The 144,179-nt window shown below is 43.5% G+C and overlaps 1 protein-coding gene across 1 annotated transcript; it reads right to left on the reverse strand.

The window, feature by feature from the left end:
• Positions 1-2,824: 2,824 nt before the first annotated feature.
• Positions 2,825-82,023, reverse strand: LOC120027789 (activin receptor type-2B). Its single transcript, XM_038972815.1, has 11 exons — positions 81,558-82,023; positions 19,018-19,225; positions 16,819-16,925; positions 15,753-15,901; positions 13,729-13,875; positions 13,499-13,642; positions 8,760-8,908; positions 7,637-7,751; positions 5,483-5,621; positions 5,143-5,273; positions 2,825-4,980 (listed from the first exon to the last, which is right to left on the reverse strand). The coding sequence occupies exons 1-11, from the start codon at positions 81,607-81,609 to the stop codon at positions 4,786-4,788; spliced, it is 1,536 nt and encodes a 511-aa protein (XP_038828743.1). The 5' UTR covers positions 81,610-82,023; the 3' UTR covers positions 2,825-4,785.
• Positions 82,024-144,179: the final 62,156 nt, after the last annotated feature.

A 144,179-nucleotide genomic window follows, 5' to 3' on the forward strand; every position in this document is an offset into this window, starting at 1 on the left:
AGTTAGTTGAAAAGTTGCTAATTAGCTAAAATGATAATGTGAGATTAAAACTCGCAACCTTTGGGTTGCTAGGCATTCATATTACACGCCCACCCATCCTACTTTCATTGTCTTATGTAACCATACCAAACGTAACATATCATACTAATTTGAGTGTCCATATTTACATTTACTATGTTAAAACTAGTTAATGAGACCAGGCTGAGAGAGAATTGGGACACATTACAACCCCCCAAAAAAATATTCAAACAAAGAATTTGGTTCCACCTCTTGCAGACTTAGGTGCAAGGGATTTGGCTACACGTTTCTCATGGTTAAAAGTCTGACTGAAAAAAAGGTGAAGGCCTATCAAAACTCAACGAACACTATGACCAAGACAATGTCTGGGGATCGACAAACCAACCTTCCTCTTGACAACAAAGCGCATTTTTCAACCAGACGTTTTGGTTGGTCACTAGCTCAAGGGCCTATTACAGTACCTATGAGGTCAGAAAGAATATGTAGAACTATTGCTGTAGATATTGCTTGCTACATTTTATATCCAAACTGGCAATTTCTTGATCCCGTTACACTTATAGCATTAATACAGTTAAAAACTGTTTTACAATAAGATTCTACATAAAACACTAACCTGATCATTTGACACAGACATAACCTTGATTTGCTAACAAGGCATTGAAATCAAACCAATAGCTCCGTCCTGGTTAATGATAAAATGGTGTGAAGTTAATCCAGAGAAAATAAAAAGTGCCATACGAGTGTGCTTCCTTATTGTTTTCTTGCTCTCTAACACAGGGAAAGAGGGGCTCCTTGAAAAGTAGTCTCTTTACAGACCCAAATACTTGTTAAAGTTCTCTAACCACAAAAACTTAAAATGACGCTAGCTATGGTTTCACTTATTCAAAGCAACATGGATCGCAGAAATCCGCAGGCCCACGTCAAACACTGGGGTTCATGATGACAAGAGGTTGAAGTCATGAGTCTGTCCATGAGTGCAACTAAAACACACTGAAACCCTCTGCTTTACACACAGGTGTAACGCTGCTGAGAGATGTCAAACCTTAAAACGTATGGCACAGTGAACAATAACTTATAACAATAGCTTTCTTCTGTAAGGTGTAGGGTTAAGGAGCTGAGGCCACTGCGGTGCCTCTTGTCAGTCAACGTGTGATGAGATGGGGACGAGAATCCAGGGACAATGACCCCCACACCCCCCAAGGTGCTACCAAATCAAACATCAACCAAGAAAATATTACTTTATGCTTTAAAAAGTTAGAATGCTATAAATCGAGAGAGAAACTAATTTGGAGACACATTGCTTTGTATAAGGAAATTCAATGATATCTCTTGGTATTCATTTAGTCTTTTCCGTAAAAATGCTTGCTTTTTTCATCACGGAATGGGATAAGTCATTAAATACATTTTAAAAGCAATGACAAACCCAAGGTACACTATATAGGCAGAAGTATGTGGACACCCCTTCAAAACCCGTTGCTGACAGGTGTAGAAAATCGAGCACTCAGCCATGCAATCTCCATAAACAAACATTGGCAGTAGAATGGCCTTACTGAAGAGCTCATCAAATTTCTGCCCTGCTAATGTGAAGTCGAAACGTCTAGGAGCAACAACGGCTCAACCGCGAAGTGGTAAGCCACACAAGTTCACAGAATGGGACCGCTGAGTGCGGAAGTGCGTAAAAATCGTCTGTCCTTGGTTGCAACACTCACTACCAAGCTCCAAACTACCTCCGGAAGCAACGTCAGCACAATAACTGTTCGTCAGGAGCTTCATGAAATGAGTTTCCAAGGCCGAGCAGCCGCACACAAGCCTAAGATCACCATGCAAAATGTGGTGGAGTGTCGGCTGGAGTGGTGTAAAGCTCAACGTAATTGGACTCTGGAGCTGTGGAAACACATTTTTGGGGTGATAAATCACGCTTCACCATCTGGCAGTTCGACGGACGAATCTGGGTTTGGCGGATGCCAGGAGAACGCTACCTGCCCGAATGCATAGTACCAACTGTAAAGTTTGGAGGAGGAATAATGGTCTGGGGCTGTTTTTCATGGTTCGGGCTAAGCCCTTTAGTTCCAGTGAAGGGAGATCTTAACGCTACAGCATACAATGACATTCTAGACGATTCTGTGCTTCCAACTTTGTGGCAACATTTTGGGGAAGGCCCTTTCCTGTTTCAGCATGGCAATGCCCGCATGCACAAAGCGAGGTCTATACAGAAATGGTTTGTTGAGATAGGTGTGGAAGAACTTGACTAGCCTGCACAGAGCCCTGACCTCAACTCCGTTGAACACCTTTGGTATGAATTGAAAAACCGACCTCACCAATGCTCTTGTGGCTGAATGGAAGCATCGATGTTCCAAAATCTAGTTGAAAGCCTTCCCAGAAGAGTGGAGGCTGTTATAGCAGCAAGGTGGGGACCAACTTCATATTAATGCCCATGATTTTGGAATGAGATGTTTGACGAGCAGGTGTCCACATACTTTTGGCCATGAAGCATATAGGGGTATGGGGTATGCAAAAATATTACAGGTCAGACACGATGATGGTGGTGGGTGGATATTCGTTTTTTGTGAGGAAAAACCAAATACAGGTTCAATGTTCCTTTAGGTAATGGAGAGGAAAAGACAAGTTGGGAAAAGTCAGCAGAAATTATGAATAATGCTCAGGTGTCATACTGTATATAGGTAGAATTCTACAACTGTATACAGCTATTTACAAGATTTTCTTTCATTTATACAACATGACATGGTACCACTTCTTTAAATGATTTTGGACATTTTATCTTCCAAAATTCCTTAATCACAAAAGCCCCCCCCCCCCCCCCCCCAAAAAAAATCACATTAAAACATACTTACTACAAGTCAACACAACTAACAAAATATATAACAGAACTCATATACATTGAAAAATCTGAGGTATTTCTGGTTTGAGGTGGTCTGTGGTTCATGAACAATATATATATTTTTTTGTGTTTTAGTTTTCTGATCTATTTTTACTAGATTTTATTGTTTGTGTTGTTCTCTTTCACATCGGAAGCCTTGTCATCCCTACCAACGTACTTCTGCTCTTGTATGCACGTTTAGTTAAATCTACTGAGATTTGTATGTGTAATGCACAGGGGGAAAAAAATGGAACACAGAAATATATTCATCTTTGAGCTGAAACAGCAGCATTGTAGACATTCACTGTTACATTATGGCATACGGAAATGTTGCGTGTAACTTTTCTCTTCTAATGAACGAGAACGTGTAACCAATCTGAATGAAGTGAAGTTTAAAATTGGTTGTTACGCTTGGTGCCCTGTCGAAAACCTTTCTACAATGCAGGACCTACCCGGTCAAAACTCTAAGTTTGGTCCCTGTGAGAAAGAGGTAAATAACGAAGGTACCAGGCAGTGACGCTTCAACTGTACTCCGCCCTCCCTCTCGACACTAGTGAAGGATATAGGCTTTTGCTGAGGCCTAAGATGGTCCTTCTGTGGATAGAGTCTAGGTCCTTAGCTCCCAATGTCCAATACACTCACTGAAACAAAATAAGAAATAACAGAAAAAAAAGGGAAACATTTAACTCATCTTCAGCTGTTTACGGCTGAAACTTTCTTTTCATGGTCTTAACTTCCATCCCTCTCCGCTACACATTCAGTCACTCTCACTGCACAAATAGTCACAAGCAAACACACACGCATTCATTCTCACACCCAAAATGCATACAAATCTTCACCATGGTCATGCACCTATTGTGGTTTTACAAATTTTCACCATAGTCTGGCACCTATTGTTTTTGTAGTTTGTTTGGGCATCCTTCAATGTTTAGACCATTTTGATCTCAGCTAAAAAGGTTTGAACCATGTCAGAAAAACCCCTCTCATCAAAGTCTGCCCCCACCCTACCCATCAAAGGCAGCGGATGTGGCTCTCGCTCTACTTTACGGGACGCGTTGCGATATCACCTTAAATCATCATCTCCTGCCCCCTTGAGACTGGTTACCTGAGTAGTAGCTCCGTACCAAACAAAATGCATTATCCAGATGCTGTGGGAAGCAAGCCATTTTCTTTTGAACTTTTCAACATCCACTGATTAATATGCTATAGTCAACCCCAGTCAGAGTCACCGGTAAGAATATAGCAAAATCCTAAATGAAACGAGTCCAGTTGCCTTCCACTTTTCCCTGTGTTCTAAAGACACCCGTTAGTTCCGAAGGTTTGTATAGCACGCTGTCGGAAAAGGAAAAGTTTTCTGAAAACTAAAATCCCTTGAGGAAGGTTAGTTGTGTGTAAGTCTTAATGTTCATATAAGGTTTTTGCAGCATTGATGTATTGTCCAACATGGTAGATGGTTGCTTAGTTGGTTGGTTTTGTCACAGGCAATCCTGTCCAGAAGACAGAGAGGAATAAACTAAACCCAAATAAACGGCTGAGAGCTGAAAACGGTTGAGGTACCTGCACCTTGTCAGCATTCATAAGTCGGCACCTGAATGCACTACTGAGATGTCAATTTCGTTTTTTTTTTTGTAATTATTTTTTTCTTGTCTTCTTGATAAAAACACAGTAGAGAAGAAGTGTGCTGGTAATATTGATCCGATTGGAAAGAAAATAACAATAAAAATCAATTAAAAAAAAGATGTCAGGATAAAACAGCAGCTGCATTCATGTTTTTTTTTTTTCTGAGATCGGCTGAAGCTGAAGAAGAACAAGACAAGGCTGTTTTGTTTGCTTGCATGTTGTCGCTCTGCGTTGGGTGGGTGGGTGTTGGTAGGGACAGGGGTTTGGGCTCAGATACTGGACTCTTTGGGTGGCAAGTCCACGTTGGTGACAGAGGTCACCATGGAGACCAAGCAGTCTGAGGTAGGGGGGCTGGTCAGCCGGCGGATCTGCGAGATGCGCTCCTCCACGCAGCCGGCCGAAAGCCGCGCCTCGGCGTCATGGTCCCAGCACTCCTCTATTGTCTCACACATCGACTCTAGGCCCTGCGAGACACATCAGAGGACAGGAACATCTCAGCACTTAACATCATGTTGCAGGCCTGGGTGACATATTGTGGGAAATGTGAATCAAAACTGTACTGCTGTAAGGACATCCCAGTATTGACCCACTGCTCTCTGCGTTGGAGACAAAGCGAGAATACTCACAGCGTGTTTGAGCCAGCAGTCCTTGAAGACCGGTCTCATCTTTTTGTGGACCACCACATCCTGTAAGTCCTCCAGGGACGGGTGCTGGCCAATCTCCTCCTCAAACGGCAGCATGTACTCATCCACTGGGTCTGACCATACAACACAACAGCAATATCTTAGCCTGGAACCTCAACAGGCTATGCTACGTCGTTACCCACAAGCTATCAACATTTATGTGTACTCATTTGTCAATTACACTGCATTAAAAGTTTTCAGCCTGATTCCAATGTGGTATGATTGACGATAAATCAGCAAGTATGATCCTGTGTGTGCGTTTGGGTGTTAGTGTGTGACTCACCGTCGGCCGCCTTGCAGCGCGACACCAGCTCCCACAGCACCAGGCCCATGGAGTACATGTCTATCCTGAGGAAGGCATCCCGCTGAAAGTTAATGGCCCCTTCCAGGACCTCCGGCGCCATGTAGCGCCTGGTACCCACCTGCACGACGGACAAGACACTGTCAGACTAGGTCCCCTACACACTCTCACACACTCACGCACTTCCTTTTCCATATTGCGTGACTACATGAGCTAGCTTTAAAACAGTGTCTCTATGATGTTTTTTGTTCATAAACTCAGCAAAAAAAATAAAAGTCCCTTTTTCAGGACCATGTCTTTCAAAGACAAATTCGTAAAAATCCAAAGAACTTCACAGATCTTCATTGTAAAGGGTTTAAACACTGTTTCCCATGCTTGTTCAATGAACCATAAACAATTAATGAACATGCACCTGTGGAACGGTCGTTAAGACACTAACAGCTTACAGACGGTAGGCAATTAAGGTCACAATTATGAAAACTTAGGACACTAAAGAGGTCTTTCTACTGACTCTGAAAAACACCAAAAGAAAGATGCCCAGGGTCCCTGCTCATCTGTGTGAACGTGCCTTAGGTATGCTGCAAGGAGGCATGAGGACTGCAGATGTGGCCAGGGTAATTAATTGCAATGTCCTAACTGTGAGACGCCTAAGATAGCACTACAGGGAGACAGGATGGACAGCTGATTGTTCTCGCAGTGGCAGACCACGTGTAACACCTGCAGAGGATCGGTACATTCGTACATCACACCTGCGGGACAGGTACAGGATGGCAACAACAACTGCCCGAGATACACCAGGTACGCACAATCCCTCCATCAGTGCTCAGACTGTCCGCAATAGGCTGAGAGAGGCTGGACTGAGGGCTTGTAGGCCTGTTGTAAGGCAGGTCCTCACCAGACATCACCGGCAACAACGTCGCCTATGGGCACAAACCCAGCGTCGCTGGACCAGACAGGACTGGCAAAAAGTGCTCTTCACTGACAAGTCGCAGTTTTGTCTCACCAGGGGTGATGGTCGGATTTGCATTTATCGTCAAAGGAATGAGCGTTACACCGAGGCCTGTACTCTGGAGCGGGATCGATTTGGAGGTGGAGGGTCCGTCATGGTCTGGGGCGGTGTGTCACAGCATCATCGGACTGAGCTTGTTGTCATTGCAGGCATTATCAACGCTGTGCGTTACAGGGAAGACATCCTCCTCCCTCATGTAGTACCCTTCCTGCAGGCTCATCCTGACATGACCCTCCAGCATGACAATGCCACCAGCCATACTGCTCGTTCTGTGCGTGATTTCCTGCAAGACAGGAATGTCAGTGTTCTGCTGTGGCCAGCAAAGAGCCCGGATCTCAATCCCATTGAGCACGTCTGGGACCTGTTGGAGCGGAGGGTGAGGGCTAGGGCCATTCCCCCCAGAAATGTCTGGGAACTTGCAGGTGCCTTGGTGGAAGAGTGGTGTAACATCTCACAGCAAGTACTGGCAAATCTGGTGCAGTCCATGAGGAGGAGATGCACTGCAGTACTTAAAGCAGCTGGTGGCCACACCAAATACTGACTGTTACTTTTGATTTTGAACCCCCCTTTGTTCAGGGACACATTATTCCATTACTGTTAGTCACATGTCTGTGGAACTTGTTCAGTTTACATCTCAGTTGTTGAATCTTGTTATGTTCATAGAAATATTTACACATGTTAAGTTTGCTGAAAGGACGTTCCTTTTTTCCTGAGTTTAGTTAGTACGACCTTTAAAGCAGTGTCTCCATGTTGGTCTTTGTTCATAGTTAGTATGATCTTTAAAGCAGTGTCTCCATGTTGGTCTTTGTTCATAGTTAGTATGATCTTTAAAGCAGTGTCTCCATGTTGGTCTTTGTTCATAGTTAGTATGATCTTTAAAGCAGTGTCTCCATGTTGGTCTTTGTTCATAGTTAGTATGATCTTTAAAGCAGTGTCTCCATGTTGGTCTTTGTTCATAGTTAGTATGATCTTTAAAGCAGTGTCTCCATGTTGGTCTTTGTTCATAGATAGTACGATCGATTTACTTGTCAGAAATAGCTCCCTGATTCCTGTTTACGGATGAAAAGTAGTTAACTAAAATCGGGAACGGGGCGCCATTTGGGACAGACTGATGGTGACCCACTCACCTGGCCATGAGTGTCCCCTGGGGGCTTGCCCGGCTCGAACCGCACCGCCAGCCCAAAGTCTCCGATGATGGCCGTCAGGTCCGTCCGCAGCATCACGTTCTTACTCTTGAAGTCCCTGGAGAGGAGAAGGAAAAGAGGACGGGGGGTCAGTGATGTTGTAGAGTAGGGCTATTGAACGACACGGCAGCAGGGCTATTGAACGACACGGCAGCAGGGCTATTGAACGACACGGCAGCAAGGCTATTGAACTATATGGCTCGAGGGAAAAACTGGGTCATGTTTAGTAGGGCACAACGTAGCAAAAACTGTTGCGGCAGAAAACAGAAAAGCGTTTTTCTTATCGGACAAGTTCAGGTAATTTCAAAACGTTGCCTGCCTACTGAACCAGACCCTGCTTTTCTTTTCTACCAGTTCAATTAACATCAGTGATTGGTCTGAGAGTTTCCTTCCCTGGTGTCCAAGGTCTGAAAAGGACCATATAGTATTTCATTGAATAACCCTGGCTTAGAGAGATCGGATTGGCCCCACAACTGGTTTGGGATCAGTTGGCCCTTTGTCATGATCGATCTGATCATGAACTACACACAAATAAAGAAGACCCACTGCCCACAGGGAACGGTCCTGTCTAGACTTATGGCACAGTTTAATCAGAACTGAGAGACTCGCTACAAACAGGGAAAGGTCCTGTCTAGACTTATGGCACGGTCCTGTCTAGACTTATGGCACAGTTTAAATCAGAACTGAGAGACTCGCTACAAACAGGGAACGGTCCTGTCTAGACTTATGGCACAGTTTAATCAGAACTGAATTGAAGTGTTTTCCCAATGGCATAAAGTGTAAACAATTTTGATTTCCTGCGGTCAAATAAAATTGCAGTAAAGAGGTTTGAGTGCTGTTAAAAGAACAGATACCGTCAAGGATAGATCCCTCCGGATTGTAGAATGACGACACCGGGGCCCGCAGAGTGAACAAAAATGTTGCATAATCATTGCTACGGTATAGGATTACCTTAACTTACCAGATAGGTCACTGAGAAAACAGAATCGCTGCTCGAACCAGACCCCAAGTCTAATGTCTCGCATTCTCTCTCACACAAACCAGTGCTGACCTCGTGTGCCCTTACCTGTGAGCGATGGCCGGTTTGGGTCCCTCTCCTTTGTAGCGAGGAACGTCCTCGTGCAGGTAGGCCAGCCCGCAGGCCATGGTCTCAGAGATGTGACACAGCTCAGTCCAGCTGATCGCGTTCCCCTTCAGATAGTCTGTCAGGGAGCCCTGGAGTATACACACAGGCAGACATACACAGAACAAGAGGGAGGAGAGCGAGAGAGAGCGATAGAGAAAGGAAGCACGAGAGAGAAAAAGAGAAAGTGAGAAGTGGAGCAGTTAACAAGATAAAGTAAGACATCCCGAGAGCACACTAAATAACTTTTCAATGATTGAACTGGGGAAAAACAAGTGTATTTGACCGCAGAGACAGGGTTGCTATCATTCATACATAGTTTATTGTACGAGATCAATGAAGGCCAGCCACTGAGGTCTGTCAAATCGAGTGCTATTAAACTGTAGCAAAACAACTTTCGCGGAATTGAAAATTCAACAGCGAGGAAAATAAAAAGGCAATACCTCTCGTATAGGGATGGGCAGATTTATTTGAATAGCCAAACAAAAAAAGTCAAGGGGTCTAAACACTTTCCGAAGGCATTGTGTGTATATACAGTACCAGTGAAAAGCTTGGACGCCACTACTCATTCCAGGTTAATTTTTACTATTTTCAACATAGTAGAATAGAAGTGAAGACATCAAAACAATGACATAACACATATGGAATCATGAAGTAACCAAAAAAAGTGTTAAAAAAAAAATCTAAAAATATTTTATATATTTGAGATTCTTCAAAGTAGCCACCCTTTGCCTTGATAACAGCATTGCACACTCTTGAGATTCTCTCAACCAGCTTCATGAGGTTGTCACCTGGAATGCATTTAAATTAACAGGTGTGCCTTGTTAAAAGTACATTTTCTTTCCTTCTTAATGCGTTTGAGCCAATCAGTTGTGGTATACAGAAGATAACCCTATTTGGTAAAAGCCCAAGTCCAAATTATGGCAAGAACAGCTCAAATAAGCAAAGAGAAATGACAGGCCATCATTACTTTAAGACATGAAGGTCAGTCAATGCGGAACATTTCAAGGACTTAGAACGTTTCTTCAAGTGCAGTAGCAAAAACCCATCAAGCGCTATGATAAAACTGTCTCTCATGAGGACCGCCACAGGAATGAAAACCCAGAGTTACCTCTGCTGCAGAGGATAAGTTAATTTGAGGTAACTTGAGGAAATTGAAGCCCAAATAAATGCTTCAGAGTTCAAGTAACAGAAACATCTCAACATCAACTGTTCAGAGGAGACTGCATGAATCAGGCCTTCATGGTTGAATTGCTGCAAAAAAAACACTACTAAAACACCGTTAAGAAGTAGAGACTTGCTTGGGCCAAGAAACACGAGCAATGGACATTAGACCAGTGGAAACCTGTCCTTTGGTCTGATGAGTCCACATTTGAGATTTTTGGTTCCGACCGCCCCGTCTTCGTGGGACGCAGAATAGGTGAACAGATGATCTCCGCACGTGTGATTCCCATCGTGAAGCATGGAGGAGGTGGTGTGATGGTGCTTTGCTGGTGACACTGTCTGTGATTTATTTAGAATTCGAGGCACACTTAACCAGCATGGCTACTACAGAATTCTGCAGCGATACGCCATCCCATCTGGTTTGCGCTTCGTGGGACTATCATTTGTTTTTCAACAGGACAATGACCCAAAACACACCTCCAGGCTATGTAAGGGCTATTTGACCAAGAAGGAGAGTGATGGAGTGCTGCTTCAGAAAACCTGGCCTCCACAATCACCCGACCTCAACCCAATTGAGATGGTTTTGGATGAGTTGGACCACAGAGTGAAGGAAAAGCAGCCAACAAGTGCTCAGCATATGTGGGAACTCCTTCAAGACTGTTGAAAAAGCATTCTAGGTGAAGCTGGTTGAGAGAATGCCAAAAGTGTACAAATCTGTCAAAGCAAAGGGTGGCTACTTTGAAGAATCTCAAAAATATATTTTGATTTGTTTTACACTTGTTCAGTTACTACATGATTCCATATGTGTTATTTCATAATTTTGATGTCTTCACTATTATTCTACAACGTAGAAAAAAGTAACAAATATAGAAAAACCCTTGAACGAGTAGGTGTTCTAAAACTTTTGACCAGTAGAGTGAGTGTGGTTTATATAAACTCAGCAAAAAAATAAACATCCCTTTTTCAGGAACCTGTCTTTCAAAGACAATTCGTAGAAATCCAAATAACTTCACTGTAAAGGGTTTAACTTTTTTGGGATGGGGGCAGCATTTTCACTTTTGGATGAATAGCGTGCCCAGAGTGAACTGCCTCCTACTCTGTCCCAGATGCTAATATATGCATATTATTATTACTATTGGATTGAAAACACTCTGAAGTTTCTAAAACTGTTTGAATGATGTCTGTGAGTCTAACAGAACTCATATGGCAGGTGAAATCCTGAGAAAATTCCAACCCGGAAGTGGGATATCTGAGGTTGGTTGATTTTCAACTCAGTCCCTATTGAATGCACAGTAGGATATGGATCTGTTTGCACTTCCAACGGCTTCCACTAGATGTCAACCGTCTTTAGAAACTTGAATGAGGCTTCTACTGTGTTGTGGGGCTGAATAAGAGGGGAATGAGTCAGGTTTCTGGTAGAGAGCCATTTCCTGGTCATGCGCATTTACCATGATAGCGACCTGTGTTCCATTGCTTCTCTACACAGAAAGGAATTCTCCGGTTGGAACGTTATTGAATATTTATGATAACATCCTAAAGATTGATTCTATACTTAGTTTGACAAGTTTCTTCGACCTGTAATATAACTTTTTTAAGTTTTTGTCCGACGTTCACCTGGACCTACCTGCACGAGCGTTTGGATATGTGTACTAAACGTGCTAACAAAAGTAGCTACATGGACATAAATAATGGACATTATCGAACAAATCAACAATTTATTGTGGAACTAGGATTCCTGGGAGTGCATTCTGATGAAGATCATCAAAGGTAAGGGAATATTTATAGTGTAATTTCTGATTTCTGTTGACTCCAACAAGGCGGAGATTTTTTTTTCTTTTTCTGAGCACAGTCTCAGATTGCATGGTTTGCTTTTTCCGTAAAGTTTTTTTGAAATCTGACACAGCGGTTGCATTAAGAACAAGTGTATCTTTAATTCTATGTAAAACATGTATCTTTCATCAAAGTTTATGATGAGTATTTCTGTTATTTGAGGTGGCTCTGCAATTTCTCCGGATATTTTGGAGGCATTTCTGAACATGGCGCCAATGTAAACTGAGATTTTTGGATATAAATATGCACATTATCGAACAAAACATACATGTATTGTGTAACATGATGTCCTATGAGTGTCATCTGATGAAGATCAAAGGTTAGTGATTAATTTATCTCTATTTCTGCTTTTTGTGACTCCTATCTTTGGCTGGGAAAATGGCTGTGTTTTTTTTTTTTTTTACTTGGTGGTGATCTAACATAATCATATGTTGTGCTTTCGCTGTAAATCATTTTTGACATCGGACACGATGGGTAGATTAACAAGATGTTTATCTTTCATTTGCTGTATTGGACTTGTTAATGTGTGAAAGTTACATATTTCAAAAAAATATTTGAATTTCCCGCGCTGCCTTTTCAGCGGAATGTTGTCGAGGGATTCCGCTAGCGGAACGCATGTCCTAGACAGGTTAAGTTTGCTGAAAATAAATGCAGTTTATTGACAGTGAGAGGACGTTTCTTTTTTTGCTGAGATTATATATATATACACACACACACACACACACACACACACACACACACACACACACACACACACACACACACACACACACACACACACACACACACACACACACACACACACACACACACACACACAGGCCTATTTTAAATGGCAAGGCTTTGTCTAAAATGTGACATTGTTACATAGTACACCATGACATTCAACATTTTTATAAAACAGATTTTTTTTTTCTGAGTACGCCCCAAAAAAAGTAGTGCCCGGTAACCTGCACACGTTTCATAGCTTGTTGTTATTGTCGGTCAATGACAGCGGCGCTACAGTCAGAGGCTACATGTGTAGAAAGTGAAGTGGGAGATTTCTAATCAACGCAAAATTTCAATCGCAGAATTAAGTTGGCTAAATGAGAAGGAGTAGGCTGTTGTTTAATATGAATGGAGTTCACAAGGACAGGGAGCGCAGCAAAATAGCCACAATTAGCCTTGTTAGCTAGCTAGCTGGCCAGCTTAGCTGGCTAGTGTAGCTAGATAGCTTCTTTATATCAATTTGATGCAGTCAAGAGTGCACCGACAAGTTCCCATTAAAAAAAATATATACATCTTTAAAACATTTATTTTAACTATCCTGATAATGTACAAAAAAAAAAAAAAAAACTTTTAATAGTGAAATCATTTCAAACTCCCATCCCTACTCTCGGAGAAACAAAACAAAGCCTTCTAAGTGTCAATAAGTAAATAGTGGGTCTCTGTAGCAAGCTTGATATAGAAGGCTAGAGAACATCGCTAAAGCTCAGTGGTGGGACCTTGTGGGGGCTAATTGATGTAAACGAATGACCCAGACTTGAAACAGCTAGTTATACACGTCTTTGCTGAGAGATATCCCAAACTGGATGTAATAATGTCATCACTTTAACGCCCCTCCCCCTAACCTAAACCCCTCCCACCCTAACCACCCCTCACCTTAACACCTCTCCCTCCACCCCCGTTTCCCTACTCCTCCTTCTCACCCTCTGGTGGAACTCAGAGATGAGCCACAGCTCCATCTCCAGGTTGGTCCCGCGCTTCTCGGCCGCAATGTAGCGCAGCAGGTTCTCGTGCTTCATCCCCGGCGTGAGGAACACGTCCCGCTCATTCATCCACGACTGCTTATCCTGTGGGAGGACACACAAACGTTACATCAACGCTTCAGAGGGTACACAAATGGAGGGTAAGTTACATCAACGCTTCAGCCACTTACCTGAATGGGGAAGACCTTGACAGCCACGTATTCATTCATCATCTGGGCCTTCCACACACACCCGAAGCGCCCCCTTGCCTTGATCTCCAGCAACTGCAGGGGTTTAAGCCCCACCAGGGGGGAAGGAGGGGGAACTAGGCCAGGATCCTGGTAGATAAATAGGTCAGAGGTCAGTACAGGTAAACACTGGGACATTACATTCAACAAGCCTATGAGGACCGAGTGCGGCGCACAACATACTTACAACTTCTATAATAACTGGAGCTTTTATATCAAATGAAAAACTTCTAAAACTCTGTTGCAAAACAGTTTAACTTTAACAAAAAGAAATAAGCACAAGATTCTACACATGCTAAAGACTAACACTAATATACTACCAGCAATATACTAACAACAGTCCTACAGGGGGGACCTATATCACAGTGGTCCTATAGGAGGCACCTATATGACAGTGCTCCTATAGGAGGCACCTATATCACAGTGGTCCTATAGGAAGGACGTATATCACAGGGCAGCGGTCCTATAGGAGGGACCTATATCACAGGGCAGCGGTCCTATAGGAGGGACCTATATCACAGGGCAGCGGTCCTATAGGAGGGACCTATATCACAGGGCAGCGGTCCTATAGGAGGGACCTATATCACAGGGCAGCGGCCCTATAGGAGGGACCTATATCACAGGGCAGCGGTCCTATAGGAGGGACCTATATCACAGGGCAGCGGTCCTATAGGAGGGACCTATATCAAAGGGCAGCGGTCCTATAGGAGGGACCTATATCACAGGGCAGCGGTCCTATAGGAGGGACCTATATCACAGGGCAGCGGTCCTACAGGAGGGACCTATATCACAGGGCAGCGGTCCTACAGGAGGGACCTATATCAAAGGGCAGCGGTCCTATAGGAGGGACCTATATCACAGGGCAGCGGTCCTATAGGAGGGACCTATATCACAGGGCAGCGGTCCTACAGGAGGGACCTATATCACAGGGCAGCGGTCCTACAGGAGGGACCTATATCACAGGGCAGCGGTCCTACAGGAGGGACCTATATCACAGGGCAGCGGTCCTACAGGAGGGACCTATATCACAGGGCAGCGGTCCTACAGGAGGGACCTATATCAAAGGGCAGCGGTCCTATAGGAGGGACCTATATCACAGGGCAGCGGTCCTACAGGAGGGACCTATATCACAGGGCAGCGGTCCTACAGGAGGGACCTATATCACAGGGCAGCGGTCCTACAGGAGGGACCTATATCACAGGGCAGCGGTCCTACAGGAGGGACCTATATCACAGGGCAGCGGTCCTACAGGAGGGAGCTATATCACAGGGCAGCGGTCCTACAGGAGGGACCTATATCACAGGGCAGCGGTCCTATAGGAGGGACCTATATCACAGGGCAGCGGTCCTATAGGAGGGACCTATATCACAGGGCAGCGGTCCTATAGGAGGGACCTATATCACAGGGCAGTGGTCCTATAGGAGGGACCTATATCACAGGGCAGTGGTCCTATAGGAGGGACCTTTATCACAGGGCAGGGGTCCTATAGGAAGAACCTATATCACAGTGCAGTGGCAGCCGACTACCTCTAGATGGCGGTGGTCATTAATAGAGGCTTTGCACGGCAGCTTAGGGGCTGCTAACAAGATGGCCTCCGAAGAAGAAGAAGGGATAAAAGAGCAAGGAAGTGAAAGAATAGGAGTGAGAAACCACAAACAGGAAAGAGGTAGCACCACATAAGATAATTCAACAGCTACATTATCTCTACAGACAGAGAGAGCCAATACCACTGACAGACAGGAGGACCACAATGGACATAAGTGTTGACATTACTGTGTTTTTAACCCTCAATGACTTTCTTTGTGTGTAGTATTGTTGTACTTGGCTGAGGCAAGTCGGCACGCATTTTAAATGTTTCAAAGAAATAAATTAATTCAAAGATGAGTACAGAAGAGTGACGGGAAGCAAAACTGAATGAGACCGAGCTAAGGAGATGGGAGGGAGATGGGAAGGGGAAACTGGCCGACCTCGTTGATGTCCACGTGGCCATAGGGCGGCTTGCGGTGGCGGTACATCCAGAAGGCCAGCAGCAGAGCCATGGAGAGCATGGTGATAGGCAGCAGTGAGTAGACCAGCACATTGAGTAGGGTGGGTGTTGGGGGAGGCGGCTTGATCACTGGAGGGACAGAGAGAACACAGTGTTACCGAGAGGAGCGAGAGAGAATAGTAATGGGTAGCTACAGTATTAGGTAGCTACAGTATTAGGTAGCTACAGTATTAGGTAGCTACAGTACTAGCTAGGTACATGAATAGCTAGGTACATGAATAGCTAGGTACATGAATAGGTAGAGACACAGTATTGTTTTCTCCTTTAAGCCTTGCTTTGACTTCAACGCACAAAAAGGTTTGCTGCCTGGATGTCTGTGTGCTCAATAATATAATTTGTGTGCTATTATCCTGGGCAGAATTGCCCCTACCTTTTCAAGACTTGCAGTCTGCAAACAAGGGTTGTAATTCAATACCCGTGTGGCCTCTTGCACATTTCAGTCCGTCATGTTTAAGACCCTACAATTCCCCTCTGTGAAGACCGTTTGGGAACAAAGTCAATAGTTAACCCTGGGTGAGGCCCGCAGAGCTTCCAACTTAACATATACCAACTTCCAGCTGGTATAGGTTTTACACCCATGTCAAATATAATATCAACCTACTGAGATTCACTTCACACCAGCCAGGGGTTGGAATACCAAGATAACATACCAAGATATCATAATAGTATGATCCTATAGCAAAGCATATGATATTTGCTCTGAAACAAATGGAGCGAGCAGTGATTGGGAAAATCAAATACTCCAAAATGATGACAAAAGCCTATTCAGATAAAGGTCAATATAAACTGTACATCTGACTAGCCCTTGAAATCTGAGTATGGGAGTGAACGTTGCAATTGAGGTGTAGCCTAGCCATAGAAATATAATAATTAGAAGAGACGTTACTACTCAACTCTGTGTTCTGTGTTGGGTGGACCGGCGGCCAGATCTATTTTCTATGGATGTAACACAGATGAAAGAGACGGCATCCTACAGGTCTACTTACTTGGTCCATTGACATCGGGCAGGTGGGTGAACCTCTCGTTGCAGAAGTTCCCCTCGCAGCAACAGAAGAAGACCTGAGGATTCTCCTCTGTCGCCACACACTCTTGCCTGAGAAAAAAAGACAACATTTTAGCGACCGTCAAAGGGAAATGCTTTAGTCTGGAGTAGAGAACGGAGCGCCTCAGCTTTCTGCTGACTTCAGTGCTTGAGCGGGCCTGTGGTTATACCCTATGCCGGGTCGTGCTGATTCTGCTGATGGGGCGCCAGGCACATCAGCCCGTGTCAGCGATGTGGCAGCCTGGCGGGTCATTGGGCAGTGTCCTCTCCCCTCAAAGAGCCAGAGCCAATGGCGAGGCCAGCCAGTCGACCCTGACAACACCGGAAGGGGGCCCGGATTAAGGGCTGCTTGGCCTTGTGGGGAGGGGTGGAGCGAAGGAGTCTCCTCAAGCTGTCCCGATATGAACACCAACTCACAACAGTAGGATGGCACCAACTCACAACAGTAGGATGGTTGTGATCATGACGCAAATTTGAAGATTGAGATTTTAAAGACATCCACTGTATGTCTAGACTAGAGGGTTCACACTGACAACTGTGGCTTCCAGGATCAACTTACACACCATATAAAAGCATTTACAACAATACATTCAAGGAACCTCTTCATTCCCGCAGGGTAATATGTTGCACAGTTCATTCAGAACAGGACGGACCTCACCGGTGGCGGCAAGATAACATATCTTTACCCAAGTCTAATCTACAACAGTCTCGAGTGTCTACAACAGTCTCGAGCGTCTCAAAAAAGCTTTTTCGACTTAAGCCAGTCACTCAACGCACTTCGATGTTTGGTATTTCCAACATGCACCAGAGGATCTGCTCGTCTGCTATTTTAAGAAGTGGCGACCTCTAGTTTAAGCAACCTGGGATTGCTGGCGTTGCGTTTCAAGATCAGTCATTGTTGCTGGCCCACTTTCGCACTGGCAGTCTCGATGAGGGATCGGGGAATCGTTTCATACATAGACTTTTCATGGTGAGAAGCTAATGCAGCTTTAGAATTGAGCTTGTAGAAAACCTCTGGTTAAATACCCCAAAACAAAAGCCCTTTATGCATTGTTACCTTGGCTCTTCTCATTCAACACTATAAAACACAATAATGTTCATTCTTTTCAAGTTGATCATTTAAACCCCATGTACACGTGTCTCACTCTGTAAACAACAATGCAGTGGATTGGTTTTAGCCAAAACGTTTTTTCTCCTCTCTAACGTGTATGCGGGGAGAAGCGACTGTATTCAAGCTTCCCATCCGGATCCATCTATTCAACGATTTATGGATCTTGGGAGAGAGGCCGGAAATAGATCGCAACGGCAATCGGTTGAAAAATCTACTGCACCACTCTGCCTGACTTTTCCGGCGACGGCGAAGCCTTGGTTATGGAGCACCTACGGGGCCCGCCGGGCGCAGGGCAGCTGTATATTCCAGTTTGACAGAGAGACATTTCATATGGAGTCCATGCTTCTACGTCTGCATTGCTTGCTGTCTGGGATTTGAGGCTGGCTTTCCGCATTGTGTCATCTGCTGATGTAAAAAGGGCCTTAGAAAAACATTTGATGAGTAACACTTCCGATAGATGAAATAGAAACTAAAATGTTCGATAACAAAAGTGAAACGTCGAAGACAAGCTCATGTGAGGTTGCACACACACACACACACACACACACACACACACACACCAGCCGTGAAGTCAATAGGCAGTAATGCTTGAGTGACAAATCCAACTGTGATTGTTGAAGTTGTATATATGGTCATATTTGATTGTTAATCTAACCTAGTCATTATCGATCAGTGACGTATGGGGACCCCAATGTGCTTCATTCTAAACACTTGTTGAGGCATTGATCCCACTCGGGAAATGAAAACATTGAGCAGAAACCCACGTATACAACCATAGGGAACACACGGATTCCACCTCTTCGCCACACCAGGACCCCTATTCATAAAGAGCGGAAGAGTAGGAGTGCTGGTATAGGATTTACAGGTTTTGCCTTTAGACCCTGGATGCCAGCACAGCACTCCTACTCTCACTCTTTGTGAATACATCCCAGGACTCCAGTCTTTAAGGCAGAGGAAGGCAGCTCCTCTAATCTACAACTCAACAGTATTATATAGGGCCTTGCTCAAGGGCACAACGGTAGGAGATTTGACCTGTCATAGCAGTTGAAGTCGTCCAGCCAGCAGCCCTTCTTCACCAGCTCGATGGTACCAGAGTTGTTGCGCCATGAGGCGTAGCAGTGCAACCTCTTGTCCTTCTCACCCTCGCAGCGCTCTACCCCGCTCTGGTTGGTCTTCTCGATCTCATAGTTCACGTTATAGAACAAGCACTCCCGTGTGTCCACCTCGCCATGGCTTGGTCCTGTCACAGAGAGACAGATTAGGATGCACTAGTTTAGTCAAGCATTAGAATAATACAATTAGCCCAGATTAAATACACACTATAACCTATCATTTACGCACTCAAAACCCAGTGCTGTGTTTGGTACAACTGTTGCCTCAGAAGTTCCACATCTAGACGTAAACAATCAAAAAAGATGCTCTCCCTTTAAATACAACCAAATATGCAAGTCAGGATTGAGAAATGAACTAAAAGATCAGGATCAATCAAGACTCACAGATGACGTATCAAACCCCTCAACCCCCGCGTGTCAAGGAGTTTGGAGAATAAGTTTGATACTGAAGCACAACCGAAAGGAGGGGATTCTCCTGTATGGCGTAGTGTGGTAAAGAGCGGTGATTGGTGTGTTGAGTAGCGGCGTGTTTGAGGAGGACATGGCACCGCAAATAGAAGCACATAGACGCCTCCCTGCAGCGCACAGAAACTCGGCTTGCTTTACTCTTGTCAAAACAGCACTCGAGACTTTACTCATGCCTTATTTTGATAACAGGGGACAGGGAGGTGATATTTTCTGACGATGAAACCAGAGTACGTGCCGAAAGAGAGAGCGAGAGAAGTAGAGATAGTTTAGAGGAGAGAGAGAGTTGAGGAGAGAGAGAGTTGAGGAGAGAGAGAGAAGTAGAGAGAGGAGAGAGAGAGCGAGAAGTATATATCATTTAGAGGAGAGAGGATAGTTTAGAGGAGAGAGAGAAGTAGGGAGAGTTGAGGAGAGCGAGAGAGAGAGAGAGAAGTAGAGTAGTTTAGAGGAGAGAGCGAGAGCAAGAGGAGAAGTAGAGTAGTTTAGAAGAGAGAGAGAGCGGGAGTGAAAGAAATGGTGGGGAAGGGGGAGAGAGGATGTTTATGGTAAGGAAGGATTGTACACAGTAGGCTGCTACAGACTGAAGGCATGTCGACTGCAGCGTTTGCCAGCTCACAAAGAAGCGTCAGCACTGAACAGTTTTCCATGAAAGAAGAAAGACATGCTGGAGGAAGAACACATTAAAAACCTGTGGCAAACCAAATGAGCTTGAGGGGAAAAAGCTACCTTTTCAGCACCCAAAAGCCATTTGACCAACCTTTTCAGCTCAAAGGTTTAACAGCTAGTGGGAGTCCATAGCAACAATCCCCAGAGCCATACAGGCCTTAGGCTATCTCTGCATTTCCTGGAATATTACAATGGCCGCTTGACAAGGGCAGCATATCCTTGCCGTGGCAGAGGAGGGAAAGGTCATCAGGGAGATAACCTCGGTGGTGTGTGTGAATAGAGAGAGAGAGAAAAACACTGCTTTTTCCAAAAGAAACCAGCCCAAAATAACAGCCTGAAGAGCTCCTCTTCCCCTCCCTGCTGGAGCAATGGAGAGAGAGGGCGAGCGACACAGAGTGTGAGAGAGAGAGAGGGCGAGCGACACAGAGTGTGAGAGAGAGAGAGGGCGAGCGACAGAGAGAGGGCGAGCGGCACAGTGTGTGAGAGAGAGAGGGCGAGCGACACAGAGAGAGGGCGAGCGGCACAGTGTGTGAGAGAGAGAGAGGGCGAGCGACACAGAGAGAGGGCGAGCGGCACAGTGTGTGAGAGAGAGAGAGGGCGAGCGACACAGAGAGAGGGCGAGCGGCACAGAGTGTGAGAGAGAGAGGGCGAGCGACACAGAGAGAGGGCGAGCGGCACAGAGTGTGAGAGAGAGAGAGGGCGAGCGGCAGTGTGTGAGAGAGAGAGAGCGACACAGAGAGAGGGCGAGCGGCACAGTGTGTGAGAGAGAGAGCGCGAGCGGCACCGTGTGTGAGAGAGAGAGAGGGCGAGCGACACAGAGAGAGGGCGAGCGGCACAGTGTGTGTGAGAGAGAGAGAGGGCGAGCGACACAGAGAGCGAGCAAGAGGGCGAGGGAGGCTGAGTGAGTGAAAGAGCGCGAGAGAGAATTAGGGTGAGCGAGAGGCTGAGTGAGTGAAAGAGCGCGAGAGAGAATTAGGGTGAGCGAGAGGCTGAGTGAGTGAGTGAGTGAGTGAGTGAGTGAGTGAGTGAGTGAGTGAGTGAGTGAGTGAGTGAGTGAGCGAGCGAGCGAGCGAGCGAGTGAGTGAGCGAGGGCGAGCGACACAGAGACAGAGGGCGAGCGACACAGAGACAGAGGGCGAGCGACACAGAGACAGAGGGCGAGCGACACAGAGACAGAGGGCGAGCGACACAGAGACAGAGGGCGAGCGACACAGAGACAGAGGGCGAGCGACACAGAGACAGAGGGCGAGCGACACAGAGACAGAGGGCGAGCAAGAGCAAGAGGGCGAGGGCGAGCAAGAGGGCGAGGGAGGAAGTGAGAGTGAAAGAGCACGAGAGAGAATTAGGGTGAGCGAGAGGCTGAGTGAGTGAGACAGAGGGGGTGAGCAAGGGAGTAAGAGAGAGAAGCTGATTGAGAGAATAATATAGGTGCGAGAGAGAGAGAGAGAGAGAGCGTGAAAGTGAGAAAGAGCATGAGAGAGAGAGAATGAGGGTGAGCGAGCGAGCGGTTGCGCGAGGGTGTGAGATGCTGAGTGACTGAGGAGAGTGAGTGAGAGAGAAGGTGAGCGAGGGAGTGAGAAAAGGTGTGACAAGGTGAGTGAGGGAGAGAGAGTGAGGGTGAACACAAATTTGACAGTGCCGACCACGGCCAGTCTGTGCATTAACCGTCACTAGGCAATGGGAAATGTGGGAGTATACGCCTTCACCCCGCTCTCCCAGACAAAGCCTTGTATAACTAACCTTGTGGGGGAGGAATTCAGTCCCATTCAAAATCAGTTTTTCCTTAACCTAACAACCTGACCCAAACCCCAAAACCTAACCCAAGCTCCTAACCCTAAACCTAATTGTAACCCTAAACTCCCTAGAAATAGCATTTGAAAGTTGGTAAATGGTTTTGTATGTTTACTACTCGTGGGGATTTTGGTCCCCACAAGTATAGTTAAACACTTCCACACACAGACCTGGTGTACATAAACACTCACAGCAGAAACACACACACTCCAGCAGCAGTGTGAGACTGGAAACAGGGAGATTGATGCCTATGTCCTGCTCGTGTTGCTGGACGACGGCTTGAATACTAAAACCCCCGCTGCCTCAGCAATGGACACTTCTCAACATTCAGGAGATGAATTTGCAGGGTTCCATGGGAATTTTAAAGCTAATGGCGATGGCAGATGTCAGGAGCAACCAAAAGGAAATGTGTGCTCAAAAAGCCATTGTTTCAGGTGCACGTTACAACCACATTGGGCAATATAATTTGTCTGTTACCAGAGTTTTACTGGCCCACGTACAGTATGGCTGGCGACAATGATTTGAACGGGCTAATTCACGACATAACCAACCCCTCTACGTACAAAAATGGTGCTTATAATCATTGGTGGTCTTAAAAAAGACACTTAAATTCAGATGCCATAAAAGTCAGGTAAACCAATCCCAGGCCTGACTAGAGATGTCAGAGAGGCATGCCGCTTCCTAGTTGATAGAAAAAGGCAGTGGATCATCATAGCCATTCAAACAGCTTTATCCTACTTCAGGCACAAGAGGGAAAAAGAGAAACCATCTGTTTCTAGCAGACAGGAGCAAGCAGATCTTCGACACTTCATACAGCACATCTTGTTCAGTACTGACTGCCTCAAGAGTGTGGAATGACTTCGCCCAACAAAAAACACTTTCCCAGGAAGAGGAAATGTCAGTACAATGTTCAATCTTAGCTGTACAGCGACATTTCAATCTGTACTGGCCAAACCAAACACTGCTTTTTACCCACAGCAGTTGGTGAGCTCTGGTGCTAAATAGTGGTTACAGAGCAAATACTCAATCAGCAAACCAATTCACATTCAACTGGGGCAAATTCCCTTCACATTCCACTCCATCATCAAGCTAAAGGAGAAAGTCCAAATCCAGTTATCCAAAAGCACACTGGGCAACACCACAGTCCTCTCTCAGTTACAAGGACTTATTTCCCTCTTGTTTTCCACATAACAATGACTATGAACTACAAACTATGAATCATCAAGACTTGATAAATCAACCTCTAAAACTCTAAGACTTTGTCGTTTATCCTAAGCTTACATATGGAAACGTTTTAAGATGGTCATAGCATGGATCCTTCATTTTGAATGTTAGGACACCTGTATGTAATAAAAAGAAAAAAAAAAAATATATATATATAAATAAATAAAAGATGTATATACAGTACCAGTCATAAGTTTGGACACACCTACAGTCGTGGCCAAAAGTTGAGAATGACACAAATATTAATTTTCACAAAGTCTGCTGCCTCAGTTTGTATGATGGCAATTTGCATATACTCCAGAATGTTATGAAGAGCGATCAGATGAATTGCAATTAAATGCAAAGTCCCTCTTTGCCATGCAAATGAACCCCAAAAAAACATTTCCGCTGCATTTTAGCCCTGCTACAAAAGGACCAGCTGACATCATGTCAGTGATTCTCTCTAACTTCTTTGGGGTAGGGGGCAGTATTTTCATGTCCGGATGAAAAGCGTACCCAGAGTAAACTGCCTGCTACTCAGGCCCAGATGCTAGGATATGCATATGTATTAGTAGATCTGGATAGAAAACACTCTGAAGTTTCTAAAACTGTTTGAATGATGTCTGTGAGTATAACAGAACTCATATGGCAGGTGAAAACCTGAGAAAAAAATCCAACCAGGAAGTGGGAAATCTGAGGTTTTTAGTTTTTCAACTCTTTGCTTATCCAAGATACAGTGGAAATGGGGTCATGTTGCACTTCCTAAGGCTTCCACTAGATGTCAACAGTCTTTAGAACCGTGTTTGATGCTTCTACTGTGAAGTGGGGGCGAATGAGGGGATTGAGTAAGGTCTGCCATGAGCTGACCATGCGCGGTCATGTGAGAGTTAGCTTGAGTTCCATTGTATTTCTGAAGACAAAGGAATTCTCCGGTTGGAAGATTATTGAAGACTTATGTTAAAAACATCCTAAAGAATGATTCTATACTTTGTTTGACATGTTTCTACGGACTGTAATATGACTTTGTCTGAACTTTTGCCTGGACCTGCCCGCGCGTCGTGAGTTTAGATTGTGTACTGAACGTGCGAACAAGGAGGAATTTGGACATAAATGATGGACATTATCAAACAAAAGAAACATTTATTGTGGAACTGGGATTCCTGGGAGTGCATTCTGATGAAGGTCATCAAAGGTAAGTGAATATTTATAATGCTATTTCTGACTTCTGTTGACTCCAACATGGCAGATATCTCTTTCGGTTGATTTGTCATCTGAGCGCCGTACTCAGATTATTGCATGGTTTGCTTTTTCCGTAAAGTTTTTTTGAAATCTGACACAGCGGTTGCATTAAGGAGAAGAGGATCTAAAATTCCATGTATAACACTTGTATTTTCATCAACATTTATGATGACTATTTCTGTAAATTGATGTGGCTCTGCAAAATCACCGGATGTTTTGGAACTACTGAAAATAACACACCAATGTAAACTAAGATTTTTGGATATAAATATGAACTTTACCGAACAAAACATACATGTATTGTGTAACATGAAGTCCTATGAGTGTCATCTGATGAAGATAAAATTAATCACTAACCTTTGATTATCAATATTTCTGCTTTTTGTGACTCCTCTAATTTGGCTGGAAAAATGGCTGTGTTTTTCTGTGACTTGGCTCTGACCTAACATAATCGTTTGGTTTGCTTTCGTCGTAAAGCCTTTTTGAAATCGGACACTGTGGCTGGATTTACAACAAGTGTATCTTTAAAATGGTGTAAAATATATGTATATGTTTGAGGAATTTTAATTATGGGATTTCTGTTGTTTTGAATTTGGCGCCCTGCAGTTTCACTGGCTGTTGACGAGGTGAGACGCTACCGACCCACATACCCTAGAGAGGTTAACCTGATGAGGATAGAGGGCGCTATTTACACTTTGGGGGAAAAACGTGCCCAATTTAAACGGCCTCGTACTCTATTCTTGCTCGTACAATATGCATATTATTATTACTATTGGATAGAAAACACTCTCTAGTTTCTAAAACCGTTTGAATTTTGTCTGTGAGTAAAACAGAACTCATTTGGCAGCACACTTTCTGACCAGGAAGTGGAAAGTCTGAAAATTATGCTCTGTTCAAGGGCCTGCCTATAAATGGGCATGACACGTATGAGTATACATGCACGTCATACACCTTCCCCAGGATGTCAAGATGCAGTGAGAGAAGAAATGGAGTGATTATCTTGGTCTGAGATGGAATACGTCCTCTTGGAATGACGTGTCCCCCATTTTATGTTTTCAGGAAGGCGCGAAGTTGGTTCTGGATTTGCCATCGGAATAGCTGTCGTTATAGCCGATTACTATCTCCGGCTTTGATTTTATTTGATACATGTGACCATATCATCGTAAAGTATGTTTTTTCAATATAGTTTTATTAGATTTTTGAAATTTATTCGGGACGTTAGGCGTGTTGCGTTGTGTGCCTTTGTACAGAAAGGAGAGCTTCGAGCCACTTGGCCAGTGTGCTGGCTAATTGAAGAGGGAAAAACGATGTTCTAAATCCAAACAACGACTGTTCTGGACAAAGGACCCCTTGTCCAACATTCTGATGGAAGATCAGCAAAAGTAAGAAACATTTTATGATACTATTTCATATATCTGTCGAACTGTATACTAGTAGTTTTGCGCCCCGGTTTTGGCCACTCTCTTGCTATAACATAAGCCTTATGTCGTAATGAAGATATTTTTAGAATTCTAACACTGCGATTGCATTAAGAACTAATGGATCTATCATTTCCTATACAACATGTATTTTTTTGTAATGTTTATGAATAGCTATTTGGTCAGAATAGGTGAGAGTCTAATAGAAATATCCGCACATTCTGGGAAAAAGAAGCTACATTAGCATAATGGATAACCACTGATTTCAGCTCTAAATATGCACATTTTCGAACAAAACATAAGTGTATGTATAACCTGATGTTATAGGACTGTCATCTGAGGAAGGTTTATGAAGGTTAGTGAAAATTGATATCTTTTGCTGGTTTATTCGCTAACGTGCCTATTGCTATCGCTAACGTGCCTTGATGAATGAATGCGGTTGTGTGTAGGCTATTGTAGTAAGCTAATATAATGCTATATTGTGTTTTCGCTGTAAAACACTTAAAAAATCTGAAATATTGGCTGGATTCACAAGATGCTTGTCTTTCATTTCTGTACACGATGCATTTTTCAGAAATGTTTTATGATGAGTATTTAGGTATTCCACGTTGGTCTCTATAATTACTCTGGCTGCTTCGGTGCTATTTTTGACGGTAGCTGTGATGGTAGCTGCAATGTAAAACTGATTTATACCTCAAATATGCACATTTTTCAAACAAAACATAGATTTATTGTGTAACATGTTATAAGACTGTCATCTGATGAAGTTGTTTCTTGGTTAGTTTGGTTGGTTCTTGGTTAGTTAGGTTGGCTTTGTGCATGCTACCTGTGCTGTGAAAAATGTCTGTCCTTCTTTGTATTTGGTGGTGAGCTAACATAAATATACGTGCTGTTTTCGCTGTAAAACATTTAAAAAATCAGACATGTTGACTGGATTCACAAGATGTGTATCTTTCATTTGCTGTATTGGACTTGTTAATGTGTGAAAGTTAAATATTTCTAAAAAATATTTTTTTAATTTCGCGCTCTGCCTTTTCAGTGGAATGTGGGAGGAGTTCCGCTAGCGGAACGCTGGGGCTAGACAGGTCAATGCGTTTGAGCCAAATCAGTTGTGTTGTGACAAGGTAGGGGTGGTTTACAGAAGATAGTCTGATTTGGTAAAAGACCAAGTCCAAATTATGGAAAGAACAGCTCAAATAATCAAAAAGAAATGACAGTCCATCATTACTTTAACCTCTCTGGGGTAGGGGGCAGTATTTTGACATCCGGATGAAAAGCGCACCCAAAGTAAACTGCCTGTTACTCAGGCCCAGAAGCTAGGATGTGCATATAATTGGTAGATTTGGATAGAAAACACTAAGGTTTCTAAAACTGTTAAAATAATGTCTGTGAGTATAACGGAACTGATATGGCAGGCAAAACCCTGAGGACAACCCCCCCCCCCCCCAAAAAATTCATCTTACCACTATTTTCAATGGGTACTATTTTAATAATAAGGCCAAGTCCTCCCAGATTGCAGTTCCTATGGCTTCAACTAGATGTCAACAGTCTTTAGAAAGAGTTTCAGGCTGGTTTTTGGAAAATGACCAAGAAGTTGTAGTTTTTCTAGGTGGCTCCCATTTTGGCTGTAGTGTTGGAAAGGGCGTTCTTTCTTATTCATCTCCGGTAATGAAAATATTTTTCTCAGTCTTAAATTTTATCGTTTATTTGCGTATTAGGATACCTAAGGTTGGATTATAAACGTTGTTTGACTTGTTTGGAAACGTTTATTAGTAACATTTGGGATTCATTTTGCATGCATTTTGATGGAGTGGATTATTGACTGAAGCCCGCCAGCTAAACTGAGTTATGGATATAAAGAAGGACATTATCGAACAAAAGGACCATTTGTGATGTAATTGGGACTTTTTGGAGTGCCAACAGAAGATGATCATTAAAGGCAAGGCATTTTTTATATCGCTATTTCTGACTTTTGTGTCGCACCTGCCTAGTTGAAATATGCTTTTCATGTTTTTGTATGCGGGGCGCTGTCCTCAGATAATCGCATGGTTTGCTTTCGCCGTAAAGTCTTTTTGAAATCTGACACAGCGGCTGAATTAACATGAAGTTACGCTTTATTTTGATGTATAACACATATATTTTCAAGAATGTTAAATATTTGAATGAGTATTTTTGAATTTCGCGGTCTGCAATTTCACTGGATGTTGGTCAGGTGGAACGCTACCTTCCCACGTACCCTAGAGAGGTTTAAGAGATGGTCAGTCAATGCAGAAAATATCAAAAACTTTGAAAGTTTCTTCAAGTGATTGTGATTTAATTAGATTGTGTCAAACCCTTTTGCTTGATTCATTATGGGTAGATGTCTGACAACAAACAATAGTTTCATCAGCTTAAATTCACTGAACATTACACTAAGATGACTCAGGCACAACAATCTAGGCCTAAGCATGTCACCCATGCTCCCTCACCTTCCAAATAATTGTTAAAGCGCGAGAAGAGCAGATCAACCTAGATATCACCGAGTGAAATGAACCGTGTTTATCCAACCAAAAGGCAGTCCCAAAAACTGAGCTCCAACTAAGATGTTTTTCAGCTATAGGCCTATTCCCAGGAACCCTGCACCATGGCAGCAATTAAAATGGGGGAAAAAAGTAGTGGGTCTCCGAAGCAGACTCTTTCATAAAGACGGAGACAAAAAAAGAACGTCTGGAAGTCATTTCATATGGCCCATAAACGGCATCTGTCTGCACTACTGTGCACACACACGGGGCCACAGGAACAGACCGAGGCACAACTGCGAGCGGCGCTCCCGCATGTTCCAAGGACCCTGGTCTGTAATTAGAACCAGAACTTGGCCTACCGCAACAACACAGCGGCTTTATCACACAAAACAAATTGAGGTCTTCTCCACTTGCCTCCGAGGCTTGTTTGCTGTATAAACAACAAAGGAATTATATTATGTTGCATGTTTATTTTGTTGGGACATCTGCAACCCCAGAATGAGCTTTGACTTGAATTGGACATTTTTTGGTCCGTTCTGTGGCTGGGTACTCAAAGCTTTCGCACTAACAGGATAGGAGACATGAGGATCACAAAACTATATGAGACGGAGCTTAGACATTTCTGAACTAAACGGTTCATTTTGATAATAGGCCTACCTAAAAGAAAACATCACATTGTATGAGAAACATACTTACAACATAGCCAATACAAAGACGACACTGAATCAAGCTTCGACATTTGTATCAAAACAATCAGAACACATATCATTAGTTGAAGTCGGTAGTAGTAGGCTTCCAACTTCATTCTTACTTCAAATGTCATATCTCATTCATCAAGCAAATGAGTGACAGACAAACACAGGGGAAAAGGCAACTTTTATCAAGCCCATAAAATCCTGTAAAGATGAGGTCATTACCTGTCTCTACATCAACTATCATAACTGTTTTTTACATTCCACCTCAGGACAAGAAAAATAACAAGCTGGCACTTAACCAACTGTACAAGTCTATAAACAATCCAGAAAATCAGCCTCTGGATGTAGGTTTTCTGGTTGCCGGCGATTTTAATTCTGCGTCACTAAGACACGCGATACCCCCCTTCCATCAACACGTCTCCAACCCACTGGGGGAGATAGACCACTGTTATTCAACCCACTGGGGGAGATAGACCACTGTTATTCAACCCACTGGGGGAGATAGACCACTGTTATTCAACCCACTGGGGGAGATAGACCACTGTTATTCAACCCACTAGAAGAGATAGACCATTGTTATTCAACCCACTGTTATTCAACCCACTGGGGGAGATAGACCACTGATATTCAACCCACTGTTATTCAACCCACTAGAGGAGATAGACCACTGTTATTCAACCCACTAGAGGAGATAGACCACTGTTATTCAACCCACTGTTATTCAACCCACTGGAGGAGATAGACCACTGTTATTCAACCCACTAGAGGAGATAGACCACTGCTATTCAACACACTAGAGGAGATAGACAACTGTTATTCAACCCACTGGGGGAGATAGACCACTGTTATTCAACCCACTGGGGGAGATAGACCACTGTTATTCAACCCACTGGGGGAGATAGACCACTGTTATTCAACCCACTGGGGGAGATAGACCACTGTTATTCAACCCACTGGGGGAGATAGACCACTGTTATTCAACCCACTGGGGGAGATAGACCACTGTTATTCAACCCACTACAGGAGATAGACCACTGTTATTCAACCCACTGTTATTCAACCCACTACAGGAGATAGACCACTGTTATTCAACCCACTACAGGAGATAGACCACTGTTATTCAACCCACTACAGGAGATAGACCACTGTTATTCAACCCACTACAGGAGATAGACCACTGTTATTCAACCCACTACAGGAGATCCCCCACTGTTATTCAACCCACTACAGGAGATCCCCCACTGTTATTCAACCCACTAGAGGAGATCCCCCACTGTTATTCAACCCACTAGAGGAGATCCCCCACTGTTATTCAACCCACTAGAGGAGATCCCCCACTGTTATTCAACCCACTAGAGGAGATCCCCCACTGTTATTCAACCCACTAGAGGAGATAGACCACTGTTATTCAACTCACTAGAGGAGATCCCACACTGTTATTCAACTCACTAGAGGAGATAGACCACTGTTATCCAACCCACTAGAGGAGATAGACCACTGTTATCCAACCCACTAGAGGAGATAGACCACTGTTATCCAACCCACTAGAGGAGATAGACCACTGTTATCCAACCCACTAGAGGAGATAGACCACTGTTATTCAACCCACTAGAGGAGATAGACCACTGTTATCCAACCCACTAGGGGAGATAGACCACTGTTATTCAACCCACTGGGGGAGATAGACCACTGTTATTCAACCCACTAGGGGAGATAGACCACTGTTATTCAACCCACTAGGGGAGATAGACCACTGTTATTCAACCCACTGGGGGAGATAGACCACTGTTATTCAACCCACTGGGGGAGATAGACCACTGTTATTCAACCAACTAGAGGAGATAGACCACTGTTATTCAACCCACTGGGGGAGATAGACCACTGTTATTCAACCCACTAGAGGAGATAGACCCCTGTTATTCAACCCACTGGGGGAGATAGACCCCTGTTATTCAACCCACTGGGGGAGATAGACCACTGTTATTCAACCCACTAGAGGAGATAGACCACTGTTATTAAACCCACTGGGGGAGATATACCACTGTTATTCAACCCACTAGAGGAGATACCCACTGTTATTCAACCCACTGTTATTCAACCCACTACAGGAGATAGACCACTGTTATTCAACCCACTAGAGGAGATAGACCACTGTTATTAAACCCACTAGAGGAGATCCCCACTGTTATTCAACCCACTGTTATTCAACCCACTACAGGAGATAGACCACTGTTATTCAACCCACTGGGGGAGATAGACCACTGTTATTCAACCCACTGGGGGAGATAGACCACTGTTATTCAACCCACTAGAGGAGATAGACCACTGTTATTAAACCCACTGGGGGAGATATACCACTGTTATTCAACCCACTGTTATTCAACCCACTAGAGGAGATAGACCACTGTTATTCAACCCACTGTTATTCACCCCACTGTTATTCAACCCACTGGGGGAGATAGTCCACTGTTATTCAACCCACTGTTATTCAACCCACTAGAGGAGATAGACCACTGTTATTCAACCCACTACAGGAGATAGACCACTGTTATTCAACCCACTACAGGAGATCCCCCACTGTTATTCAACCCACTACAGGAGATAGACCACTGTTATTCAACTCACTAGAGGAGATCCCACACTGTTATTCAACTCACTAGAGGAGATCCCCCACTGTTATTCAACCCACTAGAGGAGATAGACCACTGTTATTCAACCCACTAGAGGAGATAGACCACTGTTATTCAACCCACTAGAGGAGATAGACCACTGTTATTCAACCCACTAGAGGAGATAGACCACTGTTATTCAACCCACTAGAGGAGATAGACCACTGTTATTCAACCCACTAGAGGAGATAGACCACTGTTATTAAACCCACTGGGGGAGATATACCACTGTTATTCAACCCACTGTTATTCAACCCACTAGAGGAGATAGACCACTGTTATTCAACCCACTGGGGGAGATAGACCACTGTTATTCAACCCACTAGGGGAGATAGACCACTGTTATTCAACCCACTGGGGGAGATAGACCACTGTTATTCAACCCACTGGGGGAGATAGACCACTGTTATTCAACCAACTAGAGGAGATAGACCACTGTTATTCAACCCACTGGGGGAGATAGACCACTGTTATTCAACCCACTAGAGGAGATAGACCCCTGTTATTCAACCCACTGGGGGAGATAGACCCCTGTTATTCAACCCACTGGGGGAGATAGACCACTGTTATTCAACCCACTAGAGGAGATAGACCACTGTTATTAAACCCACTGGGGGAGATAGACCACTGTTATTCAACCCACTAGAGGAGATCCCCACTGTTATTCAACCCACTGTTATTCAACCCACTACAGGAGATAGACCACTGTTATTCAACCCACTAGAGGAGATAGACCACTGTTATTAAACCCACTAGAGGAGATCCCCACTGTTATTCAACCCACTGTTATTCAACCCACTACAGGAGATAGACCACTGTTATTCAACCCACTGGGGGAGATAGACCACTGTTATTCAACCCACTACAGGAGATAGACCACTGTTATTCAACCCACTGGGGGAGATAGACCACTGTTATTAAACCCACTGGGGGAGATATACCACTGTTATTCAACCCACTGTTATTCAACCCACTAGAGGAGATAGACCACTGTTATTCAACCCACTGTTATTCACCCCACTGTTATTCAACCCACTGGGGGAGATAGTCCACTGTTATTCAACCCACTGTTATTCAACCCACTAGAGGAGATAGACCACTGTTATTCAACCCACTGGGGGAGATAGACCACTGTTATTCAACCCACTAGAGGAGATAGACCACTCTTATTCAACCCACTAGGGGAGAGAGACCCCTGTTATTCAACCCACTAGGGGAGAGAGACCCCTGTTATTCAACCCACTACGGGAGAGAGACCCCTGTTATTCAACCCACTACAGGAGAGAGACCCCTGTTATTCAACCCACTACAGGAGAGAGACCCCTGTTATTCAACCCACTACAGGAGAGAGACCCCTGTTATTCAACCCACTACAGGAGAGAGACCCCTGTTATTCAACCCACTACAGGAGAGAGACCCCTGTTATTCAACCCACTACAGGAGAGAGACCCCTGTTATTCAACCCACTACAGGAGAGAGACCCCTGTTATTCAACCCACTACAGGAGAGAGACCCCTGTTATTCAACCCACTACAGGAGAGAGACCCCTGTTATTCAACCCACTACAGGAGAGAGACCCCTGTTATTCAACCCACTACAGGAGAGAGACCCCTGTTATTCAACCCACTACAGGAGAGAGACCCCTGTTATTCAACCCACTACAGGAGAGAGACCCCTGTTATTCAACCCACTACAGGAGAGAGACCCCTGTTATTCAACCCACTACAGGAGAGAGACCCCTGTTATTCAACCCACTACAGGAGAGAGACCCCTGTTATTCAACCCACTACAGGAGAGAGACCCCTGTTATTCAACCCACTACAGGAGAGAGACCCCTGTTATTCAACCCACTACAGGAGAGAGACCCCTGTTATTCAACCCACTACAGGAGAGAGACCCCTGTTATTCAACCCACTACAGGAGAGAGACCCCTGTTATTCAACCCACTACAGGAGAGAGACCCCTGTTATTCAACCCACTACAGGAGAGAGACCCCTGTTATTCAACCCACTACAGGAGAGAGACCCCTGTTATTCAACCCACTACAGGAGAGAGACCCCTGTTATTCAACCCACTACAGGAGAGAGACCCCTGTTATTCAACCCACTACAGGAGAGAGACCCCTGTTATTCAACCCACTACAGGAGAGAGACCCCTGTTATTCAACCCACTACAGGAGAGAGACCCCTGTTATTCAACCCACTACAGGAGAGAGACCCCTGTTATTCAACCCACTACAGGAGAGAGACCCCTGTTATTCAACCCACTACAGGAGAGAGACCCCTGTTATTCAACCCACTACAGGAGAGAGACCCCTGTTATTCAACCCACTACAGGAGAGAGACCCCTGTTATTCAACCCACTACAGGAGAGAGACCCCTGTTATTCAACCCACTACAGGAGAGAGACCCCTGTTATTCAACCCACTACAGGAGAGAGACCCCTGTTATTCAACCCACTACAGGAGAGAGACCCCTGTTATTCAACCCACTACAGGAGAGAGACCCCTGTTATTCAACCCACTACAGGAGAGAGACCCCTGTTATTCAACCCACTACAGGAGAGAGACCCCTGTTATTCAACCCACTACAGGAGAGAGACCCCTGTTATTCAACCCACTACAGGAGAGAGACCCCTGTTATTCAACCCACTACAGGAGAGAGACCCCTGTTATTCAACCCACTACAGGAGAGAGACCCCTGTTATTCAACCCACTACAGGAGAGAGACCCCTGTTATTCAACCCACTACAGGAGAGAGACCCCTGTTATTCAACCCACTACAGGAGAGAGACCCCTGTTATTCAACCCACTACAGGAGAGAGACCCCTGTTATTCAACCCACTACAGGAGATAGACCCCTGTTATTCAACCCACTACAGGAGATAGACCCCTGTTATTCAACCCACTACAGGAGATAGACCCCTGTTATTCAACCCACTACAGGAGATAGACCCCTGTTATTCAACCCACTACAGGAGATAGACCCCTGTTATTCAACCCACTACAGGAGATAGACCCCTGTTATTCAACCCACTAGAGGAGATAGACCCCTGTTATTCAACCCACTAGAGGAGATAGACCACTGTTATTCAACCCACTAGAGGAGATAGACCACTGTTATTCAACCCACTGTTATTCAACCCACTGGAGGAGATATACCACTGTTATTAAACCCACTGGGGGAGATATACCACTGTTATTCAACCCACTGTTATTCAACCCACTAGAGGAGATAGTCCACTGTTATTCAACCTACTAGAGGAGATAGACCCCTGTTATTCAACCCACTACAGGAGATAGACCCCTGTTATTCAACCCACTACAGGAGATAGACCCCTGTTATTCAACCCACTACAGGAGATAGACCCCTGTTATTCAACCCACTAGAGGAGATAGACCACTGTTATTCAACCCACTAGAGGAGATAGACCACTGTTATTCAACCCACTAGAGGAGATAGACCACTGTTATTCAACCCACTGGGGGAGATAGTCCACTGTTATTCAACCCACTAGAGGAGATAGACCACTGTTATTCAACCCACTAGAGGAGATAGACCACTGTTATTCAACCCACTGTTATTCAACCCACTGGGGGAGATATACCACTGTTATTCAACCCACTGTTATTCAACCTACTAGAGGAGATAGACCACTGTTATTCAACCCACTGTTATTCACCCCACTGGGGGAGATATACCACTGTTATTCAACCCACTGTTATTCAACCCACTAGAGGAGATAGACCACTGTTATTCAACCCACTGTTATTCAACCCACTAGAGGAGATAGACCCCTGTTATTCAACCCACTACAGGAGAGAGACCCCTGTTATTCAACCCACTACAGGAGATAGACCCCTGTTATTCAACCCACTACAGGAGATAGACCCCTGTTATTCAACCCACTACAGGAGATAGACCCCTGTTATTCAACCCACTACAGGAGAGAGACCCCTGTTATTCAACCCACTAGAGGAGATAGACCACTGTTATTCACCCCACTGTTATTCACCCCACTGTTATTCAACCCACTGGGGGAGATATACCACTGTTATTCAACCCACTGTTATTCAACCCACTAGAGGAGATAGTCCACTGTTATTCAACCCACTGGGTGAGATAGTCCACTGTTATTCAACCCACTGGGGGAGATAGTCCACTGTTATTCAACCCACTGGGGGAGATAGTCCACTGTTATTCAACCCACTAGAGGAGATAGTCCACTGTTATTCAACCCACTGGGGGAGATAGTCCACTGTTATTCAACCCACTAGAGGAGATAGTCCACTGTTATTCAACCCACTAGAGGAGATATACCACTGTTATTCAACCCACTGTTATTCAACCTACTAGAGGAGGTAGACCACTGTTATTCAACCCACTAGAGGAGATAGACCACTGTTATTCAACCCACTGTTATTCAACCCACTAAAGGAGAGAGACCCCTGTTATTCAACCCACTACAGGAGATAGACCCCTGTTATTCAACCCACTACAGGAGATAGACCCCTGTTATTCAACCCACTACAGGAGATAGACCCCTGTTATTCAACCCACTACAGGAGATAGACCCCTGTTATTCAACCCACTACAGGAGATAGACCCCTGTTATTCAACCCACTACAGGAGATAGACCCCTGTTATTCAACCCACTACAGGAGATAGACCCCTGTGATTCAACCCACTACAGGAGATAGACCCCTGTGATTCAACCCACTACAGGAGATAGACCCCTGTGATTCAACCCACTACAGGAGATAGACCCCTGTGATTCAACCCACTACAGGAGATAGACCCCTGTGATTCAACCCACTACAGGAGATAGACCCCTGTGATTCAACCCACTACAGGAGATAGACCCCTGTGATTCAACCCACTACAGGAGATAGACCCCTGTTATTCAACCCACTACAGGAGATAGACCCACTATCTCCTCCTTGCTGTCCCCAGTCCACCTGGCCTTGCTGCTGTCCCAGTTTCAACTGTTCTGCCTGCGGTTATGGAACCCCTACCTGTCCCAGACCTGCTGTTTTCAACTCTTAATTATCGTCTATGAAAAGCCAACTGACATTTATTCCTGATTATTATTTGACCATGCTTGTCATTTATGAACATTTTGAACATCTTGGCCATGTTCTGTTATAATCTCCACCCGGCACAGCCAGAAGAGGACTGGCCACCCCTCATAGCCTGGTTCCTCTCTAGGTTTCTTCCTAGGTTTTGGCCTTTCTAGGGAGTTTTTCCTAGCCACCGTGCTTCTACACCTGCATTGCTTGCTGTTTGGGGTTTTAGGCTGGGTTTCTGTACAGCACTTCGAGATATTAGCTGATGTACGAAGGGCTATATAAAATAAACTTGATTGATTGATTGATAGACCACTGTTATTCAACCCACTAGAGGAGATAGACCACTGTTATTCAACCCACTAGAGGAGATAGACCACTGTTATTCAACCCACTAGGGGAGATAGACCACTGTTATTCAACCCACTAGAGGAGATAGACCACTGTGATTCAACCCACTACAGGAGATAGACCCCTGTTATTCAACCCACTACAGGAGATAGACCCCTGTGATTCAACCCACTACAGGAGATAGACCCCTGTTATTCAACCCACTACAGGAGATAGACCCACTATCTCCTCCTTGCTGTCCCCAGTCCACCTGGCCTTGCTGCTGTCCCAGTTTCAACTGTTCTGCCTGCGGTTATGGAACCCCTACCTGTCCCAGACCTGCTGTTTTCAACTCTTAATTATCGTCTATGAAAAGCCAACTGACATTTATTCCTGATTATTATTTGACCATGCTTGTCATTTATGAACATTTTGAACATCTTGGCCATGTTCTGTTATAATCTCCACCCGGCACAGCCAGAAGAGGACTGGCCACCCCTCATAGCCTGGTTCCTCTCTAGGTTTCTTCCTAGGTTTTGGCCTTTCTAGGGAGTTTTTCCTAGCCACCGTGCTTCTACACCTGCATTGCTTGCTGTTTGGGGTTTTAGGCTGGGTTTCTGTACAGCACTTCGAGATATTAGCTGATGTACGAAGGGCTATATAAAATAAACTTGATTGATTGATTGATAGACCACTGTTATTCAACCCACTAGAGGAGATAGACCACTGTTATTCAACCCACTAGGGGAGATAGACCACTGTTATTCAACCCACTAGAGGAGATAGACCACTGTTATTCAACCCACTAGAGGAGATAGACCACTGTTATTCACCCACTAGAGGAGATAGACCACTGTTATTCAACCCACTAGAGGAGATAGACCACTGTTATTCAACCCACTAGAGGAGATAGACCACTGTTATTCAACCCACTAGAGGAGATAGACCACTGTTATTCAACCCACTAGAGGAGATAGACCACTGTTATTCAACCCACTAGAGGAGATAGACCACTGTTATTCAACCCACTAGAGGAGATAGACCACTGTTATTCAACCCACTAGAGGAGATAGACCACTGTTATTCAACCCACTAGAGGAGATAGACCACTGTTATTCAACCCACTAGAGGAGATAGACCACTGTTATTCAACCCACTAGAGGAGATAGACCACTGTTATTCAACCCACTAGAGGAGATAGACCACTGTTATTCAACCCACTAGAGGAGATGGACCACTGTTATTCAACCCACTAGAGGAGATAGACCACTGTTATTCAACCCACTAGAGGAGATTGACCACTGTTATTCAACCCACTGTTATTCAACCCACTCGAGGAGATAGACCACTGTTATTCAACCCACTAGAGGAGATTGACCACTGTTATTCAACCCACTCGAGGAGATAGACCACTGTTATTCAACCCACTAGAGGAGATAGACCACTGTTATTCAACCCACTGTTATTCAACCCACTAGAGGAGATAGACCACTGTTATTCAACCCACTAGAGGAGATAGACCACTGTTATTCAACCCACTAGAGGAGATAGACCACTGTTATTCAACCCACTAGAGGAGATAGACCACTGTTATTCAACCCACTAGAGGAGATAGACCACTGTTATTCAACCCACTAGAGGAGATAGACCACTGCTATTCAACCCACTAGAGGAGATAGACCACTGTTATTCAACCCACTGTTATTCAACCCACTAGGGGAGATAGACCACTGTTATTCAACCCACTGTTATTCAACCCACTGGAGGAGATTGACCACTGTTATTCAACCCACTGGAGGAGATTGACCACTGTTATTCAACCCACTGTTATTCAACCCACTGTTATTCAACCCACTGGAGGAGATAGACCACTGTTATTCAACCCACTAGAGGAGATAGACCACTGTTATTCAACCCACTAGAGGAGATAGACCACTGTTATTCAACCCACTAGAGGAGATAGACCACTGTTATTCAACCCACTAGAGGAGATAGACCACTGTTATTCAACCCACTAGGGGAGATAGACCACTGTTATTCAACCCACTGTTATTCAACCCACTGGAGGAGATTGACCACTGTTATTCAACCCACTGGAGGAGATTGACCACTGTTATTCAACCCACTGTTATTCAACCCACTGGAGGAGATTGACCACTGTTATTCAACCCACTGTTATTCAACCCACTGGAGGAGATTGACCACTGTTATTCAACCCACTGTTATTCAACCCACTGTTATTCAACCCACTGGAGGAGATAGACCACTGTTATTCAACCCACTAGAGGAGATAGACCACTGTTATTCAACCCACTAGAGGAGATAGACCACTGTTATTCAACCCACTAGAGGAGATAGACCACTGTTATTCAACCCACTAGAGGAGATAGACCACTGTTATTCAACCCACTAGAGGAGATAGACCACTGTTATTCAACCCACTAGAGGAGATAGACCACTGTTATTCAACCCACTAGAGGAGATAGACCACTGTTATTCAACCCACTAGAGGAGATAGACCACTGTTATTCAACCCACTAGAGGAGATAGACCACTGTTATTCAACCCACTAGAGGAGATAGACCACTGTTATTCAACCCACTAGAGGAGATAGACCACTGTTATTCAACCCACTAGAGGAGATAGACCACTGTTATTCAACCCACTAGAGGAGATAGACCACTGTTATTCAACCCACTAGAGGAGATTGACCACTGTTATTCAACCCACTGTTATTCAACCCACTGGAGGAGATTGACCACTGTTATTCAACCCACTGTTATTCAACCCACTGGAGGAGATTGACCACTGTTATTCAACCCACTAGAGGAGATAGACCACTGTTATTCAACCCACTAGAGGAGATAGACCACTGTTATTCAACCCACTAGAGGAGATAGCCCACTGTTATTCAACCCACCGTTATTCAACCCACTGGAGGAGATATACCACTGTTATTCAACCCACTAGAGGAGATAGACCACTGTTATTCAACCCACTAGAGGAGATAGACCACTGTTATTCAACCCACTAGAGGAGATAGACCACTGTTATTCAACCCACTGTTATTCAACCCACTAGAGGAGATAGACCACTGTTATTCAACCCACTAGAGGAGATAGACCACTGTTATTCAACCCACTGTTATTCAACCCACTAGAGGAGATAGACCACTGTTATTCAACCCACTAGAGGAGATAGACCACTGTTATTCAACCCACTAGAGGAGATAGACCACTGTTATTCAACCCACTAGAGGAGATAGACCACTGTTATTCAACCCACTAGAGGAGATAGACCACTGTTATTCAACCCAATAGAGGAGATAGACCACTGTTATTCAACCCACTGTTATTCAACCCACTAGAGGAGATAGACCACTGTTATTCAACCCACTGGAGGAGATATACCACTGTTATTCAACCCACTAGAGGAGATAGACCACTGTTATTCAACCCACTAGAGGAGATAGACCACTGTTATTCAACCCACTAGAGGAGATAGACCACTGTTATTCAACCCACTGTTATTCAACCCACTGGAGGAGATATACCACTGTTATTCAACCCACTAGAGGAGATAGACCACTGTTATTCAACCCACTAGAGGAGATAGACCACTGTTATTCAACCCACTAGAGGAGATAGACCACTGTTATTCAACCCACTAGAGGAGATTGACCACTGTTATTCAACCCACTGTTATTCAACCCACTGGAGGAGATTGACCACTGTTATTCAACCCACTGTTATTCAACCCACTGGAGGAGATTGACCACTGTTATTCAACCCACTGTTATTCAACGCACTAGGGGAGATAGACCACTGTTATTCAACCCACTAGAGGAGATAGACCACTGTTATTCAACCCACTAGAGGAGATAGACCACTGTTATTCAACCCACTAGAGGAGATAGACCACTGTTATTCAACCCACTAGAGGAGATAGACCACTGTTATTCAACCCACTAGAGGAGATAGACCACTGTTATTCAACCCACTAGAGGAGATAGACCACTGTTATTCAACCCACTGTTATTCAACCCACTAGAGGAGATAGACCACTGTTATTCAACCCACTAGAGGAGATAGACCACTGTTATTCAACCCACTAGAGGAGATAGACCACTGTTATTCAACCCACTGTTATTCAACCCACTAGAGGAGATAGACCACTGTTATTCAACCCACTAGAGGAGATAGACCACTGTTATTCAACCCACTAGAGGAGATAGACCACTGTTATTCAACCCACTAGAGGAGATAGACCACTGTTATTCAACCCACTAGAGGAGATTGACCACTGTTATTCAACCCACTGTTATTCAACCCACTAGAGGAGATAGACCACTGTTATTCAACCCACTGGGGGAGATAGTCCACTGTTATTCAACCCACTAGAGGAGATAGTCCACTGTTATTCAACCCACTAGAGGAGATATACCACTGTTATTCAACCCACTACAGGAGATAGACCCCTGTTATTCAACCCACTACAGGAGATAGACCCCTGTTATTCAACCCACTACAGGAGATAGACCCCTGTTATTCAACCCACTACAGGAGATAGACCCCTGTTATTCAACCCACTACAGGAGATAGACCCCTGTTATTCAACCCACTACAGGAGATAGACCCCTGTTATTCAACCCACTACAGGAGATAGACCCCTGTTATTCAACCCACTACAGGAGATAGACCCCTGTTATTCAACCCACTACAGGAGATAGACCCTGTTATTCAACCCACTACAGGAGATAGACCCCTGTTATTCAACCCACTACAGGAGATAGACCCCTGTTATTCAACCCACTACAGGAGATAGACCCCTGTTATTCAACCCACTACAGGAGATAGACCCCTGTTATTCAACCCACTACAGGAGATAGACCCCTGTTATTCAACCCACTACAGGAGATAGACCCCTGTTATTCAACCCACTACAGGAGATAGACCCCTGTTATTCAACCCACTACAGGAGATAGACCCCTGTTATTCAACCCACTACAGGAGATAGACCCCTGTTATTCAACCCACTACAGGAGATAGACCCCTGTTATTCAACCCACTACAGGAGATAGACCCCTGTTATTCAACCCACTACAGGAGATAGACCCCTGTTATTCAACCCACTACAGGAGATAGACCCCTGTTATTCAACCCACTACAGGAGATAGACCCCTGTTATTCAACCCACTACAGGAGATAGACCCCTGTTATTCAACCCACTACAGGAGATAGACCCCTGTTATTCAACCCACTACAGGAGATAGACCCCTGTTATTCAACCCACTACAGGAGATAGACCCCTGTTATTCAACCCACTACAGGAGATAGACCCCTGTTATTCAACCCACTACAGGAGATAGACCCCTGTTATTCAACCCACTACAGGAGATAGACCCCTGTTATTCAACCCACTACAGGAGATAGACCCCTGTTATTCAACCCACTACAGGAGATAGACCCCTGTTATTCAACCCACTACAGGAGATAGACCCCTGTTATTCAACCCACTACAGGAGATAGACCCCTGTTATTCAACCCACTACAGGAGATAGACCCCTGTTATTCAACCCACTACAGGAGATAGACCCCTGTTATTCAACCCACTACAGGAGATAGACCCCTGTTATTCAACCCACTACAGGAGATAGACCCCTGTTATTCAACCCACTACAGGAGATAGACCCCTGTTATTCAACCCACTACAGGAGATAGACCCCTGTTATTCAACCCACTACAGGAGATAGACCCCTGTTATTCAACCCACTACAGGAGATAGACCCACTATCTCCTCCTTGCTGTCCCCAGTCCACCTGGCCTTGCTGCTGTCCCAGTTTCAACTGTTCTGCCTGCAGTTATGGAACCCCTACCTGTCCCAGACCTGCTGTTTTCAACTCTTAATGATCGGCTATGAAAAGCCAACTGACATTTATTCCTGATTATTATTTGACCATGCTTGTCATTTATGAACATTTTGAACATCTTGGCCATGTTCTGTTATAATCTCCACCCGGCACAGCCAGAAGAGGACTGGCCACCCCTCATAGCCTGGTTCCTCTCTAGGTTTCTTCCTAGGTTTTGGCCTTTCTAGGGAGTTTTTCCTAGCCACCGTGCTTCTACACCTGCATTGCTTGCTGTTTGGGGTTTTAGGCTGGGTTTCTGTACAGCACTTCGAGATATTAGCTGATGTACGAAGGGCTATATAAAATAAACTTGATTGATTGATTGATAGACCACTGTTATTCAACCCACTAGAGGAGATAGACCACTGTTATTCAACCCACTAGGGGAGATAGACCACTGTTATTCAACCCACTAGAGGAGATAGACCACTGTTATTCAACCCACTAGAGGAGATAGACCACTGTTATTCAACCCACTGTTATTCAACCCACTAGAGGAGATAGACCACTGTTATTCAACCCACTGTTATTCAACCCACTAGAGGAGATAGACCACTGTTATTCAACCCACTAGAGGAGATAGACCACTGTTATTCAACCCACTGTTATTCAACCCACTAGAGGAGATAGACCACTGTTATTCAACCCACTGTTATTCAACCCACTAGAGGAGATAGACCACTGTTATTCAACCCACTGTTATTCAACCCACTAGAGGAGATAGACCACTGTTATTCAACCCACTAGAGGAGATAGACCACTGTTATTCAACCCACTAGAGGAGATAGACCACTGTTATTCAACCCACTGTTATTCAACCCACTAGAGGAGATAGACCACTGTTATTCAACCCACTAGAGGAGATAGACCACTGTTATTCAACCCACTAGAGGAGATAGACCACTGTTATTCAACCCACTAGAGGAGATAGACCACTGTTATTCAACCCACTAGAGGAGATAGACCACTGTTATTCAACCCACTAGAGGAGATAGACCACTGTTATTCAACCCACTAGAGGAGATAGACCACTGTTATTCAACCCACTAGAGGAGATGGACCACTGTTATTCAACCCACTAGAGGAGATAGACCACTGTTATTCAACCCACTGTTATTCAACCCACTCGAGGAGATAGACCACTGTTATTCAACCCACTAGAGGAGATTGACCACTGTTATTCAACCCACTAGAGGAGATAGACCACTGTTATTCAACCCACTAGAGGAGATAGACCACTGTTATTCAACCCACTAGAGGAGATAGACCACTGTTATTCAACCCACTAGAGGAGATAGACCACTGTTATTCAACCCACTAGAGATAGACCACTGTTATTCAACCCACTGTTATTCAACCCACTGGAGGAGATTGACCACTGTTATTCAACCCACTGTTATTCAACCCACTGGAGGAGATTGACCACTGTTATTCAACCCACTGTTATTCAACCCACTGTTATTCAACCCACTGGAGGAGATTGACCACTGTTATTCAACCCACTGTTATTCAACCCACTAGAGGAGATAGACCACTGTTATTCAACCCACTAGGGGAGATAGACCACTGTTATTCAACCCACTAGAGGAGATAGACCACTGTTATTCAACCCACTAGAGGAGATAGACCACTGTTATTCAACCCACTAGAGGAGATAGACCACTGTTATTCAACCCACTAGAGGAGATAGACCACTGTTATTCAACCCACTAGAGGAGATAGACCACTGTTATTCAACCCACTAGAGGAGATAGACCACTGTTATTCAACCCACTAGAGGAGATAGACCACTGTTATTCAACCCACTAGAGGAGATAGACCACTGTTATTCAACCCACTAGAGGAGATTGACCACTGTTATTCAACCCACTGTTATTCAACCCACTAGAGGAGATAGACCACTGTTATTCAACCCACTAGAGGAGATAGACCACTGTTATTCAACCCCACTAGAGGAGATTGACCACTGTTATTCAACCCACTGTTATTCAACCCACTAGAGGAGATAGACCATTGTTATTCAACCCACTAGAGGAGATAGACCACTGTTATTCAACCCACTAGAGGAGATAGACCACTGTTATTCAACCCACTAGAGGAGATAGACCACTGTTATTCAACCCACTAGAGGAGATAGACCACTGTTATTCAACCCACTAGAGGAGATAGACCACTGTTATTCAACCCACTAGAGGAGATAGACCACTGTTATTCAACCCACTAGAGGAGATAGACCACTGTTATTCAACCCACTGTTATTCAACCCACTGGAGGAGATTGACCACTGTTATTCAACCCACTGTTATTCAACCCACTGGAGGAGATTGACCAGTTATTCAACCCACTGTTATTCAACCCACTGGAGGAGATTGACCAGTTATTCAACCCACTGTTATTCAACCCACTGGAGGAGATTGACCACTGTTATTCAACCCACTAGAGGAGATAGACCACTGTTATTCAACCCACTAGAGGAGATAGACCACTGTTATTCAACCCACTGTTATTCAACCCACTGGAGGAGATAGACCACTGTTATTCAACCCACTAGAGGAGATAGACCACTGTTATTCAACCCACTAGAGGAGATAGACCACTGTTATTCAACCCACTAGAGGAGATAGACCACTGTTATTCAACCCACTAGAGGAGATAGACCACTGTTATTCAACCCACTAGAGGAGATAGACCACTGTTATTCAACCCACTGTTATTCAACCCACTGGAGGAGATTGACCACTGTTATTCAACCCACTGTTATTCAACCCACTGGAGGAGATTGACCAGTTATTCAACCCACTGTTATTCAACCCACTGGAGGAGATTGACCAGTTATTCAACCCACTGTTATTCAACCCACTGGAGGAGATTGACCACTGTTATTCAACCCACTAGAGGAGATAGACCACTGTTATTCAACCCACTAGAGGAGATAGACCACTGTTATTCAACCCACTGTTATTCAACCCACTGGAGGAGATAGACCACTGTTATTCAACCCACTAGAGGAGATAGACCATTGTTATTCAACCCACTAGAGGAGATAGACCACTGTTATTCAACCCACTAGAGGAGATAGACCACTGTTATTCAACCCACTAGAGGAGATAGACCACTGTTATTCAACCCACTAGAGGAGATAGACCACTGTTATTCAACCCACTAGAGGAGATAGACCACTGTTATTCAACCCACTAGAGGAGATAGACCACTGTTATTCAACCCACTAGAGGAGATAGACCACTGTTATTCAACCCACTGTTATTCAACCCACTGGAGGAGATTGACCACTGTTATTCAACCCACTGTTATTCAACCCACTGGAGGAGATTGACCAGTTATTCAACCCACTGTTATTCAACCCACTGGAGGAGATTGACCAGTTATTCAACCCACTGTTATTCAACCCACTGGAGGAGATTGACCACTGTTATTCAACCCACTAGAGGAGATTGACCACTGTTATTCAACCCACTAGAGGAGATAGACCACTGTTATTCAACCCACTAGAGGAGATAGACCACTGTTATTCAACCCACTGTTATTCAACCCACTGGAGGAGATAGACCACTGTTATTCAACCCACTAGAGGAGATAGACCACTGTTATTCAACCCACTAGAGGAGATAGACCACTGTTATTCAACCCACTAGAGGAGATAGACCACTGTTATTCAACCCACTAGAGGAGATAGACCACTGTTATTCAACCCACTGTTATTCAACCCACTGGAGGAGATTGACCACTGTTATTCAACCCACTGTTATTCAACCCACTGGAGGAGATTGACCAGTTATTCAACCCACTGTTATTCAACCCACTGGAGGAGATTGACCACTGTTATTCAACCCACTGTTATTCAACCCACTGGAGGAGATAGACCACTGTTATTCGGTGTTAAACGGTGTTAAACATACAAGTATGTTCCAAGGTGGCTTAGCAGTTCAGACGTCTTTTTCCGTATTGTCGTGTCGTGTCCTGTATGTATATATATTTACACCTTTTCTTCACATATCTTTAATTTATTTTATTATCCAAGAACTCAACTACAAAAGCTTTCCTGCAAAAGCTTTCCTGCAACCCGCTTCACCAATTACAATAAGTATTATTTACCTCAATCTGAAAATCCATCGTGGAAGATAGCCAGGGGCTAATTCAGAAGCTAGCCTGAAAGCTAACCAGAAGCTACTCCGATAGCTAGCCAGAAGCTAATCTGTAGCTGCCCCGAAATTAGCCGGTTTGCTGGCTAGCGTTGGTGTTTCAGCTGCCCACGTTTTGCGGTCATCAGCTATTCCTTTAGCTCGATAATCTACCGGCACTTTTGTGCAACGCGACTCGGACCGGAGCATTCCGGGACTTTTTTTTCTCTCAGTTTCCCCGGATTCCAACCGCAGGCTCTGGACACTTGCACCTTGATTTCGCAGCTAGCTAGCTGCATACCGTGTGACTATTGGCTTACGTCGACCCCGGAGCAAACTCAAATCATGCTGGAGCTAGCCAGCTGAGGAGTTCCATCACCATCCGGACCCGTTTCTTTTGTTGCTGCTGCAGATACGGAACCCCACCGGGCCTTCACGACTGACTGCCGACGTTATCTGCCCGAGGGATTTATCCAACCGGCACCTCCGTCCCGACGTTACCTGAACGCTCATCTGAGGCCCGCTAATCGTTAGCTGTCTTATCGGCTGCTATCTGAACAAAACCCCACTACACGGAACCTACCGACGGAAACGCACAAGGTATCTACAAACAGACCTCCATCCTATGCTGCTACCGATAGCCATATACCCGGCCAGCTGTCTGGATCGCCACGACCCCAACCAACCTCTACTCACTGGACCCTTATTGATCACTCGATTAAGCATGCCTCTCCTTAATGTAAATATGCCTTGTCCATTGCTGTTCTGGTTAGTGTTTATTGGCTTATTTCACTGTAGAGATTCTAGCCCTGCTCTCTATACCATATCCAACCTCTGTTCCACCACCCACATATGCGATGACATCACCTGGTTTCAATGATGTTTCTAGAGACAAGATCTCTCTCATCATCACTCAATACCTAGGTTTACCTCCACTGTATTCACATCCTACCATACCTTTGTCTGTACATTATTCCTTTAAACTATTTTATCGCCCCCAGAAACTTCCTTTTACTCTCTGCTCTAATAGCTCTAGGCGACCAATTCTCATAGCTTTTAGCCGTACCCTTATCCTACTTCTCCTCTGTTCCTCTGGTGATGTAGAGGTGAATCCAGGCCCTGCAGTACCTGGCTCCACTCCTATTCCCCAGGCGCTCTCTTTTGATGACTTCTGTAACCGTAATAGCCTTGGCTTCATGCATGTTAACATTAGAAGCCTCCTCCCTAAGTTTGTTTTGTTCACTGCTTTAGCACACTCTACCAACCCGGATGTTTTAGCCGTGTCTGAATCCTGGCTTAGAAAGACCACCAAAAATTCAGACATTTTTATCCCCAATTACAATATTTTCAGACAAGATAGAACGGCCAAAGGGGGCGGTGTTGCAATCTACTGCAAAGACTGCCTGCAGAGTTCTGTTATACTATCCAGGTCTGTTCCCAAACAATTTGAACTTCTACTTTTAAAAATCCACCTCTCTAAAAACAAGTCTCTCACCGTTGCCGCCTGCTATAGACCACCCTCTGCCCCCAGCTGTGCTCTGGACACTATATGTGAACTGATTGCCCCCCATCTATCTTCAGAGCTCGTGCTGCTAGGCGACCTAAATTTGAACATGCTCAACACCCCAGCCACCCTACAATCTAAGCTTGATGCCCTCAATCTCACACAAATTATCAATGAACCTACCAGGTACCACCCCAATTCCGTAAACACGGGTACCCTCATAGATATCATCCTAACAAACTTGCCCTCCAAATACACCTCTGCTGTTTTCAACCAAGATCTCAGCGATCACTGCCTCATTGCCTGCATCCGTAATGGGTCAGCGGTCAAACGACCTCCACTCATCACTGTCAAACGCTCCCTGAAACACTTCAGCGAGCAGGCCTTCCTAATCGACCTGGCCGGGGTATCCTGGAAGGATATTGATCTCATCCCGTCAGTAGAGGATGCCTGGTCATTTTTTAAAAATGCCTTCCTCACCATCTTGAATAAGCATGCCCCATTCAAGAAATTTAGAACCAGGAACAGATATAGCCCTTGGTTCTCTCCTGACCTGACTGCCCTTAACCAACAGAAAAACATCCTATGGCGTTCTGCATTAGCATCGAACAGCCCCCGTGATATGCAACTTTTCAGGGAAGCCAGAAACCAATATACACAGGCAGTTAGAACAGCCAAGGCTAGCTTTTTCAAGCAGAAATTTGCTTCCTGCAACACAAATTCAAAAAAGTTCTGGGACACCGTAAAGTCCATGGAGAATAAGAACACCTCCTCCCAGCTTCCAACCGCTCTGAAGATAGGAAACACTGTCACCACCGACAAATCCACTATAATTGAGAATTTCAATAAGCATTTTTCTACGGCTGGCCATGCTTTCCACCTGGCTACCCCTACCCCGGACAACAGCACTGCCCTCCCCTCTGCTACTCGCCCAAGCCTTCCCCATTTCTCTTTCTCCCAAATACAGTCAGCTGATGTTCTTAATGAGCTGCAAAATCTGGACCCTTACAAATCAGCCGGGCTAGATAATCTGGACCCTTTCTTTCTAAAACTATCTGCTGAAATTGTTGCCACCCCTATTACTAGCCTCTTCAACCTCTCTTTCGTGTCGTCTGAGATCCCCAAAGATTGGAAAGCAGCTGCGGTTATCCCCCTCTTCAAAGGGGGGGACACCCTTGACCCTAACTGCTACAGACCTATATCTATCCTACCCTGCCTTTCTAAGGTCTTCGAAAGCCAAGTCAACAAACAGATTACCGACCATTTCGAATCACACCACACCTTCTCCGCTATGCAATCTGGTTTCAGAGCTGGTCATGGGTGCACCTCAGCCACGCTCAAGGTCATAAACGATATCGTAACCGCCATCGATAGGAAACAATACTGTGCAGCCGTATTCATTGACCTGGCCAAGGCTTTTGACTCTGTCAATCACCACATCCTCATTGGCAGACTCGACAGCCTTGGTTTCTCTAATGATTGCCTCGCCTGGTTCACCAACTACTTCTCTGATAGAGTTCAGTGTGTCAAATCGGAGGGTCTGTTGTCCGGGCCTCTGGCAGTCTCTATGGGGGTGCCACAGGGTTCAATTCTTGGACCGACTCTGTTCTCTGTTTACATCAATGATGTCGCTCTTGCTGCTGGTGATTCTCTGATCCACCTCTACGCAGACGACACTATTCTGTATACTTCTGGCCCTTCTTTTGACACTGTGTTAACAACCCTCCAGACGAGCTTCAATGCCATACAACTCTCCTTCCGTGGCCTCCAACTGCTCTTAAATACAAGTAAAACCAAATGCATGCTCTTCAACCGATCGCTGCCTGCTCCTGCCCGCCTGTCCAACATCACTACTTTGGACGGCTCTGACTTAGAATATGTGGACAACTACAAATACCTAGGTGTCTGGTTAGACTGTAAACTCTCCTTCCAGACCCACATCAAACATCTCCAATCCAAAGTCAAATCTAGAATTGGCTTCCTATTCCGCAACAAAGCATCCTTTACTCATGCTGCCAAACATACCCTTGTAAAACTGACCATCCTACCAATCCTCGACTTCGGTGATGTCATTTACAAAATAGCCTCCAAAACCCTACTCAATAAATTGGATGCAGTCTATCACAGTGCCATCCGTTTTGTCACCAAAGCCCCATATACTACCCACCACTGCGACCTGTACACTCTCGTTGGCTGGCCCTCGCTTCATACTCGTCGCCAAACCCACTGGTTCCAGGTCATCTACAAGACCCTGCTAGGTAAAGTCCCCCCTTATCTCAGCTCGCTGGTCACCATAGCAGCACCTACCTGTAGCACGCGCTCCAGCAGGTATATCTCTCTAGTCACCCCCAAAACCAATTCTTCCTTTGGACGCCTCTCCTTCCAGTTCTCTGCTGCCAATGACTGGAACGAACTACAAAAATCTCTGAAACTGGAAACACCTATCTCCCTCACTAGCTTTAAGCACCAGCTGTCAGAGCAGCTCATAGATTACTGCACCTGTACATAACCCATCTACAATTTAGCCCAAACAACTACCTCTTTACCTACTGTATTTATTTATTAATTTATTTTGCTCCTTTGCACCCCATTATTTCTGTCTCTACTTTGCACTTTCTTCCAATGCAAACCAACCATTCCAGTGTTTTTTTAGTTTTTATTTTACTTGCTGTGTTGTACTCACTTCGCCTCCATGGCCTTTTTATATTTTTATTTATTTATACATATATCTGTTTGCCTTCACCTCCCTTATCTCACCTCACTTGCTCACATTGTATATAGACTTATTTTTTCACTGTATTATTGACTATATGTTTGTTTTTACTCCATGTGTAACTATGTGTTGTTGTATGTGTCGAACTGCTTTGCTTTATCTTGGCCAGGTCGCAATTGTAAATGAGAACGTGTTCTCAATTTGCCTACCTGGTTAAATAAAGGTTAAATAAATAAATAAATAAAAATTCAACCCACTAGAGGAGATAGACCACTGTTATTCAACCCACTAGAGGAGATAGACCACTGTTATTCAACCCACTAGAGGAGATAGACCACTGTTATTCAACCCACTAGAGGAGATAGACCACTGTTATTCAACCCACTGTTATTCAACCCACTGGAGGAGATATACCACTGTTATTCAACCCACTAGAGGAGATAGACCACTGTTATTCAACCCACTAGAGGAGATAGACCACTGTTATTCAACCCACTAGAGGAGATAGACCACTGTTATTCAACCCACTGTTATTCAACCCACTAGAGGAGATAGACCACTGTTATTCAACCCACTAGAGGAGATAGACCACTGTTATTCAACCCACTAGAGGAGATAGACCACTGTTATTCAACCCACTAGAGGAGATAGACCACTGTTATTCAACCCACTAGAGGAGATAGACCACTGTTATTCAACCCACTAGAGGAGATAGACCACTGTTATTCAACCCACTGTTATTCAACCCACTAGAGGAGATAGACCACTGTTATTCAACCCACTAGAGGAGATAGACCACTGTTATTCAACCCACTGTTATTCAACCCACTAGAGGAGATAGACCACTGTTATTCAACCCACTAGAGGAGATAGACCACTGTTATTCAACCCACTGTTATTCAACCCACTGGAGGAGATAGACCACTGTTATTCAACCCACTAGAGGAGATAGACCACTGTTATTCAACCCACTGGAGGAGATATACCACTGTTATTCAACCCACTAGAGGAGATAGACCACTGTTATTCAACCCACTAGAGGAGATAGACCACTGTTATTCAACCCACTGTTATTCAACCCACTGGAGGAGATATACCACTGTTATTCAACCCACTAGAGGAGATAGACCACTGTTATTCAACCCACTAGAGGAGATAGACCACTGTTATTCAACCCACTAGAGGAGATTGACCACTGTTATTCAACCCACTGTTATTCAACCCACTGGAGGAGATAGACCACTGTTATTCAACCCACTAGAGGAGATTGACCACTGTTATTCAACCCACTGTTATTCAACCCACTGGAGGAGATTGACCACTGTTATTCAACCCACTGTTATTCAACCCACTGGAGGAGATTGACCACTGTTATTCAACCCACTGTTATTCAACCCACTAGAGGAGATAGACCACTGTTATTCAACGCACTAGGGGAGATAGACCACTGTTATTCAACCCACTAGAGGAGATAGACCACTGTTATTCAACCCACTAGAGGAGATAGACCACTGTTATTCAACCCACTAGAGGAGATAGACCACTGTTATTCAACCCACTAGAGGAGATAGACCACTGTTATTCAACCCACTAGAGATTGACCACTGTTATTCAACCCACTGTTATTCAACCCACTAGAGGAGATAGACCACTGTTATTCAACCCACTGGAGGAGATATACCACTGTTATTCAACCCACTAGAGGAGATAGACCACTGTTATTCAACCCACTAGAGGAGATAGACCACTGTTATTCAACCCACTAGAGGAGATAGACCACTGTTATTCAACCCACTGTTATTCAACCCACTGGAGGAGATATACCACTGTTATTCAACCCACTAGAGGAGATAGACCACTGTTATTCAACCCACTAGAGGAGATAGACCACTGTTATTCAACCCACTGTTATTCAACCCACTGGAGGAGATATACCACTGTTATTCAACCCACTAGAGGAGATAGACCACTGTTATTCAACCCACTAGAGGAGATTGACCACTGTTATTCAACCCACTGTTATTCAACCCACTGGAGGAGATAGACCACTGTTATTCAACCCACTAGAGGAGATTGACCACTGTTATTCAACCCACTGTTATTCAACCCACTGGAGGAGATTGACCACTGTTATTCAACCCACTGTTATTCAACCCACTAGAGGAGATAGACCACTGTTATTCAACGCACTAGGGGAGATAGACCACTGTTATTCAACCCACTAGAGGAGATAGACCACTGTTATTCAACCCACTAGAGGAGATAGACCACTGTTATTCAACCCACTAGAGGAGATAGACCACTGTTATTCAACCCACTAGAGGAGATAGACCACTGTTATTCAACCCACTAGAGGAGATAGACCACTGTTATTCAACCCACTAGAGGAGATAGACCACTGTTATTCAACCCACTAGAGGAGATAGACCACTGTTATTCAACCCACTAGAGGAGATAGACCACTGTTATTCAACCCACTAGAGGAGATAGACCACTGTTATTCAACCCACTAGAGATTGACCACTGTTATTCAACCCACTGTTATTCAACCCACTAGAGGAGATAGACCACTGTTATTCAACCCACTAGAGGAGATAGACCACTGTTATTCAACCCACTAGAGGAGATAGACCACTGTTATTCAACCCACTGTTATTCAACCCACTGGAGGAGATTGACCACTGTTATTCAACCCACTGTTATTCAACCCACTGGAGGAGATTGACCAGTTATTCAACCCACTGTTATTCAACCCACTGGAGGAGATTGACCACTGTTATTCAACCCACTGTTATTCAACCCACTGGAGGAGATAGACCACTGTTATTCGGTGTTAAACGGTGTTAAACATACAAGTATGTTCCAAGGTGGCTTAGCAGTTCAGACGTCTTTTTCCGTATTGTCGTGTCGTGTCCTGTATGTATATATATTTACACCTTTTCTTCACATATCTTTAATTTATTTTATTATCCAAGAACTCAACTACAAAAGCTTTCCTGCAAAAGCTTTCCTGCAACCCGCTTCACCAATTACAATAAGTATTATTTACCTCAATCTGAAAATCCATCGTGGAAGATAGCCAGGGGCTAATTCAGAAGCTAGCCTGAAAGCTAACCAGAAGCTACTCCGATAGCTAGCCAGAAGCTAATCTGTAGCTGCCCCGAAATTAGCCGGTTTGCTGGCTAGCGTTGGTGTTTCAGCTGCCCACGTTTTGCGGTCATCAGCTATTCCTTTAGCTCGATAATCTACCGGCACTTTTGTGCAACGCGACTCGGACCGGAGCATTCCGGGACTTTTTTTTCTCTCAGTTTCCCCGGATTCCAACCGCAGGCTCTGGACACTTGCACCTTGATTTCGCAGCTAGCTAGCTGCATACCGTGTGACTATTGGCTTACGTCGACCCCGGAGCAAACTCAAATCATGCTGGAGCTAGCCAGCTGAGGAGTTCCATCACCATCCGGACCCGTTTCTTTTGTTGCTGCTGCAGATACGGAACCCCACCGGGCCTTCACGACTGACTGCCGACGTTATCTGCCCGAGGGATTTATCCAACCGGCACCTCCGTCCCGACGTTACCTGAACGCTCATCTGAGGCCCGCTAATCGTTAGCTGTCTTATCGGCTGCTATCTGAACAAAACCCCACTACACGGAACCTACCGACGGAAACGCACAAGGTATCTACAAACAGACCTCCATCCTATGCTGCTACCGATAGCCATATACCCGGCCAGCTGTCTGGATCGCCACGACCCCAACCAACCTCTACTCACTGGACCCTTATTGATCACTCGATTAAGCATGCCTCTCCTTAATGTAAATATGCCTTGTCCATTGCTGTTCTGGTTAGTGTTTATTGGCTTATTTCACTGTAGAGATTCTAGCCCTGCTCTCTATACCATATCCAACCTCTGTTCCACCACCCACATATGCGATGACATCACCTGGTTTCAATGATGTTTCTAGAGACAAGATCTCTCTCATCATCACTCAATACCTAGGTTTACCTCCACTGTATTCACATCCTACCATACCTTTGTCTGTACATTATTCCTTTAAACTATTTTATCGCCCCCAGAAACTTCCTTTTACTCTCTGCTCTAATAGCTCTAGGCGACCAATTCTCATAGCTTTTAGCCGTACCCTTATCCTACTTCTCCTCTGTTCCTCTGGTGATGTAGAGGTGAATCCAGGCCCTGCAGTACCTGGCTCCACTCCTATTCCCCAGGCGCTCTCTTTTGATGACTTCTGTAACCGTAATAGCCTTGGCTTCATGCATGTTAACATTAGAAGCCTCCTCCCTAAGTTTGTTTTGTTCACTGCTTTAGCACACTCTACCAACCCGGATGTTTTAGCCGTGTCTGAATCCTGGCTTAGAAAGACCACCAAAAATTCAGACATTTTTATCCCCAATTACAATATTTTCAGACAAGATAGAACGGCCAAAGGGGGCGGTGTTGCAATCTACTGCAAAGACTGCCTGCAGAGTTCTGTTATACTATCCAGGTCTGTTCCCAAACAATTTGAACTTCTACTTTTAAAAATCCACCTCTCTAAAAACAAGTCTCTCACCGTTGCCGCCTGCTATAGACCACCCTCTGCCCCCAGCTGTGCTCTGGACACTATATGTGAACTGATTGCCCCCCATCTATCTTCAGAGCTCGTGCTGCTAGGCGACCTAAATTTGAACATGCTCAACACCCCAGCCACCCTACAATCTAAGCTTGATGCCCTCAATCTCACACAAATTATCAATGAACCTACCAGGTACCACCCCAATTCCGTAAACACGGGTACCCTCATAGATATCATCCTAACAAACTTGCCCTCCAAATACACCTCTGCTGTTTTCAACCAAGATCTCAGCGATCACTGCCTCATTGCCTGCATCCGTAATGGGTCAGCGGTCAAACGACCTCCACTCATCACTGTCAAACGCTCCCTGAAACACTTCAGCGAGCAGGCCTTCCTAATCGACCTGGCCGGGGTATCCTGGAAGGATATTGATCTCATCCCGTCAGTAGAGGATGCCTGGTCATTTTTTAAAAATGCCTTCCTCACCATCTTGAATAAGCATGCCCCATTCAAGAAATTTAGAACCAGGAACAGATATAGCCCTTGGTTCTCTCCTGACCTGACTGCCCTTAACCAACAGAAAAACATCCTATGGCGTTCTGCATTAGCATCGAACAGCCCCCGTGATATGCAACTTTTCAGGGAAGCCAGAAACCAATATACACAGGCAGTTAGAACAGCCAAGGCTAGCTTTTTCAAGCAGAAATTTGCTTCCTGCAACACAAATTCAAAAAAGTTCTGGGACACCGTAAAGTCCATGGAGAATAAGAACACCTCCTCCCAGCTTCCAACCGCTCTGAAGATAGGAAACACTGTCACCACCGACAAATCCACTATAATTGAGAATTTCAATAAGCATTTTTCTACGGCTGGCCATGCTTTCCACCTGGCTACCCCTACCCCGGACAACAGCACTGCCCTCCCCTCTGCTACTCGCCCAAGCCTTCCCCATTTCTCTTTCTCCCAAATACAGTCAGCTGATGTTCTTAATGAGCTGCAAAATCTGGACCCTTACAAATCAGCCGGGCTAGATAATCTGGACCCTTTCTTTCTAAAACTATCTGCTGAAATTGTTGCCACCCCTATTACTAGCCTCTTCAACCTCTCTTTCGTGTCGTCTGAGATCCCCAAAGATTGGAAAGCAGCTGCGGTTATCCCCCTCTTCAAAGGGGGGGACACCCTTGACCCTAACTGCTACAGACCTATATCTATCCTACCCTGCCTTTCTAAGGTCTTCGAAAGCCAAGTCAACAAACAGATTACCGACCATTTCGAATCACACCACACCTTCTCCGCTATGCAATCTGGTTTCAGAGCTGGTCATGGGTGCACCTCAGCCACGCTCAAGGTCATAAACGATATCGTAACCGCCATCGATAGGAAACAATACTGTGCAGCCGTATTCATTGACCTGGCCAAGGCTTTTGACTCTGTCAATCACCACATCCTCATTGGCAGACTCGACAGCCTTGGTTTCTCTAATGATTGCCTCGCCTGGTTCACCAACTACTTCTCTGATAGAGTTCAGTGTGTCAAATCGGAGGGTCTGTTGTCCGGGCCTCTGGCAGTCTCTATGGGGGTGCCACAGGGTTCAATTCTTGGACCGACTCTGTTCTCTGTTTACATCAATGATGTCGCTCTTGCTGCTGGTGATTCTCTGATCCACCTCTACGCAGACGACACTATTCTGTATACTTCTGGCCCTTCTTTTGACACTGTGTTAACAACCCTCCAGACGAGCTTCAATGCCATACAACTCTCCTTCCGTGGCCTCCAACTGCTCTTAAATACAAGTAAAACCAAATGCATGCTCTTCAACCGATCGCTGCCTGCTCCTGCCCGCCTGTCCAACATCACTACTTTGGACGGCTCTGACTTAGAATATGTGGACAACTACAAATACCTAGGTGTCTGGTTAGACTGTAAACTCTCCTTCCAGACCCACATCAAACATCTCCAATCCAAAGTCAAATCTAGAATTGGCTTCCTATTCCGCAACAAAGCATCCTTTACTCATGCTGCCAAACATACCCTTGTAAAACTGACCATCCTACCAATCCTCGACTTCGGTGATGTCATTTACAAAATAGCCTCCAAAACCCTACTCAATAAATTGGATGCAGTCTATCACAGTGCCATCCGTTTTGTCACCAAAGCCCCATATACTACCCACCACTGCGACCTGTACACTCTCGTTGGCTGGCCCTCGCTTCATACTCGTCGCCAAACCCACTGGTTCCAGGTCATCTACAAGACCCTGCTAGGTAAAGTCCCCCCTTATCTCAGCTCGCTGGTCACCATAGCAGCACCTACCTGTAGCACGCGCTCCAGCAGGTATATCTCTCTAGTCACCCCCAAAACCAATTCTTCCTTTGGACGCCTCTCCTTCCAGTTCTCTGCTGCCAATGACTGGAACGAACTACAAAAATCTCTGAAACTGGAAACACCTATCTCCCTCACTAGCTTTAAGCACCAGCTGTCAGAGCAGCTCATAGATTACTGCACCTGTACATAACCCATCTACAATTTAGCCCAAACAACTACCTCTTTACCTACTGTATTTATTTATTAATTTATTTTGCTCCTTTGCACCCCATTATTTCTGTCTCTACTTTGCACTTTCTTCCAATGCAAACCAACCATTCCAGTGTTTTTTTAGTTTTTATTTTACTTGCTGTGTTGTACTCACTTCGCCTCCATGGCCTTTTTATATTTTTATTTATTTATACATATATCTGTTTGCCTTCACCTCCCTTATCTCACCTCACTTGCTCACATTGTATATAGACTTATTTTTTCACTGTATTATTGACTATATGTTTGTTTTTACTCCATGTGTAACTATGTGTTGTTGTATGTGTCGAACTGCTTTGCTTTATCTTGGCCAGGTCGCAATTGTAAATGAGAACGTGTTCTCAATTTGCCTACCTGGTTAAATAAAGGTTAAATAAATAAATAAATAAAAATTCAACCCACTAGAGGAGATAGACCACTGTTATTCAACCCACTAGAGGAGATAGACCACTGTTATTCAACCCACTAGAGGAGATAGACCACTGTTATTCAACCCACTAGAGGAGATAGACCACTGTTATTCAACCCACTAGAGGAGATAGACCACTGTTATTCAACCCACTGTTATTCAACCCACTAGAGGAGATAGACCACTGTTATTCAACCCACTGTTATTCAACCCACTAGAGGAGATAGACCACTGTTATTCAACCCACTAGAGATTGACCACTGTTATTCAACCCACTGTTATTCAACCCACTAGAGGAGATAGACCACTGTTATTCAACCCACTAGAGGAGATAGACCACTGTTATTCAACCCACTAGAGGAGATAGACCACTGTTATTCAACCCACTAGAGGAGATAGACCACTGTTATTCAACCCACTGTTATTCAACCCACTGGAGGAGATTGACCACTGTTATTCAACCCACTGTTATTCAACCCACTGGAGGAGATTGACCACTGTTATTCAACCCACTGTTATTCAACCCACTGGAGGAGATTGACCACTGTTATTCAACCCACTGTTATTCAACCCACTGGAGGAGATAGACCACTGCTATTGAACCCACAAGCAACCATACAAGGCCCTCCCCTCACCAACCCAGAGGATTGGGTGATCTCGCTCTCCGAGGCCAACGTGAGAAAGCTCTTTAAATCAGGTCGATACCCACAAGACCGCGTGGTCCGACGGTATTCCAGGGCACGTATTCATGGTCATTTTGAACCTCTCCCTGTTCCGGTCTGTAATGTACACATGTTAAGATGACCACTATCATTCCTGTTCCCAAGTACTCCAAGGCTTCAAATCAAATGTTATTGGTCACACACACATATTTAGCCAATGTTATTATGGATGTAGCGAAATGCTCGTCATGCCACAATGACTACCGCCCTGTAGCACATCTGTAGACATGAAGTGCTTTGAGAGGCTAGTTATGATTCACATCAACTCCACCATCCCAGATACCCTAGACCCACTCCAATTTGCATACCGCCCCAACAGATCCGTAGATTACGCAATCTCAATTGCTCTCCACACTGCCTTCACCCACCTTGATAAGAGGAATACATACCTATGTGAGAATGCCGTTCATTGACTACAGCATTCAACACTATTGTCCCCTCCAAGCGCATCACTAAGCTTAGGACTGGGTCTGAACACCTCCCTCTGCAACTGGATCCTGGACTTCCTGACGGGTCAACCTCAGGTGGTGGGGCAACATCACCTCAACACAGGGGCCCCCACAGGGGTGTGTGCTTAGTCACCTCCTGTACTCTCGGTTCACCCACGACTGGGTGTCCATACACGACCCCAACTCCAAGTTTGCTGATGACACGACGGTGGTAGGCCTGATCACCGGCGACGATGAGTCAGCCTACATGGAGGAGGTCAGTGACCTGACAGTGTGGTGCCAAAGCAACAACCTCTCCCTCAACGTCAGTAAAACCAAGGAGCTGATCGTGGACTACAGGAAACTGTGTGGGTGGGGGGTGGGTGAGCACGTCACCATCCACATCGACGAGCTGCAGTGGAGTAGGTCGAGAGCTTCAAGTTCCACGGTACCCAAATCACTTAAAATGTAAACACTTAAAATGGTCTAAACACATGTGCACAGTTGTGAAGAAGGTGTGACAGCGCCTCGTCCCCCTCAGGAGGTTGAAAAAGTTTGGCATGGGCCCTCAAATCCTCAAAAGGTTATACAGCTGTACCATTGAGAGCATCTTGACTGGCTGCATCACTGCCTGTTATGGCAATAACACCGCCCTCGATCGCATGGCGCTACAGAGGGTATTGCGGACAGCCCAGTACATCACTGGGGCCAAGCCACCTGCCATCCATGACATCTCTATCCGGCGGTGTGGAAGGAAGGCCCAGAAAATCGTTGAAGACTCCAACCACCCAAGCCAAAGACTATCATCTGTGCTTCCGCACAGCAGGCGGTATCTTTACTGACCTTTTAGTTTTGCACTGTCTCTATGCACACTCTCAGAGCCCTACACACTCACTCCATCATCTGTTCACTCACACATAATATGCACATACATTTATACTGACTGTACACACACACACACACACAAGCTGCTGCTACTCTGTTTATGTTCTATCCTGTTGTACATCCACAGCCTTTTTCTGAAATCTGTACACAATGTAATGTTAGCCTGGCCTAAACTTGTAGGCCCTATAAGTGGAAGCCCATACCCAACCCTTAATGATTGCGTGCCTGAGGCTTAAACACCTCGGTGACATTCAGTAGGGCAAACTGTAGAAAAACATTTTGTAACTTAAAAATAAAATTAGGCCTATCTGTTGTTATTGGACAAGCTCAATTTGGCTAGGAATTTCCAGGAACCTCCCGATACGGTATTATCACGATGCGATCACGATACTTAGGTGCCGATACGATATGTATTACGATTCTATATGTATCACGACTCATCATGATTCTATATATTGCGATTTAATTTTGCGTTTGATGTTCCAAAAATATTTCTCACTGTATGTCTGCTGCAGAGAGGACAAGAGAGCCATTAAAAAAACAAGTTGTTTTGATCAGTCATGGAAATAAAAAAGTGCTGAAAACATGTTGGTTCACTATTTAAAAAGGTTGAAGTCAAACTATAGAGAGAAATACGGGAGTTTTGGCGCAGGTACAGCAGACTAGACTTACCCAACGTTAGCTACCCAAAGAACGTACGTTCAAGAGTCATCCATTACCTCAAAAGGTCACGTCACTACCGAGGTAAAACTGTAGAGTACAGAGTTCACGGAGAGTTTTAGCCCCAAAACATCAATGCAAGACATGCTAATAATTCAGCTGGCTCACTAGCTGGCCATCTAAGCATTAAAAGAGCCTGCTCCTGCCACAACTCTCTGTGGATCCGGAATTCAAAAACGTGAACCAGATTACTTTTCCTTGCCACGGAGAGCCGGAAAATGGCGCCAGGTGGCTCAGGATGAGAAACGGGCTGCCATAAGAGAGGGGGCCCCCTACTGAGAGATCTGCCCACCGCTGCAAACCAACACTGTGAAATGGCTGCAGGTCACATATTGACAGGTAAAAGAGCTTGGCGAAGCGGGTCCATCACCTACGCAGTCAGTGCTATATCCTTATATAATCAATGTGACATAGCCTAGACCAGGGGTTCTTACACATTTTTAGCCTAGACCAGGGGTTCTTACACATTTTTAGCCTGGGACCCAAATGAGAAATGCTGTTTTTTCCTGGGACCCAAGCGTGGTACATTTCATTGCCCTTATACCCAGTAACAAATGCAACATAGACAAATAACAATGAAAACCCATATAAATACCTCTTCATGTTTATTTGTCCCCATTAAAAACACTCTCACATATCTGTCTAGCTTGGAACTTTTGCTGTTAAAATACAATAAATTGTTTTTATTCTGAACTGGAATAAACTGATTGATCACATCACACAGGTGTAGACCAGAAAACACACACACACACACACACACACACACACACACACACACACACACACACACACACACACACACACACACACACACACACACACACACACACACACACAGTCCTAATGATAGATGTGTGACTGTTTGACGTTTTCAACAAGCAGGTATATTCTGGGCTCAGTTTTTGTCAGTAGAGAACCCTGACTGGTGCCAAACTGGATCAGAACATCTACTGCTTTCTCAGTCAGTTTCTCAGCCTCAAAAAGCAACTTGCGTCAATCAGTGTACTCCAGAATAAAAATGATTGCTTGTATTGTAACAGCAACAGTTTATTTTGTTCCATCTTCATCTGTACCGTTGCTAGGGTTGCCCTATCAGTAGCTTGCTTGGCTAACATTAGCTAGTTAGCTATTGGCTGTGTACAAGGGGATTGTTTGAAAGAGAAACTCACATCGACTACAACGAGAGATGGTACTCCCTTATTTCTGCTTGTCGTCACCTGTTATAAAATGACAACAATGCCTTGCTAGCTGACTTACTTTTCCGCTGTCAAAGCACTGTTTCCTGAAGCATTCTGCCCTGTTCTGAAAGAACTCCCTGGGTTTACCGTCATGCTGTGGATGTTTGGTCAGGACCTGTCGTTTTCATTTGTTCGTTTTGAGAGACTCATTACTAAGCACTTCCCTGCTCAAAACACATTGTGTGATCTCCTCGTTATTTCTCAAAGTTTGTATTAAACCAAGAGAGAGAAACGCATCGCTGTATTAGCGATTCATGACAATTGAACTCAGTCAGAACTTGTGGCTAGCTTGAGTACATTCGATAACACGGGTGAGTGATGGCGAGTGGGAATTGCAAGCCAGTGGCTGACAGCGCATCATCTACAGCTCAACAACAGCACTGCAGCGTGTGGGTCGTGCAGTTATCTTCAGGAAAACTGCCGAAAAAAGATCTGGAAAACCTTGAAGCACACGGCATCTTCCACCCACTCGCGCAGCTGTCAAAGCAGAGAGCGCACTGAACAGAGATTGCAGTTGCACTTGGCCAAAATCAATTCCAGTAATTCATGAAATAATTATAAATGTACTGTGACATGTCGCGACCCACCATTAACAGGTCTGCGACCCATAATTTAAGGCTGGCCTAGATATGTCCAAAATGGTGATTTCTTATAGTGAGCACATATTGTTTGTTCTAATATAAAGCACAAAAATCATACAATGTGCCCTATATCAGTCCTGTAAATTCTACATTTCCATCCCAATGGTATTGCGGGGGGTAGGAGGCACAACACCATCAGTTTGGTCATGTAATCTGGCATTGCCGCAGGGTCATAATTTCTAGGTCTAGGAGGAGAAGCGGAGGGCACCATTTGAAATAAGGTCTTTTCTCCAGGTGGGTTTGCAGAAGACGGGTCTTTCCGCTCCAGTTAGTGGGTCCTGCAGGGCGTGAAGGGGAGATCCTCCGCTCTCTCTCCCCCTCCAGCCATGTAAATAAAGCGCTCCATAAACTCTGCCCTGGCACTCCCTAACACACGCAGACCCCCCCCCCCCCCCCCCCCCCACACCCCCCAACACACTCCCACCTACCCTACCACACACACCCTCCCACCCACCCTATCACACCCCAACACACACCCCCACAACACCCTAACACCCTCCCCACACCCTCCCTCCCACACACACACACACACACCCTCCCTCCCACACACACACCTTCCTGGCACGGGGACTCTTGCTTGGCCCTGTCCGAGCTACTGGCGAGACCCAACTTCGTCATTGGCATATGCAGCTACCTGAGCAGAGAACACTTCCTCCTTTGAGCCCCACACTGAGACAGTTGCTTCCTGCAGAGGAAACTGGGCCACTGGATGAGGTCAAAGGACATTCACTTGAGTCACACCAGCGTGTGTTCACTTCTGCACATCTGTGTGCCTAGCTAATAAAACAGTTGCCTGAGGCAACTATTGCAAGAACAGAAAACAAATGTTGGAAATTGCATCACGCCATGTATGACATCAAAAGACAAACATTACACAGTCTAGTCCAGGGGTATTGAACTCTGACCCTACGAGGTCCAGAGCCTGCTGGTTTTCTATTCTACCTGAATATTAAATTACACCTAATTGGTGTCCCAGGTCTAAAATCAGTCCCTGATTAGGGGGCAACAATAAAATAAATGCAGTGGAATTGGCTTCAGGATCCAGAGTTTGAAGGGATTAAACTATTTTGAAATCAGTATGGCATCATTCCATTTTGCCCAAGAAGCAATGCTTTGGTTAATTTGATTTTAGCAACGCTAAAGTGTTCAACTGTTTTACTGTCAGATAGGAGCCAACGTGAGACTCATTGCATAGTCAAGCTAGGCAGGTCAGTCATTGTGGATGACTACCAATACGTCGCCATCACAGCCAAGGAGCTCCCCTGCACCAAAACAAATACTCCAAATTGACTGGTTCTCAGAAGCAAGGAAGGGAGAGTTTTAGGTCTTCAAAAAGACACAGCACAAAAAAAACGAGAAAGCATTTCATTCAAGTATGTGCCTCTCCATGAAAACTGCAAAGTCCAAAAGGCAAGTCCGGCTTGACTTGAGCAAAAAGGGATGAGCTGCAGAATGTGTCCTTGCTGCAAGTGTTTGAAGTAACATGCACACTGTAAATGCAGAGTTACTATAAAAGGATTTGAGGTCACTGCCAGGAAAGATCAATTTCTATCACTAAAAAGCTTAATACGCTGGTTTCACAGGTCAATAATATTGAATGAATAAATACTTGTTTTGACTCTAAAGCTTGGGGAAGCTGGGGGTACTTAACAAGAAGTAGAGTAGTAGCACTTGTAAAATACCTAGTGATCTAGAAAACTGTACACACTATTCATTTAAAATCTTTCAACTGATTCAATATCCAAAGAAATGACAGACTTCTCTTCTATCTAGGTGTTGACGTCAGTTTTTACAAGCGCCTGAGTGGACCTAACAAACTCATCCAAACCAAACATAGCGGATGTGGTGACAGTTTTACAAAGAATATCTAAATGGTATTAAAGACCACAACCTGGAGAGATGTAACAAGAAACTGACATCTATCCAAGATTTCAAAAAAGCTACTGAGAAGTAAGACTAGCCTTTTGAGCAAGTTACCAGATGCTGCAGGGCTAACTAGTTCATTCAACTGACCAGCATTTATAATGTTCCACAATCTTTTGACACTCCTGTCAAGTTACAAAAGTAAGGTAAAGAAAACAACACAAGATTAAGTTCCACAACATGGAAGAACAGCAACGTTCTGGCCGAAGCACCTTCTGTAGAATACGAGACGGTAGACAGAATGTATGTCAACATTTCCATATAATGCAAGGTATAAGAGTTAATGACGCAGAAGGTTGGCTTTTGTGTCATTAGAAATGTCTACATAAGGGAGCTCATTTTAAAAGCTCACAAAAGCTGACGAAGGCAGTGAGGCCGATACGTAAAGCTTATTAAAGATCAGTGACTATCAAGAGCAGTGTGGGTTTCTTCATTTTTCTCATCTTATCCAACTTATACCATGCACCTGCAACAGAGATAGCTCAAGTGTGCGAGTGCTTTTTGAATTTTGTCATTAGAAATGAAAAGCTAGAAGTAAGCCTAGTCTATGACGTAGGCACAGCAACTGTCAACAGCTTTCTGCACATTAATGTCAAGGCTAGAGTGCAACCTTTCCATAAAAATAGTGTAGAGTGAATAAGCAAGAAACTACTTTCTAGCAGTTTCTATACATTGATGTCAGCAAGGGCTAGTGAAAGGAAAAAGGCCTATGAAAAATAAATGGGCATAGGACTTATTGAACCGTTTGTTTGCTGTGCCTAGAGAGTGCAGGTTTATACTGACAGTGTACAAATAGAACTTTGGAATACTGACACTGGGCTTTTTGGGACCCATTCGAGTCAGGGAAAGCAGGTGACCAAAATAACACCGGGGAAATTCCACGGTAACAGAGTGATGCTGATATTCAGATTGTTCACTTTAAAATGTATGCCAAACAAAAACCAATGATTGCAAAGTTGTAGGAGTTGTTTTAACTTCTTATGGCTGCAAGCCCGAAGCCGGGCACAATATGACAACAGCCACTTCAAGTGCAGGGCGCGAAATTCAAAAGATATTTTTTAGAAATATTTAACTTTCACACATTAACAAGTCCAATACAACAAATGAAAGATAAACATCTTGTGAATCCAGCCAACATGTCCGATTTTTAAAATGTTTTACAGCGAAAACACCACGTATATTTATGTTAGCTCACCACCAAATACAAAAAAGGACAGACATTTTTCACAGCACAGGTAGCATGCACAAAACCAACCTAACTAACCAAGAACCAACCAAACTAACCAAGAAACAACTTCATCAGATGACAGTCTTATAACATGTTATACAATAAATCTATGTTTTGTTCGAAAAATGTGCATATTTGAGGTATAAATCAGTTTTACATTGCAGCTACCATCACAGCTACCGTCACAAATAGCACCGAAGCAGCCAGAGTAATTACAGACACCAACGTGAAATACCTAAATACTCATCATAAAACATTTCTGAAAAATACATGGTGTACAGCAAATGAAAGACAAGCATCTTGTGAATCCAGCCAATATTTCCGATTTCTTAAGTGTTTTACAGCGAAAACACAATATAGCATTATATTAGCTTAACACATGAGCCAGAAACACAAGCCACTTACCAGCAGCAAAAGTTAGCGATCGTAACAAACCAGCAAAAGATATTAATTTTCACTAACCTTCATAAACCTTCATCAGATGACAGTCCTATAACATCAGGTTATACATACACTTATGTTTTGTTTGAAAATGTGCATATTTAGAGCTGAAATCAGTGGTTATACATTGTGCTAACGTAGCATCTTTTTCCCAGAATGTCCGGATATTTTTATGACACTCAACTATTCTGACCAAATAACTATTCATAAACGTTACTAAAAAATACATGTTGTATAGGAAATGATAGATACACTAGTTCTTAATGCAATCGCCGTGTTAGAATTCTAAAAATAACTTCATTACGACATCCAGCTTAGTTATAGCGAGAGAGTGCCCAAAATCTGGGCGCAAACTAATAGTACACATGTTCGACAGATATATGAAATAGCATCATAAAATGGGTCCTACTTTTGATGATCTTCCATCAGAATGTTGTACAAGGGGTCCTTTGTCGGGAACAATCGTTGTTTGGTTTTAGAATGTCCTCTTCTCCAGTCAATTAGCACGGAAAGCTAGCAAAGTGGCGCGAAGCTCTCCTTCGTGAACAAACGCAGACAAAGCAACACGCCTAACGTCCCGAAAAAATTTCAATAATCTAATAAAACTATATTGAAAAAACATACTTTACGATGATATTGTCACATTTATCAAATAAAATCAAAGCCGGAGATATTAGTCGTCTATAACGACAGCTTTTCAGAAGGCAATACCAGGTCCCTTCTCGCGCGTTCCAGAAAACAGGAAATTGGTGTCACGTCATGCCAAGAGCTTTTATTCGACCTCAGATCATGTTATACACTCCATTTCTTCTCTCACTGCCTGTTGACATCTAGTGGAAGGCGTATGAAGTGCATGTATACTAATACATATCAAGCACATTTATAGGCAGGCCCTAGAACAGAGCATCGATTTCAGATTTTCCACTTCCTGTCAGGAAGTTTGCTGCAAAATTAGTTCTGTATTACTCAGATATAATTCAAACGGTTTTAGAAACTAGAGAGTGTTTTCTATCCAATAGTAATAATAATATGCATATTGTACGAGCAAGAATTGAGTACGAGGCCGTTTGAAATGGGCACCTTTTATCCAGGCTACTCAATACTGCCCCTGCAGCCCAAACAGGTTAACTCGATGCACAAGGACTCCTTCAAACTATATCCACTGAATATTTTACAAAAACACATTTACTTGAAGGACAGTGCAGATGCAAAGTTTGGCAACAGAAAGACAGTTAACTTCATCCATTGCAAATTTATTTTGAACATTAGCATGTGCTCCAGACACCCATGTTCAACCAAACCATATAATTATCTTAACATTCTATTTTTCAGAAAGATATTATGCACGTTTTGTATAGGTGCAATAAAAGGGTTGTTGTGCTGGGAAAAAGAGAAATCAATCAGATTGTGGGGTTGGGAAATAGCAACATTGTGGTTCATTTATGAAATAGCTGGTTTAAGCTCCACTCACAAAAGCCCTATTCTGTTTTTCAATATCCTCTAAGACAGAAGGCCTCTCTAATCACTATGGAGACAGGCCTACATTTAAAAAAAACACTCCATGTCCCTGAATGGAGGCTTGACTACACCCCTGAATGGAAGCCTATAGCTGGTGAGGGAGGCAAGGTCATCTTTCTCACACGGTGAATAAGCGGTGGTGACAATGGCGAGATGCTGCTCCGGTGCATGCATGTTTCCCACAAATGAAAACAACAAAAAAGATTCAAAACTACGCTATACACAGACCATCAAAGTGTCAGATTCACCTTTGCCAGATCCACACAAGTAAACAGGCTTTGAGCTGGCATTCCTTACGTCAGTAAGACAGGTGCTCTGTTGTGTGTCTCAAAAACCAAGGCCAATAACAAGGTTTGGGCCATAATGACATTTCATTGAGCAGTTCATTTTCAAATCCATATGATCACATTGGGCATTTTGCATATCTGTGTAAGATTATGACCAAGAGTGTTAATGATCATATACGTCTCAGACACACACACATATCTGGCAAACCTACCATATATGTTTGATGGCTTTGTCTGGACATGACATGCAGTCCAAAGGTTAATCTAAGAAGAACAGCCATGCCTCATATCCTAGACAAAAGTGTCAAGTGATTCAATCTTTGATAAGACAGACATGGTCTTTAATTCGGAACAAATTGCATTTATTTTCTGACATATTGAGAAGCAATATTGTTTTTTAAATTCTTAATAGCACTAGTCAAATGTCCTCTGGATGAAGGTTGAGTTAACATTGGTATCTTTCAAATTATAAGCAACAAAGACTTTTGTCATAGCATTAAAGCCCGCCCTAACTCAATTCGCATAACCTCGGCCTACTCGAAGAAACCCCAAACGATAATCAATCAGCAAGCAAAATACAAAAACAAGACAGTGCCTCTTCACATTCACAACGCTGCCTTCATTTCTCGAAAAAGAAAAACACACCAGACGAGAGAGAAGATATATATATATATATTTTTTAAACAGCTCTTCACTCCTTTTTACTACACCACCTCCAAAAGCACGCTCCGCCGCCACGCTACACTCGGCCAGGCTTTGGCAGGCCGCCAGCTGGATGCCAAAAAGGGCTTTTTCTTCTGCGCTGCACTGCTCCCACTCATTCAGATACTAACTCAAATACTCTGCTATTTATAGCCACTGGAAAAACACAAACCACAACTCGACCGCATAACCACGGACCAAAACAAAAATAATACATTTTAAAAAATCGGAGCACAGGAATACATATATAAAAGAGAGGGAAACGGAGTGGATGGGAGGCCTGCCAACGGAGCGAGGCAGTGTGTGAGGGATTCTGAGTGGAGACTGGGTACAGACAGGCCACAGCCATTGGACCAGACGATTCTCTCATTCTCATCCCAAACCAACAGGGTCTGCAGAGGGCACCTTCCGACTGGAACGCTGGAATCTCAGTGGGGGGGCTCCAAAACTAGGTCACGACAAGGCCTGAACCGCATACCTTATGCAGAGGTGGCATAGCATAGGCCTGAATGTACTGCACAGCACATTCAGTATCGTCTACAAGGTCCGTTTACATAGGTCTGACCTTCTGAAGGCCCTCTCCGTCACACTATAAACCATCGGAATCAATGAATCCAGCTGGCATTGTGTGTGTAGTGCGGGTGGGGAAACACCCTGTGTTCACCAACCACAACAAAAAGCAACAGAATACAGTAACACAGAACTGGCCGCACAGCGCAAGGCAACTCAACTGCACAGTTTTCAAAATGAGGATAGGATTTACTTTGTTCCAGGACTCTGAAATGTTTCAGCCTCATTTATCAGTCTGCGTGGCTCGGAATACACTGCCGCCCATCTGACAGGGACAGCATAATATTAGCCTATTGCTTAATGTGCGGCGATCAATCAGTGTTTGCCCTCAGTGACAGTACAAAAGGACCCTAGACAATGGACCCACAAAGCACCAACTGAGCCTCAGCAGCACCAGGGAGAGATGGGCATAACTCCCGAGGTTCTCTTTCAAAGCATCTCACAACTGCCAGACAGAAATGTTAAGGGACAAATCCTTACTGACGCAAAAGTATGAGTTGTGTAAATATTTTGTCATAGGATTTGGCCGTGGGGGAAGTTTCCTGGACCTGAAAGCAACCCTAACAAATAGCCAATATGAACATGCTGAGCCCCCTATTAGCCAGCTTGTGTTAGTCTACCCTACATTTAAAATAATCACACAGCCTGAAGCATGACCTCCACTCACTATTTTCTCAAATTAAGCTCAGAGGAAATGTTAGCTCTGTAAATGTAGACTACTCAATTCTGAAAATTAGCCTGTAATATTTACACTTCCCCCAGTGGTGTGATAAAGTTTTCAGAGTCAGTCTACATCCTTGGGGGCTGTCCATTTCCCATGCAGCTGTAGACAGCCATTGTTGGAGCCTTATTCACAGCAGGTGGTCAAGTCACTGGGTTTACCATGACAAAGACGCGCCCCCTGTGACCCTCTCCCTCTGTCGCTGGCCCCCCCCCCCCTTCCCTCCCCCAACCACTCGAGAGGATCTTGCCCATCACCATGTCTATGGTTCGGCCTGCTACCCCTCTCAGGACTGGGGGAATATGTGACCCTCTCACACACTCCTCCAAAATCTCCATTGTCCATCAATAGTGAATGTATGTTCTCTAGACGGTCACGGTAACATTAAATTAAACAAGAACAGAACAAAACCAAGGATTCCAGCAACGTTTTGGCAGTGGCCTTGGCTTACAATATGATACAAATGTATGATGAAGCTGAGTCACAGGCAACGTCATAAAAGGAATCATTTTTAAAAAAGGCACAGAAAAATGGCTTCAAGGTCTGAAATATTCATTTTTTTCACCTTTTGCTCCCTCTCAGCCAGATCAAGGCCGTGCTGGAACAGAACGCCGAAGACATCAGAGAAATGGTCAAACAGAAGTCTGTTTGTAAGTGTAAGCGTGTGTTGACGGTCTGCGACAGCTGGGCCCGAGACGGGAGGGTCACCAGAGGAGCCTGGGAGTCTACGTGAACCAGTGTACGCCTCCATCTGGAGACGGCGGATGAGGAAGAAACCAGACGAGCAGCTGCCGCCGTCATCTCCATCAAAACAACAAGAAGCTCAAGCAAGGGAGGGAGAGCAGGAGAGAATAGAGAGTTTGCTCCACAGTCTACACACAGCACAGGCATGGGGTGTGAGGGGATGAGGAAGGAGCAGGAGAGAATAGAGAGTTTGCTCCACAGTCTACACACAGCACAGGCATGGGGTGTGAGGGGATGAGGAAGGAGCAGGAGAGAATAGAGAGTTTGCTCCACAGTCTACACACAGCACAGGCATGGGGTGTGAGGGGATGAGGAAGGAGCAGGAGAGAATAGAGAGTTTGCTCCACAGTCTACACACAGCACAGGCATGGGGTGTGAGGGGATGAGGAAGGAGCAGGAGAGAATAGAGAGTTTGCTCCACAGTCTACACACAGCACAGGCATGGGGTGTGAGGGGATGAGGAAGGAGCAGGAGAGGACCTGACCCATCCATCTCAGAGAAAACACCACTGCATCTAGATCCAGAAAGCTAAAGGGGATAGTTCACCCCATAAAGTGTGTTACATGTTTTCAGAAGCGGTCCAAAAGTTACATTGTGCTCATATTCCATGCAATCTGGTTCAGAGTAACCTATGTATTAGCCAAATATGCAAGCCGACATACATTTACATTTTAGTCAGTAAGCAGACGCTCTTATCCAGAGCAGTAGTGAGTGCATACATTTACATTTTAGTCAGTAAGCAGACGCTCATATCCAGAGCAGTAGTGAGTGCATACATTTACATTTTAGTCAGTAAGCAGACGCTCTTATCCAAAGCAGTAGTGAGTGCATACATTTACATTTTAGTCAGTAAGCAGACGCTCTTATCCAGAGCAGTAGTGAGTGCATACATTTTCATACTTGTTCTTACTGGTCCCCAGTGGGAATCGAACCCACAACCCTGGCGTTGCAAGGGCCACACTCCACCAATTGAGCCACACAGGACTTTATTTAACCTTTATTTAACTAGGCAAGTCAATTAAGAACAAATTGGTATTTACAATGATGGCCTACCCCGGCCAAACCCTAACCTGGACGATGCTGGGCCAATTGTGCGCCGCCCTATGGGACTCCCAATCCCAGCTGATTGTGATATAGCCTGAAATCGAACCAGGGTCTGTAGTGACGCCTCTAGCACTGAGATGCAGTGCTTTAGACCGTTGCGCCACTCGGAAGCCCAATTGAATGGAAAAGGTTGGCCCCATCTAGACGATGGGCAGCTTTTTTTTTTATACCAAAACTTTGATTTGGTGTGAACTAGCCTAACGACGGCCAAACTGCTTGGGAAGTTGAAAAATGTAGGCCGCATCCAGGACAAATGTAACATGGGCTTCAGTCAGAGTATGTTGCCGATGGTCACTGACAGAGCTCCAGAGTTCCTATGTGGAGATGGGAGAACCTTCCAGAAGGACAACCATCTCTGCAGCACTCCACCAATCAGGCCTTTATGGTAGAGTGGCCAGACAGAAGACACTCCTCAGTAAAAGGCACATGACAGCCTGCTTGGAGTTTGTCAAAAGACACCTAAAGGACTCTCAGACTATGAGAAACAAGATTCTCTGGTCTGATGAAACCAAGACTCAACTCTTTGGCCTGAACTCTCTGCAACATGGATAGATGGAAATCGGCACAAAATACTACAAATGAAGAAACATATCCTATATGCATATTCAACTACCTGGAAATGTTGAGTTAGTACGTAGACATTTTTGAGCTGGTATGGAGAGAGAGAAATCTGTGGCAGGAGTGAGCTTCGCTAGACAACTGATCATTGTGCAAATGAATTGATGCTTTCAATAAACATTTGGAGAGGAAAAATAGTTTACATGTCAACAATCCTTTGATTCTTAGCCAACCCAGACTGTTTGTCCTAAATAACCCACCTTTCTTGGCCCTATTGTTTAAATATTCACGCGGTTAAAGTTAACATCCCTAATCCACACATCGCAGAACAGTGCTTCACACATCCGCATCCTCCAGAGTACAACCCAGACGTAAAATAGGAATCTTTGTTCTCACCCCCCTGATCTGAGAGAGGTGGTGTCAATATCCTACTAAACTCAAAAGGGGAATGGGTGACTGACCACCATGCCCCATCCCCCCTGCCTCCTCTCCCAGTCCCACCCCCAGCATGGGGCCCACGGGCTCCACAAACAGGCCAGCAGCAGCCTGCCTGACATCTCAGCACAGGAGGGGTGGGTCAGTGCGTGGGACACAAAAGCAGATGGGGGGCCCTAGATAGGGTCTGGGTCTGCCCCACCAGAAAGGGGCCCCAGATTCTCAGACAAATGGCCTCTAGAGAGGAGAGACCTAGGAGGGGGGAGCCACCCCGCAGGTCCTCTGGGGGAAGAGGAGGCTTCTTTCAGACACAGGAGCATGAGGGCCATCAATCCCACAGTGAAAGGAGCTCCAAAACCAGCAGCCACCCCCCTCCCCCTAGCACTCACAGTGAGTTAAAGTTGTTGCAACCACTTCTCTCTGAAATGGGGAGAATGAGTGGAGCAGAAAATCAGAGGACAGAGGGAAAGATAATTATGCCCCAGTGCAAAACCAACCCTAGCCAAAACCAAACCCTAGCCAAAACCAAACCCCAGGACTACCTGGCCTGATAACTCATTGCTGTCCCCAGTCCACCTGGTTGTGCTGCTGCTCCAGTTTCAACTGTTCTGCCTGCGGCTATGGAACCCTGACCTGTTCACCGGATGTGCTACCTGTCCCAGACCTGCTGTTTTCAACTCTCTAGAGACAGCAGGAGTGGTAGAGATACTCTGAACGATCGGGTATGAAAAGCCAATTTACTTCTGAGGTGCTGACCTGTTGCACCCTCTACAACCACTGTGATTATTATTATTTGACCCTGCTGGTCATCTATGAACATTTGAACATCTTGGCCATGTTCTGTTATAATCTCCACCCGGGACTGCCAGAAGAGGACTGGCCACCCCTCAGAGCCTGGTTCCTCTCTAGGTTACTTTCTAGGTTCTGGCCTTTCTAGGGAGTTTTTCCTGGCCACTGTGCTTCTACATCTGCAGCGCTTGCTGTTTGGGATTTTAGGCTGGGTTTCTGTACAGCACTTTGTGACATTGGCTGATGTAAGAAGGGCTTTATAAATACACTTGATTGATTGATAGCCAAATCCTCTAGATATTTCCCGTGGCTCTGGATGGACTGGGTTACCCAATCTATCTTGCAGGTCAGGTTGAGTTTCCACCATATTGCTTAGACCCATTTGATTCCTGTAGATCAAAGTGTCTAGCGGCTGGGGCTAAAGGGTTGACGTCATGGTATCGGTCTGGTATTGGTGATCAACTCAAAATGTAGAGAAGAGAATGTTCTGGCAACTTTCTATAAGGACAGAGCACGGCACGGCCCTCCTGCTACAGAACAGGTCCAAGGCAAAGAACACAGCATCAGTTCTTACAATATTTCATTAACTAGAGGCTTCTGCCGTGGCCCCTAATGGTCAAGAATATCCCATCATTTTATAAGAATTTGGGTACCATATAAATCTGCAGTTAGGCAACAGAGATAAAAGAGCCAGATTGGAATCTCATTTGTTTTCTGAAGAGATAAACCATGAAAGTGGATATGGGTAGAATCTAGATTGTTGGATGCTGTCTATCCATTTCCCAAGCGGGATATGAAATTGACTCTAAAAGCTTGATCTCTGCATTTTGTGCTAAACAGTAAACATTGGTAATACATTATCATGCTATGAAACGTAGCACGTATTATCGAACAGCAAACGCTTGGCTAATCCCATCCCACTGCATGTTCAGGAGGACTTTGAGTGCTGCGTATGATGTACGACACGGCCCACGGCAAGATAAGGCCTTGCCAAATATCATTGTTTATATACCGCATTCCACCCATGCGGCTTTGCCCAGATACGTGTTATCGGCATAGGTAAACAAACGCTGGGGCCAGAACACTGTGGCTTCTCAGCAGCACACAACCGAGCTGGGACGCTCACAAGCCTTCCCACTTCAAACACTGCACTCGCACTTCAGAAATAATAGAATTGGGGACAAGATATAACTAACCTGAGACATTATCCAAGGTTTGGTAAGCAATGCCTGTTTGTCAGCACTCAGCATGTTTCCCAGGCCCATGCAGAGGAAAAAAGTTCACAAGGACAGTGATAAACCGTGCAAATGAAGTGCCCCTCTCTTAAAAGTAAACTAATCTGAACCATCTCTATAGGCGTATAGGCTTAAGGGTTGCCCATCCCCATCCCCAAGCATGAGCACAGTTAATGGCCGTTCTCAGCAGGCAAACAACTATGCATGAGGCCTCATCATGGCAGTAAACTAAAGGAGTCAACATTGCCCCACCAGGAATGGCAAGGATGAAGACATAGGAGCATTAGGATAAGGTTTAACTTAGAAACCCTGGACCAGCCAGTGCACTAAAGATGACAACTGCAATGTGCTCTGGCTTATGATGTTCTGTCTCCTGTAACAAGCTATATTAATAGCTGTTAGGAGAGATTCTATTAATGCTTCAGCTTAGCAAATAGCTGAAACATAAGGCAAATACAGCAAAATAAGCCTGTAGTGACTAACTGTACTTGCATTAGGCTATCAAGAGTAAATCAGTGTTTTTTCAAATAGCCAGCACATCATACATTTACCCCTACACAATCATCAATTCAGCCGCTCTGTCAATACACAGTCAATGCAATTATGTTCCATTTCCTTTCGCACAGCGTCTTTGCTGTGGGCGAGAAAATGTAATCGCTCACTGGGCCGCTGTGCTCCATTGAATACATTTTGGTTGGGTTCAAACCTGCCATGAGTCGCGATTTGTGCCAAGCAGTAGAGTCAAACATGGATGGCTCATGTTTCCCCATACACTGGGAGAAGGGAGCCCCAAGGACATCCATGTTGTAACCAGATTTTTGATCTGCGCTTATCAAATTAGCCCCTCATTCTTTCTGTGGGTTTTGGAGATCTGCAGTTAAATTAGGAAAGAAGCCATTGTAAACCGACAGATTAATGGAAGCAACGTTTCTTCACTTTCAGGGACCGAAGCCAATCACATAAGGAAGGCATGCAAGTGGTGCATTGTATACATTTCTTCCCGTGTTTGCGCAACATGTTATGAAGGAGCGTGCTAAGCCTCTCACAGTGTGAGGCGGACGACGAGGAAATTCCACAGCCAGCGCTGATCTCCCTCGCTGCTCCAACCAAACTCGCTGCTTCCTTCTTCCCTCACTCTAACCTGGCTGCTGTAAATGTGTCAGATTCTGAACCCCACTCTCAAAAACAAGACTTTTTCACAGAGGTGATGAAGAAAGTTCTACCTTTGCGTTGCTTCAGTTCGCCACATTGTCACATTCAACTGAAGCTGAATATTAATTCGATCATGGTCACAGCCTATTTCTTTACAATGTTTGTACTTGCTATTGAACAATCACTGCTTTTTCTATGTGAAATTTGCTTTCACAACAAGCATTGAGAATGATTTTGCTGCGGGGGCCAGATTTCGATGCAATGAGATTCATTTCTGCTTGTTTTTGTTCCATTCTAGGAAATGACTGAGCAAACATGATAACGAATACAAGTGTTGATGAATGAACAGCATGGAGTCAAGCAGTGGTTAGGATTTTCAGGGCAGAATTCCAGCCCGTCTCTCATGTTAAAGTGCCAATTGCTTTCTACAACAAGTTATGAGGTGGGGGGGGGGGGGGGGGGGGATGACGCAAAAACTACAAGATGCCTGCCATCTTTATGAGAAAGATTGATTCATGGATTACATTGAGGGAAAAGCTCAAAACAAAAATCACAACCTTTTCTGTGGGCTCACACATTCATCATTTTCTGTGTGCTCACACATTCAGCCTTTTCTGTGGGCTCACACATTCAGCCTTTTCTGTGGGCTCACATTCATCCTTTTTGGAAAAGAAATTGACCGATTCTCTCCCAAACAACTATGCCATGAATCTCCTACAGCTCAACATCTTTGTTTCTTGGCAGGGGGGGAAAATAGACCCTGTCACTTTAAAAGTCTACGCCTGCTAGAGGCTACCCATCCCCCACAGTGTTTGTCCCCCTCCCTAATTCTCTGTCAATGCGCTAGAAAATGTATCCATATGAAAATGATAAATGCATTCAACTGCAAATCTCGGGACAATATGCAGAAATGGGCTAGATGTTGTGTGTCTCAGGTAGAGAAGAGAGGGTAAAGCAGTGGCCATTATAACCCAGAGGAGCAACCCTCCCCCACTACACCATGTGGCCAAACCTTTGAAAATCCAGCACACCACAGCACACACAGACACACCACATTGTTACTGATTCAGTGATGTTACGATGAGAAAGCACTAAAAGCATTCCAAACCCCATGTCCTGCTCTCACACAGTACATGCACACACACACACACACATATACATATATATATATATATATATATATACACACACGTCGGTGGGCAAGGTCAATCGACACCGGGACATGCAGCCCTTGCCTCGGCTGACGCCGTGCTGTCATAGACGATACGGGACAATCGCAGTCTCTCCTCCACTCAGCAAAAGCCAATGAATCGACAGGAGTGAGTGAGGAGAGAGATGCTATGACTCAGGTCAGCATCTCCTGCTAGTAGAGAGAGAGAAAGAGAGGTAGAGAGAAAGAGAAAGAAAGAGGTAGAGGAGGTAGAGAGCGGGAGAGGTAGAGACGGGAGGGGTAGAGGAGGGAGAGAGCGGGAGAGGTAGAGACGGGAGAGGTAGAGGAGGGAGAGAGCGAGAAAGAGAGAAGTAGAGGGAAAGACAGAGAGGAGGAGAGAGAGGTAAAGGAGGTGAGAGAGGTAGAGGAGGGAGAGATGGAGAGAGCATGGGCAGGGATCCGGCTTCCTTTGTCTCAACAGAGTGGATGATCAGCTGAAAAGAGCAGAGCACAGCGAAGCTGCATATTTACTACCTCTGCTGCTATCCAGGGAGCCACGGAATCAGTGAGGCCATTACACAACGCATCCAGCAGCCAAAACAGATCGTTTTACGAGACCCCTCTTACTGCATTGCAAAACCATTTTACTATTCTGGCTGCTAATGATCTGAGTGGCAGCGATGATTTGGCATGTTTCATTACAATGACTTGTCTCTTCCCACGGACTTGCTCAGAAAAGAGATAACACATGTGATGTTCAATAGTAGCCCAAATGTTTTGGTTGTGTATTGAGAACGTATCTTTCTGTTGCTTACAAGAAACCAAGAGTATTGCCATTGACCTATCATATCCCTAGTGATCTTTAGGACTTGGATGGTTGAAAGGACTACGTTTCTTGTATTGAGGTAGATATGTACATATAGGTAGGGATAAAGTGACTGGGCAACAGGATAGATAAACAGTAGCTGCACCGTGTGAGGAGTCAAAAAAAGGTTACATGCAAATAGTTAGCCCAGGTAGCTATTTGGTTAACTATTTAGCAGTCTTATGGCTTGGGGGTAGTAACTGTTCAGGGTCCTGTTGGTTCCAGACTTAGTGCATCGGTAGCTCAGCCCCAGTGATGTTCTGGCCGTACGCACTACCCTCTTTCAGCCTCCTGTGGTGGAAGAGGCGTTGTCGTGCCCGTTTCACGATTGTGCTGGTGTGATTGGACCATGATAGATCCTTAGTGATGTGAACATGAAGCTCTCAACCCGCTCTACTACAGCCCTGTTGATGTGAATGGGGGCGTCCTCGGCCCTCCGTTTCCTGTAGTCCTAGATCAGCTCCTTTGTCTTGCTGACGTTGAGGGAGAGCTTGGTTTCCCTGACACCACACTGCCAGGTCTCTGACCTCATCCCTATAGGCGGTCTCACCGTCGTCATGGTGATCAGGCCAACCACTCATGTTGTCCGCAAACTTAATATTGGTGTTAGAGAGGACTAAGCACACACCCCTGAGGGGCACCTGTGTTAAGGGTCAGTGTGGCGGATGTGTTGTTGCCTACCCTCACCACCTGGGGAGGCCCGTCAGGAAGTCCAGGATCTAGTTGCAGATGCAGGTGTTCAGTCCCAGGGTCCTGAGTTTATGATCTTGGAGGGTACTATGGTGTTGAACGCTGAGCTGTAGTCAATGAACAGCATTCTCACGTAGGTGTTCCTCTTGTCCAGGTGGGAGAGGGCAGTGTGGAGTGCAATAGAGATTGTCATCATCTGTGGATCTGTTGAGCGGCTTACGAATTGGAGTGAGTCCTGGGTGTCTATGGTGTTGATGTGAGCCAAGACCAGCCTTTCAAAGCATTTCATGGCTACAGATGTGAGTGTTACAGGGCGATAGTCATTTAGACAGGTTACCTCGGTGTTCTTGGGCACAGGAACTATGGTGGTCTGCTTGAAATGTAGGTATTACAGACTGGGAGAGCTTGAAAATGTCAGTGAAGACACTTGCCAGCTGGTCAGAGCATGTTCGGAGCACGCGTCCTGGTAATCTGCCTGGCTCCGCGGCCTTGTGAACTTTTATGTAGGCTAACCAAGTCACTGTAGAATGCATTGAACCTGCATTTAGCCTGACAACTCACACTAGAATATTCCGCTGCTCTGTCGTTGGCTACATTTGTTATTGTACTTTATACTTCATTGCGGAGAAGAAACAAATGTCCCTGGGCGTGGTGTAGCATTTGGCCGGAGCAAGTAGTACGGGGAGCCAGGCAACACTATTGGCTAAGTATCCAGAATTGCCACTTTGTAACCAATTACCAAAATATCAGGACATTAGGATAGTGTTTGACAACAAGCATAATTTGTGTCTGTGCTTTGGAATGAATGGTAATCATACACAAAAGTGATTCATTAACTTGATAAATTTTTTCAGATATGTGACATAAATCATTTTATTTCAACAAAAACAAAAATAGACACAAGAGCCATTTTAGAAAAGGGAACTACACAACAGAACAATCACATAATGCATTTAATTCATTCAATTTCGCGTGGAAATCCAGAGTAGAATACTTATTTAAAACCTATTTGGAAAACCCCAAAACCAAAGCATATATTATTTGTTGTTACAAGAAAAACTATTAGGCTACGTGATATTGGGCTCTGTGAAATACGTGTGGAATTCTACTACTTGTTGTGATCTGAAATAAGTATAATTCATTCCAGTATCAACACCTCCCTGTCATGCGCTTCAATGGCGAGAGAAATCTTCACTCATGCTTAAAAAAAAACTGTTGTCTACACAGGACAAACTACACGGATAAATGTGTCTTATAATCGTGCAAAACACTTCAAATCAGCTTGTGGATCTCTTGCATATTTCTGTATTTTCCAATAGAGTACCACACTTCTATATTTAAAATGATCTTTGAAACATTATGAGGCCACATGACTTATTTCATATTTCTGCCAAATACGAGCTGCCAGACGTAAATAAAAGATATAGTCGAATAAAAACGATACATCTATTTTCATCACTGAGCCTTGACAATAGATATGACAAAATAATCGAAATAATTCGGAAATGATATGTGGTTGCGATCTACTTATTGATCTTTATAGACAATGAATCACTGCATCGAGAAGCCGAAATAACCTCTCGCATCGTCACTTATTAAAATAACATAAACAAGATGTCAACTATTGAATTACTGCATTAGCTATTTCAATGCCATTTGATAAAAATATAATAAGATAACTATCATTTATATTTAAGGCAATATCAATAGCCAAGCGACTACCAACAGCATGTTATCCCTGGCTTGTCTCTACATTATTAGATTCTCTTACAATTTGAAATCACTGGATACAGTCTATAACTGATTGACAATTCGCTAACCTCAATAAGCGATTACATAATAGGGTGCTTACCTGCACAAAAAGTTCCCAGAAGAAGTGCAAAAGTCAGCCAGGAAGCAAACATATTCCTTTAATTAAAAAGAAACACACCAGATGTTCTCCTTTTGAACCTCTTTTCCTTTGCGAACATTTAAAAAGATGATCGGCATAACACAACGAGCCAAATGACCCAAGGCCTTCGATGTCCACAGCACCAATAGTTCGCGTTGCTTTTGTGTGTACAGTCCCCCAATGCAACAAAATTGCACGGGCTAGAAGTAAGTTTTACATATAAACAAATCCATCGGGAAAGGATCGGTCGATTCCAGGATGTAAAATCGACAAGGTAAAAGAAACTCGATGATTAAAATAAACACATTTCTCGCTCCGCGGTGCGCGTTAACCGTTTCTACTCTGTTGTCGTGAGTCGCTGAGGACAGGGTCCGACATTCACATGCAAGAAACTGAACTGCGTCCAAGATGGCTTCTGAGAGGGGAGTAAGCACAGTCAGTGGGAAAACCCGGATGTTTAAATAAAATACAGGAATGCAATCAAAGAGGCATGGGGTGGAGTGCAGTGCAGCAATCCCGGAGCAAAATGCTAGGCGGGTAGTAGGACATAGAGGGAATTAAATCAGAGACTACTAGACGTTGATAATAAAGGTCAACAGGCAAAAAAAGATCATATGTGGAGGGAATTGCTGATGCCTACATCTAAACAGCAACCTATTTTTGGCTTAACAAAAGTGTTGGAAAGAAAACCTGGTTTGATTTTTGGAAAATGCTGCACACTAAGTTCTGCTTTTTATAAAGGTAAGTATGCTTTCATTACAATATGTTTATTTATCTTAGGCATCCTGGAGATCAAATCAATTAAACCATATGAAAAATGGTGAAATGACCAATGGCAGGTTATTAATATAGCCTATGCTATTGTAACGGATGTGAAATGGCTAGCTAGTTAGCGGGTACGCGCTAGTAGCGTTTCAATCAGTTACGTCACTTGCTCTGAAACCTAGAAGTAGGGTTGCACCTTGCTCTGCAAGGGCCGCGGCTTTTGTGGAGCGATGGGTAACGACGCTTCGTGGGTGTCAGTTGTTGATGTGTGCAGAGGGTCCCTGGTTCGCGCCCGGGTCGGGGCGAGGGGACGTACTAAAGTTATACTGTTACACTATGTACGTCTCTGAACTAGGTACTTATAAGCCTATCCACGTATAATTAATCTTTATGAATACCTGCTATAAGTAGCAAGTTTAATTGGTTATTGCAGTTCTAACAACATTTTACAATGACATATTGTATGTGATCAGAGCCATATATAAAGCCAAATACCCTTATATAGAGCCATACATACACTATATGACCAAACGTATGTGAACGCCTGCTCGTCAAACATCTCATTCCAAAGTCATAGGCATTAATATGGAGTTGGTCCCCCCTCTGCTGCTATAACAGCCTCCACTCTTCTGGGAAGGCTTTCCACTAGATGTTGGAACATTGCTGCGGGGACTTGCTTCCATTCAGCCACAAGAGCACTAGTGAGGTCGGGCACTGATGTTGGGCGATTAGGCCTGGTTCGCAGTCTACGTTCCAATTCATCCCAAAGGTGTTCGATGGGGTTGAGGTCAGGGCTCTGTGCAGGCCAGTCAAGTTCTTCCACACCGATCTCAACTAGCCATTTCTGTATGGAGCTTGCTTTGTCATGCTGAAACAGGAAAGGGCCTTCCCCAAACGGTTGCCTCAAAGTTGGAAGCACAGAATTCTCTAGAATGTCATTGTATGCTCTAGCGTTAAGATTTCCCTTCACTGGAACTAAGGGGCCTAGCCCGAACCATGAAAAACAGCCCCAGACCTTTATACCTCCTCCACCAAACTTTACAGTTGGCACTATGCATTGGGGCAGGTAGCGTTCTCATGGCATCAGCCAAACCCAAATTCTTCTGTCGGACTGCCAGATGGTGAAGCATGATTCATCACTCCAGAGAACTCGTTTCCACTGCTCCAGAGTCCAATGGCGGCCAGCTTTACACCACTCCAGCCAACGCTTGGCATTGCGCATGGTGATCTTAGGCTTGTGTGTGGCTGCTCGGCCATGGAAACCCATTTCATGAAGCTCCCAATGAACAGTTTTTGTACTGACTTTGCTTCCAGAGGCCGTTTGGAACTCTGTAGTGAGTGTTGCAACCGAGGACAGACGATATTTACGCGCTACGCACTTCAGCACTCGGCGGGCCCATTCTGTGAGTTTGTTTGGCCTACCAATTCGCGGCTGAGCCGTTGTTGCTCCTAGATGTTTCCACTTCACAATAACAGCACTTACAATTGACCGGGGCAGCTCTAGCAGGGCAGACATTTTGGAAAGGTTGCATCCTATGACGGTGCCACGTTGAAAGTCACTGAGCTCTTCAGTACGGGAAATTTTACTGCCGATGTTTGTCTATGGAGATTGCATGGCTGTGTGTTTGATTTTATACACCTGTCAGCAACCGGTGTGGCTGAAATAGCCGAATCCACTAATTTGAAGGGGTGTCCACATACTGCTGTATATATAGTGTATCTCTATATGTGTCTGTAGTTGTAAGAAAATAGTTCAGATGTATCAAAATCTGGCAAAGGGTTATATGTCGTAACTTGGAAACACGTCATTGTTTTTACACAGTGTACACAATGGACATCGTACAAAGATAATTGGCGTTCATTATGAATTGGTCCCGAACAGCTTTCCAGAACTACGCAGAATTTGTAGGCCAAGGAGCCTTGTCACATTGAGTGAGACATGATATTTTAGTGAAGTTATGTAATGAAATGTTATGAACATCTACTACTACTACAGAAACATATTTGTAACAACACAAAGGGATGGTTCCAAAACGTAGCTTTTGAGGAATGCAATATGTAACCTCTTCTTCTGAAGTTTTTTACCTACTGGCTAGATATTTCTCATAGTGACAGGAGAAATATTACAGTAGTAGATAGCAGCCGGCCTCCAACTCGCTCTCACACACACACACACACACACACACACACACACACACACACACACACACACACACACACACACACACACACACACACACACACACACACACACACACCTTCTCTTAGCCGGAGAAGGAAGAGATGAGTATTTCTGTGCCTCATCCACAAATCTGTTGAGTAGGTCTGCCAAGGAGCACTCAGCCAAATGAAGAATATGAAAAGCTGTGTACTGTCATTAGATCATCATCGTAATCATTCAAGCGAAGCTAACCGCACCCAACGAAGTATGTGACAGTTATTCATTTCATGGCGCATCTCTCGCTCCCACACACACCCTCTCTCTCTTTCTCTCCCCTTTGTTCTTGGTTGTTATTCTCTCTCTCTCTTTCTCTCCCCTTTGTTCTTGGTTGTTATTCTCTCTCTCTCTCTCTGGGTGTGTGTGAAAAGTGAAAATATTGATCCAGATCCTCATCTTGCCAGGAGCTGAAGATTTGGAGAACATTGAAACCTAACAATGAAATATCTCCTCTTGTCTGGAGCTCAAGCCTGTAGCACATTGTAAGACTGGATACCATGCGCTACGGCTTAGCTGTGAAAAAGTGATCACTGCTTGAATGAGTTAGCCAGATTAACTGTCTGCATATAGCAAGGTAGTAACATGTGGATAATTAACATTAGGTGTATTCTATAATGAGCTTTGAAAATATAGCAGCTGACAGGTTTTAGCCTCTAAAATAGTAAATTCTCATCCAGTCTCATTGTTTTAGTTTGAGACTGAAGTATTTGTGTTAGTTAGTAAGTTACTGGAATGTTGGCCAAGTGGAAAGAATTGTAATGATTAAAAAGAGAGAGAGAGAGAGAGAGAGAGAGTTTGATGGATTGTCCCTCAGCTCAGTGTGCATGTCTCAGGTAACACTTGTAGTGAATGAGTGTACATAGTGTCAGAGATATCGTGCAAAAGGATGCACATGCGTAAACTAAAGTATTCTGTGTGAAAAACATCAATTCTAAGCATCATAGCCTCCTATAATCATAACCTCCTACCAGGCCGGCAGGTAGCCTAGTGGTTAGAGCATTGGGCCAGTAACTGAAAGGTTGCTGGATCGAATCCCTGAGCTGACACGGTAAAAATCTGTCGTTCTGCCCCTGAACAAGGGGCACTGTTCCCCGGTAGGCTGTCATTGTAAAAAAAAATTATGTGTTCCTAACCAGACTTTCCAGGTTAAATAGAAAGTTGTCAGTGATGTCTAAAAATATGATCTGACACCACTAATGTGTTCTTTTTGTGTCTTCTCTTTTTTCTTCAGCTCTGTCCTGCTCTACAGAATCACACACATATCCTGCAAAGAGACAGATCATGAAAGAGGGACTCAAAGCAAAACTTTAAGCTTCAGACATTCTTGAATCAAAAGACGTTTGGTGTCAAGAGTGAGTTTATGTGAGATCAAAACAGTGGAAATTGCAAGGGTGATGTCAGTTGGGAGAGGTATATTATTGACAGGCAGTAATGTGTAAAATGCTCCCTCATGTTGTTCATATATGATATCTCTCCACCCTTAATGGTTGCCATGGGAACAGGAGGAAAGGTTACGATTCCTTAACATTTCCTTAAGACAGTGGTTGATCGTTGCGGCACCTTTTGTTGAACCTGCCAACACATCCTTTGTGGTTAAACAGACTCAGTTTATTCTGTCATGTTTGTATGAAACATTCATCTCACTTAATCAAATGGCATGGTGCACGACAGCTCAGTTTCAAAAAGCTCTGTAGCTTTTAGAAAAATACTAATCGGTGGAAAACTATCATTAGTCAACACGCAGCCCTAATGACCTCCCTCAGACAACCCATAATAATCCACTACAACTGTGGTGTAATTACTCGGTTTGCTGTATTGCAGGCGATGATGATGGACAACAAGCGAAGCTGAATAACAAACGGACATACATCAGACGCAACTTAAAGCACACACTAATCAACATGAAGGTTGGATTGTAGGCCTGTTCCGTTTAGGGATGTTTTTCATACTTCACTACTAATACAATGCTTATCAGTTGGGAGTATGGCAGGTTTATGGTGACAGTGGGCTCCTCGTCTATGGCAGGGTTTCCAAACTCGGTCCTATGGCAGTTAGCCATTAGATTAGCAGAAGGCTAGTTTTCCGACGTGGAAACGAATATACTTATGAGTGGCCAACCCGGCAGTGCTCTTTGAACAGCATGTGGTGTGTGATAGTGTTCTGTTGAAGGAGAGACAATATGATAGAAGTGATGTGAATCTCTCTGACAACATATTGTTTGTTTTCTCTTGGTGTTGCTTGTATCACACACACACACACACACACACACACACACACACACACACACACACACACACACTCTACTGCACATTCAGTTAATGTATTGATAGAAAAAGTATGTGCAGGTCACAGGAGGTTGGTAGTACCTTAATTGGGAAGGACAGGCTCATGGTAATGGCTGGAGTGGAATTAGTGGAATGGTATAAAATACATCAAACACATGGTTTCCATGGTTTCCATGTGTTTAATGCTATTCTATTCACTTCATTCCGGCCATTATTATGAGCCGTCCTCCCCTCACCAGCCTCCACTGGTGCAGGTAGGCACCAGCACTATTTCTCTGTGAGGCTGGAGGATTTAATGCAAGGCCAGGAAGCATCACACGGCGGCCTTGCATCAGTGCCCCGTCATCAGCAGAGCCTCATGTGCCTCTGGTCATAGGTAAAGAACATAATGTAAGTCCTCTATATAAGATCACAATGTGTTCCTAATGTCCATCAATGATTAATGCGCCCCATTATGTTTCATAATGAGAGGTGATCATCATATAGAACATGGCACTCTCGGGCCACAGATCTATAAGTACGCTTTACCCACATAAAATATATGATACGTTGCTGTACAAATCTAGCATTTGATAAGATCTAAGCAGAGGCAAATCTGTCGTCTACGTTTTGTAGTGATTGCTACTGTATGCTTCAAGGAAGCATCTCGTATGACTCACAGAGCTGGAACTGTGTCAATATTTGATGGAGTGGTGGAAATCGTTTTCCAGCAAAACAATATCTCTGGCAAACATTAAACTGATCACGAGCAATCCAGTGGAGGCGAAACCTATTCAGCTACTTAATGTCTTAAACCTGAGACAAATACATTTTCTTCTGCAAATCTGTGGGCGAACTGTGAAGTTATGTACTCACTCTACTCATATTAGTATTTTATTTGGGACATAATATTATTTTATTACTATTTTTGTGATGCAAACGAGCCCAGATCTGTGAGAAATAAATACTGTACACTTCATTCTTTTCTGGCAAAGTTTTATCAATTGTTACACTGTGTTATACATTGTTACAAAGTGTTATAAATTGTTACAGTGTTATAAATGGTTATAGAAAGTGTTGTAAATTGTTAGTTTTATCAATTGTTACACTGTGTTATAAATTGTTACAAAGTGTTATAAATTGTTACAGTGTTATAAATTGTTACAAAGTGTTATAAACTGTTACAGTGTTTATAAATTGTTACAAAGTGTTATAAATTGTTACAGTGTTTATAAATTGTTACAAAGTGTTATAAATTGTTACAGTGTTTATAAATTGTTACAAAGTGTTATAAATTGTTACAGTGTTTATAAATTGTTGGAAAGCGTTAGAAGAAATAAGTGTTATAAATTGCACATTGTTGAAGAACATTTTTAAATGATACACCACTGACGGATTATAATGAAGTTTACAGTGGTTTTTGCACAAATCTCTGCTCCTTTGCACCACGAAAATGTTTCACAGAGTATCATGTTTTTGATTAATGAGAAGGCTTTAGTTTAGTAGGTCTGGGTTGGTGGTGCTTGTAGTTTAGCTGAGGTAACCTGAAGACAACCTAGCAAAATTGTCTAATTGGTCAAGATGCACAGATAAAAAGATGGTCCATTTAATTCCATTCTGCCATAGTGAAACAGTCCATTCGGAAAGTTTTCAGACCCTTCACTTTTTCCACATTTTGTTATGTCACAGCCTTATTTTAAAATTGTAAAATTTTAAATTGTCCCCATCAATCTACACACAAGTATTCATACCTTTTACTCAGTACTTTTTTGAAGCACCTTTGGCAGCGATTACAACCTCGAGTCTTCTTGGGTGTGACGCTGTATTTGGGGAGTTTCTCCCATTCTTCTGTGCAGATCCTCTCAAGCTCTGTCAGGTTGGAGGGGGAGCATCACTTCACAGCTATTTTCCGGTCTCTCCAGAGATGTTCGATCGAGTTCAAGTCCGGGCTCTGGCAGGGCCACTCAAGGACATTCAGAGTCTTGTCCCGAAGCCACCCCAGCGTTGTCTTGGCTGAGTGCTTAGGGTCATTGTCCTGTTGGAAGGTGAACCTTCACCCCAGTCTGAGATCCTGAGCCCTCTGGAGCAGGTTTTCATCAAGGATCTCTCTGTGCTTTGCTCCGTTCATCTTTTCCTAGACCCTGACTAGTCTCCCAGTCCCTGCCGCTGAAAAGCATCCCCACAGCATGGCCACCATGCCGCAAGCATGCTTCACCATAAGGATGGTGCCAGATTTCCTTCAGATGTGACACTTGGCATTCAGGCCAAAGAGTTCAATCTTGGTTTCATCAGACCAGAGAATCTTGTTTCTCATGGTCTGAGAGTAATTGATGTGCCTTTACGCAAACTCCAAGCGGGCTGTCATGTGCCTTTTACTGAGGAGTGTCTTCCGTCTGGCCACTCTATAATGGCACCGGAGGGGATGGCTGCCGTTTTACGGGCTCCTCACCAACTGTGCTATTTTGATCGTTTTTTCTCATTGTTTGTAACAAATTTTGTCCATAATGTTGCTGCTACTGTCTCTTATGACCAAAAAGAGCATCTGGACATCAGAACAGCGATTACTCATCTCAAACTGGATGAAGATTTTTTTCTTTAATGAGTCCGACGCGATGGATATACTGCTTTGTTGAGACAAGGGCCAAATCCCCATCATCCGCGTGAAGAAAAGATGGAGAAAAAGGGGGCGGAGGGCGGGGTGCCTTGTAAGAACTTGCCATTGAGTATGTAAACCACCATTACCCTCTGTATCATTGGCCAATGTTCAATCATTGGAAAACAAACTGGACGATCTACAAGTAAGACTATCCTACAATTGGTACATTAAAAACTGTAATATCTTATGTTTTACCAAGACTTGGCTGAACGACGACATGGATAATATATAGCTGGCTGGCTTCTCCGTGGTTAGGCAGGACAGAGCAGCTACGTCTGGTAAGACGAGGGGCAGGGGTGTGTGTCTATTTGTCAAAAAAAAGTCTCGAGGTATTGCTCGCCTGAGGTTAAATACCTCATAATAAGCTGTAGCCCACACTATCTACCAAGAGAGTTCTCATCTATATTATTCGTAACCATCTATTTACCACCGCAAACCGTTGCTGGCGCTAAGACCGCACTCAACGAGCTGTATAAGGCCATAAGCAAACAAGAAAATACTCATCCAGAAGCGGCGCTCCTAATGCCGGGGGACTTTAACGCAGGAAAACAAATCTATTTTACCTAATTTCTACTAGCATGTCTCACCAGAGGAAAAAAACTCTAGACGACTTTTACTCCACACACAAAGACACATACAAAGCTCTCCCTCACCCTCCATTTGGCAGATCTGACCATCATTCTATCCTCCTGAATCCTGCTTACAAGCAAAAACACTGGGGCCCCTCAGGTGTGCGTGCCTAGTCCCCTCCTGTACTCCCTGTTCACCCACGACTGCGTAGCCAAGCACGACTCCAACACCATCATTAATTTGTTGACGAGACAATAGTGGTAGGCCTGATCACTGACAAAGATAAGACAGTCTATAGGGAGGAGGTCAGAGAACTGACAGTGTGGTGCCAGGACAACAACCTCTCTCTCAATGTGAGCAAGACAAAGGAGCTGATCGTGGACTATAGGAAACGGAGTGCCGAACAGGCCCCCATTAACATCGGCGGGACTGAAGTGGAGCGGGTCAAGAGTTTCAAGTTCCTTGGTGTCCACATCACCAAAAAAATTATCATGGTCCAAACACACCAAGACAGTTGTGAAGAGAGCACAACAACACCTTTTCCCCCTCAGGACACTGAAAAGGTTTGGCATGGGACCCCATATCCTCAAAAAGTTCTACAGCTGCACCATCGAGAGCATCCTGGGCGGTTGCATCACCGCCTGATATGGCAACTACTCGGCATCTGACAATAAGGCGCTACAGAGGGTAGTACGTACGGCCAAGTACATCACTGGGGCCAAGCTTCCTGCCATCCAGGACCTATATACTAGGCGGTGTCAGAGTAAGGCCCAAAAAATTGTCAAAGACTACAGTCATAGACTGTTATCTCTGCTACTGCACCGCAAGCTGTACCGGAGCACCAAGTCTAGGACCAAAAGGCTCCTTAACAGCTTCTATCCCCAAGCCATAAGACTGCTGAACAACTAATCAAATGGCCACCCGGACTATTTAAATTCACCCCTCCCCCTAGTTTTTACACTGCTGCTAATCCCTGTTTATTATCTATGCATAGGCACTTTACAAATTACCTCTACTAACCTGTAACCCTGCACATTGACTCGGTAACGGTACCCCCTGTATATAGCCTCGTTATTGTTATGTACATTTATTGTGTTACTTTTTTATTGATTTAATTTTTAAAAAACTTTCGTTTATTTAGTAAATGCTCTTTTTCTTGAATTGCATTGTTGGTTATGGGCTTGTAAATGAGCATTTCATGGTAAGGTTGTATTCGGGGCATGTGACAAATAAAATTACATTTAATTCGATTTTTTACCATAAAGGCCTGATTGGTGGAGTGCTGCAGAGATGGTTGTCCTTCTGGAAGGTTCTCCCATCTCCACATCGGAACACTGGAGCTCTGTCAGTGTGACCATTGGGTTCTTGGTCACCTCCCTGACCAAGGCCCTTCTCCCCTGATTGCTCAGTTTGGCCGGGCGGCCAGCTCTTGGAAGAGACTTGGTGGTTCCAAACTTCTTCTATTTAAGAAGGATGGAGGCCACGGTGTTCTTGGGTACCTTCAATGCGTCAGAAATGTTTTGGTACCCTTCCCCAGATCTGTTTCTTGACACAATCCTGTCTCGGAGTTCTACAGACAATTATTTTGACCTCGTGGCTTAGTTTTTGCTCTGACATTCACTGTCAACTGTGGGACCTTATATAGACAGGTGTGTGCCTTTCCAAATCATTTCCAATCAATTGAATTTACCACAAGTGGATTCCAATCAATTTGTAGAAACGCCTCAAGGATGACCAATGGAAACAGGATGCACCTGAGTATTGAATATTTATGTAAATAAGGTATTTCTGTTTTCTTATTTTTAATACATTTGCAAAAATGTCTAAAAACCTGTTTTCACTTTGTCCTGATGTGGTATTGTGTGTAGATTAATAATTGATGAATAATTGTTATTTATTGAATCAATTTTAGAACAAGGCTGTAACGTAAGAAAATGTGGAAAAAGTGAAGGGGTCTGAATACTTTCCAAATGCACTGTATGGATACATTTTGGTTCCATTTAAAATGCGTAATTCCATATGAATCCTAATTAAATGGATTGTTGGTCTGATACGATCCACTGGGCTACACCTGATTTTATGTAAATTCCCCTCGAAATAAAGGTCATGAATTTCAACATATGATTTCTTTCACTATTTCCAAGCAGGAATGGAGATGAAGATAGAATAGCAATTACATGCAATAAATCTAGAAATGTAAGTATCCTGTCTGCAATAACCATATGAATGTTGGTCTCATGTGAACGCACAATTCTGCTCACATCATTTTGTTTGTAAATGTTTTTAAATCTCATCGTGAGATTGTGGATTAAATTATGATCATTCAAACAAAAAAAACGAAGTTGTTGATACCTCAGAGGATTGTCTTAAGTCATCAGTATAACATTTTTTGGGGTGTGTTTAAAACGATTTCCATATTTGACAATTGATCATGTAAAGCCCAGAACAGACATAATATGGGTAAAGATGACAGCTGACAGAGAGTTGTGGTACTGGGGCTTGAAAACGTAAACCCATTTCTTTCTGGCTGAGGAGCCAAGCAATTGAGAGTGAAAGGCACTGCGGGGTCATCTTCCTCATGAAAAAGACAAAATGCTGCCCTGTGGCCATTATTACAAATGGCAGAATTCCTCCACTGTGTGTGTGTGTGTATGTGTGTCTTGCCCAGAATTTCCACTACCCGCTCAGCCCTCCCTGCTTGACACTCCCTGGCCGAGGTGACGGTCTTCCAGGTCACCATCTGCATAATGGGCTTGGATGGGCCCAGAGGAGGAGTGGAGAGGGCAGGGAGGGGAGGGTGACTACGGCCTTTTCCTCTCTTCCTTCCTGCAGAGCAGATCACCCGTCTGAGCAGGCAGCGCCGCGACTGATTTATAACCCCACACGCTCCTCTCCCCGTCACATCCTCTGGGGCCCACAGGCAGTGCCCCAGCCATTGCCTCTAATAGCCAAACCTGATGCTCCCAGTCCCCTGCTGTCTCCACCACGAGATTATCAACAGTTTACCAATTTATAGAACCCGACTGCAAACAGTAAAACGGTTACTCCGGGGTTTAATAAATTATCATCAGTGCTTGGTGTATAACACCCCATTAACCATGGGACAGAGACAGAGAGAGAGAGAGAGAGAGAGAGAGAGAGAGAGAGAGAGAGAGAGAGAGGACAGGGTTTGAACGTTGCATTTATTGTACACAGCTATCGCGCACTTTTGGTGTAGGACGAAGATGTGACGAAGATGTGATAAGCACATAGCCTATAGTTACTCAGTGGGCAAAACTGACATTTTCTGATGTTACGTGATGTCTTTTGTGATATATTTTCCAGATATCTTTCATTACCTGGTTAAAGCCCTTTTTTTCTGACTTCAACCAGTTTACAACCAAATTTGCTTTATGGATACATACATGTTATCTTTCCCTATATTAATGACAGTAATAGGTGCTAGCCAACAGGCATCAATCAGCAGCCTGTTAGTCGTCTATGTTCATGATTCGGAACACCTTGTATGTCAGAGGTAGGCTAAGGTGAGGCGAGGGTTTAATGAAGTGCTAACTGCTGCTCTGGCATTTCAGAATGTCCCAGACAGTGTCATAAAATGGAATTAACAGATATTACACACATATAAGTATTAGTGCTTCACCAAATGAATGTGCGACTTAGTCCTGGAGGAAATATGTTATGGCCCCCTCCTCACACCAAAGACTCAAATGCATATACCGTAGCTGGTGTTTGATATTTTGTCCCACTGTCTGGCCTTCTTCCTAAATGATAAGCTTGTTAATGTTATTGTCATCTGATTCATCCTGTTATCAGTTGAGGAGAGCGATTTCAGCGGACCGGAACGGTCGATAGTGACAATGCATTTTCAGTGTATCGTGTGTGTATGGGGAGAGCGAGAGAGAGAAAGATAAAGAGGGAACAGAGAGAGAGAGAGAGAGGGAGAGAGAGAGAGCGAATGGGCAAGAAAAAGAGACCAAGAGGGAGAGAGAAGAAGAGAGAGAGAGAGAAGGAGATTGAGAGACCAAGAGCAAGCAAAGGACAGAGAGCGAGAGAGCAAGAGAAAGAGAGAGAGAGAGGAGAAGGAGGGAGGAAGGGAACACCACATGTGGCTACTTTAAATACTGCAAAGCTGCTCAGGTGAGAGAAACAAAGAACAGCCAGAGCACAGAGGAGAAATATCTATACGCAGTTCAGGGATGGCCTTCCTATGGAGATGAAGTATCCTAGCCTCTTTAGAAAAGACAGAACAGGTTACGGCAAACAAAGGTTATATGGGGGCCATTGTGTGAAGCTCTTTGTGGAAATAATGGAGAAATGTTTGACCTTTCAATTGTTTACCAGTCACACAAATGTTCTCTCAGTAACATGTTTTAACTTTTGAACTAAAGATCTTGTAGGTTCTATGACTCAGGTGAGCATACTTTTTATGTAGCAAAATTAAACCTGATGGAAACAAAATAATGCAATAAATTGCCTATATAGCCAGTAAACAATCCTTTCATTACCTGGACATGCAGCTATTTTCTTGGTATGTCATTACTTTAACAGAATGTTTCCTTAAAATTCAAACATGACTAAATTTCATTTCAATTTTGGTTATGTTCTAGGAACGTTTCCCAACCGGTTTGACATTGGGAATGCTATCAAATAGTTCAGAGAACGTTAAATGAAAATTCCCCAAAATTCAACTTCATGTTCATCATCTCCAGGCCAACACCACCCCAACATTAACATATGTGAAAATGGTGCGTTTCTATGTTTTGTTGTAAAAAAAAAAGATAGCAGAAGATAATTGTGTCACGCCTGCTCCCGCTCCCCCTCCCTGGCGCTTGAGGGCACCGCCCATCATTACGCACACCTGTCACCTTCGTTATGCGCATCAGCGCTTCATTGGACTTACCTGCACTCCTTCACATTTTGATTGCCTTCCCTATATCTGTCTGTTCCTCTGTTTCATCCCCGTGTCAGCATTAATGTCGTTATGTTTTTCATGTCCAGACACTGTCTTGTTCTGTTTCATGTCTGTTTATTAATTAAATGTTCACTCCCTGTACTTGCTTCTCATCTCCATGTGTATGTCCTTACAAATTGTTGCCAATGACATCATAAACCAATTAATAGGCAATACCTACTCATAATTGGTTAAAATCACATGATGTACTAGGCATGTCAGTTAAGAACAAATTCTTATTTACAATGACAGTCTACTCCAGCCAAACCCGGACAACACTGGGCCAACTGTGCACCACCCTATGGGACTCCCAATCACAGCCAGTTGTGATACAGCCTGGAATCAAACCAGAGTTGGTAGTGACGCGTCTAGCACTGAGATGCAGTGTATTAGACCGCTGCGCCACTAGGGAGCCTGGAAACAGTTATCTTCTTCTATCTTGTCTACTACCAAACATAAAAACTTGACTTTTTCACATATGTTGATGTTGGGCTGGTGCTGGAGATTTTGACATTTCCCATTTAAGAAATTTGTTCCAAGAACGTTAAGAAACAACGCTCTTCTGTGGGAATTTTAGTACTTCATCATAATGTTTCTGACAGGTTTCCTCATGGTTCTATTCATGCTCCCTAGTGGTGCAGCGGTATAAGGCACTGCATCTCAATGATAGAAACGTCACTACAGATCCTGGTTTGATTCCAGGCTGTATCACAACTTGCCGTGATTGGGAGTCCCATAGGGCGGCACACATTTGGCCCAGTGTTTGGCTGGGGTGGGCTGTCATTGTAAATACATATTTGTTCTTAACTGACTTGCCTAGTTAAATAAAACATGTAGATTCCGTTCACAGCATCAACAAAACTGTCTCTATGCTCTATCTTGTTAACTGTGTTCATGTGTGTTGGCCGTGCCCGCTAATTGGTGGTGTAGTGGATTGAGAACAGAAGAGCGTAGGTTTGAATCTCACTAATGACGTGCCCATAAAAAATTGTAAAATGTGTTTGCATGATTAATGCCTAAGCAAATGAATTTCCATGTGTCCTATTTGTGCCTGGAGTTCAAAACAGTTAACCTAAACTAGCCGTCTTATTGAAAGTGTTATTAAACCATGTTCTCAGAACTTTAATTACCTTCAAATAACCAATCTGTAACGTCCTGACCAGAGTTCTTATGTGTTTTGCTTGTTTAGTGTTGGTCAGGACGTGAGCTGGGTGGGAATTCTATGTTGTGTGTCTAGTTCGTCTGTTTCTATGTTCAGCCTAATATGGTTCTCAATCAGAGACAGCTGTCAATCGTTGTCCCTGATTGAGAATCATATATAGGTGGCTTGTTTTGTGTTGGGGATTGTGGGTGGTTGTTTCCTGTCTTTGTGTTTTGTCTGCACCAGCTAGGACTGTGACGGTTAGCTTGTTTTGTCATTTTGTATAGTGTCTTGTTTTGTGTTAATTAAATCATGGAAAATTACCACGCTGCACATTGGTCCTCAGATCCTTCTCGCCTCTCCTCGTCTGAGGAGGAGGACGACTTAGACTGCCGTTACACAATCATTTGGGAGAACATTAATAAAACTTTGAAGGAAAACTTTCAGGGAACCATTGTAAAACATTCTCAGAACCTCCCTGCAACCTAAAAATGCATGTTCCCAGAACAGGCTGACACTTTCACTTCCATTCTCAGAACTTAAAAAAAAAAAATGTCAGCAAACTTATGGCTTCGTTCCCAGAACCAAAGGGAAACCAAAAATGTACATTACCCCAACTTCCAATGAACCAAATGTGCTAACTGGGGTGTGTTTGTGCACGTGAGTGTGTACAAGCGTGCATGCATGCGTGTGTGCATGTGTGCGTGTGCATGTGTTTGTGTATGCATGCGCACTTGCATTAGTGTGTATGCCCCGGGTCGATCTGTCAACCCTGTGTCAGCAAATTAGCTCCCAAGTAGAGGCAGAGGGTTCCTCCAGCACTGCATGTTTGTGTGCCTCCATCGTCATGCCTCTATTCCAGTAAACATATACACACAAACAATGCATTCGCTTTGATGGAGATACAGCCTCACTAACTCACTAGATACGTATCTCCTACAAGAAGCCTCACTCCTGCAGCAGGAACAGGTATTGTGGAGGCCATTGTTCTAGAAAAGCCTGGGTTGTTTTATTTAGCATCCAGAACAGATTTCTATCTGGTTTAATTTGAGTTTATTAACCTTTAGAGTCTCGTAAATCAGGGGGAAGATAACAAAAAAATGATAAAAATACCTAATTAAACTTTAATTATTTGATAGGGAGACATTTCAAACAAAAAGATAGGGGAAGAAACTGACAGTTGGTTTCACTCTGAGTCCGTTTAGCAGAAATACTGTAATATATCAAATTTGACATAACATCGGCCATTTGCGTGGCGTTTTCAGGTTGGTCTAAGAGATCCATTATTATGAGTCAGAAGAGATTTGATCAAGCCCCCATTAATATCCAATGGCAATCGGGACATATTATTTAAAATCTCTTACAGTAATATTAGTGTAATTTGACTTAAAACATCCATGGATTAGTAACTGCAATATAGAGTATGATAAAGTAATTGATAACTGTAGTTGAATGACCAGTGGTCTCCTGTGTGAAAGACATTATTTTAGTTTCTTTGTTTTTGAGGGTGTAGGTAAGATCATCTGAGGTAAAATCCACACCACTGACAAAGGAGAGGGAGGAATAGAGAGGGGAAAAGAGAGTGAGGGGCAGAAATGAGAGAGAGAGAAAGAGAGTGAGAGAGAGAGAGTGAGAGAGAGAGAGAGAGAGAGAGTGAGAGAGATAGAGAGAGAAGCAGATAAGGGTAGGGATTGAAAGTGGAGAGAGAGAGAGAGAGAGAGAGAGAGAGAGAGAGAGTGAGAGAGAGAGTGAGAGAGAGAGAAGTAGAGAAGGGTAGGGATTGAAAGTGGAGAGAGAGAGAGAGAGAGAGAGAGAGAGAGAGAGAGCGAGAGAGAGAGAGAGAGAGAGAGAGAGAAAGAGAGAGAGAGAGAGAGAGAGAGAGGGAGAGAGAGAAAGAGAGAGAGAGAGAGAGAGAGAGAGAGAGAGAGAGAGAGAGAGAGAGAGAGAGAGAGATGACCGACTGGTCTGGTCCGATGTCTGTCCAGTTCAGTATGAAGCCTCTAATCTAACCCAGCAGTGTGTTGTGCCCGGGCAGAGGCAGATGTTGAAATACTGTTGCCGAGGCGATGGGAGAGGTAGGCATGCCAGCATGGAGTCAAGAGTCAAAAAAGCTGGGAGGGGAAAAAATCCACAAAACTGGCAAATGCAGGACAGAACATAGGAAAACCAGAAAGAACAGCATACATGAAGAATTATAATTGTGGACTCTGGTCTAGATCACACCTTAGACTGCACTGCAGGCCTATCAGGATCAGAACCTTAAGAAATACAACATAATGTTCTACTGTAATTATGTGATCAGAACGATGAACATCTCGCTAACACATTGAATGTGTGTTCAAATCCGACCTTGATTTGACTTATTAACAAGGGGACCAGCTTAAACGAGGTGGCTCCAAAATGTCACCATTCCACCATTGACCATCGGAAAACGAGCAGGGCTAACAATAGAGACGGCTAACGTTTGCGTGAAGTCAAGCCGCTCCAACGGCCCTTCTCTCTCTAATGAGGCAGAAAAAAGGATGAAAATCCAATATTATCATTGTTTCTTTGACATTTAATTTCCTATTACCAGTCCACTTGGCCCGGAACACACACACACACACACACACACACACACACACACACACACACACACACACACACACACACACACACACACACACACACACACACACACACACACACACACACACACACACACACAGGAGGCTGAAATTATTTGGCATGGGCCCTAGGATCCTCAAAATGTTCAACATCTGCACCATCGAGAGCATCTTGACTGGCTGCATCACTGCTTTGTATTTCAAATGCACCACCCTCGGCCACAAAGCTCTACAGAGGGTGGTGCGGACAGTCCAGTACATCACTGGGGCCGAACTCCCTGCCATCTAGGACCTCTAAATCAGGTGTCAGAGGAAGGCTAGAAAAATTGCCAAAGACTCCAGCCACCCAAGCCATAGACTGTTCACTCTGCTACCGTCTGGGAAACGGTATCGGAGCATCGGCTCTCGGACCAACAGGCTCCGAGGAAGCTTCTACCCTCAAGCCATTCGTTTGCTAAATAGTTAATTAATGGTTACCCAGACTATCTGCACTAACTCTATGCACACTCACAAAACTATATACTGTATACAAACTTTATACATATTCACTCACACACTACACTGACGCTCTCACACAAAACCCACACATTCACATACACTACATACGCACGCACGCACACAACCACATAACACACACACACGCATACCGAAAACACAATCACACACATACACACACACTTTCACACTCATCATATGCTGCTACTACTCTGTTCTCTATTCTTCCTATTACTATTATCTATCCTTATGTCTAGTCACTTTACCCTTTATTTATTTATTACATTTTTTAATTTCACCTTTATTTAACCTGGTAGGCCAGTTGAGAACAAGTTCTCATTTACAACTGTGACCTGGCCAAGATAAAGCAAAGCAGTGCGACACAAACAACACAGAGTTACACATGGGATATTGTCAATAACACAATAGAAAAATCTATACACAGCATGTGCAAATGTAGTAAGATTAGGGAGGTAAGGCCGTAAATAGGCCGTAGTTGCGAAATAATTACAATTTAGCAATTAAACTGGAGTGATAGATAGTGCAGAAGATGAATGTGCAAGTAGAGATACTGGGGTGCAAAAGAGCAAAAACAGAAATAACAATATGGGGATGAGGTAGTTGGGTGGGCTATTTACAGATTGGCTGTGTACAGGAGCATTGATCGGTAAGCTGCTCTGACAGCTGATGCTTAAAGTTAGTGAAGAAGATATAAGACTCCAGCTTCAGTGATTTTTGCAATTCGTTCCAGGCATTGGCAGCAGAGAACTGGAAGGAAAGGCGGCCAAAGCAGGAGTTGGCGTTGGGGATGACCAGTGAAATATACCTGCTGGAGCGCGTGCTGTGGGTGGACCAGTGAGCTGAGATAAGGCGGTGGAGATAAGCAAAGACTTATAGATGACCTGGAGCCAGTGGGTTTGGCGACTGGAAGCGATGTGAAGCGAGGGCTAGCCAATGAGAGCATACAGGTCGCAGTGGTGGGTAGTATATGGGGCTTTGGTGACAAAACGGATGGCACTGTGATAGACTACATCCAATTTGCTGAGTAGAGTGTTGGAGGCTATTTTGTAAATCACATCGCCGAAGTCGAGGATCAGTAGGATGGTCAGTTTTACGAGGGTATGTTTGGCAGCATGAATGAAGGATGCTTTGTTGCTTTGCGGAATAGGAAGCCAATTCTAGATTTAGATTTATTTACAATGGTGTTTGTTCTTCACTGGTTGTCCTTTTCTTGTGGCAGCAGGTCACAAATCTTGCTGCTGTGATGGCACACTGTGGTATTTCACCCAATAGATATGGAAGTTCATCAAAATTGGATTTGTTTTCTAATTTTTTGTGGTTCTGTGTAATCTGAGGGAAATGTGTCTCTAATATGTTCGGTGGTGTAAAGTACCTACAGTAAGTAAAAACACTTTAAAGTACTACTTAAATAGTTTTTTAGGGTATCTGTACTTTACTTTACTATTTATATTTAAACTTTTACTTCACTACATTCCTAAAGAAAATAATGTACTTTTTACACCATACGTTTTCCCTGAAACCCAAAAGTGCACGTTAGATTTTGAATGCTTAGCAGGACAGGAAAATGGTCTAATTCACACACTTATCAAGAGAACATCCCTGGTCATCCCCTGCCTCTGACCTGGAGAACTCTCTAAACAGTGTGAGTGTTGGAGAGTCCCCCTGGCTAACCGTAAATAAAAAATAAACAAGATACGGGTGCCGTCTGGTTTGTTTAATATAAGGAATGTGGTATGATTTATACTTTTATTTTAACTTTTGATACTTAATTATATTTTAGCAATTACATTTACTTTTGTTACTGAAGCTTATTTAAAACCAAATACTTTCACACTTTTACTCAAGTAGAATTTTACTGGGTGACTTTCACTTTTACTTGAGTCACTTCTATTAACTTCTACTTCATCACAATCCCGGATCCGGGAGCACCCCCATCAGTAAAAAAGCTGACTAGCATAGCCTAGCATAGCGTCACAAGTAAATACTAGCATCTAAATATCATTAAATCACAAGTCCAAGACACCAGATGAAAGATACACATCTTGTGAATCCAGCCATCATTTCTGATTTTTAAAATGTTTTACAGGGAAGACACAATATGTATTTCTATTAGCTAACCACGATAGCAAAAGACACAACTTTTTTCCCCACCATTTTTTTCCTGCATAGGTAGCTATCACAATTTCGACCAAATAAAGATATAAATAGTCACTAACCAAGAAACAACTTCATCAGATGACAGTCTGATAACATATTTATTGTATAGCATATGTTTTGTTAGAAACATGTGCATATTTCAGGTATAAATCATAGTTTTACATTGCAGCCACCATCACAACTCTCACCAAAGCAACTAGAATAACTACAGAGACCAACGTGAATTACCTAAATACTCATCATAAAACATTTATGAAAAATACACAGCGTACAGCAAATGAAAGACAAAGATCTTGTGAATCCAGCCAATATTTCAGATTTTTTAAGTGTTTTACAGCGAAAACACAATATAGCATTATATTAGCTTACTACAATAGCCAACCACACAACAGCATTGATTCAAGCCAACAATAGCGATAACGAATAAACCAGCAAAAGATATTACTTTTTTCACTAACCTTCTCAAACTTCTTCAGATGACAGTCCTATAACATCATATTACACAATACATATAGAGTTTGTTCGAAAATGTGCATATTTAGCGGCACAAATCGTGGTTATACAATGAGAATAGTAGCCAAGCTGCCAACAAAATGTCGGGAGAAATCTTGGGAGAGGCACCTAATCTAATCATTAACTAATCATAAACTTGACTAAAAAATACAGGTTGGACAGCAAATGAAAGATACATTAGTTCTTAATGCATCTGCTGTGTTAGATTTTTAAAATTAACGTTACTACGACATACAGCGTGCGTTAAAGCGAGACCGCACCGAAATTAATGGCGGAATAGGAGTTTTACATTTTTCAACAGAACAACGAATCAACATCATAAATAGTTCTTACTTTTTGATGAGCTTTCATCAGAATCTTGGGCAAGTTGTCCTTTGTCCAAAAGAATCGTTGCTCGGTTGTAGATTGTCGCCTTCAACTTTGGAATTAGCAGTAAACATTAGCCATGTGGCGAAGACGTGTCCAACTCACTATAACGCAGCACTAAGAAATATCCGAAAATCGCAACATACTGATATAAACTGATATAACTCGGTTTAAAATAACAACATTATGATGTCTTTAACACCTATATCGAATAAAATCAGAGCCGGATATATCTAAGGCCTATAACGGGAGCTTTACAGAACGCAATCCTGAGGTCTGTCTTGCGTCATGGCGAATGTTGAAAAGACTGCACCCCACGTTCCAAGCCCATTTATATGGCCTCAGATCTGCCTAGCAACTCCATTCCAATTCTCACTATTTGCTGACATCTAGGGGAAGGCGTATGCAGTGCATCTCGACCAATAGAAGACATGCAAATTAATAAACTGACCCCAGAACAGCCTGCCTGATTTCAGATTTCTCACTTCCTCACAGGAAAATTGCTCCAACTTGAGTTCTGTTTTACTCACAGATATAATTCAAATGGTTTTAGAAACTAGAGAGTGTTTTCTATCCAATAGTAATAATAATATGCATATTGTACGAGCAAGAATTGAGTACGAGGCAGTTTAATTTGGGAACTAAATTTTTACAAAGTGAAAACAGCACCCCCTATTGAGAAAAGGTTTTAAGGTATCTTTGCTTTTACTCAAGTATGACAAATGGGGACTTTTTCCACCATTGAATATGGTCATACATTTGGCAGGAGGTTAAGAAATGCAGGTCAGTTTCCACCTCATTTTATGGGCAGTGTGCACATAGCCTGTCTTCTCTTGAGAGCCAGGTCTGTCTACAGCGGCCTCTCTTAGTAGCAAGGTTATGCTCACTGAGTCTGTACATAGTTAAAGCATTCCATAATTTTGGGTCAGTCACAGTGGTCAGGTATTCTGACACTGAGCACTCTCTGTTTAGGACCAAATAGCATTCCAGTTTGCTCTGTTTTTTGGTTAATTCTTTCCAATATGTCAAGTAATTATCCTTTTGTTTTCTCATGATTTGGTTGTGTCTAATTGTGTTGCTGTGCTGTGGCTCTGTGGCGTCTGTTTGTGTTTGTGAACAGAGTCCCAGGACCAGCTTGCTTAGGGGATTCTTCTCTAGGTTTATCTCTCTGTAGGTGATGGCTTTGTTATGGAAGGTCTGGGAATCGCTTCATTTTAGGTGGTTGTAGAATTTAAGGTGGTTGTAGAGTTCTTTTCTGGAATTTGATAATTAGTGGGTATCGTCCTTATTCTGCTCTGCATGCATTATTTTGTGTTTTATGTTGTACACTAAGGATGTTTTTGCACAATTTTGCATGCAGTCTCATTTTGTAAATTCTTGGTTGGTGAGCAGACCTCAGATCTTACAACCATAAGGGCAATGGGTTCGATAACTGATTCAAGTATTTTTATCCAGATCCTAATTGGGATGTCGAATTTGATGTACCTTCTGATCTTTCTCCCTTTCTCTCAATTCAATCCGGGCTTTATTGACATGGGAAAAATATGTTAACATTTCCAAAGCAAGGCAAAAAAACAAATACAAGTTAACAGTTACCATTAAACGCACAAAAGTTTCAAAAGAGAAAGAAGTTTGAATGGTAAATTATTAACTATGTACAAAAACCAGTGTATCGGACCAGACCAGTCGGTCATCAGTCTCTCTCTCTCTCTCTCTCTCTTTCTCTCTCTCTCTCTCTCTCTCTCTCTCTCTCTCTCTCTCTCTCTCTCTCTCTCTCTCTCTCTCTCTCTCTCTCTCTCTCTCTCTCTCTCTCTCTCTCTCTCTCTCTCTCTCTCTCTCCCTCTCTCTCTCTCTCTCTCTCCATCTCTCTATCTCTCTCTCTCTCTCTCTCTCTCTCTCTCTCTCTCTCTCTCCATCTCTCTCTCTCTCTCTCTCTCTCTCTCTCTCTCTCTCTCTCTCTCTCTCACGCAATCTCTATTGCATTCCACACTGCCCTTTTCCACCTAGACAAAAGGAACACCTACATGAGGATGCTGTTCCTTGACAACAGGTCATCGTTCAACACCATAGTGCCTGCAAAGCTCATCACTAAGCTAAGGACCCTGGGACTAAACACCTCTCTCTGCAACTGGATCCTGGACTTACTCAACACGGAGGCCCCTCAGGGGTGCGTGCTTAGTGCCCTCCTGTACTCCCTGTTCACCCACGACTGCGTGGCCAAGCACGACTACAACACCATCATTAAGTTTCCCGTTGACACAACGGTGGTAGGCCTGATCACCGACAATGATGAGACAGCGTATAGGGAGGAGGTCAGGAGGTCACCTCTCCCTCAACATGATCAAGACAAAGGAGATGCCCCCATTCTCATCGATGGGGCTGTAGTGGAGCGGGCCGAGAGCTTCAAGTTCCTTGTTGTCCACATCACTAAGGACCTATCGTGGTCTAAACACACCAACACGGTCATGAGGATGGCATGACAACGCATATTCCCCCTCAGGAGGCTGAAAAGATTTGGCATGGGTCCCCAGCTCCTCAAATAGTTTTACAGATGCACCATCGAGAGCAACCTGACTCGTTGCATCACCGCCTGGTATGGCAACTGCTTGGTCTCTGACCGCAAGGCGCTACAGAGGGTAGTGCGTATGGCCCAGTACATCACTGGGGCCAAGCTTCCTGCCATCCAGGACTTCTATACCAGGCAGTGTCAGAAGAAGGCCCTAAAAGCTACCCTATTCATAGACTGTTCTCTCTGCTACCACACGGCAAGCGGTACCGGAGTGCCAAGTCTAGGTCCAAAAGGCTTCATAACAGCTTCTACCCCCAAGTCATAAGACTGCTGAACAGCTAATCAAATGGCCACCCGGACTATTTGCATTGACCCCTCCATTTTTTAAATGTATTTATTGTTTTTTACGCTGCTACTACTCGCTGTTTATTATCTTTTCATAGTCACTTTAATATGTACATATTACCTCAATTACCTTGACAAACCTGTACCCCCACACATTGACTCAGTACCCGTACTCCTTTTATATAGCCTCGTTAGTTTATTGATGCTTTTAATTTTTTTGACTTTAATTTATTTAGTAAATATTTTCTTAACTCTTATTTTTCTTAAAACTGAATTGTTGGTTAAGGGCTTGCAAGTAAGCATTTCACAGTAAGGTTGTATTCGGGGCATATGACAAATAAAATGTGATTTGATCTCGCTCTCCACCGGCATTGAGATCAACTCGCAATTGGACGACGGTCGTTTGGTCCGTTCTCTGCTTTCAGCTGAAACCAAAAAGGTTTATTATTATTTATTATTTATTAATTTGCCGGACAAAATAAACGTGAATGTATAATGTTAAAATGAGCAAAGTTGAGTCATAGGTATAATCTTAATAAATCTATGGCTGTGGCAGCTTCAAGCCCAGCGAGAACAGAAGGGTCAAGGGGAAGATGTGTTTCTCTGATTTAATTTTGATCTTCTATCCTCCTGGCCCATAGACCATCCACAGAAATAATAATATTATTTATTGAGCCCATCCTTGAGAGATTTCACCTCTTCTTATTAGATTTCCAGTTATGATTTGTTAAACAGTTATTTCTCTCTCCATAATTTCTCTCTCCATGCTTATCTGTAGAACTGGGCTCTGGGAGTGAGTGTATTGCTGTAGTTGTGCAGGTAGGTTTTGGGTGGTCTAGAGGCGAAAGAAACGCACACCTATTTAGGCGAGGTGCTGGCTAGCGGAGTGGAACACTTAAAAAATAAAGGAGAGCCACACACTCTAGGACCTCAGACTCGGGCGACGGTTCACCTTCAAACAGGACAACGTCCCCAAGCACACAGCCAAGAGAACGCAGGAGTGGCTTCGGGACAAGTCTCTGAATGTCCTTGAGTGGCCCAACCAGAGTCCGGACTTGAACCCGAACGAATTCCTTCGACTTAATGGCTTGGTTTCTGCTCTGACATGCCGTGTATATTCCCCCTCAGCTTGTATATTCCCCCTCCCTTCGGCAAATCTGATCACGACTCCATTTTGCTCCTCACTTCCGATAGGCAGAAACTCACTGTGACTATTAGTAGTCAACCACTGTGACTATTAACTTCTCTAGGGTAGGGGGCAGCATTTTCACATTTGGATGTAAAGCATACCCAAATTCAACTGCCAGTTACTCATCCCCAGGAGATAAGATATGCATATTATTATTAGATTTGGATAGAAAACACTCTGAAGTTTCTAAAACTTTTTGAATCATGTCTGTGAGTATAACAGAACTTATTTAGCAGGCGAAACCCCGAGGACAAACCATTCAGATTTTTTTGTTGTTGAGGTCACTGTCTTTTCAATTAGTTTTCATTGGGAAACCAGATTTCTAAGCGAATTGCTTGCAGTTCCTACAGTTTCCACTAGATGTCAACAGTCCTGAGAAATAGGTTGAGGTTATTCCTTTGTGTAATGAAGAAATACGGCCATCTTGAAGTAGAGGCACTCCAGGTGTCCTGGACATGCGCTTCAATCAAACAGAAGGCATGCTACATATCGTTTTAATCCTCTATTGAACACATATCATCCCGTCTTCAATTTTATTGATTATTAACGTTAAAAAATACCTAAAGTTGTATTACAAAAGTAGTTTGACATTTTTTGGCAAAGTTTACAGGTAACCTTTGAGATATTTTGTCGTCACGTTTGAGCAAGTTGGAACCGGTGTTTTTCTGGATCAAACTTGCCAAATAAATTGACATTTTGGATATATATCAACGGAATTAATCGAACAAAAGGACCATTTGTGATGTTTATGGGACATATTGGAGTGCCAACAACAGAAGCTCGTCAAAGGTAAGGCATGAATTATATTTTTATTTCTGCGTTTTGTGTCGCGCCTGCTGGGTTGAAATGTTTTCTCTCTTTTGTTTACTATAAGTGCTATGCTCAGATAATAGCATCGTATGCTTTCGCTGAAAAGCCTATTTGAATTCTGACATGTTGGCTGGATTCACAACCAGTGTAGCTTTAATTTGGTATCTTTCATGTGTGATTTAATGAAAGTTTTGATTTTATAGTAATTTTCATAGTAATTAATTTTAATTTGGCGCTCTGCATTTTCTCAGGCTTTTTGCCAAGTGATACAGTAGCATCTTGCCTAAACTCAGATTTTTTTATATAAATATGAACTTTACCGAACAAAAAATACATGTATTGTGTAACATGAAGTCCTATGAGTGTCATCTGATGAAGATTATCAAAGGTTAGTGATTATTTTTATCTCTATTTCTGCTTTTTGTTACTGCTCTCTTTAGCTGGAAAAATGGCTGTCTTTTTCTGTGACTTGGCTCATACCTAACATAATCGTTTGGTGTGCTTTCGTCGTAAAACCTTTTTGAAATCGGACACTTTGGCTGGATTTATAACAAGTGTAGCTTTAAAATGAAGTAAAATACTTGTATGCTTGAGGAATTTAAATGATGGGATTTCTGTTGTTTTGAATTTGGCGCCCTGCAGTTTCACTGGCTGTTGACGAGGTGGGACGCTACCGTCCCACATACCCTAGAGAGGTTAAAACCTACCCAAACCAGAAAGCATGGATAGATTGGATAGGCAGCATTCGTGCAAAACTGAAAGTGCGAACCACCGCATTTAAGCATGGCAAGGTGACTGTGAATATGGCCGAATACAAACAGTGTAGTTATTCCCTCCCTTAGGCAATCAAACAGGCAAAATGTCAGTACAGAGACACTTTGCGGACACAGATGTCTTGCTTCTGGATAAGCTAAACACCTTTTTCTCCCACTTTGAGGATCACACAGTGCCACTGATGTGGCCAGCTACCAAGGACTGGACTCTCCTTCTCCGTGGCCGACGTGAGTAAGACATTTAAGCGTGTTAACCCTCGCAAGGCTGCCGGCCCAGACGGCATCCCTAGCCACGTTCTCAGAGCATGCGCAGACCGGCTAGCTGGAGTGTTTACGGACATATTCAATCTTTCCCTATCCCAGTCTGCTGTCGACCATTGTTCCTGTACCCAAGAAAGCAAAGGCAACTGAACTAAATGACTATCGCCCCGTAGCACTCAATTCTGTCTTCATGAAGTGCTTTGAGAGAATAGTCAAGGATCATATCACTTCTACCCTAGACTGTCACCCTAGACCACATATGTCAGAGTCAAGGCCCGCGGGCCACATCCGGCCCGCGAGAAGGTTTTTTACGGCCCCTGGGATGATCTTGATTTATTATTAGAACCGGCCCGCAGACCGCAGCAAGCCGGCAGCCCGCAGATCTTTTACACGCACCAATACTACATTTCCCACAATGCAACGGTGACGCACCGAGCAGTAGGCTGCTTCATTTCAATATTTATTGGCACAGCAGTCGTCAGCATCACAGTAAAATTAACTTTCAGATACCCATCAAAAATGGCAAAACGGAAGGTGGACACTGAGAACCGGGGGTTTCAAACAAGGTGGGAGTCGGAGTATATGTTCACGGAGGTAGCTGGAAAACCTGTGTGTCTTCTGTGTGGAGAAAGTGTGGCGGTACTGAAAGAGTATAATCTGAGACGACATTATGAAACGAAACACGCGGACAAAAACAAGAATATGGACATGGAACAAAGGCTACAAAAGGCTAGATTTTTGCACTTTATTTTATTGTATTTCAATCCAATTATATTTTAAAAATATTTCAGTTGAGTGGATGATAGAAAATTGCTATTATTGTTTTTTTCTTTGAAGTAAATTTAGCCCACTTTTGCTAAAATAGAAAATATAGGCTACTGATGGTGCCTTGAATACCGGTTTCTTTCATTTAATGTTCATGTTATGGGGATTTTTATATAAAGGAAATTTGTCTTTTGTGTCTGTTGAAAATTAAAGATTACTGACAGAGCCATAAGAAAATATTGCTTTATTTATCTGATCATATTGGAATATATTTGTTAGGTTTTCAGTAGGTTCAATTAGGTTCACTAGACTATATGCGTCATTTAAAAAATTTTCAATGAACATTCGAACAGTCCGGCCCTCGGCTTGTAGCTAAATTTTTTATTTGGCCCTCCGTCCATTTGACTTTGACACCCCTGCCCTAGACCCACTTCAATTTGCTTACCGCCCCAATAGATCCACAGACGATGCAATCGCCATCGCACTGCACACTACCCTATCCCATCTGGACAAGAGGAATACCTATGTAAGAATGCTGTTCATTGACTACAGCTCAACGTTCAACACCATAGTACCCTCCAAGTTCATCATTAAGCTTGGGGCCCTGGGTCTGAACCCCGCCTTGTGCAACTGGGTCCTGTACTTCTTGACGGGTCACCCCCCCCCCCCAGGTGGTGAAGGTAGGAAACAACACCACTTCGCTGATGCTCAACACAGGGGCCCCACAAGGGTGCGTGCTCAGCCCCATCCTGTACTCCCTGTTCACCCATAACTGTGTGGCCACGCACGCCTCCGACTCAATCATCAAGTTTGCAGACGACACAACAGAAGTAGGCCTGATTACCAACAATGACGAGACAGCCTACAGGAAGGAGGTGAGGGACATGGGAGTGTGGTGCCAAGAAAATAACCTCTCACACAACGTCATCAAAACTAAGGAGCTGATCGTGGACTTCAGGAAAGAGCAGAGGGAGCACCCACCTATTCACATCGATGGGACAGCAGTGGAGAAGGTGGAAAGTTTTAAGTTCCTTGGCGCAAACATCACTGACAAACTGAAATGGTCCACCCACACAGACAATGTAGTGAAGAAGGTGCAACAGTGCCTCTTCAACCTGAGGAGGCTGAAGAAATTTGGCTTGTCACCCAAAACCCTCACAAACCTTTACCGATTCACAATTGAGAGCATTCTGTCAGCCTGTATCACCGCTTGGTACAGCAACTGCACCGCCCGCAACCACAGGGCTCTCCAGAGGGTGGTGCGGTCTGCCCAATGCATCACCAAGGGCAAACTACCTGCCCCCCAGGACATCTACAGCACCCATGTCACAGGAATGCCAAAAAAATCATCAAGGACAACAACCACCCGTGCCACTGCCTGTTCACCCCGTTATTGTCCAGAAGGCAAGGTCAGTACTGGTGCATCAAAGATGGGACAGAGAGACTGAAAAACAGCTTCTATCTCAAGGCCATCAGACTGTTGAACAGCCATCAGTTGCACCTTAGAGGCTACTGCCCTATATACATAGACTTGAAATCACTGGCCACTTTAATAATTGGAATACTAATCACTTTAATAATGTTTACATATTTTGCACTACTCATCTCATACTTCTATACTGTATTCAAATCAAATCAAATGTTATTTGTTACAGGCGCTGAATACAACAGTGAAATGCTTACTAACAAACCCTTATCCAAATTTTAAGAAAATACCGACAAAAAAAGAGATAAAATCTTCAACTGGTATTCTATTCTAATCTACTGTATTTTAGTCTATGCTGCTCCGACGTTGCTCGTCCAAATATTTACATATTCTTAATTCCATTCCTTTACTTTCAATGTATGTGTATTGTGTGTATGGTTGTGAAATTGTTAGATATTACTTAGATATTACTAGCTAGAAACTCAAGAATTTTGCTACACCCGCAATAACATCTGCTAAACATGTGTATGTGACCAATAAGATTTGATTTGATTTGAATTAGCTGTGCAGCAACGCTCCCCATCCAACCTGATAGAACTTGAGAGGATCTGCAGAGAATAATGGGAGGAACTCCCCAAATACAGACTCGAGGCTGTAATCGCTGCCAAAGGTGCTTCAAAAAAGTAAAGGTTCTGAATACTTATACATTTGCAAAAAAATCTAAAAAACTATTTTTGCTTTGTCATTATGGGGTATTGTGTGTAGATTGATGAGGGGGAAAAACTAAGGTCTGAATACTTTCCGAATGCACAGTATGCACATCTGAGTGTATGTACATACAAGCTTGTGTGTGGTATTCAGTGATTGATATGAATAACACATCCGTTAAGCATGTTGCTTAAAACCTGTTTGGGATAGGGGGCAGCATTTTCACGTTTGGATGAAAAGCGTGCCCAGAGTAAACTTCCTGCTACTCAGGCCCAGAAGCTAATATATGCATATTATTAGTGGATCTGGATAGAAAACACTCTGAAGTTTCTAAAACTGTTTGAATGATGTCTGTGAGTATAACAGAACTCATATGGCAGGTGAAAACCTGAGAAAAATCCAACCAGGAAGTGGGAAATCTGAGGTTTGTAGTTTTTCAACTCATTGCCTTTCTAATATACAGTGTCTATGGGGTCATATTGCACTTCCTAAGGCTTCCACTAGATGTCAACAGTCTTTAGAACCTTTAGAACCAGTCTTTAGAATGAGAGCTGTTTCAACCAGGTGTCTGGCAGACAGCATGGCTGTGAGAGCGACCTGCGTTTCATTTCATTTCTAAAGTCAAAGTAATTCTCCGGTTGAAACATTATTGAAGATTTATGTTAAAATCATCCTAAAGATTGATTCTATACATCGTTTGACATGTTTCTACAAACTGTTATATAGCTTTTTGGACTTTTCGTCTGAACTTTCGTCTGGACTTGCCTGCGCCTCGTGAGTTTGCATTGTGAACTGAACGCGCTAACAAAAAGGAGGTATTTGGACATAAATTATGGACTTTATCGAACAAAACAAACATTTATTGTGGAACTGGGATTCCTGGGAGTGCATTCTGATGAAGATTATCAAATGTAAGTGAATATTTATAATGCTATTTCTGACTTCTGTTGACTCCACAACATGGCGGGTACCTGTATGGCTTATTTTTGTGTCTGAGCGCCGTAGTCAGATTATTGCATGGTGTGCTTTTTCCGTAAAGTTCTTTTGAAATCTGACACAGCGGTTGCATTAACTTCTTATGGCTGCAAGGGAAAGTATTGAGTAGCCAGATAAAACATGCCCATTTCAAACGGCCTCGTACTCAATTCTTGCTCGTACAATATGCATATTATTATTACTATTGGATAGAAAACACTCTCTAGTTTCTGAGTGAAACAGAACTCGTTCTGCAGCACATTTCCTGACCAGGAAGTGGAATGTCTGAAATCGTCGCTCTGTTCAACTTCCTGCCTATACATGGGCATGGCACGTAAGAGTCTACGTACACTTCATAGGCCTTCCTCTGGATGTCAAGAGGCTGAGAGAGAAGAAATGTTGTGTTTATCTTCATCTGAATTGGAATACAAGGTCTTTGTATGACGTGTCCCTCATTTCCGGTACTCTGAAGCGCGCGACTTGGACAGTGGGATTGCCTTCTGTTTTGCTGCCGTTATGGACGACAACTATCTCCGGCTCGGATTTTATTTGATACATGTGACCATATCATCGTAACGTATGTTTTTTCAATATAGTTTAATCAGATTATTGACATTTTTTCGGGAGTTTTGCCGTGTTCCGTTCTCTGACTTTGTTGACGTTGGAGAGATCTGTGCCACTCGGCTAGTGTGCATGCTAAATGAAGAGGGATATTTGCCGTTCCAGATCAAAACAACGACTGTTCTGGACAAAGGACACCTTGTCCAACATTCTGACGGAAGATCACCAAAAGTAAGAAACATTTTATGATGCTATTTCTAATATCTGTCGTGCATGTGAACTGTTCGTGGGCGCCCAAGTGTTTCTGGCTATTGTGGCTACGCTAATATAACGCTACATTTTGTTTTCGCTGTAAAACATTTAATAAATCGGAAATATTGTCTGGAATCACAAGATGCCTGTCTTTCAATTGCTGTACACTATGTATTTTTCAGAAATGTTTTATGATGAGTAATTAGGTATTTGACGTTGGTGTCTGTAAATATTATGGCTGCTTTCGGTGCAATTTCTGATTGTAGCTGAAATGTAAACTATAATTTATACCTGAAATATGCAAATTTTTCGAACAAAACATATGCTATACAATAAATATGTTATCAGACTGTCATCTGATTAAGTTGTTTCTTGGTTAGTGGCTATTTATATCTTTATTTGGTCGAATTTGTGATAGTTACTGATGGAGTAAAAACTGATGGAGTAAGAATAGTGGTGTCTTTTGCTAACGTGGTTAGCTAATAGATTTACATATTGTGTCTTCCCTGTAAAACATTTTAAAAATCGGACATGTTGGCTTGATTCACAAGATGTGTACCTTTCATCTGGTGTCTTGGACTTGTTAATGTGTGAAAGTTAAATATTTAAAAAAAATATCTTTTGAATTTCGCGCCCTGCACTTGAGCTGGATGTTGTCATAAGTGTACCGGTGTCGGGCTGCAGCCCAAACAGGTTAAGGAGAAGTATATCTTTAATTCTGTGCATAACAGTTGTATCTTTTATCAAAGTTTATGATGAGTATTTCTGTAAATTGATGTGGCTCTCTGAAAATTCGCCGGATGTTTTCGAGGCACAACATTACTGACCATAACGCGCCAATGTAAACTGAGATTTTTGGATATAAATATGAACTTTATCGAACAAAACATAAATGTATTGTGTAAGATGAAGTCCTATGAGTGCCATCTGATGAAGATCATCAAAGGTTAGTGATTAATTTTTTCTCTATTTCTGCTTTTTGTGACTCCTCTCTTTGGCTGGAAAAATGGCTGAATGTGTTTTTGTGACTAGACTCTGACCTAACATAATCATATGGTGTGCTTTCACTGTAAAGCCTTTTTGAAATTGGAAACGATGGGTAGATTAACAAGAAGTTATGCTTTAATTGGGTGTATTGCACTTGTGAATGTATGAAAGTTACATATTTCAAAAAAATATTTTTGAATTTCGCGCTCTGCCTTTTCAGGCAAATGTTGTCGAAGGGTTCCGCTAGCGGAAGTTTTAACACCTGGAGGAGATGGTCTTTCATTTCAGTGTGTTAAATCAATAGTTGAATTACACCTCTGCTGATATCCCCATCGGACAGCCAAGGTACCCCTGTTTAGCCCGTCCATCCTGCCTGCCTTGGTAGTGTGGCAATGGGGAAACCATCAAGCTGCTAAGTGACACAACATACTGAAAGGCATGGCGTATTGAATGTGAGCAATCAGACAGTCTTGACTGGCCACTTGGTATGAGAATGCATGGAGAATGCTCAATTAAGCACAGCCCAAACACCAAAGGATTAGGTATCGTTGAGCGAAAGTAGTTGAAAGAAAACAAATACTTTTTGAGCCCAGGGCTGGTGGGAAGATATTTTTGTGTCACCAAACAATTGCTAATGACATATTGGACAAATACATTGATGCCTTGATTCTCAGGCAATTAACTTCAACTGTTATTTTACTCCTGTTGTGACGGTTGAACATTGTTTTATTATATTTATGTGATATGTTGTTTTATTATATTTATGTGATATGTAGTTTTATTATATTTATGTGATATGTTGTTGTATTATATTTATGTGATATGTAGTTTTATTATATTTATGTGATATGTTGTTGTATTATATTTATGTGATATGTTGTTTTATTATATTTATGTGATATGTTGTTTTATTATATTTATGTGATATGTTGTTTTATTATATTTATGTGATATGTAGTTTTATTATATTTATGTTGTTGTATTATATTTATGTGATATGTTGTATTATTATATTTATGTGTTATGTTGTTTTATTATATTTATGTGATATGTTGTTTTATTATATTTATGTGATATGTTGTTTTATTATATTTATGTGATATGTTGTTTCATTATACTTATGTGTTATGTTGTTTTATTATATTTATGTGATATGTTGTTTTATTATATTTATGTGATATGTTGTTTTATTATATTTATGTGTTATGTTGTTTTATTATATTTATGTGATATGTTGTTTTATTATATTTATGTGATATGTAGTTTTATTATATTTATGTGATATGTTGTTTTATTATATTTATGTGATATGTTGTTTTTGTCAGAAGGTGAGTGTAGCTGGTGCATGAAGTCAGGCGCAGGAGAGCAGAATGAGTGAGCAAAGTACTTTACTCAACAAGGCACAAGGTAAACAATTACACTTGACCAAAACAAGATGGTAAAGATAACGCACGGGTGAACACATCACCCGTCAAAAACCCAGCCATCAAAATAAACTTAACTGAACATGAAATAATCCCACACAACACCATGGGGGAAACAGAGGGTTTAAATACAGGAACAAATAATTGTGAAATGAAAAACAGGTGTGTGAAAACAAAGACAAAACCAAAGGAAAAGGAAAAGTGGATTGGCGATGGCTAGTAGACCGGTGACCGCCGAGCACTGCCCAAACAAGGAGAGGCACCGACTTCGGCGGAAGTATGTAGTTTATGTAGTTTTATTATATTTATGTAGTTTTATTATATTTATGTGATATGTAGTTTTATTATATATTTATGTGTTATGTTGTATTATTATATTTATGTGATATGTAGTTTTATTATATTGATGTGATATGTAGTTTTATTATATTTATGTGTTATGTTGTATTATTATATTTATGTGATATGTAGTTTTATTATATTGATGTGATATGTAGTTTATTCTATTTATGTGTTATGTTGTTTTATTATATTTATGTGTTATGTTGTTTTATTATATTTATGTGATATGTAGTTTATTATATTTATGTGTTATGTTGTTTTATTATATTTATGTGTTATGTTGTTTTATTATATTGATGTGATATGTAGTTTATTATATTTATGTGTTATGTTGTTTTATTATATTTATGTGATATGTTGTTTTATTATATTGATGTATGTTGTTTTATTATATTTATGCGATATGTTGCAGTTTCTGTTACAAAAACAAATAAATAGTGAAGCAGGTTATAACTTGTAACTTATACTGTAACTCGAGCTGTGTCAAGAGAGTCTTTGAAAATGATAGATTTCTTACTTTGTTTCAGTTTTATTTGCTCCATATTTCTGCAGTTGCAACAAAACACTGAATAACACTCCATTATATACAAACTTGATATTTATTCCATGGTGTTAGAGAATTTTAAAAAAGGGAAAAAAGGGAAACACTTAATGAATAAAGTGAAATAGAGAAGATATTCTGCTGTATAGCTTAGACGTCATCCGTATATATTTTAGATTGAGACAGTAATATTCTTTGAGGTGATGTTTGTGACCACCAGACAGATCTGCCATGGCTGCAGTAGAAAGAAAACCCAGTGTCACGCCCTGGCCTTAGTATTCTTTGTTTTCTTAATTATTTTAGTTAGGTCAGGGTGTGACATGGGGAATGTATGTGTTTTTTGTAGTGTCTAGGGTGGTTGTAAGGTTTAGGGGGTTTATTAGAGTAGTTGGGTTTATGTTTAGTATAGAAGTCTTTCTAGGTATGTCTATGGTTGCCTGAGTGGCTCTCAATCAGAGACAGATGTCTTTCATTTGTCTCTGATTGGGAGCCATATTTAAGGCAGCCATAGGCATCATGCATTTGTGGGTAATTGTCTATGTTATACGTCTGTAGCCTGTGTGTGCACTACGTTCATAGCTTCACGGTCGTTTGTTTGTTTTGTTAGTTTTTTTGTAAGAGTGTTTCTTTTCGTGTTACGTCTTCGTCATCAATATTAAAAGGAAGATGTATTTCTCACACGCTGCGCCTTGGTCCAATCTCTCTTATCAAGACGATCGTGACACCCAGTTGTTTTTCTCAGTATTCTTCTTCAGCTTGTCAATAAATATCCATCCCTTCCCTCGCCGGAGTTGACGTTTCCTTTGTCAGCATGAATGAGAAGGATAGTTTACTAAAGGCCTCCTATGCAACCTGTCCTCCACATTCATCTGCTAAGGAGAACAAAAGGAAAAAAGGTTGCCAATCAATGATCCGTTGCTATGATAAATGCAATTACTTCTGTGGTTTGACATTCACCGGAGATGCAGTATGCTCCTCTTTCTCCTTTGGAGACAGTATCAGCCAAGGACATGGTTGACAGAAAAAAACAAAAAACAGATCTCAGAATCAGAGTATAGTGATTTATTTATTTTTATTTAACCTTTATTTAACTAGGCAAGTCAGTAAAGAACAAATTCTTATTTACAATGATGGCCTACCAAAAGGCAAAGGCCTCCTGCAGGGACAGGGGACTAGGACTAAAAAATGTAAATAAAAATACAATATAAATTTGGACAAAACACACATCACAACAAGAGAGACAGCACAACACTACATAAAGAGAGACCTAAGACAACAACATAGCAAGGCAGCAACACATGACAACACAGCATGGTAGCAACACAACATGACAACAACATGGTAGCAACACAACATGGTAGCAGCACAAAACATGGTACAAACATTATTGGGCAAAGACAACAGCACAAAGGTCAAGAAGGTAGAGACAACAATACATCACACAAAGCAGCCACAACTGTCCATGATTGAGTCTTTGAATGAAGCGATTGAGATAAAACTGTGATATTCTGGTCAGTGATGCAGGATATTGTTGTTTAGTTCTACAGCGTTAGCTGTTTTTAGGCATGTTTGGCTATATGTATGAAGACATAGAAGAGAACTAAGAGATGTTTCTTTGAATGTGGATGGTCGAGGATGAATGGCAGAGAACAAGAATGGCCGGGGAGCCCAGCAATGGTGAGCATCTACTGTGTCTGTATCTCCATACCACAGTCTGCATGTTTTCCACAGCGGAGAAGGACTGAGATACATAGCGTCTCTGTGGTAAACACAAACACACACACCCCACACATACACACACCACAAACCACACACACACATCTGGCTCCCGCACACCAGGCTGTCCAAATCCATCTCTCCTCAGCAGAAGGTGGGAATCAGCCGAGACCGCTGCCCATACATCATCCATTTGGAGGCTGCGAGGGAGAAAGAGAGAGAGAACGAGAGAGAGTGAGGGATCTCCAGCAACCCTCACAGCAGTCATCATTGCACTAATCGTCTGTGTGTCCTCCATGACATCTTATCTGGAAGGAGCGAGACTGTTAGCTGGGAGAAATTGTCTTTTCTAAACAACAGTTCACCTCCTAGGTAACACCATCACCAACCCCATCAGAACAGAGACAGACACACCATCATCCCTCCTATGTTAACCCTTCAACATTGCTCCTTTGACAATGTCAACGAGGAACAACACAAGGTACATCAGTACAGAGTCACCATTCATGACTTACTGTATGTGACACCAGTCATCAAGGAGACTAATTTCCGTAGGGTGGTGGCAGGAATGTAGGAGTGAAGGGTAGTACTGGAGGTGGTACACATTTTATACTGTATATATCTAAGGTATTTCTATTAACATCACACACTCTACACGTACACACACACACACACACACACACACACACACACACACACACACACACACACACACACACACACACACACACACACACACACACACACACACACACACACACACACTACCCCCTCCAGCACACACACTTCTGAAAGCCCCCAGGCTACAGGGATGTAACCTGCTGTCATGGTAGACAGCAGCAGAACCCGATGTGTCAGGACCAGGAAAGTTCAGGCAATGAATCCCATATTGATATGGGTGGAGAGGTGTTCACCGACCCTGGCCCAGACACGGCTTGATGGGCTTCCCTTCATTAATGTTCTAATTAACTGCTAATGCTGCTTACGCCTGGCCGTTGCCGTGTGCACTGTTAGAGGAGGCTACATGATTTAGCCATTAAAGACTGCCGTGTGACTTAGTATGGGGAAATTACTTGGGTAACTTGGTAATTACTTCAAGCCTTCGGGTATAATACATTGTGATGCAGTTGTAACGCATTGCCTTGTCATGAGCATGTATCGCCTCCTTATGTCTTATAATCAGTCATCTTATAATGATCCTGTGTCAAACCCTGATCTGTTTCACATGTCTTGTGCTTGTCTCCACCCCCCACAAGGTGTGTCCTATTCTTCCCCATTATCCCCTGTGTATTTATATCTGTGTTTTCTGTTTGTCTGTTGCCAGTTTGTCTTGTTTTGTCAGGTCTTACCAGCGTGTTTCCTGTTTCTCCTGGTCCCAAGTTTAGTTTTCTAGTCTTCCTGGTTTTTACCTTTCTGCCAGTCCTGACCCTGAGTCCGCCTGCCGTTCTGTCCGTGATTGACTCTGCCTTGGATTAAGAACCTCTGCCTGCCCTCGACCTGCCCTTTGCCTGCCCCTTTGTTATAATAATCTGCCTCCTGTGTCTGCATCTGTCATATCCTGAGTCGTGATATCCTGACTAAATAACACCTACATTAATAGAAAGACATATCATAAGCCATTATAAATACTTATTCATGCTTATAACAAGTTATAAAGCATTATGCCTGCAGACTTGAAGTAAAGTGTTACAGAGACTTGATGTTTTAGGGGGTTTGATGGTACAGATGATGTATTCTGTTGAGTCTGGTAGAAAACAAGCCGTAACATAGAACGCTGGTATTATATTAATATATTCTGCTTTATGTATTGATGTGTAAAAAAGGCACCTAAGGGTATAGCTATCCTATGTATGTGTCTCATATTGTTTGGGCAATTAAAGTTTATGTATTTTCCCGACTATATTGTTCACTTTATATCCCCTTTATCCCAATTGAAACATACATACTATGTACAAAGAGGCTCATTTTGAAACTAAAAACGTCATAAAGACTATTATATAGGAGACACTATAGTATCTCACATGAACACAAACTGGGGCCAGTTCAGGAGGATGTAACGTTACACAACGTTCAGATAGAAATGTCTGGGGTAAAACAGCTCTATTCATTCTTTTTCTATCTGCAACTTTCAGAACCTTTCACATTACTGAACACACCCCAGAACTCTCCCATTCAAACGGAACTACAGTATCAAACTCATTTCAGAACCTTTCACACTACTGAACACACCCCAGAACTCTCCCATTCAAACGGAACTACAGTATCAAACTCATTTGTGTTCCATGTAGTGACATCTACTGGATATAAAACAAATGTGTTCCTTTTCTTGCGTCACGGTGGGTTGATCATTTTTCAGATAATGCGACCTATAAAAATGGCCTTCTCAAAGGTTAAATAATCACAGAGAGTCAAGGGAGAGTGGATAGGGCATGTTTTAGACTTTCATAAGAGGGGACATGTGTTTTTGTACTACACTTGCACAAGGGTAAAAAAGGAGAGATTTACGAGTAGGAATTGCATTAGAATGAAGGTGAGATGCACTCAATGGCTATGCTAATGCAGTCTCCACACAGCAGCACGTACTCCTCATTTTATAACCTCACTATGAATCTTGTTTCATAAGGGAAGGTGTCGTCTAACATTCTAAATATCCGTTCCCCATCATTCTTAGAGACAGTAGGTCTTGTCTGTGCCTGTGTGTGCGTGCATATATGTTTTATTGTAACATACACCAGATAGGTGCAGTAAAATGTGTTGTTTTAGTAGTACAGCAACCTTGGAACAAACTAGGGTTCAGTACCTTGTTCAAGGGCACATCGGCAGATTTTTCACCTTCTCAACTTGGGTATTCAAACCAGCGTCCTTTTGGTTACTGGCCCAATGCTCTAACCTCTGGGCTACGTGTGTGTGTGTGTGTGTGTGTGTGTGTGTGTGTGTGTGTGTGTGTGTGTGTGTGTGTGTGTGTGTGTGTGTGTGTGTACAGTATGTGTGTTTGTTTGTGTGCGTGTGTGTGTCTGTGTGTATGTGTGTGTGTGTGTGTGTACAGTATGTGTGTTTGGTTGAGTGTGTCTGTGTGTATGTGTGTGTGTGTATGTGTGTGTGTGTGTGTGTACAGTATGTGTGTTTGGTTGAGTGTGTCTGTGTGTATGTGTGTGTGTGTGTGTGTGTACAGTATGTGTGTTTGGTTGAGTGTGTCTGTTTGTTTGTGTGTGTGTGTGTATGTGTGTGTGTGTACAGTATGTGTGTTGGTTGAGTGTGTCTGTTTGTTTATGTGTGTGTGTATGTGTGTGTGTGTACAGTATGTGTGTTTGGTTGTGTATGTCTGTTTGTTTATGTGTGTATGTGTGTGTGTGTACAGTGTGTGTGTGTGTGTGTGTGTGTGTGTGTGTGTGTGTGTGTGTGTGTGTGTGTGTGTGTGTGTGTGTGTGTGTGTGTGTGTGTGTGTGTGTGTGTGTGTGTGTGTGTGTAGTCTTGAGGAAAGAGTCTTCATTTCTTCCACATTTGATGAGACAGCTTCATCATCCTTGTGAGGAGCTATAAAGATAATCTGTATATACAACAAAGGCTTAGCCAACCCCTCCCCCCTCCCCCCATACCCAAAATACACTTTTAATATAACGGGGCCTCATATGTGAGAGTGTTTATTTGACCCGGCCTGCCTTGTGAAATAATGGCTTCTCCAGTTCTCCTAGTCCTCCTCCTAATCTCGTTCAATTGGTAGGACATACTTTCTGCCCGACTGCCTGATTGATTGAATATTTAATACTGGGGAGGTTTAAGGAATCGAGAGCCGCTTTGCGTCCTACAGGCACCTTTTTTAGTAGGCCTATGAAATGGAGAAGAGGAATTAAAAATAGACAATGCCCTATTCAATCAATCGGCAGAGTTGGGCTTCAGGGAAAAAGTTAATGAGATATTTTTTCATGTGCTGCAGGGGAGCGTTTGTTTGTGCTTGGCACAATGGAGTTATGCTTTCTACAAAACAAGGTTTACCACTAGAAATATAGAACAACTCACCCTCATATCACCAGGTAAATATTATTGGTGACTTAATCCTGCTTTTTATTGAATAGGGTCTCTCGTATCCTAGCAGGCATAATTATATTACTTTCGAACCCATAGTTTTGCTCATACAGTATATCAGCTCCAGCACGACTTTATCGTGCTCTATCATCTGTGACACCTCGGGTTGGTTGTGTGCCAGTGAAATCGCATACAGACGCACTGACAAAGACATGAACATATTGCTATCATCTCCTCCATCTTATTGCCGGGATCAGATAGTCCCTAAAAAAAAAGATATATATACTGTATAAATGTTTTATTGTCACATACACCAGAAAGGTGCCGTGAAATGTGTTGTTTTACAGGTTTAGCCAAAATACTACGGCACTCCTGGAGAAAATTAGAGTTAAGTGCCTTGCTCAAGGGCACATCTAAAGATTTATTTCACCTTGTTGGCTCGGGTTTTTGAACCATCTCTAACCGCTAGGCTACCTGCCGCCCTAGTCTCCATATGTCCTTATATGAGCCTATAAATAAACGGTTGGTCCATATGGATTTACATGTGTTTACACCGCAGGGGTTGATGCTGATATTGTCTTCCTTCCTTTCTCCATCCCGAGGTATCAGAGATTGCCGGTAAAACCCAGATTGCCAGTGCATCACAGTAGGCTCTTAGATGGGCTGCACCCGCTAACCCCTATGTTCCCAGAATTGTTACATAACCGCAATATTGCGTAACATGTTTAAGATGTATACTAGGATGTAAGCAATCGAATGTGGTCTGCTTACTGGGTCTATAAATACAATGTTAGCCAAGCAGGGTCTGCCTTTTGCGACATCAGGATGCTGGAGAAAACAGTGGTTGGCTTTTTCTGAGGCGTTATAGCGTGTGTTGGTCCAGCTAGAGGTATATTTTCAAGGAGCTGGCTCCTACTGAAGGATATGGTGTGACTTGACTGCAAGACATTGAATAAGAGTGCGTTATTCAATCGGGACTTCTAGCACTGACGATGGGAATATTTGACAGTTTATTCTTACCATTCCACTACATTCATGTGACATAGAGCACGTTCTCACATTCAAATATGTGCAGACTGTTTTGACACAAATCACTAGGGTTCAGTTAGGATGCCAAGAAGCGAAGAGACATTTTTTGTTAAGTATTTTGTTGCCCAGAATATACAATTGAAGTCGGAAGTTAACATACACCTTAGCCAAATACATTTAAAATCAGTTGTTCACAATTCCTGACATTCAATCCAAGTAAAAATTCCCTGTCTTAGGTCAGTTAGGATCACCACTTTATTTTAAGAAGTGAAATGTCAGAATAATAGTAGAGAGAATAATTTATTTCAGCTTTTATTGCTTTCATCACATTCCCAGTGGATCAGAAGTTTACATACACTCAATTAGTATTTGATAGTATTGCCTTTAAATTGTTTAACTTGGGTCAAACATTTCAGGTAACCTTCCACAAGCTTCCCACAGTAAGTTGGGTGAATTTTGTCCCATTCCTCCTGACAGAGCTGGTGTAACTGAGTCAGGTTTGTAGGCCTTCTTGCTCGCACACGCTTTTCAGTTCTGCCCACAGATTTTCTATAGGATTGAGGTCAGGGCTTTGTGATGGCCACTCCAATACCTTGACCTTGTTGTCCTTGAGCCATTTTGCCACAGCTTTGGAAGTATGCTTGGGGTCATTGTCCATTTGGAAGACCCATTTGCGACCAAGCTTTAACTTCCTGACTGATGTCTGGAGATGTTGCTTCAATATATCCACATAATTCTCCTTCCTCATGATGACATTTATTTTGTGAAGTGCACCAGCCCCTCCTGCAGCAAAGCACCCCCACAACATGATGCTGCCACCCCCGTGCTTCACGGTTGTGATGGTGTTCTTCGGCTTGCAAGCCTCCCCCTTTTTCCTGCAAACATAATGATAGTCATTATGACCAAACAGTTCTATTTTTGTTTCATCAGACCAGAGAACATTTCTCAAAGAAGTACGATCTTTGTCCCTATGAGCAGTTGCAAACCGTAGTCTGGCTTTTTTATGGCGGTTTTGGAGCAGTGGCTTCTTCCTTGCTGAGCGGCCTTTCAGGTTATGTCGATATAGGACACGTTTTGCTGTGGATATAAATACTTTTGTACCTGTGTCCTCCAGAATCTTCACAAGGTCCTTTGCTGTTGTTCTGGGATTGATTTGCACTTTTCGCACAAAAGTACGTTAATCTCTAGGAGACAGCACCCGTCTCCTTCCTGAGCGGTATGACGGCTGCGTGGTCCCATGGTCTTCATACTTGCGTACTATTGTTTGTTCAGATGAACGTGGTACCTTCAGGCGTCTGGAAATTGCTCCCAAGGATGAACCAGACATGTGGAGGTCTTGGCTGATTTCTTTTGATTTTCCCATGATGTCAAGCGAAGAGGCACTGAGTTTGAAGGTAGGCCTTGAAATACATCCACAGGTACACCTCCAACTGACTCAATTGATGTCAATTAGTCTATCAGAGCTTCTAAAGCCATGATATAATTTTCTGGAATTTTCCAAGCTGTTAAAATACACAGTCAACTTAGTGTATGTAAACTTCTGACCCACTGGAATTGTGATACAGTGAATTATAAGTGAAATAATCTGTCTGTAAACAATTGTTGGAAAAATGACTTGTGTCATGCACAAAGTAGATGTCCTAACCGACTTGCCAAAACTGTAGTTTGTTAACAAGACATTTGTGGAGCGGTTGAAAAACGAGTTTTAATGACTCCAATCTAAGTGTATGTAAACTTCTGACTTCAATTGTTTTTATATATATTTAGACAATATATAAATATAGGAAATGTAATATAAATACATATATACTGTATATACATATAAATGCATATATGTATATTTATATATATTAAATCAGCAAATAAAGACACGTCACTTTTTTAGGACCCTGTCTTTCAAAGATAATTAGTAGAAATCCAAATAATTTCACGGATCTTCATTGTAAAGGGTTTAAACCCTGTTCCCCATGCTTGTTCAATGAACCATAAACAATTAATTATCATGCACCTGTGCAATGGTCGTTAAGACACTAACAGCTTACAGACGGTAGGCAATTAAGGTCACAGTTATGAAAACTTAGACGCCTAAGACAGCGCTACAGGGAGACAGGACGGACAGCTGATCGTCCTTGCAGTTGCAGGCCACGTGTAACACCTGCACAGGATCGGTACATCCGAACATCACACCTGCGGGACAGGTACAGGATGGCAACAACAACTGCCCGAGATACACCAGGAACGCACAATCCCTCCATCAGTGCTCAGACTGTCCGCAATAGGCTGAGAGAGGCTGGACTGAGGGCTTGTAGGCATGTTATAAGGCAGATCCTCACCAGACATCACCTTCAACAACGTTGCCTATGAGCACAAACCCACCATCGCTGGACCAGACAGGACTGGCAAAAAGTGCTCTTCACTGACGAGTGACGGTTTTGTCTCACCAGGGGTGATGGTCGGATTTGCATTTGTCGTTGAAGGAATGAGCTTTACACCAAGGCCTGTACTCTGGAGTGGGATCGATTTGGAGGTGGAGGATCCGTCATGGTCTGGGGCGGTGTGTCACAGCATCATCAGACTGAGCTTGTTGTCTTTGCAGGCAATCTCAATGCTGTGCGTTACAGGGAGGACATCCTCCTCCCTCATGTGGTACCCTTCCTGCAGGCTCATCCTGACATGACCCTCCAGCATGACAATTCCTCCAGCCACACTGCTCGTTCTGTGCGTGATTTCCTGCAAGACAGGAATGTCAGTGTTCTGCCATGGCCAGCGAAGAGCCCAGATCTCAATCCCATTGAGCACGTCTGGGACCTGTTGGATCGGGGGGTGAGGGCTAGGGCCATTCCCCCCAGAAATGTCCGGGAACTTGCAGGTGCCTTGGTGGAAGAGTGGGGTAACATCTCACAGCAAGAACTGGCAAATCTGGTGCAATCCATGAGGAGGAGATGTACTGCATTACTTAATGCAGCTGGTGGCTACACCAGATACTGACTGTTACTTTTGATTTTGAACCCCCTTTGTTCAGGGACATATTATTCAATTTCTGTTAGTCACATGTCTGGAACTTGTTCAGTTTATGTCTCAGTTGTTGAATCTTGTTATGTTCATACAAATATTTACACATGTTAAGTTGGCTGAAAATAAACACAGTTGACAGTGAGAGGATGTTTCTTTTTTTGCTGAGTGTATATATATATATATATATATGTACATACACTGAGTGGACAAAACATTAGGAACAGCTGCTCTAGCCATGGGCCAGTATCCCTGTGGAGCTCTTTCGACACCTTGTAGAGTCCGTGCCACGAGAAATGTAGGCTGTTCTGAGGGCAAACTCAATATTACGAAAGTGTTCCTCACGTTTGATATACTTCGTTTTTATCCATTCCTCAAGAGACACGCCTGATTAAATACAAGGTAAATACTGGCTAGAATAACATAAATTGAAATGACATCTTACTAATTTCTTTTTCTGTTTCCTCTATTAGCCATAACGATTCCTAACAGGTTCTTGACAGGTTTATAAAGACACAAATAAGAACTGCCCATTCATCCATGAAACTAGCTGGGGCCCCCTCTGCTCCAACCTTTTACAAAGTGCTCCCTCCCTCAATACACCTGCCTTTCAGATTACAACTTGAATAAAGGCATTAAGACATCAAGTAAACAAGTATTTGTGTGTGTGTGTGTGTGTGTGTGTGTGTGTGTGTGTGTGTGTGTGTGTGTGTGTGTGTGTGTGTGTGTGTGTGTGTGTGTGTGTGTGTGTGTGTGTGTGTGTGTGTGTGTGTGTGCGTGTGTGTGCGCAGTGCACTTCATTAAGGGACAGTCCTCCCTCTGAGCAGATAAGGGTTTCAGGGGATCTCTTATCTTCCCATAGAGAGATAGCAACACTCCACTGAAATAAGGAGTCCACATGATAGCATTTCAGACGTGTAATGGAAGGGGGAAAAACTCCTTCAATATAGATATTGAAGTGGTACTAAGGATCAGATAACTAATTTATGTTCATATCATGCTGGTTACATTTGTGACAAAAAAACAACAACTATTCCAACAGGGAAATATGAAATATCAGTACATATCATTCTCCCAGCTTCTAGTAAGCCGTCAAGTGGCAATAACAGCATGCCTATCACAGATCAGTCGCCGTCAATCATGGTCACATTGTAATTATGCTTTTGAAATGTCATCCATTTTAATCGCTGTCCCCATTCGCTCAAAAATAACAATCAAGTTTTATGGGGGAGATATCCATTTCTCCTCCTCCCTTAGATGATAGGCCTAGAACAGCTCCCTAGGGAAATCTCCCATAATTCCCTTGAACCAAGGAGGAATCTACTGGCTATGTACTTTTTCCTGCAAACCGCCTCTATTGTGACTACATAATGACTAGGGCAGTAGGGCTTGGCCTCTGTGTGTGTTCTCCTTCTCCTTGCTTTTACACATGAAGGATCACACAGTAGCTATAAGACCTCAAACAGAGAAACAGAAACTGGCTCTATGAAGAAAAGGGAGTGATGCACTGTTGCTCCTGGCTATTTCTAAGCTGCCAGACATGTGCACTAATGTGCTAGCTGGGAGAACATACAGAGTTCTGTTTTTCTTATTTAACTAGGCAAGTCAGTTAAGAACAAATTCGTATTCACAATGACGGCCTACACCGGCCAAACCCGGACGACACTGGGCTAATTGTGCGCCGCCCTATGGGACTCCCAATCACAGCCGGTTGTGATACAACCTGGAATCAAACCAGGGTATCTGTAGTGACACCTCTAGCACTGAGATGCAGTGTCTTAGACCGCTGCGCCACTCGGGAGCCTTGTGGAGCTATTGGATATGACCTGGCTACTCCGGAGTGACGTCACCGATGGCCACGTGATGAAAAAAACATGAAAAAGGATTCCCGACCCCGGGTTTCTCAGAACAAAAATCTAGTATGTCGAATATCTCTGTAACCTCCCACGTTTGAAGTGCAAACATGCAACCATTATCATAAATCCTATGTAAATATATACTATAGACCTACATGACATTCATTCTAATATATTGGTTTACAAAACAACAATACACTGGCATACTGCTCTTGAGTGTAATGTGTAATGAACTATACTCTTCATTATTATTATCGTCTTTTCAGTTTGCTGCAGCTAGCGACTGGAACGAGCTGCAACAAACACTCAAACTGGACAGTTTTATCTCAATCTCTTCATTCAAAGACTCAATCATGGACACTCTTACTGACAGTTGTGACTGCTTTGCGTGATGTATTGTTGTCTCTACCTTCTTGCCCTTTGTGCTGTTGTCTGTGCCCAATAATATGTGTACCATGTTTTGTGCTGCTGCCATGTTGTGTTGCTACCATGCTGTGTTGTCATGTGTTGCTGCCTTGCTATGTTGTTGTCTTAGGTCTCTCTTTATGTAGTGTTGTGTTGTCTCTCTTGTCGTGATGTGTGTTTTGTTCTATATTTTTATTTTGGCCTTTTGCCTTTTGGTAGGCCGTCATTATAAATAAGAAATTGTTCTTAACTGACTTGCCTAGTTAAATAAAGGTTAAATCATTTTTAAAAAGTAAAAATTATTCATGGGTGGTGGGGTTCTCAGAATATGACTGGCATCCTACAACTGTGGAATATATTGGATGGATGTGTGTCTTGAAGAACTTTTTGAACACTTACAGAATAAGGTCTCGGACCTGTGTTAGAAAGATACATGGGGAAGTGTGTCATGGTGGAGGGTTGAGGTGGGTGTGTGTGTGGGGGGGTAACATAAACATTCTCCACTTTCACTTCCATGTACCCAGGCAACCTCACCATGCAAACGGGAGAACGCCCACCACCATGGTGAGAGACACTTCCTGCTAAAAAGTCATGGTAACGTGTCATACCACCTCATTCATTGCACCTGTACATAGCCCATCTGTAAATAACCCATCCAACTACCTCATCCCCATACTGTATTTATTTATTTATTTTGCTCCTTTGCTCCCCAGTATCTCTACTTGCACATTCATCTTCTGCACATCTATCACTCCAGTGTTTAATTGCTATAGCGTAATTACCTCGCCACTATGCCCTATTTATTGCCTTACCTCCCTTATCCGACCTCATTTGCACACACTGTATATATACTTTTTTTCTACTGTATTATTGACTGTATGTTTGTTTATTCCATGTGTAACTCTGTGTTGTTGTATGTGTCGAACTGCTTTGCTTTATCTTGGCCAGGTCGCAGTTGTAAATGAGAACTTGTTCTCAACTGGCCTACCTGGTTAAATAAAGGTGAAATAAAAATAAAAAAATGGTGAGAGACACTTCCTGCTAACATGTTATGGTAACGTGTCACCACACTCTTCCCTTCCGACCCACCCTCTCATCCCTCTATCGCTCATACCAATTTATAACAACACTTCGTGTGGTAAAGAACATGGGTGCCAAAACCATGGTTGTATTCATTAAAGAATGCAGCAGCCAACTTTATAAAACATTTTAAAAGGTTTTGTAACGGAAAGTGTTTCTTTTTGGAAAAATCCAGGTAGACCATTTGTGTTTGAGTGCATTTTCGTCCCATTTGGTGCCGAATGAATAGCACCCAGATGTGCTGCTGGAGCCCAGTGACAGGGACATGGAGAATGTGTACAGTACAGTGTGCACAGAGTGCAGAGGCAAGCAGTGTCCAATAACTTTCAAAGTTATTGACATTTTCTGGATTGACTGACCTTCATGTCTTAAAGTAATGATGGACTGTAATTTCTCTGCTTTTTTGAGTTGTTCTTGCCATAATATGGACTTGGACTTTTACCAAATAGGGTTATCTTCTGTATACCACCCCTACCTTATCACAACACAACTGATTGGCTCAAACACATTAATAATGAAATAAATTCCACAAATGAACTTTTAACAAGGCACACCTGTTCATTGAAATGCATTCCAGTTGACTACCTCATGAAGCTGGTTGAGAGAATGCCAAGCGTGTGCAAAGCTGTCATCAAGGCAAAGGGTAGCTACTTTGAAGAACCTAAAATATACAATATATTTTGATTTGTTAAACACTTTTGGTTACTACGTGATTCCATATGTGGAATTCCATAGTTTTGATGTCTTCACTATTATTCTACAATGTAGAAAATAGTCAAAATAAAGAAAAACCCTTGAATGAGTAGGTGTGTCCAAACGTTTGACTGGTACTGTATTTTAAATACTTAAAGCATTGTATTCGGGATATATCGTTCACAAAACCATAAACCTCAATTAAATCTTGTAATAAATAATCTGGAAATTGAGCAAGTTGAAGTGACTGAACTGTCATGGTCAAAACATATTGATACAACAGTAGCTGAGATGGGGGAAAGTCTGTCCAAAACAAAGCACTGTTCTACCTTCTTAACAGCGTGTGGTCAGGTGCCACAAAGAGGGACTTAAGACAATTGGAATTGGCTCAGAACAGGGCAGCACGGCTGGCCCTTGGATGTACACAGAGAGAAAACATGAATAATATGCATGTCAATCTCTCCTGGCTCAAAGTGGAGGAGGCACAGACAGATCTATGTTGTTAACAGCTCAGCTCAGCACATGCTGTATGTAAGGTTTGAGGGTCAAGTACACATTCCCTGCAGTCACATTCCTGTCCAGCGCATGATTGAAAATGTATTATTTATCAATCCTTGAAAGGGAAAGGAAAACTTGTCAGTGCATACAAGGTTTGCTGACGTAAAAAACCTAAATGGTAAGAATGTACAGACAGGTATATAGGGGCTGTTTCATAAGCATGGAGGAGCTCCTAATAGGGTTGCCCACCTCCCACTGTTCACATGCCATAGAAACATCTCTCTCTCTCTTTCTCTTCCCCTCGTCCTCTCTCTATTTTACTCTCTCTCTTTCTCCTTCCCTCTTCCTTTCTCTCTCTTTTACCTCTAATTTCCTACCTACTGTTCGTCCAATCTCAAAGCGACCCCTATCCTTTAGCCCCTTGCCACTATTCCCCCTACCCCTACCTCCTACCCCTACCTCCTACCCCATACCCCCTACCCCTACCTCCTACCCCTACCTCCTACCCCATACCCCCTACCCCTACCCCCTACCCCTACCTCCTACCCCTACCCCCTACCCCTACCTCCTACCCCTACCTCCTACCCCTACCTCCTACCCCATACCCCCTACCCCCTACCCTCTAGCCCCTATCCCCTACCCCTACCTCCTACCCCATACCCCCTACCCCCTACCCTCTAGCCCCTATCCCCTAGTCCCTATGCACTTGTGGAGATCTGGGAGGAATGGATAGGTATACACAATATTGTAATATTGTTCCACTATGCCCTCTAATATTTTGGATTTATTTGACCGGTAATTACAAAGGTGAGTCAATTAAGAACAAATTGTCATTCACAATGAGGGCCTGGCCAGTGACGACTGGGAAGTGTGGTGCAATAAATTAAATAACAAATAAACATTGAAATCACAGGACAAGATAGACATGACAACCCAGAAGGACAGGGCCTGATGACAAACACAAATTCAATACAGAACAGTCAGAGCACAAGAACGGACATGGCAACACAGCGGGACACACATGGCAACGACACAATATTTTGTAAAAATAGTCAGCATGAATACTAGACAGTCAGCAATATATTTTATAGAATATCAGGTACATTATCTATAAGAAACATTTTAATAAGGGGAGTTTTTACCATATTGCTTACACATATTTAATTTAACCTGTATTTAACTTGGCAAGCCAGTTAAGAACAAATTCTTATTTACAAAGACGGCCTACCCTGGATGACACTGGGCCAATTGTGCACGGCCCTATGGGACTACCTATTATGGCCGGTTGAGAAACAGCCTAGAATCAAACCAGGGTCTGTAGTGACGCCTCTAGCACTAGAGATGCAGTGCTTTAGACCGCTGCGCCACTCGGGAGCCCTGGCTTATGAAACCCTGTCAGATCTGATTCTACAAAGGGGGTAGGAGCATTGGGATTGGTCAGTAGAGTGAGTCTCTAAGTGGGTTTTGTTCTATATGGTCCTTAGATCTCTTTATAGATACAATGGTGTCTACTGGCTATGAATGGTGCCCTTGCCTATTATACGCTTTTAATACAGCAGTCAAATATAGATTGACTTACACCAGGTAGCCCTCAGGGATCGCTTTACTTCGGGGCAAGTGTGTGATGGAAACCCTATCACAGATTAATAGTGATGGCACGTAATGAAGTGCAATAACTTGGCGTTTCATGCCCCGGCGCGCCCGCATCCCGAGAGTCATCCACACCGTTGACTCATAAAAAGAAGGCTCTGCGGTGAAACTGAGAAATGCGGGGCGTTGTGAGGAAGATCGTCAGCGTGTTGGGGAACCGGCGGCCATTCCTACATGTTAAGGGCTCGTTATATGACGGGGGTGTCATGCCTGTACTGTACACATCAGCCAGGTGACTGGGCTGTGCGACGTGAGTCACAGACATGCTCTGTTAATGGGTGCAAATGATGAGGAATGAGCAGCAGCTTCACTGAGCCCGGGTCATCACTCATGGAGATGTCATTTGTCATTATGGTGGATGTCTGTCCCCACACATGAGAAGACCCCATAAGGTCATGTGATAGCACATAGTAGAAGCACATGTCTACTGGTCCATGACTCCACATCAGATAAAGCTCTCAGGAAAGATGCGCAGGGGCTTGGGCAGGAGGCTGGTGAGGGGAGAACGGCTCATTATAATGGAAGCCATGTGTCTAATGTATTTAATGCCATTCCAACTATTCCGCTCCAGCCGTTACCACGAGCCCGTCCTCCCCAGTTGAGGTGCCACCAACCTCCTGTGGTGTCCACCATTGCAATGATCTGCTCTGGGATTTTTCCACACATACAGTACTTTCACAATATCACTCTGTCTTTTTATGAGGTGGCTTCAAATGATTATTCATAAAGATGATTTAGGTCTACGAGACAGAAGATTATATCACTGCTCTTAACCTGATGGTATAATATGATGATTTATACACTTCAATTAGATAGGAATTCAAAAAATAATTCAAAAATTCAACAAAAAATATGTGATTAGCGTTTTTGTGTTATTTCTATCTTATGAGAAAACACATTTGTCAGTGTGTCTTTCTCTTACTTAAACATTTGTTGTGTGCTGCAATCCTTATTGGTTATGTGACTTCCTATAACTGGTTCTTTATATGCCATCAACAATGTGTGTATGACAATTGTCTCAGTATTCACTTCACATTCCAAAATAACAAATGATGAGTGATTGTGAACAACCATTGTGAAATGGCTGAATGCACCATTAATCCCAACCCCTATTGAAATGTAAAAGAAAGGCAGCTGAAGGGTTAGCATGCCATAAACACAAGACAAGACATGAATAAAGAGTCATATTAGAAAAAGAGGTAACAAAACAAAATTAGCAACCTGGGTGTACTGCAGCTATCATGTCACATAAAAGAGTTGGGCTGTGTTCAGTAGGGAGAAAACACTTGGATATGCCCTCCCCTTATACCTAAACATGTCCAATTAAAACACATCTTTTCCTTTTCCGTTGCAAAACATTTCACTATGACATGCCGTAATGAACACTGCTCTGTCTGGGTGTGTTGTTGGAACTTCCCTCCTCCACTCCTGGCCAGTCTGTCAGTCCTTCTGTCCTCCGGCATTTTCAACCTTTTAAATGGCTCCTGTGGCCATGCCTCTTAATGAGCTCCTTCAAACGAACCATTACAAACACAGCACACTTAAAGATCACCCATTCAGAATCACATGCTAATAACATCTCATGCTAATTGCATCTCTGGGTCATGGCTAGTTGTTAAGCGATGATCCCGAAGCTGCGATACAGTGTATTGGCCCGCCTGTTCTGATCCTGGCTATAATATTTAGTTATTGAGGTGAAGAGTTTTCAAAGACACATGTCTTGTTGACCTATCTAATTAAATTGGAATGTTAAATATACTAACGTTGTAGCAAGCATGGTACCTTGTATGGGCGATTTGGTTCATTAGCTTGAGTGCACCGCAACTTCAGTACACACTAACACAATGTAAACACAATATGAAGACAACAGGTACAGTTTATGCGTCTTAGTTAAGGAAGTCCTTTAATTCTACAATACACATTTTTGTGCTCGCAGATTCTGGAACACCTCATGTCATGACAATGGACAACAACACAAACTTAATTACCCCTCAATTCAAACCTTTCCATGAACTGTGTGTGAATCTTGTCCTCACCTCACGGTAATGGACACATAACTCAGAGAGGAAATTACGCCAACAACAAATGATAACAGAATTATGCGACGTATTAGAACAGTGACCATAGCCACGCTGTCCACATCGTCCTAGCATGATTTACTCCTCCTGGTGCTCCCGTTCGCTGCTGGACACTACACTATTAAATCTGTCTTGACATTGCAGGAGATAATATTAGACTGTAATCTACACTGAGAGTACAAAATATTAGGAACAGCTGCTCTTTCCATGACATAGACTGACCAGGTGAATCCAGGTGAAAGCTATGATCCCTTATTGACATCAAAAATCCACTTCAATCGGTGTAGATGAAGGGGAGGAGACAGGTTAAAGAAGGATTTTTAAGCCTTGAGACAATTGAGACGGATTGTGTATGTGTGCCGTTCAGAGGGTGAATGGACAAGACAAAATAATTAAGTTCCTTCAAACAGGTGATGGTAGTAGGTGCAAGGCACACTGGTTTGAGTCAAGAACTGCAACTCTGTTTGGTTTTTCACGCTCAACAGTTTCCCGGGTGTATCAAGAATGGTCCACCACCGAAAGGACATGCAGCCAACTTGACACAACTGTGGGAAGCACTGGGTCAACATGGGCAAACATCCCTGTGGAACGCTTTCGACCCATTTGTAGAATCCATGCCCCGACCAATTGAGGCTCTTCTGAATGGGAAAAAGGGGGTGCAACACAATATTAGGAAGATGATCTTAATGTTTTGGGGGATGATAACCATATATCGATTCAGTACAACCAGCAACAGATACCTAGGAGTCAGCCTCAAGACTGCTGCTCGATTGGGTGGAGGGGATTTTTCTCTCTCTCTTAGTTTTTTTCTACCGGTATCATATAACCCAAGAGCCAATTTCCTAGCTGTTTGTTAGCCGCATAAAAGTTTAACGCCGCACACTTCGAGCACAAATGGAGCGGAGGAGAGAGAAGGGAGAAAAAGACAGAAAAGTCTTGTAACATTTTAATGTTGGCCTTCAATCTTCAGTGGCAGAAGAGACAATGTCACTTTGGTGCCTTTTTGAGTCTCTCTCTCTCTCTCTCTCTCTCTCTCTCTCTCTCTCTCTCTCTCTCTCTCTCTCTCTCTCTCTCTCTCTCTCTCTCTCTCTCTCTCTCTCTCTCTCTCTCTCTCTCTCTCTCTCTCTCTCTCTCTCTCTCTCTCTCTCTCTCTCTCTCCCCCTCTCCCCCTCTACACAGATCTTAGGAACTGTGTAAATTACTTTGTATCTAAAGCATCTAATGATTACACGTGTTCAATAAAGCTATGCGCTTTATCCAGATATTTCGACGACCAGAGGGTGGAGATGAGCTGGCATCAGAGATGAATCGTTCTTAGACGGAAAAGACCTCCGATTGATTAACTTATCCCAAATTGCCTAGCTTCTTATCTTTCATTCCATCAAAGTGTTGATTTCTCCATGTTTTTTTTGCCTCCAAGCACTCCAGTAGCAATCACAGTGATTGAGTTGTCCGTTTATTACACTGTATTTTTCTCCGGGCTAGGTCCCTGGAAAGTACGATAACTTTCTCTGAGTGTGGGATAGCAGGTAAAAGGCTATTTGCTCTCCAGATTTTACACCCTTGATAGAACCTCTCGATTCTTCCGACGTTATAAATCTTCAGACTTCTCACAATCATCAGATTGACCAAAACAAATGGAAAGAAAAGCAAAATGTGCTTAGCCTTCATAAATCCCACCCACTCCTCGGCTAGTTTAGGAAAGGCCATCATAAATCCTATCCACTCCTCGGCTAGGTTAGGAAAGTAATATTCTGTTCTTATGGAAGGATCGTTCATGTCTCATTAAGTGGAATCCAATACATACACCATTGTTTACCTGGCGTTCGGGAACAATTCATTTCCGCTTGGCAAGGCCAATTGAAGGCCATTGAAGGCCGTGGCACGTATCGCTAGACCTGAGCCAACAACACATCACTCGACCTTCACTCGACCTACTTGTATTTGTTTATGGGTGTCTCTGCTGTAGGTTTATGTGGGAAGCGTAGACGTATTAAATTATCCAATGTCACTGGATCAGAAATAATGCCACTATCCTAGCCCGTTTAGCAATTCCAACTGATTTGTCAGAGGTAAAAAGGGCACCAGTGTAAGCAGCCCCGATAAAACAGATTAATCTGGATGGTTTTGTGAGGCAGAAACACACTGATATGAATGGCACTCTGTCTTCCTCTGTGGCTTACACTCAGTCTTCCCTCACCATCCTACTGTCAGTCATATTTCACCTCCCCCTTCACAGGTAGCAGGTAAAAGGCTATTTGCTCTCCAGGTTTTACACCCTTGATAGAACCTCTCGGTTCCTCCGACGTCATAAATCTTCAGACTTCTCACAATCATCAGATTGACCAAAACAAATGGAAAGAAAAGCAAAATGTGCTTAGCCTTCATAAATCCCACCCACTCCTCGGCTAGTTTAGGAAAGGTCATCATAAATCCCACCCACTCCTCAGCTAGGTTAGGAAAGGCCATCATAAATCTCACCCACTCCTCGGCTAGCTTAGGAAAGGCCATCAAAAATTCCACCCACTCCTTGGCTATGTTAGGAAAGGCCATCATAAATCTCACCCACTCCTCGGCTATGTTAGGAAAGGCCATCATAAATCTCACCCACTCCTCGGCTATGTTAGGAAAGGCCATCATAAAACCCACCCACTCCTCGGCTATGTTAGGAAAGGCCATCATAAATCTCACCCACTCCTCGGCTATGTTAGGAAAGGCCATCATAAATCTCACCCACTCCTCGGCTATGTTAGGAAAGGCCATCATATATCTCACCCACTCCTCGGCTAGGTTAGGAAAGGCCATCATAAATTCCACCCACTCCTCGGCTAGGTTAGGAAAGGCCATCATAAATCCTATCCACTCCTCGGCTAGGTTAGGTTAGGAAAGTAATGTTCTGTTTTTATGGAAGGATCGTTCATGTCTCATTAAGTGGAATCCAATACATACACCATTGTTTACCTGGCGTTCGGGAACAATTCATTTCCGCTTGGCAAGGCCATTGAAGGCCATTGAAGGCCGTGGCACGTATCGCTAGACCTGAGCCAACAACACATCACTCGACCTTCACTCGACCTACTTGTATTTGTTTATGGGTGTCTCTGCTGTAGGTTTATGTGGGAAGCGTAGACGTATTAAATTATCCAATGTCACAGGATCAGAAATAATGCCACTATCCTAGCCCATTTAGCAATTCCAACTGATTTGTCAGAGGTAAAAAGGGCACCAGTGTAAGCAGCCCCGATAAAACAGATTCATCTGGATGGTTTTGTGAGGCAGAAACACACTGATATGAATGGCACTCTGTCTTCCTCTGTGGCTTACACTCAGTCTTCCCTCACCATCCTACTGTCAGTCATATTTCACCTCCCCCTTCACAGGTAGCAGGTAAAAGGCTATTTGCTCTCCAGGTTTTACACCCTTGATAGAACCTCTCGGTTCCTCCGACGTCATAAATCTTCAGACTTCTCACAATCATCAGATTGACCAAAACAAATGGGAAGAAAAGCAAAATGTGCTTAGCCTTCATAAATCCCACCCACTCCTCGGCTAGTTTAGGAAAGGCCATCATAAATCCCACCCACTCCTCGGCTAGTTTAGGAAAGGTCATCATAAATCCCACCCACTCCTCAGCTAGGTTAGGAAAGGCCATCATATATCCCACCCACTCCTCGGCTAGTTTAGGAAAGGTCATCATAAATCCCACCCACTCCTCAGCTAGGTTAGGAAAGGTCATCATAAATCCCACCCACTCCTCAGCTAGGTTAGGAAAGGTCATCATAAATCCCACCCACTCCTCAGCTAGGTTAGGAAAGGTCATCATAAATCTCACCCACTCCTCGGCTAGCTTAGGAAAGGCCATCAAAAATTCCACCCACTCCTTGGCTATGTTAGGAAAGGCCATCATAAAACCCACCCACTCCTCGGCTATGTTAGGAAAGGCCATCATAAATCTCACCCACTCCTCGGCTATGTTAGGAAAGGCCATCATATATCCCACCCACTCCTCAGCTAGGTTAGGAAAGGTCATCATAAAACCCACCCACTCCTCGGCTATGTTAGGAAAGGCCATCATATATCCCACCCACTCCTCGGCTATGTTAGGAAAGGCCATCATAAATCTCACCCACTCCTCGGCTATGTTAGGAAAGGCCATCATATATCCCACCCACTCCTCGGCTATGTTAGGAAAGGCCATCATATATCCCACCCACTCCTCGGCTATTTTAGGAAAGGCCATCATATATCCCACCCACTCCTCGGCTATTTTAGGAAAGGCCATCATAAATCCCACCCACTCCTCGGCTATTTTAGGAAAGGCCATCATAAATCCCACCCACTCCTCGGCTATTTTAGGAAAGGCCATCATAAAACCCACCCACTCCTCAGCTATGTTAGGAAAGGCCATCATATATCCCACCCACTCCTCGGCTATTTTAGGAAAGGCCATCATATATCCCACCCACTCCTCGGCTATTTTAGGAAAGGCCATCATAAATCCCACCCACTCCTCGGCTATTTAAGGAAAGGCCATCATAAATTCCACCCACTCCTCGGCTATTTTAGGAAAGGCCATCATAAAACCCACCCACTCCTCAGCTAGGTTAGGAAAGGCCATCATAAATTCCACCCACTCCTCAGCTAGCTTAGGAAAGGCCATCATAAATTCCACCCACTCCTCAGCTAGCTTAGGAAAGGCCATCATAAATTCCACCCACTCCTCAGCTAGCTTAGGAAAGGCCATCATAAATTCCACCCATTCCTCAGCTAGCTTAGGAAAGGCCATCATAAATTCCACCCACTCCTCAGCTAGCTTAGGAAAGGCTATCATAAATTCCACCCACTCCTCGGCTATTTTAGGAAAGGCCATCATAAAACCCACCCACTCCTCAGCTAGGTTAGGAAAGGCCATCATAAATCCCACCCACTCCTCAGCTAGCTTAGGAAAGGCCATCATAAATCCCACCCACTCCTCGGCTATTTTAGGAAAGGCCATCATAAATCCTATCCACTCCTCGGCTAGGTTAGGAAAGTAATGTTCTGTTTTTATGGAAGGATCGTTCATGTCTCATTAAGTGGAATCCAATACATACACCATTGTTTACCTGGCGTTCGGGAACAATTCATTTCCGCTTGGCAAGGCCAATTGAAGGCCATTGAAGGCCGTGGCACGTATCGCTAGACCTGAGCCAACAACACATCACTCGACCTTCACTCGACCTACTTGTATTTGTTTATGGGTGTCTCTGCTGTAGGTTTATGTGGGAAGCGTAGACGTATTAAATTATCCAATGTCACAGGATCAGAAATAATGCCACTATCCTAGCCCGTTTAGCAATTCCAACTGATTTGTCAGAGGTAAAAAGGGCACCAGTGTAAGCAGCCCCGATAAAACAGATTCATCTGGATGGTTTTGTGAGGCAGAAACACACTGATATGAATGGCACTCTGTCTTCCTCTGTGGCTTACACTCAGTCTTCCCTCACCATCCAACTGTCAGTCATATTTCACCTCCCCCTTCACAGGTTCTCTGAAGAATTAAAACATAAATTCATTGTAATCAATTCATATGTACGAAACAGCAACTTATCAAATAACCATATCACTTATATATCACTCACCTAATCACTGACAACGATGAGACAGCCTATATAGAGGAGGTCAGAGACCTGGCAGTGTGGTGCCAGGAAAACCTCTCCCTCAATGTGAACAAGACAAAGGAGCTGATCGTGGACTACAGGAAAAGGCGGGCCGAAAAGGCCCCCATTAACATCGACGGGGCTGTAGTGGAGCAAGTTTCAAGTTCATTGGTGTCCACATCACCAAAAAACTATTATGGTCCAAACATACCAAGACAGTCGTGAAGAGAGCACAACAACACCTTTTCCCCCTCAGGAGACTGAAAAGATTTGGCAAGGGACCCCAGATCCTCAAAACGTTATACAGCCACACCATCGAGAGCAACCTGAGCGGTTGCATCACCACCTGGTATGGCAACTGCTCGGCATCTGACCGTAAGGCGCTACAGAGGGTACTGCGTATGGCCAAGTACATCACTGGGGCCAAGCTTCCTGCCATCCAGGACCTATATACTAGGCGGTGTCAAAGGAAGGCCCAAAAAATTGTCAAAGACTCCAGTCACCCAAGTTATAGACTGTTCTCTCTGCTACCGCACGGCAAGCGGTACCAGAGCGCCAAGCCTAGGACCAAAAGGCTCCTTGACAGCTTCTACCCCCAAGCCATAAGACTGCTGAACAATTAATCAAATAGCCACCCGGACTATTTACATTGACCCCCCCCCCCCCCATTTGGTTTTTTCACTGCTGCTACACACTGTCTATTATCTATGCGTAGTCACTTTACCCCTACCTACATGTACAAATTACCTTGACTAACCTGTACCCCCACACATTGACTCGGTATCAGTTCCCCCCTGTATATAGCATCGTTATTGTTATTTTATTGTCTTACTTTTTTATTATTTTCTACTTTAGTTTATTTAGTAACTATTGTCTTAACTCTTTCTTGAACTGCATTGTTGGTTAAGGGTTTGTAAGTAAGCATTTCACGGTAAGGTCTACACCTGTTGTATTCGGTGCATGTGACAAATAAAATGTGATTTGATTTGATATACACTATATATACAGCAGCATGTGGACAGCTCTTCAAATTAGAGGATTCAGCTATTCCAGCCACACCCGTTGCTGACAAGTGTATCAAATCGAGCACACAGCCATGCAATCTCCATTGGCAGTAAAATTGCCTTTCAACGTGGCACCGTCATAGGATGCCAACTTTCCAACAAGTCAGTTCGTCAAATGCTTGCCCTGCTAGAGCTGCCCCTGTAAGTGTTGTTATTGTGAAGTGGAAACATCTAGGAGCAGCAACGGCTAAGCCACGAAGTAGTATGCCACACAAGCTCACAGAACTGGACCGGCGAGTGCTGAAGTGCGTAGTGAATAAAAATCGTCTGTCCTACCGAGTCCAAACTGCCTCTGGAAGCAATGTCAGCACAAGAACTGTTCTTCGGGAGCGTCATGAAATGGGTTTCCATGGTCGAGCAGCCGCACACAAGCCTAAGATAACCATTGCGAAATGCCAAGCGTCGGCTGGAGTGGTGTAAAGCTCGCCCCCGTTGGACTCCGGAGCAGTTGGAAACGCGTTCTCTGGAGTGATGAATCATGCTTCACCATCTGGCAGTCTGACAGATGAAACTATGTTTGGTGATGCCAGGAGAACTATACCTGCCCCAATGCATAGTCCCAACTGTAAAGTTTGGTGGAGGAGGAATAATGGTCTGGGGCTGTTTTTCACGGTTCGGGCTAGGCCCCTTAGTTCCAGTGAAGGGAAATCTTAACACTACAGCATACAATGACATTCTAGACGATTCGGTGCTTCCAACTTTGTGACAACAGTTTGGGGAAGGCCCTTTCCTGTTTCAGCATGACAATTCCCCCGTGCACAAAGCAAGGTCCAAACAGAAAAGGTTTGTTGAGATCGGTGTGGAAGAACTTGAATGGCCTGGATGGAGCCCTGACCTCAACCCCATCCAACACCTTTGGGATGAATTGGAACGCTGACTGCGAACCAGGCCTAATCGCCCAACCTCACTAATGCTCTTGTGGCTAAATGGAAGAAACTCCCCGCAGCAACGTTCCAACATCTAGTGAAAGCCTTCCCAGAAGAGTGGAGGCTGTTACAGCAGCAAAGTGGGGACCAACTCCATATTAATGCCTATGACTTTTGAATAAGATGTTCGACGAGAAGGTGTCCACATACTTTTGGTCATGTTGTTTATGAAGTGGGTAAAACAGCATTATTGAAGTGTTCAATGACTATGTACATAGGGCAGCAGTCTCTAAGGTGCAGGGTTGAGTACCCGGTGGTGGCCGGCTAGTAACAGTGACTAAAGTTCAGGGCAGGGTAATTGGTGGAGACCAGCTAGTGGTGACTGTTTAACAGTCTGATGGCCTGGAGATAGAAGCTGTTTTTCAGTCTCTCTGTCCCAGTCTGTGCCACCAGTAAGTACACATAGTAGTATATATCCCCTCGCACAGTCCCCACAGCCGGACAACCTTCTCATGGCCTCTGGAAGGAAATGCGGTAGGAATGCTCAACCGGTGTCGCTCATTCAGTCGACAGAAACTTTCAACCGGTTCTCCCCATTAATTAAGCAGCGAGTCGGAGTCAGAGGCCGAGCCTTCTCTGGTCTCTACTCCTCCCGTTACGGGGTCTGAGACACCGAAGCCTCCCACCATTAGCTCTGACAAATTGAAAACCCTAGTCATTGGTGACTCCATTACCCACGGTATTAGACTTAAAACGAATCATCCAGCGATCATGCACTGTTTACCAGGGGGCAGGGCTACTGACGTTAAGGCTAATCTGAAGATGGTGCTGGCTAAAGCTAAAACTGGCGAGTGTAGAGAGTATAGGGATATTGTTATCCACGTCGGCACCAATGATGTTAGGATGAAACAGTCAGAGGTCACCAAGCGCAACATAGCTTCAGCGTGTAAATCAGCTAGAAAGATGTGTAGGCATCGAGTAATTGTCTCTGGCCCCCTCCCAGTTAGGGGGAGTGATGAGCTCTACAGCAGAGTCTCACAACTCAATCGCTGGTTGAAAACTGTTTTCTGCCCCGCCCAAAAGATATAATTTGTAGATAATTGGCCCTCTTTCTGGGACTCAGTGTGACGGACTCCATCCTAGCTGGAGGGGTGCTCTCATCTTATCTACGAACATAGACAGGGCTCTAACTCCCTTAGCTCCACAATGAGATAGGGTGCAGGCCAGGCAGCAGGCTGTTAGCCAGCCTGCCAGCTTAGTGGAGTCTGCCACTAGCACAGTCAGTGTAGTCAGCTCAACTATCCCCATTGAGACTGTGTCTGTGCCTTGACCTAGGTAGGGCAAAACTTAATATGGCGGTGTTCGCCTTAGTAATCTCACTAGAATAAAAACCTCCTCCATTCCTGCCATGATTGAAAGAGATCGTGATACCTCACATCTCAAAATAGGGCTACTTAATGTTACACACTTCCAAGGCAGTTATAGTCAATGAACTAATCACTGATCATAATCTTGATGTGATTGGCCTGACTGAAACATGGTTTAGGCCTGATGAATTTACTGTGTTAAATGAGGCCTCACCTCCTGGTTACACTAGTGACCATATCCTCCAAGCATCTCGCAAAGACGGAGGTGTTGCTAACATTTACGATAGCAAATTTCAATGTACAAAGAATCCCCAACGTTTTCGTCTTTTGAGCTTCAAGTCATGAAATCTATGCAGCCTACTCAATCACTTTTTATAGCTACTGTTTACAGGCCCCCTGGGCCATATACAGTTCCTCACTGAGTTCCCTGAATTCCTATCGGACCTCGTAGTCATGGCAGATAATATTACAATTTTAGGTGACTTCAATATTCACATGGAAAAGTCCACAGACCCACTCCAAAAGGCTTTCGGAGCCATCATCGACTCAGTATGTTTTGTCCAACATGTCTCCGGACCTACTCACTGCCATAGTCATACTCTGGACATAGTTTTGTCCCGTGGAATAAATGTTGTGGATCTTAATGTTTTTCCTCATAATCCTGGACTATCGGGCCACCACTTTATTACGTTTGCAATCGCAACAAATAATCTGCTCAGACCCCAACCAAGGATCATCAAAAGTCATGCTATAAATTCTCGGACAACCCAAAGATTCCTAGATGCCGTTCCAGACTCCTTCCACCTACCCAAGGACGTCAGAGTACAAAAATCAGTTAACCACCTAACTGACAAACTCAATTTAACCTTGTGCAATACCCTAGATGCAGTCGCACCCCTAAAATAAAAGAAAAATGGTCATACGAAAACTAGCTCCCTGGCATACAGAAAATACCCGAGCTCTGAAGCAAGCTTCCAGAAAATTAGAACGGAAATGGCGCTACACCAAACTGGAAG

This window comes from Salvelinus namaycush, chromosome 33, assembly GCF_016432855.1.
Source record: "Salvelinus namaycush isolate Seneca chromosome 33, SaNama_1.0, whole genome shotgun sequence".
NCBI classification, from domain to species: domain Eukaryota; kingdom Metazoa; phylum Chordata; class Actinopteri; order Salmoniformes; family Salmonidae; genus Salvelinus; species Salvelinus namaycush.

Excerpts from the sequence above, each read along its gene's own strand:
- LOC120027789 (XM_038972815.1), bottom strand. The coding sequence starts at position 81,609 with ATGTTTGCTTCCTGGCTGACTTTTGCACTTCTTCTGGGAACTTTTTGT. Across the intron at positions 19,226-81,557 it reads TCTGGGAACTTTTTGTGCAG|GACCAAGCCATGGCGAGGTG; the intron begins GTAAGCACCCTA and ends TCTCTGTGACAG. Across the intron at positions 8,909-13,498 it reads TCTCTGAGTTCCACCAGAGG|GGCTCCCTGACAGACTATCT; the intron begins GTGAGAAGGAGG and ends TGTATACTCCAG.